This window comes from Stegostoma tigrinum, chromosome 10 (genome assembly GCF_030684315.1).
Source record: "Stegostoma tigrinum isolate sSteTig4 chromosome 10, sSteTig4.hap1, whole genome shotgun sequence".
NCBI classification, from domain to species: domain Eukaryota; kingdom Metazoa; phylum Chordata; class Chondrichthyes; order Orectolobiformes; family Stegostomatidae; genus Stegostoma; species Stegostoma tigrinum.
The window spans coordinates 47,930,079-48,074,257 of record NC_081363.1 but is presented as its reverse complement, the minus strand read 5'-3'; the positions used below and the strand labels follow the sequence as shown (position 1 = coordinate 48,074,257).

Below are 144,179 nucleotides of genomic sequence, written 5' to 3'. Positions count from 1 at the left end.
GAAGAGCTTGAATGGAGTGGACAGGGAAGGTATGTTTACCGTACTGAGTCAGTTCCCACAGATTCAGATAATTTTAAAAATCAACCTGTTCAGATACATCATAAGTCACCTCTGAGCAAGTCAGACTTGAACGTGGGGCAGAAACAGGGACATCACCGATGAGCCACAACAGCCCTTCAAGGGCACAGATGTGAAAGCAACTGTTGTTAAGACTAAAAGGGATTAGAGGAAAATCTTTTTCACCCAGAGATTGATGGGCTTGGGAATTCCATGTGGTTTGGATGGTTGAGATAGAAACTCCCTACTCATTTCAAAGAAACTGGATCTGCACTCAAAGAACGGCTATCAGCCAGTCTGCCAACCAAGAATTGCAAAGTGAAATTAAAATGGACACAGTTAAATCAGCCAGCTTAGACACTATGGGTAGAACAACCTCATTCTGTTCTGTAACTTGAAGATTCTACGAGAATGGAGATCGGTATTCAGAGCAAAGAAATTTTTAGAACTGCACAGCTGCTTTTGGGAGGTAGGTGTATCAAGGATTCAATGAGAAAGCCAGGTTCTCTATGGAATTAAGGGCAGCCATCAACTAAAAGATGGATTTCTAAAAACATTATATGGAACCAGCATTCAACGACTATTCCTAATCAGTTTGGGAGCATACAGGTAAGCTACCTTTGTGGAACAAACAATTTGACACTTAAGCTAATTAAGAGTCAACCAGGAACTCTATTCATAAATAGGCTATCAACTCATTTAAGACAAAAGACATCCTTTCTTAAAACATAATTCTGGAGAAAAAAAAACTTGTTTAATTCAAGAACTTCAGAAGTAAATTCAAATTCTACAACTGGCAATGTGGGATTTTAAACTTTCATTCTGCAGATTGCTTTCCAGTACATGTAGCTCTCTGCTCCACCATAATTCATCTCATCCTTTACTTTACACCCACTCCTTATGCCTGTGATATAAAGATAGAAACCTTCATTCACTTGTCCAATCCTTCCACTTCACTTGTAGAATCTGTTTTCATTTCAGAACTCCAATTCAGAGTGGGGAACTAGTAAAATCAGAAAAGGATAGAAATCATATCTGCCTTTGCGCTACTACGTTTTCTTTGTCTAACGACATCAGAACAGGTCTAAAATTTGAAGTGATTAGTGCTAGTCTTTGCACAGTGGTAATTAACTTGCTTCATAAGACAACTATTGGTTGAAAAAAAAATGGAAGAGGCGCATTTTCAACAATTTAATACATTTGCCAATATTTATAGAACACACATTACAGAATGAACTGCAAGTCACTTCATTCCTTACTTATCCATAAAGCATTATGTCAGGTCATGAAAAGGAATGCTAAAAAATGTGGGCATTTGTGGTCAGGTGTCCAGGTAAGAAGTCACTAGACTATCATAAAAGCTAAATAAAAACCAAGAGAACTACAAAGTTCTGAGGAAGGGTCACAGGACCAAAATGTTAATTCTGATTTCTCTTCACAGATGTGTCAGACCCACTGAACTTGTCGAGCAATTTCTGTTTTTATGTCGTAAAAGCTAAACCATTCATAAATACCCTCAAGGAAACATAAGCTGATGCTCTCATCCTATGAAGCCAATCCCACATTATAAGATAGATGTGGTGTCACAACATAATTATGAATGGATAAGTAATGCTAATGCTTTGAATGTGGTTGACACCAAGAATTGCTTTTCTAAAGAATTCCTTTAATACTTATTCATTACAATCTGACACAGCCAAACGCAAAATCAAGTTTCTCTGCCCTTGGTCACCTTGTGTTCTTCAGGAGTACTGTGCCTTCATTTAAGGAAATATCATTTCATTGGAAGCAGTTCACAACAGGTTCACTGAAATGATCCTCAGTATGTAGGTGCTGTCTTATAATCAGAAAGTTAAGCAAGTTCAATTTTATTCGCTCAGTTTGAGAATAGTGGGAGGTGATCTCATTTACACAATTAGGTTTCTTAAGGGCTTGACAAGAAAAATGCTGAAAGGATGGTTCAGTATATGAGAGTATGCTGGGCCATGCAGCATTACCTCAAAAATTAAGGGGCAACAACTTAAGACTGAGACGAGAAGGAACTTATTTTCTCAGAGGACTGGCTGTGTTGCGACAAAGTTTTGGGAGGCTGAGATAGATGGATTATTCATCAGTAAAGGAATTCAAGGGTTCTTGGGGGAAAAAAGGAGGGACAGTGGATTGGATCAGCCACAATTCTACTGAACGACAGAGTAAGTTCTAACAGTCAAGCAACCTACTCTTGTTCCTATTTCTTATCATCTTGTTTAGATCGTCCCAAATGTAATCAGCTTGGACCTTTGATCTCACCATACTCAATTATCTTGTCTTCAGTACACTTCTTAAAACATTTCAGTTAAGATGTTGCTTCCATCATAGCACTAACCAAATGGCAACTGGTCAGAAGCTCTTGAATGCTGGTAGGTAACAATCTAGATTCTTACCCATCCACTGAACCAAGAAAAGTCCAACTGATACCATGTAAAACTCAGTTTCTTGTACATTTACAAGATCTTACTATACTCCAGGCCACTCAGCATTTCCACTTCAGTTTTTTTTTTAAAATTCACTTACAGGACATGCGTGTCGCTAGGTGGTCACCATTTATTGTCCATCACTACTGACTCAAGAAAGAGGGATGAGCTGTGTTCTTGAACCACTGCAGTCCCCGTGCTATAAATTGAAACAAATTCCACAATTTTGATCCAGAGACAGTGAAGGAACATTTTCAAGTCAGGATGGTGATTGGCTTGGAGGGGAACTTGTAGATGATCACTTTCCTCGTAGGTGATATCCTGCTTTTAGTCTTCGAGATGAAAGTGGTCATGAGTTTGGAAGGTGCTAAGGACCTTTGACAAATTTCTGCAATGCATCTTGTAGTTGCTACTGAGGGTCAGTTGTGGAGCGAGTTGAATGCTGGCAAGTGCAGTGTCACCCAAGCAGGCTGCTTTGCCCTGAATGGTATTAAGCACCTACAGTGTTGCTGCAGCTACACATTTCCAGACAAATGAGGTGCATCCCATCACATTCCTGATTGTGCCTTGGAGACAGTCGACAGGCTTACAGCATCGGTTACTTGCTGCAGTATTCCTAGTCTCCTCTTGTGGCCTCTGCACTTACATGGCACGGCCAGCTGCTTTAGTAGTCAGTGAAAACACCAAGGACATTGATCATGGGGATTCAGTAATGGTAACCATTGAGTGTCAGGGGTGGTGGTGGTTAGATTGCCACGAAACAGCGATGGTCATTGGTGCCACACAAAGGCTAGGCAATGTTACTTAGCTGCAATCAAAACCCAAAATCTCCACATTAGGGTGAAGAAAAATAGCTAGTTTTGCTTATAAAATCATACAGCATGGAAACAGACCCTTTGGCCTGACTCAACCATGCCAGCCAAACATCTGGACACATAACTGTACTTATCACTTCCACTGGCAGTTCATCACACATACAAACCCTCTATTGTGAAAAAGTTGCCCCTGATTCTCTCCTTTCACTTTAAAAGTATGCCTCCATGTTTTGAAATCCCCTACGTGAGGTGAAAAAAAAAACTTTTGCTATTCACCTTATCTATGCCACTCATGATTATAATGAACCTCTACAACATCACCGTTGAAACTCCTACGCTCCATTGAAAGAAGCCCAGCCTATCTGCCAATCTATCATTGGGTTGTCAACACACGTACTTCAAAAGACAGAATTTAAAAACCACAAGAACTGTCGATGCTGTGAATCAGGAACAAAAACAAAAAGTTACTGGAAAAGCTCAGGAGGTCTGGCAGCATCTGTGAAAAAGAAAACAGAGTTAACATTTCGGGTCCAGGGTCCAAGGACCGAGGACGGGTCACTGGACTGGGAACACGAACTTTTTTTTTCCCTTCACAAATGCTGCCAGACCTGCTGAGCTTTTGTTTTTGTTCAAAACAAATGTTGCATTGTGAACAAATTCTAAATAAGCAGTTCCCTTAACAGATCACAATCACAAAAATAACTACCATTTGATTTGGGTTTTAGTATTCACTCAAGAGGTGGATGTTACCAACTGTGGGCCAGCATTTACTATCCTTCCCCAATTGTCTGAGAAAGTGATGCAGCACTGCCTTCTTGAAAAATTGCGACCTATTTGATGCAGAATGACTTAAGATGCCATTAAAAGGAGAGTTCTAGGATTTTGACCCAGTGACAGTGAAAGAACAGTAGTATATTTCCAAGTCAGGATGTCAGTACCTTGAAGGGAACGATCAGATATTATTAAAGGATATTCAATGAGCAATAACTACAGCACTGTCTTAAGGGATTTTGTGTTAAACAGAATACTGCAATGAAAATGCAGTAAATTAAGCGGTTTTTCCCAATTTAATGCAACAATGAAACAAAACTTGCTTTTCACGTTCACGTATAAATCTAACAGGATTCCCCAAAAAAAGAACTGCGCAGCTCTTTAAATATGTAACAAAAATGTATTGTGGAGATTGGATATCGTGGAATGGGCGAGGAAGGACAACACAGCCAAACACGGTACCAGGCTATGCAACATTACATAGTGGTGGGCGAAAGAAAAGGGATCCCTACCTCACACGAACTAGAAAAAAATATGCGGTCGCTTTGAGTTGAGGAGGGGAAACTCCTCAGACCCTCGACTATCCCAAAACAAAAATCAGCCACCATCCAGGAGGAGCAAACCGCGGCTCTGCCCAAGCCCGCAAACACTGCAGTCAGTCCTCACAGGCCGAAACCCTCCAGGCCCATGGAATTAGTCAGAGGTCAGTCCCACTGAAGCACTGAGCTGGGGCCTGATCAATGCCCAGCTCCGATCGCACTTTTAAGTCACAGCCACTCCCTCCGCGGCCCGGTCGTAGGGTCAAAACCGGGCCTAACCTCCACTCAGTTCAACAGTACTGTCCCAAAGACGGGGTCTGTCTAACTATCTAACTCAGGGTGCCGTCCACGGTCTCACCACTCACCAGACAGGCAGTGACACCGGCTCCCAGCTACTGTCACTCTCTCCTCCAAGCGGCGAAAGTCGGACTCTCAGCACACACTCGCCCCGTTGACGTCCACTTTATTGCACAGGCGCTCCGTCGAGCATCTTCCACACGTTCAGCCAATGGCAGCGCAGGGCTAGCCACTTGGCCAATCACAACGTCCTATCTACTCCAATAGCCAACCAGAGCGCACCTGCTACTCTACAGCCAATGGCAAGGCGGTGTCTGGTTCTTGGCCAATCGCAACCCAACTACCATAAAACCAGCTGTAGAGGTGGGGTCTCCGCCGCTTGACTAATCTCAGTTTAGCTTCGACCAACATGGCCAATCACAGCTCAGCAAGAGCCCTACGCCAATCATAGCCCAGCGTCTATCTTTTGGCCAATCACATCCCAAGGCTCACCCCTATATCCAAACGCAGAGAGGGTTCCACTCCTCGGTCAATCTCATCTCCTTCGATGAGAGAGTGAGGATAAAGTGCTACTGGGATAACAAGGTGTGGAGCTGGATGAACACAGCAGGCCAAGCAGCATCTTAGGAGCACAAAAGCTGATGTTTCGGGCCTAGACCCTTCATCAGAAATGAGGGAGGGGAAGAGAGTTCTGATATAAATAGGGAGAGATGACAGGAACTGCAGATGCTGGAGAATCCGAGATAACAAAGTGTGGGGCTGGATGAACAGAGCAGGCCAAGCAGCATCTTAGGAGCCCAAAAGCTGACGTTTCAGGCCGAGACGCTTCAAAGCTTTGATGAAGGGTCTAGGCCCGAAACGTCAGCTTTTGTGCTCCTAAGATGCTGCTTGGCCTGCTGTGTTCATCCAGCACCACACTTTGTTATCAGGGAAACAGTGGGAGGTGGATAGAAGATGGATAGTCGAGAAGATAGGTGGAGAGGAGACCGATAAGTTAAAGAGGTGGGGATGGAGTCAGTAATGGTGAGTGTAGGTGGGAGATAGGTTAGTCCAGGGAGGAGGGACAGGTCAAGGGGCCGGATGAAGTTAGTAGGTCGGAAATGGGGGGGTGTGGCTTGAAGTGAGAGGAGAGGATAGGTTGAAGAACAAGTTAGGGAGGTGGGGATGAGCTGAGCTGGTTTTGGGATGCAGCGGGGGGAGTGAAGATTTTGAAGCTTGTAAAGCCCACATTGATACCATTGGGCTGCAGCGTTCCCCAGGGGAGTATGAGTTGCTGTTCTTGCAACCTTCGGATGGCATCGTTGTAGCACTGCAGGAGGCCCAGGATGGACATGTTGTCTGAGGAATGGGAGGGGGAGTTGAAATGGTTCGCGACTGGGAGATGTAGTTGTTCATTGCAAACCGAGCGTAGGTGTTCTGCAAAGCGGTCCCCAAGCTGCCGCTTGGTTTCCCCCATGCAGAGGAGACCACAATGGGTACAGCACATGCAGTACACCACATTGGCAGATGTGTAGGTGAACATCTGCTTGATGTGGAAAGTTTTCTTGGGGCCTGGGATGGGAGTGAGGGAGGAGGTGTGGGGTCAGGTGTAGTACTTCCTGCGGTTGCAGGGAAAAGTGCCAGGTGTGGTGGGGCTGGAGGGGAGTGTGGAGTGGACAAGGGAGTCACGGAGAGAGTGGTCCCTCTGGAAAGCAGACAAGGGTGGGGATGGAAAAATGTTTTTTGTGATGGGGTGGGATTGCAGATGGTGAAAGTGTCGAAGGATGACGTGTTGGATCCGGAGGTTGGTAGGGTGGTACGTGAGGACAGGGGGATTCTTTTATGGTTGTTATTGTGGGGATGGGTTGTGGAGGATGCATTGTGGGAAACGTCAGCTTTCCTGCTCCTCTGATGCTGCTTGGCCTGCTGTGTTCATCCAACTCTACACCTTGTTATCTCTGATTCTCCAGCATTTGCAGTTCCCATTATCTCTGATACAAAGTACCACTGGTTTGTTTTCTGCTTTTTAAAAATACATTACGGTGTACTTGGACGTAAGGTGTGCTTTTTATATTCCTTCCAAAACTGTTTGTGAGCAACAGAAGAATGTTGATAGCATGAAAATGTTCTTAGCTAAGGGTCTGCTTTATTTAAGCTGCAATTGAAAGAGCTCAGTACACAAAATGATATAGGTACCGGCTGTAGGAGTACAAATATTAATTTCAGAAAACGTTATAAAATTATGTCTCAAAATAGATAAATAATTGGAGAAGTGAAGTGTTTCCAACTCAAAAACATGATTGTTAATCAAGTAGGCTACATTATTAAAAGCTGATTTCTCCGAACAAAAATAGCAGTTTTCTCATATGCTCCTTTTTCTTATTTGTTCACAGTGAAATCAATATACAGGAAGAAGCAGGACTAGTCCATTCGGTCCCTTTACTTTGCTCCGCCATTCACTAAATTTGTGGACTTTTAACCTCAAAGCCATATTTCCGCTTACGTTTCTGCTTAGGTCTCAGTAAGACTTCATCCCTGTTGGTTGCCAAGAACAAATTCACCTCTGCCTTAACAATATTCAAAGGGTCTGCTTCCACCATTGTTTCAGTAGGCGTGTCCCAAAGACTCATGGCACTGAGAAAGAAAACCACTTCACAGAATCAAGACATTCAGCTCATCAAGCCTGCACCAATGCTGCAAAGAACATCCCCCCAGAACCTCACCCTATACCTGTAATTCCCCCATTTACTATGGCTAATCCATCTAATCTGCACACCCTTGGACTGTGGAAGGAAACCAGAGCACCCAATGGAAGCCCATGTAGACACGGAGACCACACAGACAGTCATCAAATACCGGAATTAATTTTTGTTTTACGCGGGTGACCCCTCATTTGAGATTCTCCTATATAAGGAAACACCATCCTACATCTAACTTGTCCTGATCGCTTTGGAGTTTATATGTTGAAATCAAGTTATGTCTTACTCTGGTAAACTCTAGTGGATAGAGACCTTGTCTGACAAATCTTTCCTCATAAAACAACACACCCATTCCATGTATTAGCTTGGTCAACATTCTCTAAACAGCTTCCAATATATTTATACACATGTTTAATCAACTTGTTCAAATATGTTATGAAACACCTTTGGAGCAGTTTGAGACTTAAATCGAGGCTTTATGACTCAGTACACTGCCATTGTGTCAAAGGAGCCCATCCCAATATATTTGGATCCTTGTTCAAACAAATGGCCAATACTGTACACAGCAGATGTGGCCCCATCAGTGCCCTGAATAACTGAATCATAATGGGAGTGAGGGAGGAGGTGTGGGGTCAGGTGTAGTACTTCCTGCGGTTGCAGGGAAAAGTGCCAGGTGTGGTGGGGCTGGAGGGGACTGCTGGACATGCATATGGTCACAGAAATTTGAGGGTGCATCCATGAGGATCAATGGTCGGCACAACATTGTGGGCTGAAGGGCCTGTTCTGTGCTGTACTGTTCTATGTTCTATGTTCTATAAACTCTCTATTTTTGCATCAATTCCCCTCTCAATAAATGACGACATTCCATTCACTTTCCTGATTTCTTGATCTAAAATGCAACCACCTTCCATGATTCGTACACCAGATCCCTGTTAATGGCTATGAATAGGCTAGAAATACTGAGGCAAGTTACTCAACTCCAGACTTCCCAAAGTCTATCCTCATCTGCAAGGTACAAGTCAATAGCATGAAGGAATGCTCTTTACCTATCTGAATGGATGCAGCTTCAACAACACACAAGAAGCTTGACACCATCCAGAGCAAAGCAGCCTGCTTGATTGGCACCTGATCCACAAGTATCCGTACCTTCCACCACCAACACTCAGTAGCAGCAGGATGAACCACCTATAAGATGTACTGCAGAAATTCAGCAAAGTTCCTTAGACAGCATCTTATAAATCCACAACCACTTCCGTCTCGAATGACAAGGGAAGCAAATACATGGGAACACCACAACCACCTACAGATTCCTCTCTGAGCCACTCACCATGCTGGCTTGGAAAATAACACCACTTCCTCATTGCTGCTGGCTCAAAATCCTGGGAACTATCTCCCTAAGGTCCATTGTAGGTCAACTGCAGCACGTGAACCACTGCAATACAAGAAGGCAGCTCACCACTATCTTCCCAAGGTTAACTACGGACAGACAATAAATGTTGGCCAGCCAGCAATACTCACGGCCCATGAACTTTGAAATCTCTCATATGTGGCTAGTATGTTCTTTTTTCATTCTTTATGCCAAAATTGACAATTTCACATATTGCATTCCATTTACTAATCTTTGCCCACACACTGGACCTATCAACATCTTTTTGTAGCCAATATATATCTCATGTTATTAACTGCTACTCGGGTGAATAAATTTCTCCTAAATTCTTGATTGGATTTTTTGGACTTTTTGATAATTATAGTCTATATTTCAGGTCTCAGCAAAAGTGGAATTACCTTCACTATGTGTATCCTATCAAACCGTTTCATACTCTTGAAGAGCTCAATCAGGTCTCTTCAACCTTCTGTTTTCTTAAGAAGAGAATCCCAGACTATTCAGGTTTTATCGTTCAGTATATACTGTCAGTTCTAGTAACCCTTTATTAAATCATTTTGTACCTTCGAGGTTACCTCTACAACATTTTTATGATGTGGAGACTAGATAAGTCATAAGATTTCAATTTTGAACAACATGAAAAAATTGTTTCATTGCAATTGATACATGATAAATCACATTTTCCACAGTGCCAATAGGAAATTATTCTCATTAAAACACAGAAACTGGAAGGGCACATGTACTTCATGGTGATGCTGGTGTGTGGGTGAGCCCTTAGCTGGACGATGGTTCTTTCTTATGAAATTGTCGTCCTGCTATTCTAAACAAAACTGAAGTAAAATTGCATTGTACAAGTGAGATTAAACAAGCCTATTTTAAAAGCAACGAAAAACTCCTTAAAAGCAGCATTCTTACTCGCTCTGTAAAATAGTTTCGGATGTCTTCTTTAGTTACATCATGCTGCTACAAGAATGTTGTTCAGATTATTTTTATCTGGGCGTGTTGGACCACATTTCTGAAAGAGAAGTATGTGCAGCATTTCATTTAACGTGTATCTGCATGTGTTGGTATGTAAACTGTGTATTTCACACAGTCATTAAAATGAACCAGTCAAATCAAAATTGATTAAAGGATTATAATTTAAAGGATGAAAAAGGATGGCCCCAAGTCAGCAAAATAAAATCCCTGCAGCCAGCCCCCTTTCACAGTTTAGGTGAAACAAAATATAAAGTTCTGCCATCAAACAAAACAGCTCTTTTTTTTTGAAAACCAAACTGAAATGAACTGCAATAATGTGATCAAATATTGAATTTAGTCACAATTCCTGTGTTTACTTGACTTAAAAGCTACAGGAAATATTTTGAAGTCTGACAGAACAGTGATTTCAGTTGTTTTGGGGCTAAAGCTGATTCCTATATAGCTCATTGTGATTCTCGTACATGTCCTCCTCGTTGGTCCTTGGCCATATTGTTTCTCTTTTCCCAGGAATACTTTGTCATGCCAAAGCTCTGAGTGCAAATGTTTCATTTCGGAGATGTACGGGTTCGAATCCAACCCCAGATGGTGAGACAGACTCCAGGAAGTCTATTTTTCTGACGTTACAGATTTCAGCAGAGCAGAAGAAGAAACAATGTTGTACAGGTTGCATAATCTTCAAAATCTGTGTGATGAATGAACATGGGTAGCATGGTAGCTCATTGGTTAGCACTGCTGCCTCACTGTACCAGGGACCACGCTTTAATTCCAGCCTCAGGCAACAGTGTGAAATTTGCACATTCTCCCCAAGTTACTTGGGTTTCCTCTCACAGTCCAGGCATGTGCAGGCTAGGTGGATTAACCATGGTAAATGCAGGAATAAGGTGGGATGCTCTTTGGAGGTGTGGTATGAACTCAATGGGCAAAATGGCCTGCTTTTACACTGTAGGGATTCTATGATTTTTTTACGACTGTCCTATCGGACTGGCATCTTCAATCACAGGCACTGACTGGCAACATTCAATGTTAAAATTTGAAACCACTTTGACAATGACCTGTTGATTTTGACACATTCTAAATAATGTCATATTGTGTGGAACAACATGATCAGCAGACTGCAACTACAAAAAGAATTGGTTGTCTGTGATACTCTGAGGGCGAACTTTAAAGAAACAATGGCACCAATAATATACAAGAATGTAAAGATCATCTTGCATTCATTATGATACTTTTTCTACCACCAATAATTTTTTTCATTCTTTCTTTGTTTAATTTTAGTGCCCATCACACATTACCATTGTCATTTATTTGAGAGGTTTACAATTTCACTTCGAGAGATTTGGGAAATATCTTTTATTGTCCTTCTCTTGCATTATTTGGTTAATATTTAGCCAAGCTGTAAAAAGTTCAAAGATCCATACAATATATTAGTCTCAATTTCGCAAATGAGCATAGTTAAGTTCTTACAGAAAATGGACTTTCAGTATTCAACTTTAATTATTTGACTGTAACAGCCAAAATCTTCATGAACCAAAATGTTTTGTTAAAAAAGAACTATCATAAAATGGCTCAGAGATAACAGGAACTGCAGATGCTGGAGAATCTGAGATAACAAGGTGTAGAGCTGGATGAACACAGCAGGACAAGCAGCATCAGAGGAGCAGGAAGGCTGATGATTCGGGCCTGGACCCTTCTTCAGAAATGGGCATTTCTGAAGAAGGGTCTAGACCTGAAACGTCAGCCTTCCTGCTCCTCTGATGCTGCTTGGCCTGCTATGTTCATCGAGGTCTACACCTTGTTATCTCTATCGTAAAATGGCTGCTGTGATCATCTGACTAGATTGAGCCATGCTCATGAACCTAGCGGTAAACAGGGTCAGTTTGGGCTGAAATTAGCGTCATTGTAAAAGAGTACTGAACCTTAAATCTGTATTATTCATTTGATTCATGCCTTTCTGGAAATTCAATTTTGGATTGAAACCTGCCTGTGGAGTTTTCAACTTGAGAAAACAATAAGCAGACTCAGGGTATGCAAACAAAATTTAACAAGTGCTACTTCTGAACAGTCGAGGAGAGAGAACGAAAAATGAATGTGTCATCAAGAAATCAAAGTCTCTCTTTTACAATCTCAGCAAACCAGTGCTGGTAAGGACAAACTTGGAAAAATAACCAATGGTATCTCAAAGCTTTGCCGCACCTGAGGATACAGGACAACAACACTTAGGTTCACCCTCACAACACAAATATTCTCAAAAAATACTGTAAATTGCAACTACCTTTATCTTCCTGCATACCCATAGACACTAGATACTGCTACCCCCACATCTCGTCAGCTTTATCTGTGCACTTTTTGTTGAATTTTCACAATTTTTCAGGTAATAAAACTCCACTCTCTCTCAGTCAACAAATCACTGGAATAGGCTCACCTTCAATTCTAGTTGAGTTAATTGGGTTTATTTGAAGTGCGACAGCTATGTGCTAAAAATAAAAAAACAATTGTTGTAACTGACCAAGCGAGCTTGAAAAAAGTAACAGGCACTTCGAGAGATTTGGGAAATTTAACCATTCCTGGTTAAAATGGCACTGTAGAAAAAACACTTCATTCCAATTTTCAAAGCCCATTAATTCACAAGAATGGTGGTAGTACGATATATATGAGGTGCAAAGAAAATCTCACAGTGAAATTAAGCTGATTTGATTTTGATTTTATTGTCATGTGTACTCAAGTACAAAATTGCAGGAGTACAGCGAAAATTGTATGATCTCGCCATACAAGGTGCCATCAGGTACAAGTACTCATGAACAGAATCTTAAGAACAAGATAGAGAGAAAAAAAAGGTTAAAAGCTAAACACTGCAGTGATTAAAACTCTGTATTAAAGCTCTATGTTTGTTTTTCATCCCCAAAGTTACTTTTGATATATCATACAAATATTTTCAGAACATTGTTCTCTTTAGACATGAGAAATCGAAATAGATTTGATATTGGTTCAATATAATCCATCACTTTACCTATTTAAGTTATTTTGTCATCGAACTGAGTCAAAAATAATGATGTCATACAGTATGTTTAAAAATGTTGCCAAAAGATGATACATGATCTCACCGCCTGTGTTTGCAAAAAGTACATCATAGTGCTACAGAAAGCCTATAAGACACTACATTGAATGATTGGCTATAAATTGTGTGCTTTTTGAACAAAATAAAATGTATCTGCGAATACAAATTCACCCCAGAGATTCACATGTGTGTGTGAGGGAGAGAGGGAGAGAGATGTGTGTGTGTGTGAGAGAGGGAGGGAGAGATGTGTGAGAGAGAAAGAGAGAGAGAGAGGGAGACAGAGAATCAGTGTGTGTGTATATATGAGATATATGTGTGTGTGTTTTTGTGAGTGGGCATGTGAAAGAGAGTGTCTGGTGTGGTGGGGTCACCTATAGTGCAAAATGAACCGGAGATCCTGGTCGAGGCTGCCTTCACAGGAACCAAACTTGGCCATCAGCCTCTGCTTGGCAACTCTGGATTGTTATGTATCCTGAAGTCCACCTTGGGGGACATTTACCCAAAGACCCGAGGCCAAATTTCCCTGACAACGAAAGTGACCAAGTGGGAGGGAAATTTCCTGTCTAGCAATCGAGCGATTGTTGCACGGAATCCATTTGAAGAGCAAAGAAAATTACAGCACACGAACAAACCCTTTGGTCCACCAAGCCTGGGCCGAACCAGATCCTCTATCTAAACCTGTCGCCTACTTTCCAAGGATCTGCATCCCTCTGCTCCCTGCCCATTCCTGTATCTGTCTAGATACATCTTAAATGATGCTACCATACTCTGCGTAAAGAACTTTCCACACATATCTCCCTTAAACTTTTCCCCTCTCACCTTGAACTCATGACCCCTAGTAATTGAGTCCCCCACTCTGGGAAAAAGCTTCTTGCTATCCACCTTGTCTATACCCCTCGTGATTTTGTAGACCTCAGTCAGACACCCCTCAACCTCCGTCTTCTAATGTAAATAATCCTAATCTACCATTCGTCGGTTGTTGTAGCATCTGCATGGTTTACCAATGCAACACGTCTTGGGGCAAAGTTGCCTGCAGCGCATGAGATAGACAACGTTGGCCGAGTCACATGAGTATCTGCCCTGCACGTGTGGGTGGTGTTCCCACGTGTGAATGTCCTGTCCTTGTTGAAGATCTGACATGTTTTGCAGAGGGTTGCCATGACAGGGTTGTATAGTATTGTGGTCAATGCTGTCCTGAAGGCTGTGTAGTTTGCTGCTAACAATGGTCTGCTTAGGGAACAAAAACAGAAGTTGCTGAAAAAGATCAGCAGGTCTGGTAGTATCTGTGAAGATAAAAATCTGAGTTAACGCTTCAGGTCTGGTGACCCTTCTTAGGAGTGAGGAACCAATGGTCTGTTTAAGAGATAATTGGAACTGCAGATGCTGGAGAATCCAAAATAACAAAGTGTGGAGCTGGAAGAACACAGCAGGCCAAGCAGTATCTTATGAGCACAAAAGCTGACATTTTGGGCCTAGACCTTTCAGCAGAAAAGGGGAAGGGGGAGACGGTTCCGAAATAAATAGGGAGAAAGGGAGAGGCGTATTGAAGATGGATAGAGGAGAAGATAGGTGGAGAGGGGACAGACAAGTTAAAGGGTCGGGGATGGAGCCAGTAGGGGTGAGTGTGGGTGGGGAGATATTTGAGGGGTTAGTTCAGTCTGGGGAGGAGGGGCTGGATGAGGTTAGTAGGTAGGAAATGGGGGTGCGACTTGAGGTGAGAGGAGGGGATAGGTGAGAGGAAGAACAGGTTAGGGAGGTAGGGACAAGCTGGGCTGGTTTTGGGATGCAGTGGGGGGAGTGAAGATTTTGAAGCATGTGAAATCCACATTGATACCATTGGGCTGCAGGGTTCCCAAACGGAGTATGAGTTACTGTTCCTGCAACCTTCGGGTGGCACCGTTGTGGCACTGCAGGAGGCCCACGATGGACATGTCATCTGAGGAATGGGAGGGGGAGTTGAAATGATTCGTGACTGGGAGGTGTAGTTGTTTATTGCAAACTGAGCGTAGGTGTTCTGCAGAGCGGTCCCCAAGCCTCTGCTTTGTTTCCCCAATGTAGAGGAGGCCACAATGGCTACAGCAGATGCAGTATACTACATTGGCAGATGTGCAGGTGAACATCTGCTTGATGTGGAAAGTCTTCTTGGGGCCTGGGATGGGAGTGAGGGAGGAGGTGTGGGGTCAGGTGTAGTACTTCCTGCGGTTGCAGGGAAAAGTGCCAGGTGTGGTGGGGCTGGAGGGGAGTGTGGAGCGGACAAGGGAGTCCCGGAGAGAGTGGTCCCTCTGGAAGGCAGACAAGAGTGGGGATGGAAAAATGTCTTGGATGGTGGGGTTGGGTTGCAGATGGTGGAAGTGTCGGAGGATGATGCGTTGGATCCAGAGGTTGATGGGGTGGTATGTGAGGACGTGGGGGATTCTCTTTTGGTGGTTATTGCGGGGACGGGGTGTGAGGGATGAGTTGCAGAAATGCGGGAGACATGGTCGAGGGCGTTCTTGACCACTGCGGTGTGATGTTGTGGTCCTTGAAAAACAAGGACATCTGAGATGTTTGGGAGTGGAATGCCTCATCCTGGGAGCCAATGCGGCAGAGGCGAAGGAATTGGGAAAAGGGGATGGAATTTTTGCAGGAAGGTGTGTGGGAGGAAGTGCATTCTAGGTAGCTGTGGGAGTCGGTGAGCTTGAAATGGATATCGGTTTCTAGGTGGTTGCCCGAGATGAAGACAGAGAGGTCCTGGAAGGTGAGGGATGTGTTGGAGATGGTCCAGGTGAACTTGAGGCTGGGGTAGAAGGTGTTGATGAAGTGGATGAACTGTTCGAGCTCCTCGTGGGAGTACGAGGCGTTGCCGAGACTGTCATCAATGTAACGGAGGAAGAGGAGGGGTTTGGAGCCAGTGTAGGTGCAGAAGAGGGATTGTTCCACGTAACCTGCAAAGAGGCAGGCATAGCTTGGGCCCATACGAGTGCCCATGGCCACCCCCTTTGTCTTTAGGAAGTGGGAGGAATAAAAGAGAAGTTGTTGAAGGTGAGGATGAGATTGGCCAGGCAGATGAGGGTGTTGATGAAGGGGGACTGGTTGGGCCTGTGGGACAGGAAGAAGCGGAGGGTCTTTAGGCCATCTGCATGGGGAATGCAGGTTTATAGGGACTGGACATCCATGACTGCTTGGTCTACTGTGTTCATCCAGCCCCATGGTCTATTTAAGGTTTGGTGGTTGTTTGAAGATGAGAAGTGGATGGGTGGTGAAGATCCTGGCAAGATGCTCATTGGCATCAATAATGTGTTGAAAGCTATGAAGAACCCCACTCCCAGGGAGAACTGGATGACAAGGGGGTACCCCGTCAGATGTACCCTGTGTCTGTCTTCTGAGGAGGTCATTACAGTTTTTCACTGTGACACATTGATCGCCAGTTCCAATGAGTTAAACATCATATCCTGTTCCTGTGAGGGCGCCTTCAATACCATCAGGTGTCCGTCTAGTTTCTCCTCATCTGAACAGACCCTATGTACGCTTACAGCTTGTCCATAGGGGATGGCTGTTTTAAATTGCTTCGAGTGCAAGCTAGAGAAGAGCGGCATCATCAGTTACCCATAGGCTTGCGGTAAAGTGAGGTTTTGAGGTGTCCATCCCTGATAGAGATGCGTGTGTCCAAGAATGAGATTGATTCTAAAGGGTAGTCCATGGTAAGTCTCATGGTGGGATGAAACTTGTTGATATTGCTGTGTAGTTGTTTCAGTGATTCCTCACCATGAGTTCAAATGAAGAAAATGTCATCGATGTATCTGTTGTATAGAGTTGGTTGGAGGTTCGCTGCAGCAAAGAGGTCTTGTTCGAACTGGTGCATGAAAATGTTAGCATATTACAGTGCAAATCTGGGCCCCATAGCTGTTCCAAGTATCTTGATGAAGAACTGGTTGTCGAAGGTGAACACATTGTGGTCGAGATGAAGTGGATGAGTGTGGGCTGGCGTCTGGAAATTGGGAGTTGGTGGTATTGAGTACTGAGGCTGTCATGGTGATGCTGGTGCTTGTTTAGTCCATCCTCATCAATGATGTGAATCTTTGATATTTTACTTATAAGTTCTGTGTTTGATACTACCTCTCTCACAAACACCTGAAGAAGGAGTGAGGCTCCAAAAGCTTGTGTTTTCAAATAAATCTGTTGGGCCATAACCTGGTGTCGTTTGATTTCTGACCTTGTCCACCGCAGCTCAATACCGGCACCTCCACATCATACTACGATCTAAACTTCCCACCTGCTTCAAAAAGACCACCATCATCTCAATGCCAAAGGAAAATCATGCAGCGTCTTTCAATGACTACTGCCCGATAGCTCTGACAGCCATAATTACGAAGTGCTTCGATAGGTTGGTCATGGCTCACATCAACTCCAGCCTCTCAGATTGCCTTGATCCGCTGCAATTTGCTTACCGACTCAACTGATCCACAACAGAAACCATCTCCCTAACCCTGCACTCATTCCTGTAACGTCTGGACAACAAGATTTGTCAGGTTCCACCTTATTAGCTACAGCTCCACCATCAACACCATAATTCCAAACCAACTCATACCTAAACTCTAGCACCTAGATCTCTGCTCCCCCCACTGTAACAAGATCCTCAACTTCCCGACCAATAGATCGCTGTCAGTCAACAACGCCTCCTCCATGATAATCCTCAATACTAGTATCCACAAGGATGCAAACTCAACTCCCTACTATATTCCTTTTCAACACACAACTGTGTGGCTAAATTCCACATCAACTCCATTTACAAGTTTATTGATGACACCACTGTGTAGGTCAGACCCCAAAAAACAACAATACAGAGTACACGAAGGAGATGGAGTGCTTAACGACTTTGTGTGAAGACAACATCTCTTCATCAATGTCGGCAAAACAAAGGAGCTGATCACTGACTTAAGGAAGTGAGGTGGAGGGCACAACCCTGTCTGCATCAATGGTGCTGAGGTGGAGCTGGTAGTGAGTGTCAAGTTCCTAGGCATGATGATCACCAACAATCTGTCCTGGTCTACCCACGGTGATATTATGGTCAAGAAAGCATAGAAATGCCTTTACTCCCTCAGGAGGCTAAGGAAATTCAGCATGTCCATAAAAGATGTTTCAAATTCTTAAAGATGCACCATAGAAAGCATCCTATCTGGAAGCATCACAGCGTAGTATGGCAACTGATCTTTCCAAGATCCGAAAATCTACAGTGAGTTGTGGACGCAACTCAGTCCATCACATAAACCAGCCTCCAATCTATTGACTCCACCTACACTTGCCACTGCATCAGGAAAGCAACCAACATAATCAAAGACCCTCCCACCTTGGTTATACTCTCTTCTACCCTCTTCCATATGGCAGAAGATGTGAATATTTGCATGCAAGAACAAAAAGATTCAAGAGCAGTTTCTTCCACATCATTATCAGACTCAACAATGTTAACATTGGTCTCTCTTTCTGCACCTTCTTGGCAGTTGTAACATTGATTCTTGCGTTCAGTTCTGTTACTCTAAAGCACTTGTATAGTAGATTTTCCTGTAAAACACAAAAGACAACAAATTTCACTGTACCAGTGACAGTTATAAATCAAAGCAAATTAAAATAGTTGCAGATTTCACAAGTTCACTATTCTACTCATTGGCTGGGCAAGAATTCACATTCTCCTCTATCCCTGTCCGTCATCATTGGAATGACAGCAAGTGCAACTCTGCCAGTGGCTTTCAGTCTCTGCATTAACACACCACTGAGTTCCGAACATCACCCTTGCCATTCCATATTCCATCAATACCACAGAATTCACACTTCCTCGGATCATGACCCAAGCTCTAGACATGTAACTATAAATGCACACTTGGTACCACCCGCGCCCCCCTCCAACTTCCCCTAAGCCTCCTTCTGCTTTAATTTCAGTGATTGATGGTGACAGAGTGACCATAGTCCACCCCTCAAATGACCTGACTTGCCAGGACCATTCTTCAACTGCCCAGTTCCTGACTGTTAGACATACATATTCCTACATGTGACAGTCCTCCCCACTACACCCTGCTCCCCCAACACCCAACAACTGGCCCCTAATGAGACAAAAGGCCGAGAGTGACCTGCTCCTCACACAGAAGTGAACAAGGTGCAGCAAGACAACCTTGACGTTGAGATCAGCCTTGCTGAACATCTTGTTCAATTCAACCACTCATCTTACACAGTCCACATCAGCCACAGCCTGTCTGTAGAAACTTTTACTCTGTTTTTATAATTCTATCTAGCTTCATCACATATTTTAATTTCATTCTCCTGATTACCTTTTCGGTCATTCTGTACCATTCTTTACATTCTGACTAATCATCTGACCCATGACTCATAATTGCAAGTATTTGAGTTTTCATTATGTTTGTTGCTTTTATTAACCACGGATGGTGGGTCATTCTTTTCAAAATTTTCTTTCAGGTAGGAATAGACGTATTCTCAAGGTTTTGTTTAAATATCCCCGTTAATGTCTGCCAGCTTGTCTCTATTGATTTGTTCCCATCCAAGTATACCAGGTCACTCAGTTTTCATGTCCATGTAGTTGTTTGTATGCAGGTTGAAAATATTAGTCTTTCACCCAATCTCCTCCCTTTCAAAAATGTTGTAATCACTGCTATCCAGAACTGCCTTTTCTCTGCAGTCATTAATTAATCCTGTCACATTACAAAATATGCATTTGAAGATAACCTGCTCCCTAGCCAATTTCAGAAGTTGCACTTGTAAGAAACTCTCTCTCAATCATTCTATGAACTACTCAACCAGGTTACAACTTTCAATCAGATTTTTCCAATTCACGTGTACATTAAAGTAACCCAGATTATCATTATTTCTTTTCATAAGCACCCAATATTTCTTTTTGCTCCACTTCATTGTTCTTTCTGGGGACCAATAGACCACTCTCATTAGCAACTTCCTTCCCCTACTATTGCTCATTTCCACCCAAATTGACTCCAAGTCCTGATTTCCTGAAGCAAGGTCATCTCTAACTATTGGACAAACACATCCTTAATTAGCAGTATTACCTCTTCACCTGGAAGAATTACTTGATCCTGCATCAACATTGGATATAGCTTTGAAGTTCAAGCATTCAGCATTGAACTGCTCCAAATTTGAACTAAATCAGAGACTTTACATAATTCTGCATTGCACATTGGCTATGTATTTGGGCTTTGCCATTCATTGGTAATGTGTTGATTCACACAAGTGCAAGATGTGACAGATTTGCACCTAACTAATGTAATGAATCTCCCACTGCTGTGTTTCTGGCTCCTGACAAAGCCACAATCAAACACTGACCCAGAATTCATTAATCTACCTTCACTTTGTGGTGCAAGTTATTACTCTCTCATTACCACAGCTCCTATCTGACTGAATTAGCAGCTGCTATGAATGGGAACAGTCCTTACCCACAATTTATGAAATGTTCACTGATTCATCATATTATGAGCAATAATTTCCTTCAGCATAGTAGGCCAGAGTGGGATCATTACAAATTAGAGTAAGTTAGAAGACTTGATCTGGCTTTGTTTTCAGTGAAGGACATTCAGCTCTGATTCAAGATTAAATGCAATGTTTCCCTTCAAGGAATGTTTTGAAACAGGGATTCACGCCCACAGAATGGGTGCAGCTGTACATGCACAAATAGATTTGGGAAGCCATTTATGCATTAAAAACAAACCCTCCATTGTACACTTTGTTTCCAGTATAGATCATAAGAAAAAAGAAATACAAACAGGAGGAAGCCATATAGATTCTCACATGCCTCTGCTGTTTAATACGATCATGGCTGATTTTGGACTTTTACTTCAATTTCCTGCTTGCTTCTCAATACTATCATGATCAAAAAAATCTGTCGATCTTAACATTAAATATATTCAATGATTGAAGTTCCACAGAATGGAGAATTCCAAAGATTCACAATACTTCATATGAAAACATAATGGTAACATCACTGGACTAGTAATCCTAGAGGTCCAGGCTAACAGTCTGGGAATATAGTTCCAGTCAACCATGGCAGAAATTTGAATTTAATAAAGTCTGGAATTAAAAGCTAGTCTAAAGGTGACAATATGTTGAACCTTGTGTTTTCAGGCATGAGTTACTTGGGATTTTTTGGAGGGATTTTCATCATGATGCCCAGCAAGATTTATCACAATATGTATCATGATATACAAATATGCATCATTAACCATCTAACCCACTCATATGGAATCTCTCACATTTGACTTTAGTCCCATCTTATCATATGCTGTTCCAAGAACATTTCACCATTCAACTGAAAGAACAGCATTCCCTGTGCACCACCACATTTAAGAGCCTATCATGCACCCTGACAAGTAGTGTCAGTCTGGAAAAGCCCTGTATGGTTCCTGATGTTTGTCCCAGACATGGCAGACAGATGGAAATTGACATGCCACAAAGCATGACTTGGAGGTCCTGCTGGACAGAGTGGTGCTGATACAGGACTTCCACATTGCCCATGACCAACAGCGGAGGCCACAAATCAGACCACGCCAGCCTGGTGAGAGATCGCCCCCGGGTCAGTGCAGTTTCATCCACCTGGAGGAATGCCCAGCAGTGCAGCAAGAAGACAATACATATCTCCACTCCATCACAATATGGTCCACAGTCTTCTCTCCAAGGCTTCAGGCTCAACTCAGTCACTGCTGCTGTACCCATTCCCCACCAAGACTCATGCTCCATCATTCTTGCTATTGCCCCCAACTTCAGCACTAACTCTGCATGGCCCCTATGCTGCCTACTCACTCAGTTCAACGTGTAAGGCAAAAAGGCAAGGCAATAGAAGACAAAGCCAAGAATGTTGTGAGCATCCAAGTAGGCCCAGGCTGAATGAGTGATGTGAGAACAAGTGATGAGCCTAGATGTACAGCCTTGTTCAGTCCATGAGCTAGGTGTCCTTGCAGCAGTTTTATAATGATTATTGCCAGTACAGTCCAAGATGCAGCACCAAAGTTCAACAGTGGACTGTAATTGGATTGAAAGGTGTCATGAGGATTGCTGGAGGCTGGCGCATTTCTGAGGCCAAAGTCCATGAAACTGGGGTGGTTGTGGCTGGTGCCCGTAGAGCAGCCTGAGATGTTGGTGCCTGGTCGTAGTGGTGGCCTCAAGTCTGAACAACACACTGGTCATGGATCAAATACAGGAATTAAGAAGTGAAAATGGGAACTGCAGATGCTGGAGAATCCAAGATAACGAAATGTGAGGCTGGGTGAACACAGCAGGCCCAGCAGCATCTCAGGAGCACAAAAGCTGATGTTTCTGGCCTAGACCCTTCATCAGAGAGGGGGATGGGGTGAGGGTTCTGGAATAAATAGGGAGAGAGGGGGAGGCGGACCGAAGATGGAGATAAAAGAAGATAGGTGGAGAGGAGAGTATAGGTGGGGAGGTAGGGAGGGGATAGGTCAGTCCAGGGAAGACGGACAGGTCAAGGAGGTGGGATGAGGTTAGTAGGTAGGAGATGGAGGTGTGGCTTGGGGTGGGAGGAAGGGATGGGTGAGAGGAAGAACAAGTTAGGGAGGCAGAGGCAGGTTGGACTGGTTTTGGGATGCAGTGGGTGGAGGGGAAGAACTGGGCTGGTTGTGTGGTGCAGTGGGGGGAGGGTACGAACTGGGCTGGTTTAGGGATGCGGTGGGGGAAGGGGAGATTTTGAAGCTGGTGAAGTCCACATTGATACCATTGGGCTGCAGGGTTCCCAAGCGGAATATGTGTTGCTGTTCCTGCAACCTTCGGGTGGCATCATTGTGGCACTGCAGGAGGCCAATGATGGACATGTCACCTAAAAGAATGGGAGGGGGAGTGGAAATGGTTTGCGACTGGGAGGTGCAGTTGTTTATTGCGAACCGAGCAGAGGGGTTCTGCAAAGCGATCCCCAAGCCTCCGCTTGGTTTCCCCAATGTAGAGGAAGCCACACCGAGTACAGTGGGATGCAGTATACCACATTGGCAGATGTGCAGGTGAACCTCTGCTTAATGTGGAAAGTCATCTTGGGGCCTGGGATAGGGGTGAGGGAGGAGGTGTGGGGGCAAATGTAGCATTTTCTGCGGTTGCAAGGGAAGGTGCCGGGTGTGATGGGGTTGGAGGGCAGTGTGGAGCGAACAAGGGAGTCACGGAGAGAGTGATCTCTCCAGAAAGCAGACGGGGTGGGGATGGAAAAATGTCTTGGGTGGTGGGGTCGGATTGTAGATGGCGCAAGTGTCGGAGGATGATGCGTTGTATCCGGAGGTTGGTGGGGTGGTGTGTGAGAACGAGGGGGATCCTCTTTGGGCGGTTGTGGTGGGGGCGGGGTGTGAGGGATGTGTTGCGGGAAATGCGGGAGACGCGGTCAAGGGCGTTCTCGACCACTGTGGGGGGAATGTTGCGGTCCTTGAAGAACTTGGACATCTGGGATGTGCGGGAGTGGAATGCCTCATCCTGGGAGCAGATGTGGCGGAGGCGGGGGAATTGGGAATAGGGGATTGAATTTTTGCAGGAGGGTGGGTGGGATGAGGTGTATTCTAGGTAGCTGTGGGAGTCGGTGGGCTTGAAATGGACATCAGTTATAAGCTGGTTGCCTGACATGGAGACTGAGAGATCCAGGAAGGTGAGGGATGTGCTGGAGATGGCCCAGGTGAACTGAAGGTTGGGGTGGAAGGTGTTGGTGAAGTGGATGAACTGTTCGAGCTCCTCTGGGGAGCAAGAGGCGGCGCCGATACAGTCATCAATGTAACGGAGGAAGAGGTGGGGTTTGGGGCCTGTGTAGGTGCGGAAGAAAATTGTACAATGTAGGTATTTCTGAAACGTTCACCCATAACAAACATTGAGTCAACCGGTGCTTTCTTAACTTCTCAAAACACGCAAAGAATGTTATAAATAAATTAAACTAATTGCATGGATAATAAGCATAGGAGTTGCGTTTCAGGAAAAATAATGAAGCCAGGTCAAATTAATGGGTTGCGAGATGATAGTAGAAGCCTCATGATTGATGAACCAATGTCTTAGCCAAAAATGAAAAAGTGATTTTTGTTTAAGTGACGTCAAAGAAGTAAATTTTTCTGAGTGTACTACAACAGACATAATCAGTAACAGGCTGGGTCCAACAGTTCAAGGCACACCTTATAATGTAAAACATAATAGTCAAACTCAATATTACTTTGAGTTATCTGTTTAAGATCCAATGTTCACATCGTCACATGGACCCGAAATGAACAGTAATTCTTTAAATTTTCAAATTATACTTATCTAGAACTTTTTAAAATTCACTCATGAGATGTGGGCATTGCTGGTTGGACAGCAATTATTGCCTGTCCCTAGTTGCCCTTGAGAAGGTGGTGGTGAGCTGTCTTCTTGAACCATTATTGTCCACATGCTATACGTTGAACTACAATGCCTCAGAGAGGGAATTCCAGGCTTTTGACCCAGCAATAGTGAAGGAATGGTGATATATTTCCAAGTCAGGGTGGTGTGTGGTTTGGAGGGTAACTTATAGGTAATGGCGTTTCCATGTATCTGCTGCCTTTGTCCTTCTCAATGGAAGTAGTTGTGGGTGGGAAGGTGCTGAAAGTATCTTTGATGACTTTCTGCAGTGCATCTGGTAACTATTACACACTGCTGCTATTGAGCATCAGTGGTGGAGGGAGTGAATGCTTGTGGATGTAGTGCTAATCAAGTGTGCAGAGTAATCAAACTGATAAAAGTATTAGCACCGATAATGTAATTTATGGTAGTGTATTTATTTTGTACCTATTGAATCAAAACTCAAAAAGTGGTGCAACAAATCCGTCAATGACACTTAATGCTAACCACAGTTGGAAATGTTCAATCCTTTAAAAAGTTCCTTCTCTAAGACCAGGTTTCTAAAGACATTTCTGCTGGTACCGAACCAGATGAGTCATATGTATAGAGAGAGGCAATGACATAGTGCCCATGTAACTGGACACTGTCATAATCCACAGGTTAATGCTGAGAATATAGATTCAAAGACCACCATGGTAGATGGTGAAATTTGAATTCTATTAACTACTAATAATGTGGAATTAAAAGGTAGACTATTGGTGACCATGAAGCCATGCGGACTGTTGTAAAAAACCATTTAGTTCATTAATATCATTTAATGAAGGGTCTAACCTGGCCTACATGTGATTCCACTCTCACAGCAATGTGATTGAATTTTAAATATCCTCTGAAAACTCAGTTGTATCTAACTACGATGAAGTTGAACAAAAAGAATGAAACCAGATCAAGTATCTTGGATTGATCTAGACACAGCAAGCTTGGAATTGGTAATGTCAAACTCCACTCTTTCACCCCGCAAACTCACCCTAATTACCATCTGGGAGTTCGTGTCCAAATTGGGAGAGCTATCTACAAACTAATCAAGCACCAACATGATCATTCTCATGTAATACCTGACAGACAAAGTCCAAGACACCAGCATCATTATCACAAACCCTGGCTCTGTCCTTTCCCACAAGCAGAATCAACCAACCAGATGTGGCAGCACTGTGGCATACAGTCAGGATCCCCACTGACACAAAGACAGACAGAAAGACTCATTAAGGGATAAATCAAAAATAACTGAGTTGTAACTGCCCCAATCCACTTAAGCAGTCTCCACAATGCACCATATCACAGGCACAACGGAATTGTATCTTGCTTGGTTTCTGAAGACACCAGTCAATGCAAAGACATTCTAGTAGGCACTGATTAATATTCACCTAATACCTATAACAGAGCTTCTACTCTCTGAACTTGCAATAAGTTGATCATGGGAGGATAACCAGGAAGCAATCAAACTCCATGTGGCTTTGGTAACCACAATCCTCCTGACAAAAATACAGTTCAAAACATATTCAAACTTTGGTTTCTCTTTCTGTCTTTCCAAAAAAATTTTGTTGGTAGACTGATTAACACCATACCTGCTTGTGGGGCCCAGGTAATATTCAAACATCTGCCATATGTTTCAGCATATTACATTGAGATGGCTATCAAGTACTTCGAACAAAAGTCAACCTGCAACTATCTTCCAGGCCTTGCCTCACAAAGAAATAACAGCTTGTCCTCTTCTTTTTTAAAAAGTTGATGTTCATACCTCAAAGGTCACCTTCAGTCTCACCTTAAACCAAAATGATGAAAATAAAAATAATAAAGGTCTCAACAATGTTCAACCGCAGCAAAACTCAGACAGCATTCAGGCTTGGGCTGACAAGTGGCAAGTAACATACATGGGAAGTGGCAGATAATGACTATCTCCAACAAGTCCAAAATCTAACTATTACCCTTTGACATTCAATAGCTTTACTGTAACTGAATTCCCATGTTCAAAGTCCTGAGTCTAACCATTAGCCAGAAATTGAACCACACAAGCATATAAATATTGTAGATACAAGAGAAATTAAGAAGCTAGACATTCTCATGTGAGTAAATTATTTCCTTTCTCTCCAGTGCCTTTTCACCATCTACAAGGAACAAGTCAGAAGTGAGATGGAATACTCCCTGCTTTCCTGGATGGGTACAGCTTCAACCACACTCAAGAAGCTTATTAGCATCCAGGACAAAGCAGCCCACTTGACTGGAACTACATCCACAAGCATCACTCCCTCCACCATTGATGACCAGTAGCAACAGTGTGTACCATCTACAACATGCGCAATTACAAATCATCATTTTTTCAACAGCACCATCCAAATCTGTGATCTCTACCATTTTGAAGGACAAGGGTAGCAGATACACAAGAACACCATTACTTCAAAGGTCCTTTCCAACCCACGCATCATCATGTCTTTGAAACATATCACTGTTCCTTCACTGTCACTCGGTCAAAATTCTGGAACTCCCTTCTTAATAGTTCTGTGGGTGTAGCTACATCCTGGACTGCAGTTAACTGCTGTCTTTGTAAGGACTGGGCAATAATTTCTAACCTCGTCAGTGACAACCGCATTTCATTAATAATTTCATAAACTCTTTAAAAACCTCCCTTTTTGAACAAGTATTTTGTATCTGTTCTAATTTTTCTTCTGTGGCTCATTGACACTTTGGGCCATTTTACTGCGATAAAAATGCTACATAAATGCAATATTTTGTTTTACCATTTAAAGCACCTAATTAGAGAACATCACAACAATTATGGTGCTCATGAACTTTGGCAACATTGTTTGCTTTATTCTCTAACATACAAAAAATTCCACTGCCCACATCTACAAAAAAAAACAACGCCCTAATGTCAAAGAAAATCAAACTCTTAGTCATAAAAACTGGCTTGTTGCCTAACCCCTCCTTAGCTTTTTAATTGTTTGGTGTTTTTCATTTTTTCTACTCTGGTTTCCATAGATGCACAAGTAAAAGATTCATTTCGGAAAAATTTATGACAACTTTTAGGGAAGCCTTGGTAAATTAAGTCTTGGATTCTGTAAGATAACTAAATCAGCTCCAAGAGAACATTACTGAACAAACTTTACAAACCCAGGCACCTCTATAAATTCTAATGTCTCTCTTCCTTAGGATCCTGTTTAAGTACCTTTGCATTAAAAAATCTGTAAAATACACTTTCCAGATTCAAACATAAGAACAAAGAAACCTACAGCACAGGAACAGGCCCTTCGGCCCTCCAAGCCTGTGCCAATCAAGATCCTCTGTCTAACCTGTCATCTATTTTCTAACGGTCTGTGTCCATTTGCTCCCTGCCCATCCATGTACCTGTCCAAATGTATCTTAAAAGACGCTAACGTGTCTGCGTCTACCACCTCCGCTGGCAACGCGTTCCAGGTGCCCACCACCCTCTGTGTAAAGAACTTTCCACGCATATCTCCCTTAAACTTTCCTCCTCTCACTTTGAACTCATAACCCCTAGTAATTCAGTACCCCACTCTGGGAAAAAAGCTTTTTGCTATCCACCTTGTCTATTCCCCTCATGATTTTGTAGACCTCAATCAGGTCCCCCCTCAATCTCTGTCTTTCGAATGAAAATAATCCTAATCTATTCAACCTCTCTTCATAGCTAGCACCCTCCATACCAGGCAACATCCTGGTGAACCTCCTCTGCACCCTCTCCAAAGCATCTACAATACTTTTGGTAATGTGGTGACCAGAACTGTACGCAGTACTCCAAATGTGGCCGAACCAAAGTCCTATACAACCGCAACATGACCTGCCAATTCTTGTACTCAATACCCTGCCCAATGAAGGAAAGCATGCCGTATGCCTTCTTGACCACCCTATTGACCTGTGTTGTCACCTTCAGGGAACAATGGACCTGAACACCCAGATCTCTCTATTCATCAGTTTTCCCTCAGACTTTTCCATTTACTGTATAGTTCGCCCTTGAATTTGACCTTCCAAAATGCATCACCTCGCATTTGCCCGGATTGAACTCCATCTGCCATTTATCTGCCCAACTCTCCAGTCTATCTATATTCTGCTGTAATCTCTGACAGTCCCCTTCACTATCAGCTACTCCACCAATCTTAGTTTCATCAGCAAACTTGCTGATCAGACCACCTACACCTTCCTCCAGATCATTTACATATATCACAAACAACAGTGGTCCCAGCACAGATCCCTAATAAGCTCTATAGAAGACAAAAGATCTCTGAAAAGAGAAATAGGTCCTTTGGTGTTTTGACATTTATACCATCCAATTTTATAAATATTTACACACAAAAAGCTTGACAAATCCAGCACATTCATTCAATCCAAATCTATTTATAATAAAGGCTTAGTGCGTCTGTAACATACCAAAGTAGAAAATATGGGAAATATAAATGGTACTAGGAGACTCGAGGGTCTGTTGATTGCTCTAAGACGCTGTACAGAAGGGTATTCCCCACCAACCCCAAACCCCACCCCAATATCTGAACGCATCTGAGTGGAATTGAATATGTTTGGATTTTCTGAAGAAGACGCGAAACGTCAGCTTTCTTGCTCCTCCGATGCTGCTTGGCCTGCTGTGTTCATCCATCTCTACACCTTGTTATCTGAGTGAAATTGTAGTAGTTATACCCAATACTGAATGGACTCCCTGTCATTTTGGGCTAGTAATTGTCTACTATAAATTTTGAAATATTATTACAGTGACAGCGCACTACTGTAATTCGAACAGATCGCCTTCTTTGTTTCATATTCAGATGAGTGGTCACCTCGCTCGTTTTACCTCAGAACAAGGTAAACTTCCTCTCGTTAGACTGAGTAATGAGGCCAAACTAGTCAGACCCAAAAACAGAAATCTTAAGAGAAGCCACTGGACCCCAAACATTAATCCTGCTTTCTGTGCAGCGGTTATCAGTCCTATTGAGTTTCTTCAGCAGTTTCCGTTCTTATTTCGGATTTGCAGCATCGGCAGTATTTTATTTTGTCTTGTTTTGTTCAGCACTTACAATTAGGTTAGCAGTCCTAAGCCCTGCAAAGATATGATTCTGACTGGACCAAAGCAGTGAGTAATGCGTGAACTGACTGGTACTGCGAGATTTCGAAAACTGCATAAAACTCATTTGACGATGACAATGTTAAATTGCCATCATTTGTTTCTAAACGAAGGAATAGCATTGAATTCGTTGTATTAATTTTCAAATCAACAAATGCCAATTCATTATAACTCAAATAGTAACCTTTATAAGCAGCAAGACTATGACACAACATACGAATTTCTGTGAAACCCCTTCACTGCAATTTAAATGTCCTGCGTCAAGCAGAACCACGTGGAGATGTTTTAGCATGAACTGCTGTCGGGATTGAAGGAACAGTCTTGGATATACGCGCTATTTGCTTAATCACTACACTGAAATATTAGTATTAAGTTAAACAGCGTTATGGAACCATCTTTGGAAAGTTATTTTGACCAGTCTATTGCGAATGTAAGTGTAATTTTACCCTCCCAGTAATAAAAGTAACACCAAGAAAGGGTGGTAGGCGAGAGGAATTTTTGTACAGTTTTTGTTGAATGTAGAAGCGAAACTACATTTTCCCCTTAAACTAATCATTAAAGCTCAACTCTAATTGCATTTACTCAAACGAAGGAGGATTTAGTAAAAATGGGATTTATCTTAAAGAGTTGTGCTTCATTTTATACGTAAAAGAAAATAAGATTAGCCGATGTCTTTGCCACAACGAAACAACTTAAATGTACTATTTGGGTTCAGGCTTGAATACCAGCGGGCAACATTAATTTGTTCTAAAAGCCATAGAGTTTTACAACTCGGAAGGAGACCCTTCGGCCCATTATCCATGCGGCTGAAGCATTTTCTTCTCCAATCCCATTTCCAGCACGTTTTCCGTTGTATGGTATAACGTGGCAATTTAAGCGTTCATCCGAACGCTACTAAAACGCTGTAATAGTTTTCGACTTTACCACCTTTTCAGGCAGTGCTTTCCAGATACCCACCACCCTCCACGTGGAGGAAAAAAACTTCCTCAAATCCCCTCTAAACCTTCCGCCCTTTTCCATTCGGTTGATACACCATTCTGCTTCTTTGTTTACAAGTAATTGTGGTTTTATTCAGCGGTCACTGTAGCAGTTTACTAGATCAAATGAAATGCAGTAATGTCACATTCCAAGTCCTCTAAAGGAATTCTGAGGCCTCCTTGATTGCATAAATTACATGAACTCTAGGCTCTGACAAGCTCCCAGCTTATGATTTCTTTTGTTGATTTTTTTTTCAGGTAAGTCTAAAATGAAATTAAAAGCAAAAATGCTGGAAACATTCATGTCAGTACGCAATTCTGCTTGAGTTCATGTTTTAAGCCAGTGACTTTTCCTCAGAAATGAGAAAAAATAAATTTTGTGGGTCTTGAGCAAGTATAGCAAGACAAAGAAAGGTGGAAGTCAGGCAAGACCAAGCAACAAAATATTTGATGTTATTGATCTGTTTGACTTTTGTACTGAATAAACAAAAATGTGTCCAGTTTGGGTGTGAATGGTTGGTTAGCAGCTGTCTGAATGCAAAGTGAAGGAATAGGGAAGGAAACAAATTGGTGGCATTTAAAAGTTACAAATTAAAATTAAGATCAATGCTGAGCACAAGGACCTGGTCTTTCTTGAGTTTGTGGTGAGCTTCGTTGGAACACAGTCAGGTCAAAGGCAGAAAGATCTGAGTGAGAAGGGGCTGCAGAGTTGAAATGAGGATCAGCAAGAAGGTTAGGATTAGCATTGTGGATTAAACTGGGGTCTCCTGTAAAGCAATCACTGAGTCTGGATTTAGTCCCTACTATGTGGAGACAATATTGTAAGCAGCAGATTGTGTTAAAAGTACAAGTTACTGCTTCACTTTGGAAGGAATGTTTTGAAGCTGTGGTTAGTGAGAGGGGAGGAGATCAAGTGACGGGTGTTATCCTTGTGCACGAACACAGGAGATGCATTATAGAAAATGAGGGGATCTTGAGAGTAACAGGTGGACCAGACTGAGGGGAATGGTCCATCCACTATGCAAAGAGGGAAGCACAATGGAAAATATTTTGGTGGTTTCGTACTGAATGTGGCAGATAGTATGAGGGATGATTTAAGGTTGTGGTGGCAAGTGAGAAGATGGCGAATTCTGTCGTCGTTCTGGGAGTGTGATAAGGGATGAGAGGGGCATTGAAATAGCCAAGACATCAAGGGCCCTGTCTGCTATACCAGAGGCATGAGGATGGTGTCCTCTGGGAGGCAGGGGCGGGAGGAGGAGAACATGTGTGCACAGACACTGTTGATTGCATGGTTGAATAGGTGAGATGGAGAAACTACAAGAATAGAATAAGATCCTCCAGGACATTAGGTATGAGGAAGAGTAGTTAAGATAGCTGAGAGCCCATGGCCTTGTAATGTATCAATTAACAGCTATTCACCGGAACTAGAAACTTCAAAGTTAAGGAAGGGAAAAGCCAGACCAACCAGGTGAAGGTGAGAAAAGGATTGAAGTTGGACATAATGTTTGTGAAATGTTTTATTTCTTATTTGGCTTACTATGTTGTGCTTAAAATAGCTTGAGTTCACTGTGGAAGTAGCTGTACTTCGTTACTTGACATGGAAGGTTAGAAGGAGGACTGGATTGTAGGATAATCAGGCTAGCTATTTGGATTGTCTCATGATTGTTTTGTCTGATTAGATTTTACTTAATGTGAGTGTAAATAATTTAGACATGTAGTTGCATAGTCTTGTGCCCAGAGAACAGGAAACCAGTTTTGTTTTTATTTAACTTTTGTTTTCATTGTACTTGTGTTTAACAAGTTGGTCAAGTGTTGGACAAGGTTATAAGGGATAGGATTTATAATCCTCTAGAAAAGAATAAATTGATTAGGGATAGTCAGCACGGTTTTGTGAAGGGAAGGTCGTGCCTCACAAACCTTACTGAGTTCTTTGAGAAGGTGACCAAACAGGTAGATGAGAGTAAACCGGTTGTGGTGTATATGGATTTCAGCAAGGCGTTCGATAAGATTCCCCACAATAGGCTATTGTACAAAATGCGGAGGAATGGAATTGTGGGAGATATAGCTGTTTGGATCGGAAATTGGCTTGCTGAAAGAAGACAGAGGGTGGTAGTTGATGGGAAATGTTCATCCTGGAGACCAGTTACTAGTGGTGTACTGCAAGGGTCTGTGTTGGGTCCACTGCTGTTTGTCATTTTTATAAATGACCTGGATGAGGGCGTAGAAGGATGGGTTAGTAAATTTGCAGACGACACTAAAGTCGTTGGAGTTGTGGATAGTGCTGAAGGATGCTGTAGGTTGCAGAGAGACATAGATAAGCTGCAGAGCTGGGCTGAGAGGTGGCAAATGGAGTTTAATGCAGACAAGTGTGAGGTGATGCACTTTGTTAAGCATAATCAGAAGGCAAAGTACAGGGCTAATAGTAAGATTCTTAGCAGTGTAGATGAGCAGAGAGATCTTGGTGTCCAAATACACAGATCCTTGAAAGTTGCCACCCAGGTTGACAGGGCTGTTAAGAACGCATACAGTGTTTTAGCATTTAATAGAGGGATCAAGTTCCGGAACCAAGGGGTTATGGTGAAGCTGTACAAAACTCTGGTGCGGCCACACTTGGAGTATTGTGTACAGTTCTGGTCACCGCATTATAAGAAGGATGTGGAAGCTTTGGAAAGGGTGCAGAGGAGATTTACTAGGATGTTGCCTGGTATAGAGGGAAGGCCTTAGAAGGAAAGGCTAAGGGACTTGAAGCTGTTTTTATTAGAGAGAAGAAGGTTGAGAGGTGACTTAATTGAAATATATAAAATAATCAGAGGGTTAGATTGGGTGGATAGGGAAAGCCTTTTTCCTCGGATGGTGACGGCGAGCACGAGGGGACATAGCTTTAAATTGAGGGGTGAAAGATATAGGACAGATGTCAGAGGTAGTTTCTTTACTCAGAGTAGTAGATTCGCCAACTTTAGGTACATTTAAGTCGTCATTTGGATAAGCATATGGACATACATGGAATAGTGTAGGTTAGATGGGCTTGAGATCGGTATGACAGGTCGGCACAACATCGAGGGCCAGAGGGCCTGTACTGTGCTGTAATGTTCTATGTTCTATAACTTTTGCTGACTGACGTGGCTGCCTCTGATCACATGATGCCAGTTGCTGACAATATCTGAGGTACTGATTAGTAACCAGTCTACAGAAACTTGCATCATTCTTGTGGACTGCCACACTCCTTACATTGTATCAATGTTGCAGCCAAGCCAATATAAAGGAATAGTTGACTAGATGCCCAATATCGGCAGACCTTAACAAAGTGAATCCTAACCTGCTATTACTTGACTTGGTGTGAATGACTGCACAGTTTCCTGCCACACAATACTTTTTGGTTTTGGCTGGGAAATCAAAACACACCTCTCTAACTGAGTGTAGAGGTGGATGAACACAGCAGGCCGAGCAGGAAGGCTGACGTTTTGGGCCTAGACCCTTTCTGAAGAAGGGTTGAAGCCCAAAATGTCAGCCTTCCTGCTCTTCTGATGCTGCTTGGCCTGCAGTGTTCGTCCATGTCTACACCTTGTTATCTCCTTAACTGAGTGCACTAATCTAATGACAAACTGCTGATTCATTTGAGTCACCTTTTTTTAATTTTACTGTTTTTGACTTCTTTACTCAACACCAAAAGAGTAAATAACTCCAGGTTCAGTGAACATCTACCTCTGATCTTGGCCTATCAAAAATGTCTCACTTTCCGGAAAGAATTATGTATTTGCAAAATGAACCAATGCCCAGTTAACTACTGTACCTTAAGTAATTCCAGAAGACTATAAGATAAAGAAGCAGAAATAGGCATTCAGCCCATCATATCTGCTATGCCATTTGTTGGTTCATGTATGGTCTGATTACCCTCAACTCCATTTTACATCCCTCAATGATTCCCTTACTGATTAAAAATTGACTTATCTCATTTACAACACTGCTAATACCACCTTCTGTGGTAAAGAATTCAACAGATTCACTTCCCTCTGAGGAGGGGGGAAAAAATCTTAATTTCTGTCTTAAATGGGTGATCTCTTCATTTTAAGATTGTGCCATTGGCCCAGATGTTTCCAGAGGGGAAACAATCATTCTTCATCGATGTTGTCAAGCTGCTGAAGATTCTTGTATATTTTCGTAAGGTCCCCTGTCAATCTTCTAAACTAATGAGTATACTGCCAAACTGCTCAACCTCTCCAAATAGAAATATCTCTCCATATCAACTTAGTGAACCTTCTCTGCCCTGCCTCCAATGCTAATATAAGTATTTGCTTAAATAAGAAGCCCAAAACTGTTTCAGGTGTACAATCACATTTGTTTTGTGAAATGGACTTGTGTGCACTGTCAACTAAAAGGAGCTTTACTGGACTCATGATGATGTGAGCTAATTCCTAAATTTTTAATTTTAAGTAATTTGTGACTCCTCTCATTTCCACTTTTTTTTTCTTTTGGATGTGTGTGAACATGAGTTTCAAACCATTCTCGTGGGCTTTGAATGCAACAGTAAACCTAACCTTGTCTGATCCTGAAGAATTTCCTGTGAGTCAATTTGAATTGGACTTTACAAACAGGGATTGAGCATGTATACCATGTATATTTCTTAAAAGGCAGAAGAAAGTTTTTTTAAAATAAAACCTTCATTGTGGACAGAGGAGGCAAACAGAAAACAAAATTCGATACGCCTCCCCTTGTTGTCTTTAATGCTTGTCATTAATTTTTTAAATCTGAGTAGCCTGTGTTGATATGTGCAATATATCTCAATTCAAATCTCTTTGTATACTGTGATTAGTATCTCCTTTCCACAAACCCTATGACATTGTCTTCAGCTGGAACAGTGGTATTGTTTCAATAGATATATTGATGGCCAGGGAGTTGTTGGAGCAGTCAACCACTGGCCCCATCATCATCTCCCTTTTATTACTGGCCCTATAATGCCCCACCACCCCTTTTCCCCCAACACTTACCTTAAGCTCTCTATAATTTAGATGACAATCTATCTATTCAATATGCTAACTCCTTAAGTAACCTCATCCTAACCCTACACTTAGTTTGCCTACCAACAACTCCACCCTCCCCCCAACCCCATTTCAAAAAAAAGGTCACTGCAGCTGTCAAAGTACCTGGCTTTGTTGCTGGGCATTGTTAAATGTCATAACGCAATACATTGCTGCAGAGAGGATGTGGTTTAACTTGCCCTGACTATTCTGTATTCCAGGGAACTGTGTTGATTTCAGTTCAGCTTTGTTTTTGTGAAGAAACCAGGATCAGAATTTCCAACTAGAAATACAGAATGCACTACTATTGGGGGGAATAAAAAACATAGATGCAGAGTGGCATATAGACTGTGATTGGACTAGCTATTATTTTTTGTCAAGACTGATTTGATTTGCTTTTAAAATAAAAATTTACTCAATTTAGTGCGTACTGGGCTCTGCCATTGGATTTATGAAATGTTACAGTGCGGAAGGATTGTCTTATTTTAGAAAATTTCCCATGCCATTCAAATCTTTGCAACTAAATTGGTTCTAGCACAGGAAGAAATCTAGCAGGCCTAATTAGGCATAAAGATATCTGGTATGTCATTGGTACTGTGTGCTAAGCTTCTTCAATACTGTTCAGTCTGTGAGAATCATTTGTGATGTTTTTTTCAAAAAACAAACAGTCCAGTACTGGAACGGATGAAGGCTTCCTTTCCAATGACATCAGAGAGCCCTGATGTTAATAGCATTGTGAAATTCACCTGAATGATTGGTAAAACTAACACACATTACTCTTGTCATATTCAATGTATTTGTAAACTCGTGAAAAACTTTAAAGGGAAGCTTTCTCCGTTCACTGAATCAGTGAGAAATTTCAGTATTGAGATAGGCCACCTAAGTATTTATCCACCATCATAAGAAAACACATTTAAATCTTTCTTAATCACTACTCAAAACTGCCATCCACTCATTCTTCATCCAGGTTTCTGATCTAATCTTGAATGTTGATGTTGTTTCTGAATAGTACAAAAGAGGCATATTTTCTCTCTCAACTTCCCACAATGCAACAGTGTAGAATCCTTCCCTTGTACAAAAGCAGAGTAATACAGATGCTGAAATAAAAACTGGACATGTTCTGATTGGCAACAAGTTTTTTGAAAAATAAACTGTTAACATTTCAATTGTGTGTTCTGTTGAAAAGTTCATGTTGATTCTTTATTGGGATGTCACATGCTAGTAGTTTAATCAAATATCTACTTATTTGTGAAACTTCTGAGTCTCAGAAGACTATTTAATGGAAGATGGTGCAATTCCCAAGAGCCAAACCATAGTGTTGCTTTATAATAAATTTATCCTTTCCTCAGCCTTGTGTGCTGATTTTTTTTTTAAAGTTCTGTTATGTCTACCACCCTTTACTAGTTGAGATCGACAGTTTATTGCAAACTGGGGTAACACATCTGGAATACTCTGGATCAATCTTGTGCAGCAACATGCTCTGAACCAGTGTAGTGGTCAGGAGAGCTCACAGGTCATCCTTTTGTCCTTGGTGGATAGGGATAAATTTTAAAAATGTTTCATTGTCTGTTGACCATTTGTTTAAGTTCAAAGGTTCAAGTCTTCCATTTTCAGACCATTGGAGATTGGGGAGCATGTCAGGACCTGATGAAAGGTCTCAGCTGAGGATGTGGGACTGATCTTTTTAAAAACTGTTTTGGCTTGTGTGAAATGTGACCTAAATATACTTTAATTTTCAGGATGACCTCTCGAGTGATTCCCAAATCTACAATTCTATGATTCTCTATGATTCTGATTTAAAAATTGATGAGCCTTGTTACCCTCAACTTTGTCAACCCAAAGAATCTACAACTGAGCTGACTTCGGCAGATCTTAGTTTCCTCAGTGATGACCAAGAAGACAATGATGAGGATGAAAATACAAGTAAGGAGCCAAGTGTGCAGCAGAGTCAAGTGCCATCAGAAATCCAGGGTACCCATGCTGCTGGTGGACTTGGACCTGAAGATAACAGCGAGGAGTCATGCCATTCAACAAACAATACAATTTCCACCCCAATCACCAATGAATCACCTTCTGTTTGTCCAATACCAATGACACCTATGACTCCTGTAACACCAATGACCCCTGTAGAAAGTTCTGGAATATGTCCCCAGTTACAGTAAGTATTTACATTCCCCGAGTATGTTTGTTTAAAGATTTTTTTTATGCCAAACATTGAATGCAATATCCAGAGTATGTATTTCCTGGGACACAATTTTTTTTTTCCTCTCTTTCTAAAACTTATGTCAGGTTGCTGCCAATATACTTTTCTGACACACAAACAAACAGAAATGTAGTGGAGAAACTCAGACAGTCTGAAATCATCTGTGGTGAGAACAACAGAGCTCATGTTTTCAAGTCCAATACGCAGCCTTTAGAATTTCGAGGGGCAGGAAGTTTTTCTTTTGGCTGTAGACAGAAGGGGAGAAGTCGAATATAATGTGAAGGTGCTTGGAGTCAAAGAGTCTTACGATCATAGAGTTTTACAGCTCAGAAACCCTTTGGTCTAACTTCTCCGTGCCAATCAGATATCTGAAGTTGATCTAGTCCCATTTGCCAGCCTTTGGCCCATATACCTCTAAACCCTCCCTAGTCATGTACCCATCCAGCTGTCTTTTAAATGTTGTAACTGTACCCACCTCCACCATTTCCTCTGTCAGCCCAATCCATACATGCATGAAAATATAGTTCCCGAAGTCCCTTTTAAATCTTTCCCCTCTCACCTGCCATCTAGTTTTGGATACCCCTACCATGGGAAAAAGTCCTTGGCTATTCGCTGTATCTATGCTCTCATGATTTTAAACTTGTATAAGGCCACCACTCAGCCTCTGACATTTCAGGGAAAATAACCCCAGCCTATTCAGCCTCTCCTGCCAGTTTAAATCGTCCCATCTTGGCAACATCCTTGCAAATATTTTTTCTGATCCCTTTCAAGTTCAACAACAACCTTCCTATGTCAGGGAGACCAGAATTGAACACAGTATCCCAAAAGTGGCCTAATGAATATCCTGTATAGCCGCAACATGACACCCCCTAACTGCTAAATTCAACGCACTGACCAATGAAGACAAACATGCCAAATGTATTCTCACCTGGTCTACCTGCGACTCCACTTGCAAGAAAATATGGATCTTCATCCCCATGTCTCTTTGTTTGTCAATACTGCCCAAGTCCCTGACATGAATTGTATAAGTCCTGCCCTGATTTGCCTTACCAAAATGCAACACCTTACATTTGTCTAAATTAAATTCCATCTGTTGCTCCTCGGCCCATTGGCCCATCTGATCAAGATCTCATTGTACTCTGAGATAATTGTCTTCACTGTCCACTAGACCACCAAATTTAGTATCATCGGCGAGTCATACCTCCTATATTCTCATCCAAATCATTTATTTACATGATGAAAAGCAGTGGACTCAGCACTGATCCTTGCAGCATGCCACTGGTCACAGTCTTAAAAGCAGCCTTCCATCACCACCGTCTATCTCCTACATTTCAAGCCAATTTCCTCCTGGATCCCATGTGACCTAACCTTGCTAACCAGTCTACCATGCAGAACCTTGTCGAAAGCAGTGCTGAAGCCCATATAGACAACGTCCTTCGTCAATCTGCCTTGTGACTTTTTCAAGAAAACTCAACTTTAGTGAGACATGATTTCTCACATACAAAGCCATATTGACTATCTCTGATCAGTCGTTGCTTTTCTAAATGCATGTAAATCTTGTCCCTCAGAATCATCATCCAACAACTTGCCCACCACTGATATTAGGCTCACCAGTCTATTGTTCCCTGCCTCTTCCTTACCACCTTTCCTAAATAATGGCACCCCATTAGCCAATGTAGTCTTCTGGCACCTCACCCATGGCTATTGATAGTATAAATATCGCTGCAAGGGACCCAGCAATCTCTTCCTTAGCTTCCCAGACAGTTCTGGGAGGTTGTTAATGGTGCTGCGGACATGATACAGATCAAGAAACGGTTCAGTGAAAGTAAGAAAAGGAGAAAATTGGTCCACTTTGCTGAGAGCAAAGTTAAGGCATAAACAAGATGTGTGTGTGTGTGTATATATGGAGTGGTCAGGAGTATGAAAGTAAAATGTAGGAGATAAATGTCATGCTCAGGAGTTGTGGAATTTAATATTGGGCCCTAAGGGCTGTCAAGTGCTGAAGTGTAAAATGAGGTATTGTTCCTGTTGCTTGAGTTGGGCTTTGCTGGAATATTGCAGCAGCCCTAGGGCGGAAGTGTTAGCATGGGAACAAAATAGATTATTGAAATGACAAGCAAGTGGAAGGTCAGGGTCATTCCTATGGACAGAGCAGAGGTGTTCTGCAAAGTGATCACCCAGTCCACATTTGGTCTTGCCTACATAATGGAGACTGCATTATGAACAGCAAATACAGTTGGCTAGATTGCAACTGCAAATAAAATCTTGTTTCTCCTACGTGGTGTGCTTGGCACCTTGGGCAGTGAGGAAGAAGGAGCTGAAAGAAGACCTAGCACTTGCCCAACAATTTTATGGGAAGGTGCCACGGGGGAGTGAGGGAGTGTTAAGAGTGATGGAGGAGTGAATCAATGTTATGAAGGACCTGGTTCCTGTGGAAGGCTGATAATGGGGACAGGAGATGTGCTTGGTGGTCGCATCCTACTGGAGATGTAAGAAGCAACAGAGGATGGTCCTTTTACTTACAGTCTGGTGGATTGGAAAGTAAGGATATGAGGATCTCTATTGATGTTCTGGAAGGGAGATGGTAAAAGTGCAGGAGATGAAACTGATATCCTTGAGCGCTCTGCCTCAATTATCTGCTGCTTTTTCATTCCCGAGCTTGAGTTACCCAGCTTTGTTTCAAAGAGAGGTGGTTCAGTGTTTGGTTATCCTAAACCACATCTTTAAACTGTGGTGAGCTGGATCCATTTTAGTATCTTGAGCCCTGTCTTGTTTTTGTTCACAGCAGTACCTAAGTGCAAGTTTCTTGGGGTAACTTGAATCATAACCCCTTTTTAAAATTTTGTTTGATTTAGGTTTCGGTTCTCAATTAAAAGTTTATGATGGTTCAACAGAAATATTATTGCCATACAGAAAATATGGCAAAAGACTGAGAGAGGTTGGTCTGAGTCTGGATCTGCATATCACATGTGTTAAAACTTCGCTCCTGTTGTGAGTGGATCAGTTTGATACTGAAGTACATGGACTGTTTTTAAAAACAAAGTGTACTACTCTCAGAAATCCCTTCTTTAGCACTACAGATCACCACATGTGAAATTGTAGGGCTTATTTCTAATAGCAGTGTTTGCTGTGTAAAGAAAACAGCATGCAGATTTTAATGTTCTGGTAACACTTCAGAAGGAGTGCCTCCGTCCCCAACTTCCTGCTTTATTCTGTACCCATAATTGCAAAAGCCTGCTGCTCCCCAGCACTGACATCATACCCCTGACCCCATCATCTTTTACTTATTAGTGCCTACCTGTCCTGCCATCTTTCATTCACTGTTGCTGATTGTTAACCCATGTCCTAATGGAGTTTTACATCCCTTTTCCAAGGTTTCAACTTGTGCTCCCATGCTCCAGAATCTCATCTCACACTGGTATCATATCTTCAGGTTGATTGCTCATCTAACCAAACCTAATTCTACAACAGGGCTCCATGTATTAATATGTGTGTTTCTGCCAGTGCAAGTGCATCACACTATGCTTTATGAACAGAAAGCACGTGTGCACACAATGTGCCATTTTCTGATTCATTTCACAAGACGATGTTTGACAAATAATTATGCTGCCTGGTTTAAAACTTGAAGCTTGACAGTAACTTTAATCATTTTTTAACAAGTGCATTTTCCATGGCAATATCTGTGCATTTGTCAAACAATCAGCACTTTTTTCTCAAAGTTTGAATGTGTTCTTTTCCCTTTCCATTGGTACCTTTTGCAAGTTGTACTGATGAGTGCAAAACAAAACACTGTGACAAAATGTCTTTTGAAGCCATAATCGTGGAATTCATGCCCAAATATGAGAAACAATATTTTTATTCCCATCATGAATAAGAAAACATCCCCAAGACTTTAATAGACCTGCCTCTGAAATAGATCTGCTTTTGTGTGATGAGGTTCCTCATGCCTTTTGCCCACCAAGTTATTGGAAGTGTGGACTGATCAGAGCATAGTGAAAACAATAGTGTATCTGGGACCTTAATGAATTATACAACAGTCTATTCCATAATGTATGAGGATATATTCAGCAATATCTTAGGCTGAACTGCTTTCACTTACATTAATCAACTTACTTCTATCTGCTGCTGCTTGGGCTACTCCTGCCAGATCTGCTGTGATGACCTGCCACGCGCATCTGCCTTTTGCTATCCTTGCACATCCACTGCACGTCTGCAACTGCTCTGTCACATCTTTCATCCAGCTACAGCTGATGAAGGGTCTAGGCCCGAAACGTCAGCTTTTGTGCTCCTGAGATGCTGCTTGGCCTGCTGTGTTCATCCAGCCTCACATTTTATTATCCTACAGCTAAGTTGACCTCTTTCTGCTGTGCTCCACTTTGCCATCCAGAAGTGATCTCTGTAGTTTTTCAGCTCTGATCGAGTGGCAAAAATAATGACATTGGTTTCTCCAGACATCCCTATTTTTGGCATTCCTTCTGGCCTTGCAATATAAAGTACTTCTCTTTACTTGTCTTACAGCTTGTTAGGAATTTTAAGAATAGATCTTGACATCCATAATTCAAACACCTCAATTTATTCAGATATTTTCGTATTGCCCTGGTTTCTGAGGCATGCAAGAAAATGAAAAAAAATTTTATCTTTTCAGTTCCTTGTAACAAGCATGAGGTTTCGTATTGACACATTTTCACACCATTATTTCTGGCTATCTCCATCCTTTTAGACAAATGTTTATTAGTTTTAAGTTTTTTTTTTGACTCCCAACACTCCTGGCCTTGAGCTGAAGCCCTGTGTGTCTGCATCAGAAGGACTGTTGGTCTGAACTCTTAATCTCTCTTTCTCTCATGTATTGCGCACTTCTTATGTCTTTACATTTCTAATTATTTTCCCTAAGAATCTCTACCTAGGTACCTCAGATGGTGCTGTAAACGTGTAAACACTGTGGTAGCACGGTGGTTCACTGATTAGCACTGCTACCTCACAGCAACAGAACCCAGGTTTAATTCCACCCTTGGGCAACTGTGCAAACTCCACACAGATACTCTCCCCATGTCTGTGTGGGTTTCTTCAAGATGCTCCAGTATCCTACACAGTCTGTTGGTTATGTGCATTGATCATGCTAAATTCCCTATAGTGTCTGAGTGGATTAGCCATGGAAAATATGGGATTACAGGGATAGAGTGGGGTTTGGGACTCCATGAGATGCTCTTCGGAAGCTCAGGTGTAGACTCAGTGGGTTGAATAGCCTGCTTCCACACTAGAGATTCTAGAATACAATGATTTTCACGATACTCGTGTGAGTACATGTGGCTATGGTTAATTCCAATTCCAATTCCAATTCCAAACTGCATTCACTCCAGTCTAGTTATTTCTGATATTCTTTCTGACTATTGTTGATTTTACTTGATCTCAGAAAATTTATAGTACCTCTTGTTCTGTCAGCATACTGCATGTTTATATTCTTCTCCCAAATTTTTAACCCTGCAAGAAAATCTAATTCGATGAATATTTTGCCTGTGTACAAACTGGATTAATTTCAATGACAGTATACAGCCATCTATGTCATAGTCCTCTCTTTGCTTGAAACACAATTGATTGTTCTCAAAAGTCGAGCCAAGAAAGGTACCATGTAGGCTCTGGATATGCCATTTTTACTGTCAGTCATGTTTCATCTGTTAAGTTTTGAGAAACACGAGTGAATGCTTTTTCGAATATGCTGTGAAGCATATGCAAATGTTGTTTCTCTAGGCTTTTATTTATATTCACTTGTGGGCTCTGAGCATCGCTAGCTGAGCCAACATTTATTGTCTGTCCCTATTTGACATTGAGAAGTCAGTGATTAGCTACTCTGTCAGTAGACGTTAAATACAGTTAGGGAGGGAATTCTGGTAGTTTGACCCAGCAACACTGAAGGAACGCCAATACCCTGAGTCAGGATGATGAGAAATTTTCAGGTGGTGCTGCTGCTGCTGCCTGTGTCCTTTAGATTGAGGTGGTTCTGTATTTCAAAGATGTTGTCTAAAGATTTTTGCTGAATTTTTGTGGAGAATCTTGCAGATACCACAAACTGCTGCTACTGAGCTTCAGTGGTGGGGGGAATTGAAGGTTTATGGAAATGATTAAGCAGGCTGTTTTGTCCTTGAAGCTGCCAAACTTTTTGAGTCTTATTGGAAATGTATGAATCCAGACAAATGGGGAGTATTCCATCATACTCCTTACTAAGGCCTTTGTAGGTTGTGGAAGGCTTTGGAGATTCAGGAGTTGGATAACTCAGTGCAATGGTAATCCCCAGAATATTGATAATGGAGGATTCAGTGTTACTAAAGACGTCAGTGTACGGTGGTTAGATTGTCTCTGTCTCTTATTGGTGGTTGTAATTGCCTGGCATTTGTGTGGTGTGCATGTTATTTGCCACATTTTGGGTCAAGCCTGGGTTCTGTCCAGGTCTTGCTAGATTGGAACAGGGACTGCTTCAGTATCTGAGGAGTCACACAAGGTACTGAACAGTGCACAATCATTAGCAAACATCCCCACATGTGATCATGTGATGGAGAGAACGTTCTTAATGAAGCAACTAAAGGAAGTTGGGCTGAAGACATACCCTGAGAAGTTCTTGTGGCAATGCTGAGCTGGCTGACTTCTAACAACTACGACCACCTATGTGTCAGGTATGACTCCAACCAATGGAGATTCATACACTCTGATTTCCACTTGACTTCAATTTTGCTAGGCTTCCTTTGATACCAACGCTCTCAAATATGGCCTTGATATGAAGGTCTGTCGTTCTCCCTTCACCTCTGGAATTCGTCTTTTTGTTTTTGGTCAGTGTTTGAACCAAGGCAGTAATTAGGTCAGGAGCTGAGTGACCCTGGTGGAAGGGTCACTCAGAAGGTTATTGTTGAGGAGGTGCTGTTTGATAGAACTGTTGATGACCTCTTCCATTGGTTTACTGAGTGATGTATTGAAAATGTATTCTTGGGTTTAATATGTACTCACTTGTCTAAATCCAAATTTCTCCTCTTCAATTTCTCCAAGTATGTTCTATTTCTCTCATGATTTTTCAAGGTAACTTTAACATAATGATTGCACTCCATTCCTTTGGATTTTCAAGGAATGAAAATGAATAGTTAATATCTCAGGTCAATGGAATGTAACTTTTGATTAGATATTTGATTAATTTTTTATTGTCAGGTCTAATTCTGTTGCTCCAAAGGCTTCTAAATATTCTATTGTTACTTCATGCTCAAAGCTATACCTGTACCTATCAAAAACACAATCATTCTTTATCATAATGTTTGGTACCCCATTTATCTCTGTCTTGGGGATTCCATTAATTGCTGACAAAACTTGTCTGGGTGCACATGCCATTTGCTCTTGACATGGCAGACTATGAAACTTTGGTGCCCTGATTTTCAGGTAGAAACTTAGAGGCCCTGGTGAACAGAATGGTGCAGAGGCAACACTTCTTAGCCTAGGACCAACAATGGACACCATGACACCAGATCCTGCTAGCCTGGTCCAAGATTGTCAACCACGTCTAAACTATTTGGAGGAACACACAGCAAGCACTGCATTCTGCGAGGGTAAATGCTGTCATCTTCTCTCTGATTATTCATGCTTCTATTGTTAGGATCAGACAAAACCCTCAAACTATATCAAGGAGATAGATGAGACCTTAACTTTTTTATTTTAAAGGCCATTGTAAGGCACCACCTTCCAGATGTGATTCAATTAGTCATACTACTAGGCTTTAAGCAAAACGTGTTTTATTCTTCCATCACGGGTTAAACAAAAAAGAAGAATTGGCACAACAATAACTCTATCAAAATAATTAAATTAATACATATTTTAGGTATCACTGAACAATCATTTCAATGTAGCATCCCAAAAACACACACTTTGCAAAGGCAAATACAGAAAAACAGATTTCCCTCACTTGTATCAGAGATAATGGGAACTGCAGATGCTGGAGAATCCAAGATAATAAAGTGTGAAGCTGGATGAACACAGCAGGCCAAGCAGCATCTCAGGAGCACAAAAGCTGACGTTTCAGGCCTAGACCCTTCGTCAGAGAGGGGGATGGAGGAACCCTCACCCCATCCCCCTCTCTGACGAAGGGTCTAGGCCTGAAACGTCAGCTTTTGTGCTCCTGAGATGCTGCTTGGCCTGCTGTGTTCATCCAGCTTCACACTTTATTATCTTTCCCTCACTTGTTATCTCTTTCAGTCCAGAAGATAACCAAAAGAATGAATCTCTCAACAGAGAGAACACTCGCTTTGGCAGCAGCAACAACAACAGAGAGAGAGATGTCGCTTCAACTCCAAAATCGCAACTCCTGCAACTGAAAGCAAAAATAATTAATGAAGTTAGATTACATGGGATTTGGGGTGAACTTGCCAATTGGATACATAATTGGCTTAATGGCAGGAGACTGAGTCATAGTGGTGGGTTGCTTTTCAGCCTGGAGGCTTGTAACCAGTGATATTCCACTGTGATTAGTCCTGGGTCCTCTTTTCTTTTGTCATTTTTACACATGATTTGGATGAAATTTTAGAAGGCATCATTAGTAATGTTGCAGATGACACCAAAATTGGTGACATAGTAGACAGTGAAGAAGGTTTTCTAAGATTGCGAAGGGATCTTGATCAGATGGGTCAATGGGCTGAAGAATGGCAGATGGAGTTCAATCTGAATAAATGCAAGGTATTGAACTTTGGTACAACAAACCAAGGTAGGGCTAATACAATTAATGATAGAGTGTAGGGTAGTCTTGTAAAGCAGTGGGATCTGGGGTGCAGCTACATAATGCTTTGAAATTTGTGTCACATATAGACAGGGTGGTTAAAAAGGTGTTTGCCCCCCACCTTCATTGCTCAGTCCTCTGAGTATAGGAGTTGGGACGTCAGTGTTTGGGTTGTACAGGACATTGAGGCCTCTTCTGGAGAACTGTCTCCAGTCTGGTTGCCCAAGTTACGAGAAAAATAATGTTAATCTAGAGGGAGTTCAGAAGAGATTTACCAAGATGTTGCCAAATATGGAAGGTTTGAATTATAAAGAAAGGATGGGTAGGTGAGGACTTATTTCACTGGAATGTGGGACATTGAGAGGTGACCTTTGTTGAAGTTTATAAGAATGAGGGCTATAGATAGAGTTAACGGTAGTTATCTTTTCTAAGGATGGGGAGTTTCAAGACTAGGGCATATTCTTAAGGTGAGAGATTGGGGGGGAAAAAGACAAAGGGCAATTCCTTTTACACAGATGGTGCTTTCCATGTGGAATGAACTTCCTGAAGAAGTGGTGGGTGTGGGCACAGTAACAACAATTAAGACTTTTGAATAAATCCCTGGTTAGGAAAGGTTTGGAGGGATGTGGGCCAGGAGCAGTCAGGTTTAGTTTAGCACAATTGTCAACATGGACTGGTTTGACTGAAGGTTCTGTTTCCATGTTGTATGACTGACTCGATGGAACCCTGGGTCTTTGTGAGCCTGATTCCAGCCACTCATGCTGCTTCTGTTTATCTTTTGAGGGAAAAAAACCCAAAGATATTTATTCGGCTTTGCATAGAGCAGACATCTTGGTACAAGGTTTAAAGCACCTGTCTTCAAGAGAAGCAGGACAGAAATCCTTAAAGGCACATATCCTCAAACTACTACATATCTAGCTCCCACCAAGGCTTATATCTAAGAGTCCACACGATTGCCTGCAACATCTTTGCTTACTTGTTGTAACCCACCACTGACTCTGCATATCCTCTGCTGCCTCATCAGTAACACAGGATATCACCTACCTGTACCAAAGAAAGAGCTGTACCATGTTTTCATCTATTGTCATAGCTTCTTTCTATTTTCCTATTGGAATGAGAGGAAATAGTCAAGTCAAGTGGTGTGCTGTCTGATATCGGCTTCTCATCCTTTTACATGGACAAGATTATGACTCTGACCATCCTGGGCAGTTTAGCTTGGCCAAGCCCTTGGACTGGTGTCAGAGGATTGAATTAAGAGAATGTGCATATTGATTTTATTGTCATGTGTTCCAAAGTACAGTGAAAAACTTTACGAACAATACAGGCAGATCATAGTAAACTAAGATGTACTTAAAGGCACACAGGTTATATTGCACAGGGCATGCACTGGGCAAGTTCAACGTTAGCAAGATCAGTGTTAATTGAGGTTAGAGGGCCCATTCATTTGTCTGATAATGGCCAGGAAGAAGCTGTTCCTGAACCCGCTTGTGCATGTGTTCAGGCTTCTGTATCCTCTGCCTGATGGAAGAGGTTGTAGGCGATCATTATCAGTGTGCAATGGGTCTTTCATGATGTTGGCTGCCTTTCCCTGGTGGCGAGTCGTGGAAATGGAGTGTATGGATGGAAGGATGCCTTCTATGATGGTCTGGGCTGGGCACATCACCAACCTAGGTTGACAAGAACAAAAGAACCAGGAGCAGGAGTGGGTGATTCAGCCTCTCATGTCCGCTTTGCCATTCAATGCAATCATGGCTGATCTCAGTGCAATCTCAGCTCTACTTACCTGCCCATTCCCCATAACCCCTTAGCCTATTACTAATTAAAAATCTATCTTCCCAAATGTATTCAATGTCCCAGTGTCCCTGCTCTCTGGGATAGCAAATTCTACAGATTTATAACTCTTCAAGAGAAGTAATTCCTCCTTATCTCTGTTTAAATCTGGCACCCCTTATCCTAAAATTGACTTCTCATTCTAGACTTCCTCACGTGAGGAAATTCTTTCTACACCTATTTTGTCAATCCATTTTACTATCTTCTACCTCAATTCGATTCTTAATTCTGGTGAGTATCGGCTGAAACTGCTCAATCTGTCCTCCTAAGAGAAGCCTTTTTCTCGGGAATAATCTAGCGAACCTTCTCTAAACTGCCTCCAATTGTCAAGTGGCTAAAAGCATTCTGCTCCTCCTGCATTTGCAGATGCATCTTGCAGGCAGGAGTGGGAGAGATTGAAGTACATTACAACCAATGAGGTTAGAAATCCGTGTTCTTGACTTTTGGATACATCAGATCAAAATGTTTGTGCGGATTTACTTAGTACATAACCTTGGCTTTCATTCTTTTTCCACAGAAATATTGTTTCCACTGTTAATTTGGCCTGCAAATTGGACCTGAAGAGAATAGCCTTGTGTGCAAGAAATGCTGAATATAATCCAAAGGTAATTCTTCAAACAGGATATGAATGTTTCATGTGTTAATTGATTTTTCTTCATCACTAGAGTTTGACTTGCATCCAGTAGAATCTGATTAAAAATGTAAAATGTAAAAACATTTTTTCTGATCCAGTGCATTGTTGACAAGTTAGATGATTGGTATCTGGAATCAATGGTAACATTTATCAATGTTAGCACCATATGCAAATAAGTTGTATTGTAGATTAAATGACTTCAGAACCTTTTTGCAATGGAAAGGATTACATTAAAAGTTCAAGGTGTGGAATTGAGAATGTTAGTTTAATTTTGCAAATTTTTAGTCTTAGCTAGGTCATTGGAGATGGTGAAAATTGAACTCTGCTACAAAACGTCCTCCCTTTTGTATGGCCATCTTAGATGCCATTGACAGGAATTTAGGACCAGGCTTGTATTCGTTCCTTGGTAAAAGCCGGGCTTTGTACAAGGAACATTGTGAGAAGAATGATCTTGTATCTTCAATCTGCACTTCAACAATCTATTTCAAGTTAGTATAATCACCAGAAATACCCCACCACCAGAATCTAGCATAGAAAAATGACTGGAAGAGATTCTATGCCAAACATCATAAATTACCTTCGTTGTAAATGAGAAAATATAAACCTTTTGAAGTGATATTTAAACTGTTGTCCTCCACACTTTTGTGTCACTTGATTGGGCTTGCAGTCAAGACTACCTCATGAATAATGGTGACTTGAATGAGCTTTGAAATGCTATGTACTGCCCTTTTGCTCGACTGAGGGAGCTTGAGAGTAGATGGGCAATAAATGCTGGCCTCACTTTGACCCCCACATCCAGGGAGTTTAAACAAAATAAATTTGGTATCCATAGAGAAGTATGAGTTGTGTGGTATACCATATAATGTTGAGTCAGAATGGTTGTTTCAGCAGATTTAGGAATAAATAAAAGAAGTACCTCTAATATGCACGTGTTAACTTGTGCATTCACATTACATTATGTTCCTCTCCCATAATGTGGGGACTTGATGGCCTAGTGATGTTCTCGCTGGGCTGTTAATCCAGAGACCCAGATAACGTTCTGAGGAACTGGATTCAAATCCTGCCATGGCAGACGGTGGAATTTGAGTTCAATAAAATATCTGGAATTAAGAATCTAATGATGACCTGAATCCATCGTCGATTGTCGGAAAAACCCATTTGGTTCTCTAATGTCCTTTTAGGGAAGGAAACAGCTATCCTTACCTGGTCTGGCCTACATGTGACTCCAGCACCACAGGAATGTGGTTGAATTTTTTAACTGGTCTCTGGGCAATCAGGGGTGGGCAATAAATGCTGTCTTACTAGCGACGCCCCTTATCCTGTGAATAAATAAAGGAAAACACCACAATGCAAAAATTAGGAGCAGAAGTTGGTCGTTCAACCTTTTGGAGTCTGTTTTGCCATTTGGTGCAATCGTGGCTGATCTGATTTGTAGCCTCAACCTCACTTTTCTGTGTGTCCCTGTGACTCAACAATCAGAAGTCTCCTAACTCTGCCTCGAATATATTTGATGACCTGGCCTCCATTGGTCTCTGGAGAAGGGTGTTCCATAAACTGACAATGTTCTCAGAAGATATAAAAGTGGCTCCTTATCGAACCTTAGGAGACCCCTCATCTTTAAACTATGTACCCAAAATATAGTTAGTTCTTACCTGCAGCTTTGAGTTTATTTTTTTCCAGATGAACAACATTTTAAGTTTTCATGAGTTTGGGTCAGAGTACTTTTTTTTGGCAGAATTTAGAAATATTTATAATATCAGTATTAAAGTAGTAGCTGTTTATAATTAGACCTAAGTTTGTTCTGACTTGTGTTTAATAGCGGTTCGCTGCAGTGATAATGCGAATAAGAGAGCCCAGAACTACAGCATTAATCTTCAGTTCAGGCAAGATGGTTTGCACTGGAGCCAAAAGGTATAATATCCTGTTTAAGTTTTAAAATATTAACGTTTGATGCAATTTACGGAACGTTACTCATGATGCATGTCCATGATTTTAATTAACGGGAATCTCTTTTCTTCAACTTAACAGTGAAGAACAGTCCCGATTAGCAGCTAGGAAATATGCACGTGTTGTTCAAAAACTTGGATTTCCAGCAAAGTTTCTTGATTTTAAAGTCCAGAACATGGTTGGAAGTTGTGATGTGAAATTTCCTATCAGATTAGAGGGGTTGGTTCTCACCCACCAACAGTTCAGCAGGTACAGCATACTCCAGGACTGACTTTCTTGTAAATCCATTTCAGGCTTAAATGTAGTTTCATATTGTTTTAAAATTTTGATTTTATTTTGTTTTGAGGGATGGTGTTATGATAATTACTATGACATTCACATATCAAAATGGCCAACGATTGTATCAGTTTGCAACAGTGGATTTTGGGTTTTGAAATTTTAAAAAACTTGCATTTTTATTGCTCATTTTCTACAGTAAAATGCCTTAAAACACTTTCTGGGGTGTTGGAATAGGGGCAAGAACTAGACATGTGGAAGATCAAATTTTGGGAGATTGGTAACTGTTGAACATTGATAACAAGGCAAAAAGAATTTGGAGATAACATTTGAGTTGTAATTGAAGTTGAGTTGGAGGATGCAAAGTAGCCAGAATGAAGTGCGCAGGGGTTGAGAAACATGATTTCTATAAATGAGAGAGTAATCATTAATTTATAAAAAGGATTTTGATGTCTTGGGGAAATGGGAGCAATGAAGGCTGCAAGGCTACTGCATAGCAGAGTAGGGTTTAATCAGAATTTGGATCTTGTCTCAGTATAACTAAATTTCACAAAGGTTACCTACATGATTTTTGAAATAAATTTTGCATGACTGTCTCAAACAAGCTGCATTGATCCAAACCCTGTTCATTAAATTATTCCCATTAGTGAGATAGTTGCTACTGAAAGTAATCCTATGAATTAAAAACCCACATGAATAACTTGGCACTTTTTTTTTGGCTCCTCGCCTCCTTGGATGCATAGTTATAAATGTAGTTGTGCAATGTTTGCTGCTTTTGGAATGCAGAGATGGCATATTCTATCAAGGCCTCCTTGTTATTCTGAGTGACTGTCCTCTATTGGAGAGGAGAAATAAAATTAGTTGAGATTTTAACAAGTATTTTTGAGTTCTGTCCATGCCAAATTATTTCTTTCTTCTGCTCAAAAAATAAATTAATACAGGTGACTTTGTTAATCTGCATAAAATTTTAACTTTAGATTGGCATTCAGTTTGCGATCGTATTAAAGTTTCCAAGCAGTAAGCTTACCACCTGGATTATTGAGAGACATCTAAGATTACTTTCTGCAACACCGTATCACAGGTATGCTTTTGAGCATATCAATTTTATGACCTAGCCTATGCACATATAACTAAGAAGTAAACAGTTTGTTGCCTTTTCAGCTTTTTTGGGGGAGCAAAAATATCTGGAGTGACTGGTTACTCAAGTCCTTCAGATTTGTTTCTATGATTTAATAGACTTGTCATTATTCCCACACTGTAAAGCAGAGTTGTACAATTAAAGGCCATTTTCTCTGGATCATTCAGGGTCTTTCTATAATTAGAATATATTTTTTAAATTAAAGCCTTTCCAGCTTTTGAGTTAATATAGGAGTATCTTCATACAGCATATTCTGTAAACCAATTGATGGTAATCTTGGACAAATTAAATTGCAGAGTTGAGTATGGTTTGATTGACCATAGTTTTATTTTTTCTTTGTTTACTGTGCTGATTAGTCACTGACCATATTCTCAAGAGATCGCCAATGTACTTTTAACAAAAGGACACCATAGTTCATTACACATAAAAGGAAAAGACACAAACTCTTGTACAATATGTTAGAGAATTTGAAATGGTCTTACAACAAATATCAGAAATGAAGATACAACCCTTTTACCCTCAACGGCAACTTGACAGGATGCTCAAACCTTTGTGAAAAGCTCTATTTTAAAGTTCTTTGTTCAATTGGCATGGTTGTAATTGGTTTCTGGAGCTTTTTCCTTACTGAACCTTTCTGATCAAGTATTTGGGTATTCCAAATTTTCAGTTTCCAACAGCATTTAGCCCCTGGAACTTCTCCTAAGCCATTTTAGGACTTTATCTTATCTGTGTGTTTTTCAAAACGACTTAATTACAAACACCTTGTTCTGCCTGACTTTCTGGATGATTCTGTCTCTGTCATAAAACACCGTTATTACGAGGCAACAGCAGTTTGCAGCAGAAACAAGAGCCAAAAAGAGAAAGCAATGAAAGTTTGACAACAATTGTATTGCAAGGGTGTACCAACAAACTTCAGAAATCCCTGCAATACCCACAGAGTAAATCGGAAAAAGTGAAAGTTCATGCACTCCCAGAAGATTACAGGCTGCATCATCAATCAAGACAGACGATTGGTGTGTTTAATTTTATACTTGATGTTTATTCTGCCATGTTTGTGTCTATTCTTTCAATCTGTCAACATCCCTTTGAAGCTCCTTTGCATCCTCTTGACAGCTTATTCTCTACCGATCTTTGTCTTATTGACCAACCCCCACACTATCCCTTATTCAAGTCATTGATAGGTTCCTATAGTGAAAGTAGCTGAGGCCCAAGCATTGGATCTTGCAGCAATTTGCCATTCTACAAATAACTGGCTATTCGTACTTGGTCAATTCTGTCTGTAACCAAACCTCAATCCATGCTATATAATGACTTCAATCCCATGAAGCCCCATTCATCTATGATTAACCTCTTTTGTGTAACCTTATTAAATGAATTCTGAAATTGCAAGTATACGTCTGTGGGTTCCCCTTATCGATCATGCCACTTACAAATTCTAACAGCTTTTTCAAGCCTAATTTCCATTCCATAGACCCATGCCAACTTGATTTAATGACACTTTTTAAAGTATTCTGCTGTTCTGTTCCACATAACAGATCCTAGCACTTCTACTACTGATCTCAGACTATGTGGCCTGTAATCATGTTTCTGTCAGCTCATCTTTAAGTAGCAGGATTACAATTTTAACACATCCAAACAAGAAGCATTCTAAAATCTAGCGAATTCTGAATAACCAAATTAACTGTTTACTGGCATAATGGCCTTCAATCTACTGAACTATGGATTTGAAAGGCAATAGTTCTACTTCTTCACCGTGTGATACAAGTTTCTCTCTCTGCTCTCGTTCCACTACCAGCAGTCGTCGATTAATAGTAGTGGTGTTAGCCATTTGAAATTCGATGTTTACTGATGTTGAACCGGCAACACACCAAGATTAAAATTAGATGCTAAGTGTTGAATCTGAAATCATGCTGGAAGTATTGACATCACGTAAGATTAAAATGTAAGGTGATGCACCGTTCTTAATACACAAATGGGGTGGCACAGTGGCTCAGTGGGCAGCACATGTGCCTCACGGTGCCAGGGACCTGGGTTCAAATTTACACATTCTCCCCATTTCCTCTGGGTGTCCCCGTTTCCTCCCACAGTTCAAAGATATGTAGGCTAGGTGGATTAGCTATGCTAAATTTTCCATAGAGTGGAGGGATGTGCAGATTGCAGGGAAAGGGTCTGGGTGGGATGCTCTGAGGGTAAATACAGACCCAGTTCCACTCAAGGGAGTCTATGAACATAAGAGGTACATTTAGTAAGTCTGGAGATGACACCAAAGTTGATGGTGTCGTGGGCCTTGATCAGATAGGCCATTAGGCTGACGAGTATCAAATGGAGTTTAATCTTGATTGTGAGATGCTACATTCTGTTAGCACAAGATTGATATGCAATGTGCTGCCAAACAAAAAGTCCTTGAGGTGCAGGTTCATATTCCTTAAAGTGGAGTTGCAGGTAGACAGGGTAGTGAAGAAAGCCTTTGGGCTCGATTGTCAGTCAGTGTGTTGAGTATAGGAGTTGGGAAGTCCTGTTGCGGCTGTAGAGAACACCAATTAGACCTGTTTTGGAATACTGAGTTCAATTCTGGTCTCCCTGCTCGAGGGAAAAACATGGAATAGACTGAGGCTATTTTCTCTGGAACATTCGAGGCTGATAGAAGTTTATAAAATCATAAGGGACATGGATAGAGTAAATAGTCAAGGTCTTTTCACAAGGGTAGGGGAGTCCAAAACTGGTGAGCCTAGGTACAAGGTGAAGGGGAAGATGTTAACAAAAAGGACTGTAAGGGGTACCATGCATATGGTATGTATGGAATGAATTGCCAGAGGAAGCAGGTACAATACAACAATTAAAAGGCACCTGGATGGGTTTCTGAAGAGGAAGGATTTAGAGGAATATAGGGTGAATGCAACTACTTTTACTGAGGATATTGGTTGGCATGGATGAGTTGGGCAAAAGGGTTTGTTTCTGTGCTATACATCTTTCATGGCTGTAAGCGAAGACTGGATTCACCAACTCAAAGTCCAGAAGGCAAGTCACCTTACCAAGGAATAAGTAATCTATGAACAATCATTCCTTGGATATTGGATACAGATAAACATTTGCCCTCATGGGGTTCCCAATTTCCACATATAAACATAAACCATCCCCAACACTGATCAATTGTTCACAACAACGTATTTGATTATTTCCGTATCAGATTGTCATGATTTCAATTTTAAACCCATTGTGAACTCAAGTGTTAACTGTCTCCATAGAAGATGCTTGTCCTGCTGAGTTTTTCCAGCACTTATTTCATTGTTAATTGTCTCCTGTTGACATTCAAAAGTTTTGCAGCTGGTTGTCCCTTGTTAAAGTGGTAATTTTTCTTCAAGTACATATTGCCAGTTCATAGAGGCCTAGACAACTTTATTGCGAAACCCGTTGATGCTTACTTTGTGAATCAGCATGCGATAGCCTTTTTCCTCGGATGGTAATGGCTAGCACGAGGGGACATAGGTTTACGTTGAAGGGCGATAGATGTAGGACAGATGTCAGAGGTAGATACTTTACTCAGAGTAGTAAGGGTGTGGAATACCCTGCCTGCAACAGTAGTAGACATGACAACTTTAAGGGCATTTTAAATGGTCGTTGGATAAACACATGGATGATAATGGAATAGCGTAGGTTAGATGGGCTTCAGAGTGGTTTCACAGGTCGGCACAGCATCAAGGGCTGAAGGGCCTGTACTGCAGTGTAATGTTGTATGTTCTATCTCTCTGGTCATTTTTTAAGACTTAAAGATATAAGCCATTAGTAGTCTTACAGCTTTTAGGCCTCTGAATTTTTCTTCCATTTAACATTATTCATAGTGATGTCAAATTTCTCATTATCACTGACCGCGATTCCGCTCTCTTTCCAAAAAGGCAAATGTATTTCTAGCATAAAGTCAGATACAAAGTATTTGTTTCATTTCTCTGCCGTTTCCTTATTCTACATTGTTATAATTTCTCCTGTTTCTGCCTGTTAAGTGAACCACACTTGTATTAACCTATATTGCATTCCTGTTAAAGCTTTTAATCTATTTGTGTCACGGAAACATAGAAAATCGGTGCAGGAATAGGCCATTTGGCCCTTCAAGCCTGCACCACGATTTGATATGATTGTGCAAGTTCAGTATTCCATTCTCACTTTCTCACCATACTACTTGATCCCTTTCGCCACAAGGGGGCCACATCCAGATTCCTCTCCAATATATCTAACCAACTGGCCCCAACAGCTTTCTATGGTAGAAAATTCTACGGTTCACAACAGTGAAGAAATTCTTCCTCATGTCAGTACTGATTCACTTACCCCTTATTCTTAGGCTGTGATCCCTAGTTCCGGACTCCCCAACGTCAGGAGCGTTGCTCCTGCGTCTAGCTCGTCCAGTCGCACTGGGATTTTGTTTCCATGAGATTTTCCCCCCACCCTCATTCTTCAAAATTCCAGTGAATACAAGGCCAGTCGATCTATTCTTTCTTCATGTCAGTCCTGGTATCCTGGGAATCAGTCTGGTGAACCTTCACTGGACTCCCTCAGATTAGGAGACCAAAACTGCGCACACTACTCAAGGTGTGGCCTCACCAAGGCCCTGTACAACTGCAGCTAGACTCCTATATTCAAATCCTCTTGCTATGAAGGTGTTACAGACCATACCAGGCTCCCTCAAAATACTTTAAGAAAGTGGCCTTTCTAATTTTAAAGGTAAGTGCGAAGTGCCATTTGCTGGATGCAATGCGGCTAGTCAAACTACTTGATGTTAAGCAAAACACAATTTACTTAAACGCTATTGTCAAAAACAAACAAAAGACAGAGGAATTTTGAATAACCTAATTTTGAATAACTGAATAATAGATACACTAACTGTTCCTAATTAACTGCTGCACTATAGTATCATCCCACAAATACAACCCTTGGCCCAGAGGTGAATTCGGAGACCATACAGGAGGGAAAAAACGTTGAGAAAATTCAGAGATAGTAACAGCTACGAGAAATTGACTGAAGCTGCCAACTCTTTTGAAACCCCAAAAATGCTTCTGCTTAAAATGAAACCTAAAATCTAGAAAGCCTGGTCTATGGCAGCTGGCCACACCCAGACTGCTTCCATGGTTCCAACTTGGAGGGGGATAAAACCCCAAGGCTTCACAAATTGCTTACTTTATTAGAGACCACTTGGTACCTGTGCCTAACAATCCCTTTTTTAGGAAGGGGACAAAATAACCTCTTAAAGTGACAGCATTGTTACAAAGGCCAGCATGCCATTAGCTTTCCTCACTGCTTGCTGTACCTGCATGCCAACCTTTAGCGACTGTTCCACCATGACACCCAGGTCTCGTACCTCTTTTCCTAAACTGCCACCATCTATGTTCCTGACCAAGCTGCTATACCACCTTTTTTACCCACCCTATTTACACTAAAAATCTTATAACCCCAGATGTTACATATCCAGTCCTGTTTTGGTTTGAGCCACATTTCTGTCAATATTCCTACGTCATTTACGCCTGCAGCAAATTCTTCTTGTTCCACAGTTTTATTCACTGTCCTCTGTATTTACATACACGCAATTTAACCCTACGCTTATCTCTTTCTTGCCCATTCGGAGGCAACCATTTCTTTGTTCACTGTCAACACTTGACTCTTCCCTCACTTCCTTTTTTCTGTTTTGCACCTTCTCTCTTTTTGCTGTCTCTAGTACCTCCATAACTATGCCCATTAGTCAACTCACCCTCCTGCCTTACAAATTTAAATACATCCCCACTACTCTATTTACTTTTTCACCCAGGGATTAGTTCCATTTTGACTCTGGTGAAGCCCACCTTTTCTGAATACCTTGTTTAATTTTTTTGAAAAAAAAAATTTTACTGTAAATGAAAATAATTTTCAACCCGTGAGGCTGGATTTATCAAATACTGCGTTAACCTCAATTCTAAAGTAATACATTATTTTTGAGGTAGACAATGTGGATTTAATTTCTATGCCAGACGTTTAAATGCATAACCTAATGTGGTGAAACTTCTGTTCATCATGGATGTGTCACAGCCAGGTAAATTTTTGAAATATTCCACGGCATCAATTGAGGATCAGACAGATTCTCCCTATCTCACATGAACATTGTCCTATAACCAGCACGACCGAAATAAAATCACACCTAATTTCCCATGAAGAGTGAAGGAATAAATGCTTCTGCAATTAAAATCAATTATTGGCTCTGAAACAATGTGGAGCATTCCAAAGATGTTTATGGCACTATATAAATGCAAGCTTGTTTCTTGTCAACGTTTAATGTCCATGTCAAATGTGAAGAATTGATTTTTTGAACCAAATACTAGAGAATAGGAAGTACCAGTGTAACAGTAAAAAGTCATGTTTTGACGTTCCCAAGTGAGATGAGGCATGGAAGTCTGTCATTTTGCGAAATATTTTAAGTCTCAATGTAGTAGTTTGTAATTTTTATTCGGCTAAATAATTGTTTTTTTTCTTATAAGCACATGTTATTATACATAGTATTTAATCCAAGTTGGACTCTTGCATACTTGTAATTCTCGAAATGGCCTGGTCTAATTTCTCGATGCTTAATGCTGCTGAGGTTAGTCAGAGAGTCAACTGACAGCATAGGGGCTGTGCAGCAACATAATTCTGTTGCCATTCATGCTGGCCAAGATACACACTATTGCATGTATAAATATGCATGTAGGTCAGACATGTGTTCCTACAGATGACTTTGGATTACAGTGCTGCGATTGAGTATGTGATTTTGTATTTTTTTTTAACAAAGGTGATGACAGCATTCGTATGCAGTGTGTTCCGGTCAGTTAAGACAGTCACTTGATTCAATCCGTTTATGCTGCTGAATCAGAGGTTCTGCCCCTTGTTTTTATTTTGCCACGTACTGGCTATCTTTTGTACATTGCACTAACTATTAAGACATGAATTGCATGTGACTGTTGAAGTGACATTTTCAGATTGAATGCTAAATTTGTCTATGTATCTGTATACACGTGTGTATGTTTATTGAATTGCCTCAGTCCAATTTTAAGTCAGTTTTCTCTCATTGCTTCTGAACCAATGAATTATTCATCGTTTGTCAACTGACGGTGATGATCTCAAGGCCTCTTCCAGTAATGATTGCTAAGCAAGGCACAAAAGTGACAGAGACTTATCCTTCTGTTTGATGTTTAAAAGTCAGTGCTTTGGAGTGTTCTTCAGATCAGCATTTTGCTTCAGAAAAATCAATGGGCATGAGCATCACCTTGAAGGCAAGGTGAAATAAAGCATGTGTTTTAGCATGGCAAATTTGAAAATACTGTCAAGTGGTTTCTGCCTGCTACTGTGAAGTGACTTTAGAAAAACATCTTGTCTTCATTGATGATTTGAGAATGATGTCATTGATATTTGCTAATTGAATTATTGTACGATGTAAGAATTTGCCTAACTGTTATAGATTTGCTACTGAATAGGTTTCAGTTTAGACCAAAGATCAGTGTTTAACTTTCTTGGTATCTACACTTTTAATGCAACAATCTTTAATTTCCAGCTATGAACCAGAATTGTTCCCAGGTCTTATTTATAGAATGGTCAAGCCAAGAATTGTTCTGCTAATATTTGTCTCTGGCAAGGTTGTTTTGACAGGTAAAAACAAATTTTGTTAATATCTATTTTCTTATTGATCTAGTGCATTTTTGTGACAGCCATTGATCAATGTGCTATTTGAATTGTTCAAACTATATCGTTTCTTCAAAAATGTTTCTATTCAAACGCATTATGCAGTTGGGCAGCCAGTAGCCACAATTAAGTGATAATGGGAACTGCAGATGCTGGAGAATCCAAGATAACAAAGTGTGGAGCTAGATGAACACAGCAGGCCAAGCAGCATCACAGGAGCACAAAAGCTGACGTTTCGGGTCTAGACCCTTCATCAAAGAGGGGGATGGGGAGAGGGAACTGGAATAAATAGGGAGAGAGGGGGAGGTGGACCAAAGATGGAGAGAAAAGAAGATAGGTAGAGAGGAGAGTATAGGTGAGGAGGTAGGGAGGGTACAGGTCAGTCCAGGGAAGATGGACAGGTCAAGGAGGCGGGATGAGGTGGTAGGTTAGGAAATGGAGGTGCAGATTCTTCCCCTCCCCCCACTGCATCCCAAAACCAGGCCAGCCTGTCTCCACTTCCCTAACCTGTTCTTCCCCTCACCCATCCCTTCCTCCCACTTCAAGTCGCACCTCCATTTCCTACCTACAACCTCATCCCGCCTCCTTGACCTGTCTGTCTTCCCTGGACTGGCCTATCCCCTCCCTACCTCCTCACCTATACTCTCCTCTCTACCTAAGATAACAAAGTGTGGAGCTGGATGAACACAGCAGGCCAAGCAGCATCTCGGGAGCACAAAAGCTGACGTTTTTGAGGCTCTGATGAAGGGTCTAGGCCCAAAACATCAGCTTTTGTGCTCCTGAGATGCTGCTTGGCCTGCTGTGTTCATCCAGCTCCACACTTGTTATCTAGCCACAATTAAGTACCTGTTCTTAGTGTCTTGTACTTATTAACAATAATCAGTAAAACTTTTTACTTAAAAATCCAGATAATTGTGAAGATTAACCAACTTAATTTGAGTTCTGTATTCCGATTACTCATTGTTCCTTTCTTTAAGCCAAGTGCACAGTTATCAGTATTTATATAAGTACCTCTGCAAGTAAGATGCATTGGCCTTATTTTTCATTTTTTAAATTTTATATGATGGAAAAGAAAATGCAAGATTATTACAGATTGTAGGAAATTGTTCACTTCACATAATTATTCAGGCAATTTCTGCAATGATTAATTGACTGTATAATTCAAGTAGCAGAAATAACTTCTGTAATTGAAGCAAGCATGCTCTCTCCATTTTTCACCTAACTGGACAAAATAGTTTCATCGTATCTAAGCTATAAGTTATCTATGACCATTTATTTCATTGTCAGCAAAACTTCTTCAATAATTTTTTTGCAAGTATTATTGATAGAACAAAATCATGCTTCCAATGGACGTTAGCTGATTTTTATGAATACAGCTTAGTTTGAACAAATGTACCTTCATATTCCCTTGTTATTTATAAATTTCTACATTTTATAGCTTCAATAAAATGATTCTTGTTGTTAATAGCACTATCACTGCAGCGCTGCACAAGAAATGTGCATTCTGTAGGCTGAATTTTTGTACATCAGCACAGAAATTGCTAAAAACTTGACATTTTTATGTCATAGATTTGGTGTGAGATGCCTTTTAATATTTGGCACCCCATTAGAAATACTAACGTGTTCTTCAGAGAAGAGAGTTGAAAATGTTTGTTTATCGGCAGGTGCCAAAGTACGTTCAGAGATCTATGAAGCCTTTGAAAACATCTATCCCATTTTGAAGGGCTTTAAGAAAGCATCATGACATCCATATAACTTTTACACAGAAACTGATATCAATGTGGATGACGATGTATTAAGTAAAATCTCTTCCTTGGGACCACATCTAATATCACAATTCACAAAATCATGGAGATATCAACAAGGGTAGGTCTTCTGGACTATTTTAATTCATCCAACCGAAAGTGCCTGATGTTTGTTTGCTTCATCGTATCTGAGACATTTATCATGCTCCATAATTCCATTTCATGTGTTAATAATTTTGTTGGAAGAACTTTTTGGTGTTGATCATACTCTTTACTAATTTGAATCTGTCCCCTACTGTACTCTGCTGGTCTAATTTTAACTTTATTTGGCAGCAAATTGATACCTTCTGTAACAGTGCTCAGTTGCTGCTCCTTTTAAGTATTTTTGGTTGTGTTTTTTCCTCACCATCTTTCATTACTTTTACCCTTTTTTTTATATTTTTGTCCTAGTTAATTTTTAACCTAAGCTGCCTCTCCTCTAAGTACCTTATGCAAATATAATCAAACTGAAGTAAATTGGAAATAGTGGTGAACCCGAAGTCATTCTCTGAAGCAATACGGGTGGACAAGTTATGTTTAAGCTATCTCAATGCTCTTTGTAAATGAGAAGATCCAATTATGAAACTTTAGAAATATTTACCCTTATTTTGGTATTTGATTGGGAAAGGTTTATTGGTTGAAATGTGTTATTTTTCATAAAATTGAGTTATAACATTGAAAGGAATCTGTCACTAAAGAAATTGATAAGCATTCTAAAAATTGTGTTGTTTCAAATTATTCTTGTACTTACCATGAAATAAAGAACTTTGTGCTATTTCTTCACTTTTAGTCCAATATATTGCCATTTCACCTATTTATTCAGTTGAAGATCTCCCATTATGTATTTCCTTGCCGGCTCTTCCCCGCCCCTTAACCCAGGTTTTATGAACTGTCCGGACAAATCCCAGGTGCTCAAGCAATTTAGATATTACAACCTCAGAATTAATCCATCACTTTGGATATGCTTCTGCAAGTTACCAGCCTTCAGAAGTAACCAATTGAAACATGCAAAATAGAAAGGCTTTGAATTCAAACTGCACTCCGTTGTATTAGAATGGCCACAATGGTTCTGTATAACTTGCAGTTCAATGTGTGAGAACGTTGGGTCGTGACAGAAAAACCGAAGATCTGCAGATGCTGTTAAATCAGGAACAAAAACCAAGTTGCTGGAAAAGCTCAGCAGGTCTGGCAGCATCTGTGGAGGGAAAAAAAAACAGAGGACCCTTCTGAGTTCGGGTCACCAGACCTAAAACATTAACTAACTTTTTTCCTGAGTTAATGTTTTGGGTCTGGTGACCCTTCCTCCAGAAGGGTCCTTTTTTTTTTCCCTTCACAAATGCTACCAGACTTGCAGAGCTTTTCCAACAACTATGTTTTTGTGGTTGGGTCGTGGCAGAATTGGACTGAGCTAGGTTTTCACGCACCTCTATTGAACATACAACATTATAGCACAGTACAGTCCCCTCGGCCCTTGATGTTGTGCTGACCTGTGAAACCACTCTGAAGCCCATCTAACCTACACTATTCCATTATCATCCAAATGTTTATCCAACGACCATTTAAGTGCCCTTAAAGTTGTCACGTCTACTACTGTTGCAGGCAGGGTATTCCACACCCTTACTACTCTCTGACTAAAGTATCTACCTCTGACATCTGTCCTACATCTGTCGCCCCTCAATGTTAAACCAATGTCCCCTCGTGCTAGCCATCACCATCTGAGGAAAAAGGTTATTGCATGCTGATTCACAAAGTAAGTATCAATGGGTTTCGCAATAAAGTTGTCTAAGCCTGTATGAACTCGTGATATGTACCTGAAGAAAAATTACCACTTTAACAAGGGATAACCAGCTGCAAAACTTTTGAATGTCAACAGGAGACAATTAACAATGAAATAAGTGCTGGAAAAACTCAGCAGGACAAGCATCTTCTATGGAGACAGTTAACACTTGAGTTCACAATGGGTTTAAAATTGAAATCATGACAATCTGATACGGAAATAATCAAATACGTTGTTGTGAACAATTGATCAGTGTTGGGGATGGTTTATGTTTATATGTGGAAATTGGGAACCCCATGAGGGCAAATGTTTATCTGTATCCAATATCCAAGGAATGATTGTTCATAGATTACTTATTCCTTGGTAAGGTGACTTGCCTTCTGGACTTTGAGTTGGTGAATCCAGTCTTCGCTTACAGCCATGAAAGATGTATAGCACAGAAACAAACCCTTTTGCCCAACTCATCCATGCCAACCAATATCCTCAGTAAAAGTAGTTGCATTCACCCTATATTCCTCTAAATCCCTCCTCTTCAGAAACCCATCCAGGTGCCTTTTAATTGTTGTATTGTACCTGCTTCCTCTGGCAATTCATTCCATACATACCATATGCATGGTACCCCTTACAGTCCTTTTTGTTAACATCTTCCCCTTCACCTTGTACCTAGGCTCACCAGTTTTGGACTCCCCTACCCTTGTGAAAAGACCTTGACTATTTACTCTATCCATGCCCCTCATGCTTTTATAAACTTCTATTAGGTCTCTCCTCAGCCTCCGAATGTTCCAGAGAAAATAGCTCCAGTCTATTCCATATTTTTCTGTCGAGTAGGGAGACCAGAATTGAACTCAGTATTCCAAAACTGATCTGAAGAAGGGTCTGGACCCAAAACGTCAGCTTTTGTGCTCCTGAGTTGCTGCTTGGCCTGCTGTGTTCATCCAGCTTCACACTTTATTATCTTGGATTTCCAGCATCTGCAGTTCCCATTATCACTATTCCAAAACTGGCCTAATTGGTGTTCTCTACAGCCACAACATGACTTCCCAACTCCTATACTCAACACACTGACTGACTGACAATCGAGCACACCAAAGGCTTTCTTCACTACCCTGTCTACCTGCAACTCCACTTTAAGGAACTATGAACCTGCACCTCAAGGACTTTTTGTTTGGCAGCACATTGCATATCAATCCTGTGCTAACAGAATGTAGCATCTCACAATAAAGATTAAACTCCATTTGCTACTTGTCGACCCAATGGCCTATCTGATCATCTTTGGTGTCATTTCCAGACTTACTAAATGTACCTCTTATGTTCATAGACTCCCTAGAGTGGAAATAAGTCCGGATCGACCCTCAGAGCGACCCACCCAGACACCTTCCCTGGCGTAATCTACACATCCCTCGAATCTATAGACAATTTAGCATAGCTAATCCACCTAGCCTATACATCTTCGGGACTGTGGGAGGAAACGGGGAGAACGTGTAAACTTAAACCCGGGTCCCTGGCGCTGTGAGGCAGCAGTGCTGCCCCACTTGTGCATTGAGAACGGTGCATCACCTGACATTTTAATCTTATGCGATGTCAATACTTAGCATCTATTTCAAACGGCTAACGCCGCTGCTATTAATCGACGACTGCTGGTGGTGGAACGAGAGCAGAAGAGGGAGAAACTTATATCCCACAGTGAAGAAATGGAACTTTGCCTTTCCAGTCCGTAATTCAGTAGATTGAAGGCCGTTGTGACAGCCAAGGGACGGATGGGCGGGACTTATCGCCGACCTGCCAATCGCCTTGCATCGCGCGCCGAAAGTAATTGGTGGACGAGCTCCGGTTTTGAGGCACGTGATCAACCCACAATGCATCCGAGTAAAACAAAACCACGTGACAAGGCCGTGCGCTCTTACTATGGCGTCTCCCACAGAACCGAAGAAGGTAACACGAGCCGTGCCGGGGCACCCACGCGACCAACCGCCGCCGCTGCTCGATTCCGTGGACGACGCCGAGGGCCTGTACGTGGCTGTGGAGCGCTGTCCGCTCTGCAACACCGCCAGAAGGCGTCTCACTTGCGCTAAATGCATCCTGGCTGGGGAATTCGTTTACTTCGACAGCCGGAACTCGGAGAGGTATTGTTTAGGGGCAGTGAAACACTGACATGAACCGAAGCTGTAAGAAGCAGCACGGCCCCTACCTTTACATGCACAGTTTTCAGAAGAGCCCAAGATAAAGACCAACACAATATAAAGTCGGTCAAGCCGTTTCGGAGTCAGAAAAAATCCCTGCTTGAACGTGTACTAAACAAATGCTGCATAAAATGATTATTTCCTCGTTACCTGACAAACAGTAGATTTAGGAAAATATGGCCCTTAAAGCTGTTTTCCCCCACCTTCACTCCCCACCCTCGTTCCGTCAGCAGTCTGACAGGGGAAAGATTACGATTTGGGTATTGTGAAATCCCTTGACGCTCAAAGTTGTATAGGCCTGTAATAACTGGGCATCGCTGTATCCGTTTCTGAGTTCTCATGTAAGAAGAAATGCCTTGTAGGGGAAAGAAGTAGTATCTGTGAATATGTGAAATTCGTTGTTGATTTTAATGCTTTTCACATTTGGATACAAGCTGAAAACCCTGTGAGATTGTATAGCAGAAATATTAGAAATAGAATGCTGACCACCTAGTACACAAGGGAAAGAATGGCTAACCACACTCTCACTATGTTTTGATAGAGCTGACCTGAACATGTTGCTAGGAGACAGCAAGGACTGCAGATGCTGCACGCCAGAGTCAGTAGATGTGAAACTGGAAAAGCATAGCAGGTCAGGCAGTATCTGAGGAGCAGAAAAGTCAACATTTCCAGCTGCACATCTATTGACTCTGAACATGTTGCTGTTTGTAATTACATCTTACTTTGTATTCAGTACCTTGTTGAAGACATGTCACTTTAGCCCAGAGATAATGGGAACTGCAGATGCTGAAGGTTCCAAGATAACAAAGTGTGGGGCTGGATAAACACAGCAGGCCAAGCAGCATCTTAAGAGCACAAAAGCTGACATTTTGGGCCTAGACCCTTTCCTGATGAAGGGTCTAGGCCCGAAATGTCAGCTTTTGTGCTCCTAAGATGCGACTTGGCCTGCTGTGTTCATCCAGCCCCACACTTTATCACTTTAGCCCTTTGTTTTGTTCACCGTGGATTATTCTGGGTTGGTGCAGTGTTCATAAAGGATTCCATGTTGCAAGTAATGTAACATTTTATTCAAAAAAACTTCCCATGCAAGGAAAATCTTGCAGTCAGAATTTTATTTTTTCTCTGAAGCATTCTGCAGCACTAACCCACAATTCAAAAGACGGTATTATATAGGCAAATGGTGATCACTATTTTTCTCTGCAGCCCTCAAACACGCACCATGTGTTTTGTGTGTAGCTGTAAGCAATTTGTAATTTCTGATAGATCAATGAAAATCTGTTTAGCTGACACAAATCAATTTTATTTAAAAGACTCGTCACAAAAATTGCAAAAATACTTCTTTTACCACTGAAATTCACTTTACACTCATAATTTCAGTTACTTACAAAAAATGATAGATGGGTAAAGAATTCCTGATCCAGTTAACATTGTGTTGATATTTGTGATGCCTTATCCATCATGATACAGACTTGAACACCAATGAAAACCAATTGAACACCAAAAAAATGTAAAATGCTTCAGATGTCAGAAATTTTAAGTTAAAACAATAAATGCTACAATTGGTATGTCAGTGTGGCAGCATTTATGGAGAATGATAACTGAGTTAATATTTCTCGTTTGTGACCCACCGTCCGAACTGAGGAAAAAAGAAATAGAAATGTAATAACCTTTTGAGCAACTAAGGAAGAGATGAAGATAGTCAGAAATGCAGAAAGAAACGAGGTGACTGTGTTCATCCAGCTCCATACTTTTTTTTTCACAAGGTGACATTGTGGAGGTTTAGAGTGATTAATGATCAGAGTTTATGATCAAAAATAGATAATTGAGTGCAGACTGAGGAATACACAGTGCCAGTTGGCCACACAACTTGCGTATTTATTTGCATGTAGTGCAAGACACAGTAGACTCTGCATATGCCTCTGAGAGCTATGCAATCTGCCAGAGAGGTGATAAGCCAGAGAAAAACAACAGTTTGTTTATATAGTTTAGATATCATGAAATGGCCCAATAGACTCCATAAACTAAGATTAAATGAAGTGGACTGTCATGAGCTCTTGAGAGTTTCTCTCCGACCCCTTTAAACAGTTCAGACTGTTTGAGGAGATCACAAGGCCTTCATTTACACTCTAGATATTTATTCCTTGTGCAGAGGAATCAGTTATGTTTCTCTTCAAGAAGTGCAGTAAATTCCTGAAATAGCTGATAACCTATTCAGTGCAGAAAGAAGAGCCACCCAACATTCAATCCGATTCTGCCCTTGCGTAATTTTGGCTCTCCCCAACCTTGCCAAGTTAGTTCAAGTAGCTATCAATCTTTGTTCAAATTGCAGTTCATTTTGCACAATTCTGAAATATATGGACCCGTCTCACTGTGGCCACCTGAGTGACTGTGATTTGACATATATCCATGTGCCTTGACACTTTCAAACCTATTGCCAATGATACTGCCAAGAGCAGTAAATAACTGAGTGCATGCTGTATGATATACCGAGAGCTCCGTTTTGCTCTGAAATTGAACAGTTGGACATTGTGCAAGATAATATAGAAATGTGTAATTATGATCTGATCTCAATCAGAGACTGTAATATGTAGCCAGGATGAGTTGTTGGCAAGACTGTGTCCAAGATTAGTTAGATCTACAATAATTCCAATGGTAATTGTCATGAAATATATTGTTTACAATTCACAAGTGGCAAATTAACTGATTTTTTTTTGTATTTATTTTCATTATTTTTTGGAAAAGGTTAAATCAAATTTCCATGTAGTAAAACCTTTGTATGTCATAACTTCATGGTTAAATTATCCTGAAATATCTACCAAAATGAAATACAAATATCCTAGAAATTTGCTGTGGAAAAGTTTTAGACCTTTTATAGTTTGTCTCTAAAAATAAACATTTTGTAGCCCGTAGACCTAATAGCAATTACATTGTATTTTTGAGCAGCTAGTCATTGAAATTTGACATTTGATTTCCCACAGGTATGTTGACAAGATGGAACGGTTGAAACATTTGAGGAATGAGAAGGAAAAATATCAGCAACAGTAAGAATTAATGTTTTAGTTCTAAGCGTGTTCTGCTTGAATATGTGGCTGAAATTTTGTAAGGAACATTTAGCTTGAAAATTTGAAGAGCAAAAATATACTTGGTGTATAGTGAATCAGGTTTTCAGTTCCGCTCATTATGTTTTGCAGAGTTATAAAAGCTGTTGAAGGCAGGTGGAAATCTGATCAATTGGTGAGTTTTTGTATGCAATGCATTTTGATACTTAATAATAACTGCATAGTGTAATGTGTATTTTTTCAGATTGCAGGATGTGTTTGTTTTGACTACAGAGGTGAATACAATTTTGAAATGCAGGTAAAGCACCTTTGAATTTAGCAATCTCAGGACCAAACCTGTACTGGAGTTTGAATATCGTTAGATTTTTGAGGTTGGTGGTTAGATCAAGCTTGCTGGGTTGGTGTCCTTTGGTGCATGGGCTAGAGGAGAGTGTGAAGCCAATAACTAACTTGGAGCCACACTGCTCCAGTGGAGTACCTAGCCAAATTGTGTTTTGATTTCACTCATCTTAAGTTGATGTATGGACGTTATAAAAGTGTCTTTTTTTTAGATTAGATTAGATTTCCTACAGTGTGGAAACAGGCCCTTTAGCCCAACAAGTCCACACTACCCCTTGAAGCATCCCACCCAGACCCATCCCCCTATAACCCACACACCCCTGAATACTATAGGCAATTCAGCATGGCCAGTCCACCTAGCCTGCACATCTTTGGACTGTGGGAGGAAACCAAGACACAGAGACAATGTGCAAACTCCACACAGACAGTTGCCAGAGGCTGAAATCGAACCAGGGTCCCTGGCGCTGCGAGGCTGCGGTGCTAACCATTGAACCAACGTGTCGCCCCTTTTTGGGCACCTAGATTTCATGCCCTTCAGCAATATCCTTTCTGTTACTCAGTCATGCTATTATACCTTAAATGCCCATGCCCAAAAAGGATGGTATCTTGTTGAAGTTGGAACTATTGTGTGAGTCTCCCTTTTTTTTTTCAATGAACACGGTCTCGCATCTGCATATGTGAATTCTTTGTCTAATGGCAGCCTGCTGTTGGCTGTTAACAGTATCATGATTCAGATGGATTGCTTAATTAAGAGGCATTAAGAATGCAACTGAACACTGACTATTTGTCTCGGAGCAGCGAGATGGAAAGGCCGTTCGTTGTTGAGAAGAGGGCACTGCAGCACTATATCCTGAGGTCATGATGATTGGCACCCACTCCGAACCCCACCCCTGTCCCACTGCGTAACCTAATTCTGAACTCTGGTCAGGAACTATGGTTACAGATTTTATACTTCTCATTTCAGTAGTGGTTTTTAGCAGTTCAAATAGTGCCCTTGCCAGGTTCAAAATTGAAATTTCTACTTCCAAATTCACAATTGACTGTCACCCTTCCAGCATTTTATTGTTGCCACTTCTGGATTCCACGCCAAGTCTCAGACAGCAACCACCTCCTCTAAACTGTCATTTCCATAAGCATCAATGCTTCAAAACCATACTGTTGTCAGTTGTGGTGCTCAATTTGATTAAACTGGCCAATCTGAGTTACACAGCTTTACTACAAGTTTGAAATGGACACTGGAAAACTGAAATAAGAGTATAAATGGTTGGCAAAACTCAGACAGCAACTGTAGACAGTAAAAATTTGAAAATTGACACTGTTTCTCTCCACAGATGCTTGCCTGACCTGCAGAGTTTTACTAGTTGGCTTTTTTGTAAACATGCATGCTTACAGTATCAGTAAATAGCTGAGTCCTACATATCTGGCCCAAATCTTCGATCCTCAGAAAATGCATTCAAATTCACTTCAGTTTTGGAAAATAAAAAACAGTCAGTTTGAACAATTGATCTTTGGGAGGTTGAGCAGTTAGAAATTCGGTTTTCTCAGTTTCCTTTGTACTTGACCTGTCAAATAATAAATGCTGTCTCCATTTTCAGAAATGGAAGATTATGTCATGTAAAATCAGGATTGAACAGCTAAAAGATGCGATATGTTGTGGAAATGCAGAAGTCCAAAGAGGTAAGAAGCTTAATGCAAATTTTTCAAAAATTACTTAAGATTGTTGTGAATGGGTTATTGAATTATTGGTACAAATTCTTGTGTTGATCCTTATTTCTGTTTTCTGACTCATGATGCACTTTTTTGGCTGAGGCTGTAACCCTATACATTCTCTTCATGCTTGTCAGTTACATCTATAAACAATCACGGGAGTAACATGCCTCTAATCTGCCATTCCTGCTGACATTCAGGAGGTTCTTATGTTAAAATACAATCAAGATGCTTGGTATAACTGAGTTTAGAAAACTCAAGGTACAAAATTGCTAATAGAAATTTGCGTAGTGTCTTTCCACAGTGAATTATTGCCAATATACTATCCCAGCCCAAAATCAGTCATTAATTTTCTGAATGTCAAAATATGGCAAAAAGGCTATTCTAATTGTAAGGTCATTTACACTCAGGGTTCTGTGTCTGCATGTTATTCCTTTAGTTCTGCATTTGGATTCACTTATTTAGATGAACAGCAGTTTGCCTCGGAAAATTTATGGGTCAGTTGCTTAACTAGTTTTGAGTTGTATAACATTTGGCTTCAATGAAGGCATTGCTAAGAAATAGAATGGACGTGATTGGGAAGGTGAATGGAATTCTCAATAATTGTCAATTTTTTTTGTTGCCTGTAATTTATCTTATGTAAATTTTGCTGCTTTTGTAGCTGCACAGGAGAATTTGAAATGTATCTTCATTACTTACTAAATAGGAAATAGCTTTATGAATATCCATATTTAGATTAATCAGTCATTGTCTAGATTAGAAATCTTGAAAATAAGCTCACCATTCATCTTATTTTGCATCCTGCTATATTCCTGGATCATGATCAAGTCAGTTATATGTGCAGGTGTGGCTGGAAAGTAAATTAGTAAAGAACGTTATGCTAAAAGCCTCTTTAACATTGTCCCTCAAAAATGCCTCTCCTATGCCTCCTTTTTTGGGGTGTCTTGTATTTCTGTCAGTGCAAAATAGCAAACAGCTGTTTGTCTTATCCTGTCTGTGCTGGCTTTCTGATAAACCTGCCAATGAATCCTACTCCTCTGCTCTTTCCCTATAATCTTGTTTAGCTTCCCCTTTTAAAGTTTTTATTCAGTTTTGTTTTGAACGTTCCACCATCCTTTTTGATACTGGATTCGGATCTGAATTCTTATTTTTTTGCAAAATAGTTTTATCCTGTCACCTCGTTTTGCCACTTACCTTAAACCAGTTACAATCACCTTTGCCACAGAAACAGTTATGTCTTCGTTTATCAAAGCCATTCATGGTTTTGAACAGCTTTATCAAAGCTCCTCACTTTTGTTGCTCCAAGGAGAAGAATCTTAGCATCTTTGGTTTCTCCATAAAATTGAATTTTCTCACCTCTGATGCAATTCCAGCAAGCCCTTAATATGATTCCGAAACTGTCATGTCATGAATTGAACACAATGCAACAGTTGAGGTCGATTTTATAGGTTTTGCATGATTTTCTCGTTTGTAATTCCACTCCACCCAACTGACAGTGTGCCTCACCAATTATCTTCACTGCACCAAACCACTTTTTGTCCCTGATCTCAACTCAAGCACAATTTTTTTTGTGCACTTTTTCCCTACAACTACCTTAGTCTCTTATCCTTTATTTCATATTTTTGCATCTCTCTGCCCATTTTGTGCTTCCAATTCTGAACCTTACTACATCTGGTCATCGCCAGTAGGGAAACATTCTGTTCCAATTCACTTATAATTTCCTACAGCACGGAAACAGACCCTTCAGCCCAGCCAGTCCATGCCAAATGTAATCCCAAATTAAAATGGTCCCACCTGCCTGCTTCTGCCCCATATCCCTACAAACCTTTCCTATTTCTTGTATCTCTCTAAACGTCTTAAGTGTCGTATCCACCAGTTTTTCAGGAAGTTTATTCTACACATGAACCACCCTCTCAGTAAAAAAAAAAAAATTGCCACTCATGTCTTTAAAATCTCACTTCTCTTGCCTTAAAAATGTGCCCCATAAACTTGAAATCCCCCATTCTAGGCAAAGACAACTACCACTATACTTGTACCTCTTGTTATTTTTTTTTAAACTTCTATCAGGTTGCCTGTCAACCTTCTATGCTCCGGTGGAAAAAAAAGTTCCAGCTAACCCAGCCCTTCTTTATAACTCAGAAGACCTTTCATACCTGACAACATCCTGGTAAAAATCTCTTCTCGGCCCTGATCAGCTTGATGATATCCTTCCTATTCCAGAAGACACATCAATGTCCTGTACAACCTCAATATATGTCTTCTCAACTCCTATACTCAAAGGATTAAGCAATGAAGGCAAGTGTGCCAAGCACCTTTTTTAAACTAACTTGTCAATGTGACACAAATTTCAAAGGATTAGGGTACCTGCACCCATAGCACTCTGTTCTGCAAGACTACCCCAGGCCCTATCATTAATTGTATAAGCCCTACCTTTGTTTGTTGTACCAAAGTGCAATACTTTGCATTTATCCAGATTGAACTCCATCTGCTATTCTTCAGCCCGTTGACCCATCTGATCAAGATTCCTTCACAATCTTTTAAAACCTTCTTGTCTACTATGTCACCAATTTTGGTGTCATCTGCAACATTACTAATGATGCCTTGTAAAATTTCATCCAAATCATGTATAAAAATGACAAAGAAAAGAGGACCCAGAACCAATCCCAGTGGAATATCACTGGTTACAAGCCTCTGGTCTGAAAAGCAACTCTCTACTCTTACTCAGTCTCCTGCCATTAAGCCAATTATATATCCAATTGGCAAGCTCATCCTGGATCCCATGTGACCTAACTTTACTAATTAGTCCACCATGTGGAACCTTGTCAAAGGTTTTGCTAAAATCCACATAAACAACATCTGTTTCACTGCCTTAATTTTTTTTTTGGTGACTTCATTTAAAAAAAAACAACTCAATCAAGTTTGTGAGATGCAATTTTCCTTGCACAAATTCATGCTGACAATTCCTAATCAATTTTTTTGCCTTTCCAAATGTCCATAAATCATAAATTTTATAATCAACTCCAATAACTTACCCACGACCAAAGTCAGACTCTTGTATCTATAGTTCCCCTGTTTCTCCTTACAACCTTTCTTAAAGTTGCATGTCATAAGCCATTTTGGCCTTTTGTCCTCTTTACCACATTTCTGCAGCAGTCAAACTGCTCAGTTATTTCCGTGCCTAGACATTTGATCTTGTAGCGCTAATTAAAACTATGACATGTTGTCATGATGGATTTTCCTTCTGGTACAACTCTCACCTCTTGCCTTAAGTCCAAGGGATGCAGACTTTGACAAAATATGTGGGCAGCTGTTTTACCACGTAAGTGTAGTATAGTGGTGTGTTAATGAACTTGTAATTTAAATGGCTGATTTAAGATAGTCATAGGAGTTCCAGTTCGACCATAGTATCTGAAGAATTTAACTTCAGTTGATTTTGATAAATCTTGAACAAAAACTTTAATTAACATGCTGATTATGAAACTACCAGACTGTTGTAAACATGCACCATTATTCATTCATGCAGTGTAGGTGATGCTACCTTGATTGGCTTCCTTTACGCTAGATATGACTCTACTTAGTGGATAGTTTTCTGCCTGATTCTCATTGACTTTAGTTTTGCTGGGGTTTATTTGACGCCATACTTCATAAAGTACTGTTCTGATGTCAAGCACAGTGACTTTGGCCACATCCCTGGAGTTGAGCTGTTTTGCCCAACTTTGGACCAAAGTTGTAATCAAGTCATGAGCTGGGTGTTTCATGAAAGCCAATCTGGATATCACGTTATGCCTGATGAAGTATGAAAGCACTGTCAATGATGTTTTTCATTACTGCCCCACTTTATTCTTAAATCATGAGAAAAGTAATGAGCCAGGTTGGTTTTGTCCTTTTTCTATGGGTGATATATGCCTGGGCAGTTCTCCACTCAATTGCACCAAATCTCTTTTTCAAAGATAAGAATAAAGCTGGTTGACCAACCAGTTTACCCAGGCATAGGTATGCCAAAGATGTGGTATGTCAAAGATATGAACCCAGCAAACTCAACAAAGTTCATCCCACTAATAGGTGAAGATGTGCCAGAATTGGTAGCTGCCATCCATAGATTTGTCGAGTAACTGTCTGAAACAAACCTTTCAGCTAGCAACTCAAACAGAAGGGAGTGGCCGTATTAGTCTTCATCATCAACTCCAAGCCCCATGGACTCTGATTAAGTGAGCAGTCATAGACAAGTAAACAATCTAGTGGTTACCATCTGTCCTCCCTCAGCTGATCAATTGGCACTCCTCCATTGTTGAACACCACTTGAAGGAAGCATTGTTAGTAGCAAAGGCACATAAAATGAGCAAAAAGTGGAGATATAAATGGCCATTGGCAAGCCTGGCTCAGGAATATCGCAACTGAATGTACTGATGAGTTATGAGGAAATAGTTACCACACTATTCCTGCCATAGTTGTGGCCATCACATAGCCCTTGGAGAGATGAAATCCCATTTTCACTTTGAGGATTCCCAGCATTGTGCTGTGACATAATCACAGTGCTGAATGGGACAGATGTAGCCATTCACAATGGATTTCCATGAGGTCAGTGAACTACATTCAGCCAGCATCTGTAACCTCGTTGCCTGGCATATCCATTACCATCCAGTCAGGGTGTCACCCCCAGGTTCAGTGATGATTGTAGAAGAGGACAGCCAGAGCAACATCAGGTGTATCTATAAAATGAGCCAACGTTTTGAAATTTCAGCACAAAAGTACGTACAAGCTGTACAGCAGAAGCAGCTTGCTATTGATAGTTAAGCAATACCCCAACAAATAGATCAAATCATCAGTCTGCAGCTTTGAATAATAGTGAACATAAATTAATAATGACTGACAGGATGAGGTTTAATGAACACTATTCTCAATACGTAAATACAGAAGATAAGTTTTAAAACATTTATAGCTGTTTTTAGCCAAATGTTTTGATGATCCGTGTTGATGTTCTGCTGAGGTACTCTTGACCAAAGATCAGATTTATTGCACGCTGTAAAATTGAATTCAATGAACTAAAAATCTTTTAAGTTATTCGTCAGGTTATGCTGTTGTACTGCCTGTCTTTTTCCCATAGTGTTATTTGTCCTGTGTCCTGGCATTTTTGAATCAATTTATTAATTTTCTTCACCTCATTTGAGTCCACCATGCTTAGTCTCCTTGGTTTAAAGTATTGTACCATCCCAAGCTCTGAAATTCCTTAGTTTTATTTAGATACTGAATTTTATGATTTAATTCCACGATCTGTAAGAGAATGTTAGGAATGACATTTTGGTTTGGCAGGAATCTTTATTGGAAATCTTATGAATGGATGTAGTCTGTTAGAATGTACGCATTCTTTTGAGTCTGAATGATAGAAAGGCCATCATAGGTTTTGAGTACTGATTGTGGGGAGCAGGTGTTAGAGTGTTAAGGTGCAAAGTTGATTTAAATTTGTGGCATTTCGTAGCTGTTATGAACAGTGGCAGTTGTTATGGAACTGGGAGGCCTTGAAGAATAATGCGAACAAGTGTGTGCTGTACATGAGACTTGAGGCAGATATGTATTATGTAGCTAAAAAGGTACCAGTCCACTGGAAAAGTTGGAGTTTAAAGACAAAATAAGAGCATGAGACTTCTAAAGAACAAGAAAAGGGTGTGTTACTTAATTTTTGATATCTGCCCTTAGCTATTTTCCAAAACTTGTCAAGTTTTCCCTTTTGTCTTGAATATTAGTGAATCAAATAACATTCTTTCTGAATGCTGAGTACTTTGTGAATGTTGATTTGAATTTTCTGATCTTTATTTAAAGAAAGTCCCTCATCTTAAATTTTCAACAGTATCAGAATTTAACTTGGCTTAACTTAAATAAGTCACTTAATTTTTCAAAAATTCTAAAATTGTACTGTCTGCTTTAGTTTGCTTGAAGAGAAACTACATTCCAAATCAAGAAAATCTTGCGTTTGCTTCACGTGCTAAAGCTCCTGAAACAAGTCAGCGTCCTCTTGCCCCTCAGCCTCCGGTATGGCTGACCAAGAGACACTCCTGTCCTTGTCTGCCAAAGGTGTGCTTTTCAAAGATTTACAGACTTATGGGCGAGGCTGTGCCATGGCAATGCCTCTAGACTTGTAACTCAGAGTCCCTAATATTCAGGGAGCATGTATGTGAATTCCACCATGGCAAGTGCTGAAATTTGATTTCAATAAAATAAAATCTGGGATTAAATGTTATTCTAATGGTAATCATTGCAGATTGTTGTTAAGACCATCTGGTTCATGAATGTCCCCTTTTTTTTTTGGAGAAGGAAATCTGGTCTGGCTGACGTGACTCCAGACCAAGAATAATACAGTTGACTCTGAACTGGCCTCTGAAATTGCCTAGCAAGCGACTCAGTTTTAGGGCAATCATTGACGGGCATTAGATGCTAACTCACTCAGTGACTCTCACATAATAATAAAATTAGTCTATTTGGTCATTTAAAATGAAAATGCGACAAACCTGAAGTCCCTCCTCATAATGGAGAATGGGAAGTTTGAGTTATCATACGTTTGTGGCTGACCATTTGTAGGTCATGATGTTGGTGAAAACAAGTGCTCCACATTGGTATTTAGTTCTATGGAAAGTCATTAAAATCTGCCTGTACAGAAATTGCAAAGTCACCTGCCTCTCTGGACTCCATCATGGGACAAGGGAAAATTGTTCATATTTCATGCTGCGTTTAAAAAGTTAAAACGTCTATTGTCTTATGTTCACGGGCACATGATACAAGTGTGACCGTTGGTACGCATGGAAGCATTCTAAACAAGTGCTTCCTGTCAGACTCTTGAACATTCTATTTACAAGGGAAAATAACAATGAGGAGACAGAAAAACGGTCAATATTTCCTTTTGTTTTACGTGGGATAATGAAGCAATTCTATAGTATGTACACTTTAAGTTTGGAAAAAAAACTCCTGAAATAATCCTGGTTTTGCTACACAAACATCAGAAATTTCCCTGTTCTTTTTCCCAAGGGTAAAAAGAAACCTGTGCTAAAGGAGCTCAGATCAAATGTCAAATATAAGCCTTGGGTGAGGTAGGGAAATTGGAAGAAACTAACCTGGGTTGCTTTGACACATCTGGTTTAAAACCACATTGACCAAAGTCAGAAGGTACAGCTGGAATATTGCGAAGAAATTATTGAAAGTATAATGTTTATTTAATGTTTGAAAGATGAGAAAGAACGTACTGCTACTAACTTGTGTATTTGTTGGTAAATTTAGAGAAGGAATTAGTATTTAAAAATCAGGAAGATAACCAAAAGTTGCATCGTCGGGCACAACGACATCAAGAAAAAAAGGACAAGATTCAGAGACTCATCCGTAAACTTGGTGATTTGGTTGAGAAGAAAAATATTGAGTTCTGGAATCGACAAGAACACCTAGCTCATAACCGCTGCAAACACATCCTAGAACTGACGCGTGTAATTTTCCCACTACAAGAAGTGAAAATAGGAATGAGGTATGGATCATTAAAAGAAAAATTATGGTGTCTTTCTTCTAAAGAAATATTTAAAAATGCCATACACCCGTTGCAACTCACATAATTACATTTACTCCCTAACATTTAATACCAACACATTGTTTTCTGCAGTTTACTCATTGGAGGAATACATTTATTATATTTTTGAATTATATGGCAAAAATGTTTCAAAGAGGGTATGAAACTATTTAAATGCCTTGGTAGAGACAGTTTTGCCTCCTACAGGAAAACATTGTACTACTTCTTGTTTGTCAATATACTCCTAAATCAGAATGGCTGCAGATCTAAACAGAGTATAGAGGAGTAAATAATTTCCTTTCTTCACTCTGTTTTAATTCCACACACTGGTTGAAGAAACACCTGTTTCCCTGATACTTCATTAATTGGCAGTCTCTAGTTGGTCATGAGAACATGCTTGAATCTCCTTTTGGATAACTAAGCCACTTATTAAAAATATCTCGCCATGTAGAGAAGTACCAACCAAGATTACATGGATAAAATTGATTGCTTGGTAGGGCTAATTATACTAAAAATGTTGGATTAATTAAATGCTTATGAATTTTTGGAAATAACTTGTTAAAGCTGATTAGTGATAATTTAATATAAGAGTGTGGGGCTGGATGAACACAGCAGGCCAAGCAGCATCTTAGGAGCACAAAAGCTGAGATTTTGGGCCTAGACCCTTCATCAGAAAAGGGGATGGGGAGAGAATCCTGAAATAAATAGGGAGAGAGGGGGAGGCGGACTGAAGATGGATAGAGGGGAGTATGGGTGGGGAGGTAGGGAGAGGATAGGTCAGTCCGGGGACGATGGACAGGTCAAGGGGGTGGGATGAGGTTAGTAGGGAGGAAATGGAAGTGTGGCTTGAGGTGGGACAAGGGGATAGGTGAGAGGAAGAACAGGTTAGGCAGGCGGGGACGAGCTGGGCTGTTTTTGGGATGCAGCGGGGGGAGGGGAGAATTTGAAGCTGGTGAAATCCACATTGATACCATTAGGCTACAGAGTTCCCAAGCGGAATATGAGTTGCTGTTCCTGTAACCTACAGGCGGCATCATTATGGCACTGCAGGAGACCAGGATGAACATGTCTTCTAAGGAATGGGAGGTGCAGTTGTTTACTGCAATCTGAGTGTAGGTGTTCTGTAAAGCGGTCCCCAAGCCTCCGCTTGGTTTCCCCAATGTAGAAGAAGCCACGCCGTGTATTGCGGATGCGGTATACCACATTGGCGGATGTGCACGTGAACATCTGCTTGATGTGGAAAGTCATCTTGGGGCCTGGGTTGGGGGTGAGGGAGGTGGCGTGGGGGCAGGTGTAGCACTTCCTGTGGCTGCAGGGGAAAGTGCCGGGTGTGGTGGGGTTGGAGGGGAGTGTGGAGCGGACAAGGGAGTTGCGGAGAGAGTGGTCTCTGTGAATTTTCATTTAAATTTCATCTCTTCTGTTACAACACAGTGATCTAAATAAATTAAATAGGGGTTGTAATGCATTCACTTCACGATAAGATATATAATATGGTTATGTTTTTATCTTGGTTTTGCAAGGGATCCAGCAGATGCAGCATTTGAATCCGACAGTGGCATGACTTCGAGCACAGTGAGTGAGCTGGCAGAGGCAAGGAGAACTACATATCTCTCTGGAAGATGGATCTGTGATGACAACAATGGAGAAACCAATATAGGGATTGTAGGCCGCTGGATATACCTACCCAGCAATGGGGATTATTCAGCTTATTATAATTGGGTGGAAGAGAAAAAGACTGCGCAAGGACCAGGTGAGGTTTGTAAATATGCCTGGTGTATATACTATTCACCAAATAGCTATTTTGATGTCTGTTTGGCAACTTCTGACATTCATTAACATTTTCACTTCTGTAATAAATTTCAGGGTACTAGATTATATTTATTCCAAATTTTTAGTGTATCCTAAACTGTAGTCCCATTTGCCATCATTTTGGCCCATTTTCCTCCAAACTCATCCAGGTGTCTTTTCGTAGTACCTGCCACTGCCTCCACCTCCACTGGCTGCTATATCCACCACCCTCTTCATGAAAAGATTGTCCTTCAGGCCCCTTTTTAAATCTTTGCCCTCTCACCTTAAACTTATGCCGTCTAGTTTTGGACCTCCCTACCCTGCGAAAAAACCTTTGCTCTTCACCCTATCCAGGGTCTTGTTCCTCGTGCTGTGAGACTGAAGGAATGATGAAACTACATCGAAGTATAGTTAGTAATGATGGAGATGCAGAAGAAGTTCACAATGTGCAGAGGGTGGGAATATTTAGTAGTTTAGGAGGATGAGGTGAGTGAGAGCCATTGGATGCGTACCATGCAGAAAATAGTGTGAACTGTCATTAATGAGTCTTAGTGAGAGATGTGTAAGCTGGCAGAGTCAGAATGAGTGGTGACCCTGTGAGTGAGGGGTAGCAGAGAAATGATGGCATATATCCTGGCAGAGTACAGAAGACTTCCCTGCAGTGCAGCGTGTTCCTTTTAATTCAGGACTTAGAAGTGACCAGGCCTATTCTTTATATCCAGGTTGGCTGTGTTTGGTGCTTCCTCTTATCCTGGAAAAGAGATGATCCTCGTTTCCACTTTACAGTCACCAGCAACTCCAAGTCCCTGTCCTGAAGTGGAGAATAGCTTTGCTTTCTGGGCCATGTCTTCGAATATAATGGTGGATCGCCAATAAATGGAGGGTCATTGCTAGTGTGCAGAATCTGAAGCAGCTGTGCAACTTGGCTTTAAATATGACAACAGCAGCACAAACGCCAGAAAGTCTCCATGGTGGTGGGCATTTCCACAACATGTGACTTGATTGCATGAGAAGGAATCAAAGGAGATGAGGAGTAAAGAGTAAAAGGTTCATGAGGAAACGTTACTGCAAGTGATGGTGGAGCAAGCACCATGGATCTCCCTCAACAACTTCAGTAAGGCATTCGACAAGGTTCAGTGTAGTAGATTAATTAGCAAGGTTAGATCACATGGAGTACAGGAAGAAATAGCCATTTGGGTGCAGAACTGGCTTGAAGATAGAATTCAGAGGGTGATGAGGAGGTTTGCTTTTCAAACTGGAGTACTATGACCAGTGCTGGGTCCGCTGCTTTTTGTCATTTATTTAAATGATTTAGATGTGGACATTGGAGGTGTGGCTACTTACGAGTTCATAGGTGACAGGCCAATGAGCCGAGGAGTGGCAGATGGAGTTGAATTTTGATAAATGTGAGGTGCTGCATTTTGGAAAGGCAAATCAGGGCAGGACTTGCACAGTTAATTGTAACGTCCTGGCAAGTGTTGCTGAACAAAGAGACCTTGCAGTTCATAGTTCCTTGAAAGTGCAGTCCTAGCAGACAGGATAATGAAGATGGCGTTTGGTACACTTGGTCTTAATTGGTCAGTGCGTTGAATGTAGGAGTTGGGAGGTCATGTTGCGGCTGCGCAGGACATTGGTTAGGACAGTTGTTAGGAATACTGCGTTCAGTTCTGGTCTCGGTGCTATAGGAAGGATGTTGCGAAACTTGAAAGAGTTCAGAAAGAATTTAGAAGGATGTTGCCAGGGTTGAAGGCTTTGAGCTATAAGGAGAGGCTGGATAAACTGGGGCTAATTTTCCTAGAGAGTTGGAAGCCAAGAGGTGACCTTATAGGGGTTTATAAAATCATGAGGGGCATGGATAGGATGTATAGCCGAGGTTTTTTCCCAGGGTAGGGGAGTCTAAAGTTAGAGGGCATAGTTTTAAGGTGAGAGGGGAAAGATTTGAAAGGGACTTAAGGGGAACCTTTTCACGCAGATGGTGGTGCATGTATGGATTGAACTGCCAAGGGAAATGGTGGAGACTGGTACACAATTACAACATTTGAAAGGCATCTGGAGTGTATATGAATAGGAAAGGTTTAGAGGGATATGGGCCAAATGCTGGCAAATGGGACTAGATTAATTTAGGGTATCTGGTTGGACCAAAGGGTCCATTTGCATGCTGTACAGCTCTATGAATCTTAAAACTGTTGAACATGGAAAGATTCCGCCCTAAGACAGTGAAATTTGTGGTTGTTCTGACAGACGTATAGCTTCTAGACACGTAACCTTAGAACTCAGATTCAGAAACCCTATACCCAATTCAAATAGATTCTTTCTTTACCAGCTTGAGGAACGGTTCATGATTGGACCTTCACGTAGGGAATACCAAATCCAGTAGGGTCATTGACCTAAACATTGAGTTCAAACAGTCTCCATTTTGCTCAAACAGGAGCCTTAGTGTGCATCCATGAGTTAGAAGTTTCTACAATCTGTGCATACCTTGTAATGTGTGCGTAAGGTCTGTGGAACTGTCCAGCCACCATGTTATTGAAATCCCTTGACCATTGAAAATTGATCGAAAATGACCTCCCTGTGTCTGAGAGTTAGAAAAGACAGTTAACATTTTAAACAACTGGCTGTTCACAACTTTTATTAATTCAATGATTATAATATTTCTGCTTGCACAACCTATCAGCCCAGTGTGCTCTGGAACTCAGTTAGGCTGAGGTAGATTCAGGGGGAAATAGGACTGACTTCTTTTTTTGTATAACACTAGCTGTTGTACATTAGAAGTTTGTCTTAAGAGTTGGTCAGTGGATCAGTGAACAGGTCAGATAAATAGATAAATGAGTAAACTGGTGAATGGATGGATGTGAAAGCAAGACTGGTAATGTGGATCTGGAGGTGTAGTGAAGTTAGTATGGATTTGCAGGTTTAATTGATGGGGGATGGGTAGATGGGGGCAGACAGTTTTGTCTGATTTGGGGTAGATAGGACAGGTCAAGGGGTAGTCAATTGGTTTGGAAGGCAGTTAGGTGGCTGGGAGGAAATGAGAGTTGGACACTTGGAAGGCACTTTTCCACCTTAGAATCTTTTGACATTTTTGTGCTCCTCCAATTCTGGTCTCTCGTGCATCCAACTTTATTTGACCCAACCTTCAGCTGCCTATCCCCTAATCTTGGAATTCCTCTCCATATTGCCACCTCTATCTCCTTTAAGGTATCCCCTGGAGGCGCAAAGAGTTCCCATCATTTGATACAAGTCAGTTGTGGTTTGGAAAGGTCGTCAGGTTGCGGAGTCGGTTATGGAGTTGTCTAGGTATTAATCTAACAATTGCTGTGTAACTACACAGGTAAGTGCTGCAGAGTTTCATCCAAAGTCTATGCCTCCAGCCAGAGTAGAGACATTTGTGGAGAGTTGTAGGGCTCAGAGGAATTGCCCAGCAAAGTTTTAAACTTGATGAGCATGTTTGTGCATCAGGACTTCCACGGTACTTGAGTAGGAAGTCTCTGATGTTGCTTAGAGAATGAGGAAAAGGAACAAGTCCAACTGGCAGAATCCCTGAGCTGGAGAAGCCTCAGCGAGAGTTTGTGGGGAAAGAGAAAAGGGTAGCAGCCAGGAGTTGAAACAGTGTTTCAGACTGGTGGAACAGCATTGAAGAGAGCCACCATTGAAGTCCATAGCCACATACAGTGCTAAAAAGCTGGGAATTGATAGTGCACTAAGCCAACAATTACACAAGTCTGGCGTGAGTCATTTGGGTAAAATCCCTTAGTTCAATATGCCAAAAGGAGGGAAAGATTCCAAGACAATGTAATCAGAGTTTAGTGGTCTTGAGAAGACAACATAACTCATTATTTGGCTAATCAGAAATTGGGAGTTAACCATTAAATCAGATTCCTGATGTATTTACAACATTGGGCATCCATCATTGTAATTTTTTCATTTCTTTTAGAGGTCCCTTTTCATTAATGTTTATAAAGATTTGTTGCCAGTGGAATAAGGAATCTCTCTTTTATAATCTTTGCGTAGATTGTTGCACTTGTGTATTTGAGTCTGTTCTAATTTATTTAACCAGCTTATTTCAGTTTTTGAATTCTAAATTGATTAACAAAATAAATCCCAACTTCCTTGGGTAAGGTAACAAGTTTCTTTTTTATTCTTTATTTTTTAAGTCTTGGGAATTTAGAATAATGGGAATAGAGGCCAGGGCAGTTGAATGTTTCTCCTGCAGAATGTGGGAGGTAAGGGTCAGCACTGGTGTCCCTGCTGACTACATCTGCGGGAAGTGCATCCAACTTCAGCTCTTTTAAAACCGCGTTAGGGAACTGGAGCTGGATGAACTTCGGATCATTCAGGAGGCAGAGGGGGTTATTGAGAGGAGTTACAGGGAGGTAGTCACTCCTCAAGTACAAGAAAAGGGCAGATGGGTTACGGTCAGGGGACGGAAAGGGAACCGGCAGGCAGTGCAGGGATCCCCTGTGGCCGTTCCCCTCAACAATAAGTATACCATTTTGGATACTGTTTGGGGGGGAGCGACTTACCGGGGAAAGCAGTGGGGCACAGGTCTCTGGCACAGAGTCTGTCCCTGCTGCTCAGAAGGGAAGGGCGAAGAAGAGCAGAGCATTAGTCATTGGGGACTCTATAGTTAGGGGGACAAATAGGAGGTTCTGTGGGGATGAGAGACTCTCACGGTTGGTGTGTTGCCTCCCAGGTGCCAGGGTGCGTGATGTCTCTGATCGTGTTTTTGGGATCCTTAAGGGGGAGGGAGAGCAGCCCCAAGTCGTGGTCCACATTGGCACCAACGACATAGGTAGGAAGAGAGATGGGGATTTAAGGCAGAAATTCGGGGAGCTAGGATGGAAGCTGAGAGCTAGGACTAACAGAGTTGTTGTCTCTGGTTTGTTGCCTGTGCCACGTGCTAGTGAGGTGAGGAATAGGGAGAGAGAGGAGTTGAACACGTGGCTACAGGGATGGTGCAGGAGGGAGGGTTTTGGATTCTTGGATAATTGGGGCTGTTTCTGGGGTAGGTGGGACCTTTACAAGCAAGATGGTCTTCACCTGAACCAGAGGGGTACCGATATCCTGGGGGGGAAATTTACTAAGGCTATTCGGGTGGGTTTAAACTAATTCAGCAGGCGGATGGGCACCAAAATTGTAGTTCGAGATTAGGGTGGTCCGAAATAAAGTTTCAGGGAAGCAAGATGGCACGGGCAAGAAAGAAGTTGGTTTGAAGTGTGTCTACTTCAATGCCAGGAGCGTCCGGACTAAGGTGGGTGAACTTGCAGCATGGGTTAGTACCTGGGACTTCGATGTTGTTGCCATTCCGGAGACATGGATAGAGCAGGGACAGGAATGATTGTTGCAGGTTCCGGGATTTAGATGTTTCAGTAAGAACAGAGAAGATGGTAAAAGCGGGGGAGGTGTGGCATTGTTGGTCAAGGACAGTATTACAGTTGCAGAAAGGATGTTTGGGTACTCGTCAACTGAGGTAGTATGGGCTGAGGTTAGAAACAGGAAAGGAGAGGTCACCCTGTTGGGAGTTTTCCATAGCCTCTGAATAGTTCCAGAGATGTAGAGGAAAGGATAGCAAAGATGATTCTCGATAGGAGTGAGAGAGACAGGGTAGTTGTCATGGGGGACTTCAACTTTCCAAATATTGACTGAGAACACTATGGTTCGAGTACCATAGATGGGTCAGTTTTTGTCCAGTGTGTGCAGGAGGGCTTCCTAACACAGTATGTAGATAGGCCAACAGGGGGCGAAGCCACATTAGATTTGGTACTGGGTAATGAGCCTGGCCAGGTGTTAGATTTGGAAGTAGGTGAGCACTTTGGTGATAGCGGTCACAATTCTGTAATGTTTACTTTAGTGGTGGAAAGGGATAGGTGTATACCACTGGGCAAGAGTTATAGCTGGGGAAAGGCAATAATGATGAGATTAGGCAAGATTTAGGGAGCATAGGATGGGGAAGGAAACTGCAGGGGATGGGCACATCAGAAATGTGGACCTTATTCAAGGAAAAGCTCCTGTGTGTCCTAGATAAGTACGTACCTGTCAGGCAGGGAGGAAGCTGTAGAGTGCGGGAGCCGTGGCTTACGAAGGAGGTGGAATCTCTGGTCAAGAGGAAGAAGGCGGCTTATGTTAGGATGAGATGTTAAGGCTTAGTTAGGGCACTTGAGGGCTATGAGGTAGCCAGGAAAGACCTAAAGAGAGAGCTCAGAAGAGCCAGGAGGAGACATGAGAAGTTGCTGGCGGATAGGATCAGGGTAAACCCTAAGGCTTTCTATAGGTATTTAAGGAATAAAAGAATGACGAAAGTAAGATTACGGCCAATCAAGGATAGTAGTGGTAAGTTGTGTGTGGAGTCAGAGGAGATAGGGGAAGCACTAAATGAATATTTTTCAACAGTATTCACTCTAGAAAACAACAATGTTATCGAGGAGAATACTGAGATACAGGCTACTAGACTAGGTGGGATTGAGGTTCACAAGGAAGAGGTATTAGAAATCCTTCAGAGGGTGAAGATAGATAAGTCCCCTAGGCCGGATGGGATTTATCCTCCGATCCTCTGGGAAGCCAGGGAGGAGATTGCCAAGCCTTTGGCATTGATCTTTAACTCGTCATTGTCTACAGGAATAGTGCCAGATGACTGGAGGATAGCAAATGTGGTTGCCCTGTTGAATAAGGGGAGTAGAGACAACCTGATAATTATAGACCAGTGAGCCTTACCTCAGTTGTTGGTAAAGTGTTGGAAAAGGTTATAAGGGATAGGATTTATAATCATCTAGAAAAGAATAAATTGATTAGGGATTGTCAGCACGGTTTTGTGAAGGGAAGGTTGTGCCTCACAAACATTAGAGTTCTTTGAGAAGGTGACCAAACAGGTAGATGAGAGTAAACCGGTTGATGTGGTGTATATGGATTTCAGGAAGGCGTTCGATAAGGTTAATAATAGGCTATTGTACAAAATGCGGAGGAATGGAATTGTGGGAGATAGAGCAGTTTGGATCGGAAATTGGCTTGCTGAAAGAAGACAGAGGGTGGTAGTTGATGGGAAATGTTCATCCTGGAGACCAGTTACTAGTGGTGTACCGCAAGGGTCGGTGTTGGGTCCACTACTGTTTTGTCATTTTTATAAATGACCTGGATGAGGGCGTAGAAGGATGGGTTAGTAAATTTGCAGACGACACTAAGGTCGGTGGAGTTGTGGATAGTGACGAAGGATGCTGTAGGTTGCAGAGAGACATAGATAAGCTGCAGAGCTGGGCTGAGAGGTGGCAAATGGAGTTTAATGCAGACAAGTGTGAGGTGATGCACTTTGGTAGGAGTAACCGGAATGCAAAGTACGGGGCTAATAGTAAGATTCTTGGTAGTGTAAATGAGCAGAGAGATCTCGGTGTCCATGTACACAGATCCTTGAAAGTTGCCACCCAGGTTGACAGGGCTGTTAAGAAGGCATACAGTGTCTTAGCTTTTATTAATAGAGGGATCGAGTTCTGGAACCAAGAGGTTATGGTGAAGCTGTATAAAACTCTGGTGCGGCCGCACTTGGAGTATTGTGTACAGTTCTGGTCACCGCATTATAAGAAGGATGTGGAAGCTTTGGAAAGGGTGCAGAGGAGATTTACTAGGATGTTGCCTGGTATGGAGGGAAGGTCTTACGAGGAAAGGCTGAGGAACCTGAGGCTGTTTTCATTAGAGAGAAGAAGATTGAGAGGTGACTTAATTGAAATATATAAAATAATCAGAGGGTTAGTTTGGGTGGATAGGGAAAGCCTTTTTCCTCGGATGGTGACGGTGAGCACGAGGGGGCATAGCTTTAAATTGAGGGGTGAAAGATATAGGACAGATGTCAGAGGTAGTTTCTTTACTCAGAGTAGTAAGGGAATGGAACGCTTTGCCTGCAACTGTAGTAGATTCGCCAACTTTAGGTACATTTAAGTCGTCATTGGATAAGCATATGGACGTACATAGAATAGTGTAGGTTAGATGGGCTTGAGATCGATATGACAGGTCGGCACAACATCGAGGGCCAAAGGGCCTGTCCTGTGCTGTTATGTTCTATGTTCTATGTGTTAGCTTACATTGAAATGGAAGAAAATCTTCGGTTCGCATCTGCCAATAAATTAATAATAAACCATTCTTTGTACATTTTGTGGTATTTATTTTCACAGTTTTTTGGCTTCTTGTAGTCTCAGGAATTAATTATTAAAGAATTTCAATTTGTATTCCAACTTCAATTAAGATCGAAACAATCACAAGACCTGCGCATGTGCAACTTTTAGGCCTGTGATGAAAGGTTTGAAAGAGCAAACTTTGAAATGCAGAATAGTACAGGCAATGAACTGAATTAGTAATAATCTATCATTCCTTTTTGAGAGTATTATTAGCAAAGAACTTTCATCTAGTTTAAGTAGGCAAAAAGACAATACTGTTCATTATCTAGATCATTAACCTCCAAATGAGACCAACAACATGGTTAATGGACAGAATTGAAGTATCATGAAGTAGTCAGGTGTCTCCTCTGCTCAGCTGCATTTTTTTTTTGACAAAATGTAACCTCCATCAAACCAGGAATAATTAACACAGGCCATGGAAAATTCAAAGCATCACTCTTGCTATTATTTTTCAACAGAAAATGCCACCTGCCTCAAAAATAAATGAGCTTTTGATGACATCAGCTGAAAGTTATCATCTCGATATTTCATTGCACCTGCTTATATCTAGTTCAGTTATGTATATATAAATTGTATAATCCTTATGTCACTTCTGCCTACTCAGTGTTGCCGCTCACGTGTAATAAGAGTACACACAAATTTTCATTAATCACCTGGCACAATTACGTAAGGAAAGAAATTTGTGTCTTTGTGTACTTGTGTTCTAAGCCGAATGTTGTCCTAGTTACAAACTTGCACCATAAATCAAGTTTAGGTTTGTTAGAAGCGAAGGATAGATATGAATAGCTATTGCGACTTGGATTTTCAAAACCTTTGGAACAAGCTTTTTTAACTTTTAACATAATATTCAAAAACAAAGATTATTACCGCTTTATATCTTCAAAAGTAAATATAATGTTGACACTTTACCTCATTTTGATCCAAACATCTGGAACCCATAGAAAGAATTCAAAAATTAACACAGATTCTCTTCCTTGCTTTGTATGCTTTTCCACCTTAGAATCTTTTGACATTTTTGAGCTCCTCCAATTCTGGTCTCTTGTGCATCCAACTTTATTTGACCCAACCTTCAGCTGCCTATCCCCTAATCTTGGAATTCCTCTCCATATTGCCACCTCTATCTCCTTTAAGGTATCCCCTGGAGGCGCAAAGAGTTTCCATCATTTGATACAAGTTTTCATTTTGAAGTTTGACACTTTTTTTCCTTGAAACTTTTTACCTGACCTCTGCCTACCCTTGGAGGAAATGGTCCCAGAACCCAGAAAATCTTGACCAGAAACAAAGTCTGGCATTCATTTTGCATCTGAAATGGCTGCTGCCACTTTGTCTCTCGAATCTATTTCTGGTTGCAGTCAAGTCTGCTGTGTGAACTGCTCCCAGAAAATTGCAGGGCACTGGTTTGTCTCTCTTACTTCTAACAATCGTGTGATAAGTCAGCAGTGACTGTGTTAATCAGGTACAGGAAAATTGGGTGCAATGCTAGTATGTGGACAGTTACAACTCAGGTACAGAATAAGGGTCCAATGACTGCACTGATGGAGCATTAACAAGGGAGGGAAGAAATGTACTGTTTGTGTTTTTCCCTGTCATGCTGCCCCCAGCGCCACCACCCCTCACCACTGCTTGTCTCTCTCAACTGCAGTAGTCATTAAACAGTTCTTCAAAACTGTGGTCACATACAAATGTGCTCATAATTTTGGTGCTTTCTCTTTTCACAGGAAGTTGTTCATAAAATGTTTTGTCTTCCCAAGCAATAGTATGTTGAGAAAATAATTTTGAGCAACTTGACTAGAAATTATTTTCCATCAGATGGAAATGCTCTATTGTTTTATTGTTTCAACTCTTTGTCATACAAGTTTATATTTAAGTTGTACAATTCACAATGTTTGCATTTTCACCTAAAATCTGTGGTCTAGACTTAAAACATACACAATTATCTTGCCTACCCGATTAAGGATATCCAACTACGTGATTCATTCAGCCAAAACTGAACTTGAGTAAGTGGACTAGAACTATTTGCCCATTCCTGAAGACGGTAAAAAAGACTTATAATTATTTAGTACTTCATGCAGTCAGTTTGCTGCAGTATAATATGTGCTTGATTCCTTGTCCCAAAGAAATTTATTACTTTTCTGTCATCAAAGGGGTGGCATGGTGGTTTAGTGATTAGAACTGTTGCCTCACAGTGCCAGGGACCAGGGTCAGATTCCAACCTCAGACAGCTGTCTCTGGAGTTGGCACATTCTCCCTGTATCTGCATGGGTTTCCTCCCACAATCCAAAGATTATGCAGGCTGATGGGTTAGCTATGAGGAATGCAGGGCTACAAGATAGTGAGGTCTGTCTGGTTGGGATGCTGTCTGGAAGGTTGGTGTGAACTCGATGGGCCGAAATGTCTGTTTCTATGCTATAGGGATTCTGTTCTATGAAACATTCCTTTTTCAGACATTCTCATCCCTGTTATAACACCAGCTTCTTTGAACAAAGTTTGGACATGTCCTGTTTGATAACTCTGAATTCCCTTGGGATATTTTACTATATTCAAAGGCATTGTGTAAGTGCTGTCTGGTTCTGTTCCCATTGAAGCACCTTGGGACATTTTACAACATTAAAAATGTTATATAAATACAGCGCTTCCACAGTGAAGTTGTGATAGTCAAGGTTTTTAAGTTAATGTTTGTAGATCTTTTTTCAATGTGTACTTTGCCTTGTATTGTTTATGTACAGATATGGAGCAAAGTAACCCTGCCTATACCATCAGTGCAGCATTGTGCTATGCCACACAGCTGGCAAATATACTTTCTCACATTCTTGATGTAAATCTTCCCAAAAGACTTTGCAACAGGCAAGTATCCTAAAGTTGAACCATAACCGTGGCAACTCTTCAGAAGCATGCATTTTAAACTTTTGACTGGATTAAGAGTCATTTACTGTGTGTTCTACTGTTGCAAAACTAGTACAATAGCTGTTGCCTTGGCCTTGACTTGAAAAAATGTCCAAGAGTGAAGAAGAAACGGTAAAAGAAAATTCATTTGCTGAGATGAGAGGCAATCTGAGAGAGACACAGAAATGGGCAGAGAGAGAGAGGAGGGTTTCATTTTGTCAGACTGACTGACTGTCCAAGATAATACTACTAAACAGACTGTAGAATGTAAAATGTTTATTTCCTTTACAGTTGTGCTGTCTCATGTATGTGAACATGTGTGGTTACAGTTTAGCTTTGCAAGCACTAATGCTCATCATGATGTTACTTAAATGACATTTTTTTAAGAGATTAGTCACAAGCATGACTAGGCTGACTGTGGCAGCATTACAGCCACTGCAATCCTGTCATCATAAATTGCAAACAATAAATGTTGGTAATGTTCAGTTGAGCAGGCCTGAAACATTAACACCAGAACACCAAGGATGATACCAACCTCCTGAGTATTACTAACATTTTCTGTTTTTATTTTACATTGCTAGCAGCTGCAGCACTTTTCTGTATGTTCAATTGTTGCATGGCACGATACTAGATTGCCAAAGAAGCTGGTACTCAAGTTCAGTTTTCCCTTTCCTGTATGGAGAATCCATGATGCAATTTAGTGAGCAAACCTATCCACCCCTGTTGTCCTTCTATGTCTGGGTAAACTTAGTTTTTACTGGGAATGAAGTCATACCTTCTGAATGAAACCATAACCGTTTCAAAGGGAAGGAATTTGTGTTTTGAATTCTCAAGAGAAAAACCGATCTGGTGAGCAAGTTTTCTATCTGACACCTAAAGCAATCTGACTTCCATATCTTGAACTCCAAGACAACAGAGCTTCTAACTGACTAATCTGAATGAAACCAAAAATTATGCGTTGTTGGACTTGGACCAAGACCAAAACCTAAAGAAGTGTTGTGATAGCTTGAATATGTTCAGTGCTGCAACACTTATAGAATAAAAGTCAGTAACCTCTGCCTATGAAAACAAATAACAAGGATACAGGAGGTGAAAAAGGAAGGGGGGTAAATGGAAGAGGTTAAGGCAAATCCCCTGTAGTAACTGCGCATAAACTGCATAGGGACAACCACTACAGAGCTCTAAATAAATGCCATGTTCAGCCCAACAAGGAAGGACAGCCATGTTTAGAAGTTTAGGATTAAGAAGTTGGGAATAAACACAACACCACATCCCTACTCACTAACCCAAACTACTCCAATCTTTAAAGCTCATCTTGTACCTGAGCTCTGTACCATACACTGACATATGTTGTTCAGTATCTTTGCATGTATTGATAAGTAACTCAGTAATAGTTTGCAGTGTCATTAGAAGCTCAGAGGAACAATGCTAGTGTCCTCCAGTTGACCGAGAATAGTTCAAATTCCCCATATAGTTGACAGCTGGTTCTTGGTTCAGGAGAGGTTGAGTAGCAGCAGCCACATCCAGCTGTGAAGCTGAGCACCACAGGCCTACTCCCTGTCTTGTTCCTGGTGGAGACATTCTAGGCTTTTTTACAAGTGTCTCTTCCACTTTGAAGGAAGAGGATGGTAGCTGAGGAGAAGTGAAGGCCAGAAGTAGCATGTAGCAGTTCTTAGCATTTTTTTCTTTGGTGTGAAATATTAAAATGTCTGCCACCTCACGTGTGTAAGTTCTAATTACAATAGCTGCAAAAAAAAAGCATTGATTATAATTAATGAAAAGAAACAATATTGTCAAAACACTATTTGCTCTCTTTTGATTTTAAGTTCTTATTCTAAAGTAGCTCAAGCTTTCAAATGTAATTATGCATGACAGTGGTGCTAATATTTTGTACAAGCATTCCTACTTGGAATATATTTTTTTCAAATAAAACTTATTTCAAGTTTAATATTGTTTTTTGAAAATGGAATGTAAAGTCTTGTATTACTAAGATGATTTGTCTCCTGCAGTGAGTTTTGTGAAGAGAATATGAGCAGAAAGAAGTTCATTCGAGCAGTGAATAAGCTAAACACAAACATCCTACATCTCTGTTTTTCACAGGTACCATGTTAGATTCTACATCGACTTAATTTGAGGGTTTTTGTTAAATACTGCTTGACCAGCTTTATACTGCGTAGAGTTATGACTCTTAAGTATTGTGGCTTATTTGAATTATTAAAAACTGATATTACTGCAGGGTTGTTAATTTTTGAAATCATGTTTACAATGTATTGTTATAGGGTATGGGAAATTCTAAGTGCTCACACCAATTTAATTTTCAATATTGCTGATGTTTTGTAATGTTTCCTTATCTCACAGCACGTTAACCCTGAACTGTTGCATCCCTTGCACACACTCCGAAATATTATGCATTTGGTCAGTCCTGAAAATAAAAGTTTGGGCAAGTAAGTTAAATCTTATCCTAAGGTTTAAAACAGGTAGAATAAGCCTTGAATAGTTTGTGTTCCATGACAATGCTTCTTTCTAATGAATTTATTTCTTCTTAAAAACTAGGGCAGGACTTAAACAGTTCATATTCAGTTATACACACAGAAACAGATCCTTTGGTCCAACTCGTCCATGCTAAATTAATCTAGTCCCATTTGCCAGTATTTGGCCCTTATCTCACCTTCCTATTCATATACCCATCCAGATGCCTTTTAAATGTTTTAATTGTACCAGCCTCCACCACTTCCTATGGCAGCTCGTTCCATACAAACACCGCCCTCTGCGTGGAAAAAGTTGCCTCTTCGGTCCCTTTTAAGTCTTTCCTCTCTCACCTCAAACCTATATTCTTCTAGTTTTGGACTCCGCAACCTGGGGAGAAGACCTTGGCTATTCATCCTAGCCATGCTCTTTGTGATTTAATAAATCTCTACGGTCACCTCTCAGCCTCTAATGCTCCATGGAAAATAACCCCAGCCTATTCAGTGTCTCCCTACAGCTGTAACCCTGGCAACATTCTTGTCAACTAAAAACTGAAAGAACTGCAGGTAACAAAAACAGAATTTGGGGGAAAAGCTCAGAAGGTCTGGCAGCAACTCTGAAGAGAAATAAGAGTTAATGTTTCGGGTCCAATGAACCTTCCCCAGAACAGTTCTTTCTCCATGTCACTTCTTTTTTGCCCTCTTTATTTCCCTCGACTATACTCCGATGGGTTCACTCAATCCCAGCTGTCTGTACCTGACATACGCCTTCTTTCCTTTATCTTGACCAGAGTCTCAATTTCTCTAGCTATCCAGCATTCACTATACCTATCAGCCTTGCCCTTCGCACTAATAGAAACACACTGCTGGACTTTTATCTCATTTTCAAAAGGCTTCCCACTTTCCAGCCATCTCTTTACCTATGAATAGCCTCTCCCAATTAAGTTTAAGGTCCTTACCTAGTACCATTGAACTTGATCTTACTGCAGTTTAACTGTTAACTTTTAGATCATAGAACATAGAACAGTACAGCACAGAACAGACCCTTCAGCCCACGATGTTGTGCCGACCATTGATCCACATGTATGCACCCTCAAATTTCTGTGACCATATGCATGTCTAGCAGTCTCTTAAATGTCCCCAATGACCTTGCTTCCATAACTGCTGCTGGCAACGCATTCCATGCTCTCTCAACTCTGTGTAAAGAACCCGCCTCTGACATCCCCTCTATACTTTCCTCCAGCCAGCTTAAAACTATGACCCCTCATGTTAGCCATTTCTGCCCTGGGAAATTCGTCTCTGGCTATCAACTCTATCTATGCCTCTCATTATCTTGTATACCTCAATTAGGTCCCCTCTCCTCCTCCTTTTCTCCAATGAAAAGAGTCCGAGCTCAGTCGACCTCTCTTCATAAGATAAGCCCTCCAGTCCAGGCAGCATCCTGGTAAACCTCCTCTGAACCCTCTCCAAAGCATCCACATCTTTCCTATAATAGGGCGACCAGAACTGGACGCAGTATTCCAAGTGCGGTCTAACCAAAGTTTTATAGAGCTGCAACAAGATCTCATTAAACTCAATCCCTCTGTTAATGAAAGCCAAAACACCATGTGCTTTCTTAACAACTCTGTCCGCTTGGGTGGCCATTTTAAGGGATCTATGTATCTGCACACCAAGATCCCTCTGTTCTTCCACACTGCCAAGAATCCTATCCTTAATCCTGTACTCAGCTTTCAAATTTGACCTTCCAAAATGCATCACCTCGCATTTATCCAGGTTGAACTCCATCTGCCACCTCTCAGCCCTGCTGCAGCCTACAACAGCCCTCTATACTGTCAAAGACACCTCCAACCTTCGTGTCGTCTGCAAACTTGCTGACCCATCCTTCAATCCCCTCATCCAAGTCATTAATAAAAATTACAACCAGTAGAGGCCCAAGGACAGACCCCTGTGGAACCCCACTCACCACTGACTTCCAGGCAGAATATTTTCCTTCTACTACCACTCGCTGTCTTCTGTTGGCCAGCCAATTCTGAATCCAGACAGTTAAGTTCCCCTGTATCCCATCCCTCTTGACCTTCTGAATGAGCCTACCATGGAGAACAGGTCTATCCTTTTCCAGTACAAGTTTAAACTAATAGAATCAGAGTCACTGGACCTGAAATGTCAACTGATTTCTCTCCACAGGTGATGCCAGACCTGCTGAGCTTTTCTAGCAATTGCTGTTTTCCTTTTAACATCCTCATAAATTGCTTCTGAATCTTTTCCAAGTTTAACATTGTTCCTGTGGCAGGGAGACCAGAATTGAGCACTGTATTCCAAAAGTGGCTTAATCAATGTCCTGTATAGCCACACATGACATCCCAACTCCTGAACTCATTACCCTGTCCGCCTATGACTCCACTTTCAAGAAGCTATGAAACTGCACTCCAGGGTCTCTTTGTTCAACATAACTCCCCAGCACCTTACTATTACCTGCATCTGCATGTCTCTTATGTTCACATTCCAAATCATTTACATATATGACAAAAATGGTGGACCTAACATTCATTTTTGCAGCACACTGGCCACAGGCCTCCCATCTGAAAAACAACACTCCACCTCCATCTCCTACCTTTCAGTCAATTTTGTATCTAATGACTAGATCTCCCTGGATTCCATGTGATCTAACCTTTATTTGAAATCTCAAGCTTTCTAAGTGCAGCTCCTTCTTCATGTGACTTCTGACCTCGTCCACCCCAGTCCAACACTGCTACCTCCACATCAAGAAGTTCAGATAGGCAATGTCCACCAATCTGAACTTCTTCAATCATCTTTTGTCACTTCCTCAAAAAACTCAGTTGAGTTAGTGAGACATAATTTCTCCACAGAGCCATATTGACTATCCTTAAGCAGTCCTTGCCTTCCTAAATATGTATAAATCCCTTTCCTCCAAATCCCATACAACAACTTTCTCACTACTGATGTCAGGCTCACAGATCTATAGTAACTTGGTGTTTCCTTACCATATTTCTTCAATAGTGCCACCATATTAGCCACCCTCCAGTCCTCTGACACCTCACCTGTGGCTATTGATGATACACATAACTCAGCAAGGGGCCCAGCAATGACTTCCCTAGCTTCCCACAAAGTTCTGGAATACACCTGATCAGGTGCTGAGGATTTGTCCACCTTTATTTTAAGATATCCAGCACCACTACCTCTCTAATGTGGACACTTTTCAAGATGTCACTACTTATTTCTCCAAGTTCTGTAGCTTCCGTATCCTCCTTCATGATAAATTCTTGTTTAGTATCTCCTAGTGTCTCCAGACAGCCTTGTTGCTCTTTAAGAGGCTTTATTCTCTTGCCACTTACTCTTTAGTCCTTAATGTATTTGTGGAATCTCTTTGGATTCTCTTTAACCCTATTTGTCAAAGCTGTCTCATTTCACTTTTTTGCCCTCTTCACTTCACTCTTGAGTATACTACTCCTGTCCTTGTACTCCTCTGGAGATTCACTAGATCCCAGCTGTCTGTACCTGACACATACCTCCCTTTTTCTTCACAGAGTTTCAATTTCTCCAGGCCTCCAGCATTCACTACACCTATCAGCCTTGCACTTCACACTAACAGGAACACACTGCCTCTGAACTTGTGTTATCTCATTTTTAAAGGCTTCCCACTTTCCAATAATCCCTCATCTGTGAATAGCCTGTCCCAATCAACTTTAAGGTTCTTGCCTAGTAGCATCAAACTTGATCTTACTCCAGCCTAACCGTTAACCTTTAGATCAGGTCTATCCTTGTCCGTAACTATTTTAAAACTCATAGAATTATAATCATTGGCTGTTTCTACTTAATTATTTTCTAAAATATTTATAGGAACTCTTACTATTAGTTTTCATACTTCTGGCTGGCTTTCTCTTTTACTCAACTTTTCTCCCTCTTAAAAGAGCAAAGAATAATAAAAATTAAGCATTCCTTCCAGTCCCCCCTCAAACCATCAGATATAGGAGTAGAATTCGGCCATTTTGGCAAGTCAAATCTGCTCTGCCATTCAATGATGGGTGATGTTTCTCAATCCCATTCTCCTCGTGACCTTGATCCCTGACTAATCAAGAACATATCTGTCTATTTTTGTCTTAAATAAACAGTGATTTGACCTCTGCATTATTCTGCAGGAATAAATTCCACAGATCCACCCCCCATTGACTGAAGAAATTTCTCCTCATCTCAGTTCTAAAGGGTTGTCCCTTCACTCAGAGGCTGTGCCCTTGGATCCTGGTCTCTTCTAATAGTGGAAACATCTTCTCCACATACACTCTATTCGGGCCTCTCAGTATCCTTGTTAAGTTTCAATCGGATACTCCCCTCATCTTAAGCTCTGTCAAATCCTCAACTGCTGCTGATATGACAAGCCTTCATCCCTGGAATCGTTCTTGTAAACCTCTTCTGGATCCCCTGCAACCCAGAACATTTTTCCTTGGATATAGGGCCCACAAATGTTCACAACATTTCAAATGCTGACTGGCCACAGCCTTATACAGCCTAAGCAGTACATCTCTGGTGTGGTACTCTAGCCCTCTTGAAATGAATGCTAACATTACACTTGCCTCCCTAACCACCAACCAAACCCCTTGTTTAACCTTAACAGCATCCTGAAGTAGGACTTGCAAGACTTTTTGCACTTCACATTTTTCCATTTAGAAAATAGTGTATGCCTTTCTTCTTTTGACCAAAGTGCATGACTTCAGACTTTGCATATTATATTCCGTCTGTCACTTTTCTGTCCACTCAGCTAGCATGTAAAAGGCTTTTTACGGCCTTCTCCACAAAAACCAGTCTTTCCACCTATCTTGGCGTCATCTGCAAACCTAGCAACAGTGCTGTCATTTCCTTCATCCACGTCATTCTCCCTACACTGGCCACCATCCTGAAAAAGACCCCTTTAACCCTGCACTCTGTCTTCTGCCAGTCAACCAATCCTCTCTCCATACCCTTCCTCCTAATTGCACAGGCTCTTCAACAGCCTTCTGTGCGGTACCTTGTTAAAGGCCTCTGGAAATCCAAATAGATCATGTTCAGTGACTCTCCTTTTTAGGACATAAGATTTGTCATGTATGACCTCCCCTTGATGAAGTTGTGCAGATTCACCTGATATTACCCTGCATGTCGAAGTACTGCTCAATCTCCTGTTTAGTAGTGGGCTGTCAAATCTTACCAACAACTGAGATCAAGCTAAGCAGCCTATAGTTTTCTGTCTTCTATCTCTCTCCCTTCTTAAACAGGGGTGTTAACATCTGCCATTATCCATTCCTGTGGGACCCACCCTGACTCAAGTGATTCCTGAAGGATCACCCCCTCAATGTTTTATGCTGGACTGAAAAAAAATCTGCCTATCCAGTCTACTTTTATATCAAACCCTCCATTCCTGATCACTTTTTTCTGAATCCTGTTCAGTTTGATCATATCGTTCTTGTAACAGGGTGACCAAAACTGCAGACAATACTCCAGAAGAGGCCGTAGCAATATCCTATACAACCTCAACATAAGGTTCTACTCCTATATTCAGAGGTCTGACCAATGAAGGCAAGCATGCTAAACGCCTTAACAACTTGATGCAAACTTCAAAAGATTACATACTTGACCCCGAGGTGTCTGTTATACAATTAATAGTAGGGGCTGGGATAGTTTTGTAGAAATTCTGTGCTTCTGTTGTACCAAAATGCAATTCCTCGCATTTATCCAAATTAAACTCCATCTGCCGCTCCTCAGCCCATTGATCAAGCTCTCTTTTTGTAATCTTAGATAACCTTTTTCATTATCCACGATACCACCAATTTTGGTCTCATCTGCATTGTATCCTTCTTACCTGCCATGTGTCTTTGCAGACCTCTGGTTTTAACACTTTCATAGCCTAATGTAACAGCAAATGGGAGTCACAATTAAATTTATACAAGACAGTATGTTGAGCAGAATCACGAGCTATACTTCAAAATCTAGTAATTTACCGCAGTTGTTCAAGGAAAAAGGATCATGAGAATGTACACTTCTCTCAGTATTGTTTACATATAAATTGTAATGTTTTTAAATTTAGATCTGGGCCTTTTGAAATCAGTGCTGATCTTGAAGATTCCATGGAGCTGGTTGACCCAAGTATTGCTGCTCAGACAGATGAAAGCGGTGATGAATATGTAACTGATGAAGAAACTGATTTGGGAACAGATTGGGAGACTGTACCCAGTCCTAAATTTTACGATATCCCTTCTCAGCCTGTAGAAGTACTCCAAAGTCAAGCCATGCTAGTATCTCAGCCACTCAGCACTAGCAACAGCACAGGTGGTATGATCTCTTCTGCAGCAGCTTCTGTTACATCATGGTGGAAACAATATTATGGACATCGCTGATGATTTTGCTGCACTTGAACATAAACTTCCAATAAAATGAAAAGGTGTGAAAACAACACATGAATAGTGCCTAAAAAAACACAATAGAGTCAATTGTGTTTCTCTGGCGCAAGCATAAAACCAGCGAAAGCCACAAATGACAGGACTGTGTTAGGTAATAATGGAATGTCTTTGATTCGCTCAGCAAAAAGTGTGATTGAAACAAATTGTTAAAGAGGGAACTATCAGGAGCACTTTTTGGTAGAAGTATTGCTCTTTTATATATAAGTAATGGTTGCAGTAAATTTTGAATCACATAATCAATATTACTTTGACCTTAAGATCTGTAAGTGAGGCCTTCCCCCTCAAGTGCACTAAATTAGTAGGAAGAAATGTTTGGTATGCAGTGTGTAATTTATGATCAAATTGACTTTCAAGTTGATTAAGGAATCCAAATTTAAGAATGGAATGTAGATTTGTTGAATTCGATAGAATCAGGTTACCTCTTTAACTGTTTGCATTGGTACTTCACCTTGATTTTGCACGCAAGTTTGCTGGTGTGCTCATGATGACTGCCATTACAAATACCAGGTCAGTGATAAAATTTACTTTTCCTTAAAAAAAGCGTAACGATATTTTATTGTAGAAAAATGAATCAAACAGAAGGCCTATTAGCCCATTCATTGCCCCACCATCCCCCAGGCCAGGTTCTCTTATGTCCTTGCTCTTCTATCTAAAGTATTATACTTCAGGTAGGACCTAAGCAGTTTAAAATTTTAAGTGTAACTTCTTTTTTATATTTAAAGGTCTCTATTAGTAAAGTCATGAATCCTGTATACTTCACAACAGCCTTCTGCACTTGATAAAGCAACTTAAATTATGTCCATACACTCTAAGGTCTCTTTCTTCATGTAGTTCTAAGATGGTAATTTTTGTCAGAATAAGGGGCAATAATCATTTCAATTTGTTTAAATTTAAATATAGTAAAAAGAGAAATGTAGTAACATCTTTAAAGTTATCTATAAACTTAAATTCTGTACTGCTGAAAGTACGTATTTCAAATACAATCTGCGTCTTCTGTTTCTAATACTGGTCTTCCCTCCAGTCTTCAAAAAGAAACTTCTCCCTCAGCAAATTCTATATCAATAAAATTGTCACTTTAATCAAATTGATGGATTTCAATTTTTCTAACTCGTCTATTGAAAGTTCATAATATGCTTCAGCTATTTTACACAAATCCACCTCGTACATCTGATAACAAGTTAGTCGAATGTGATTTGCCAGTTTAAAAAAAATTCTCCTGACTTTCTTTCGTTTGTTCACCTATATCTTGAGCAGTTTAGTTTTTATAACAACTTTTGTTTCACAGTATCTCCTCCACAAAATTTAAGCTGATTGATCAGCTGTCTAGACTTAGGGAAGAGTGCTATCTTGAACAGGAGTATAACAGTTGCTCTCTTGCTATCCTATAATACAACTTAAAGTTTAGACAATCATGGCTAGAACCCATGGTTTCCCCAGGACACACTTCACTTGAGTGACATCAACTTTGACTTACTTTTGCCTATTTCTGTTAAACCAATTTCTCAACAGGTGGAGTGTGTTAATTGAGCTGCTTCATTTTAGTTTATCTTCAGATTCTAGAAAGGTATGTGGCAAAACAGCTGACTTCCATTTGTTGTACATTTTATAAATGATAAAATCAGCCAGGCATCAGGTCAGCATTTTGGGTTGTCTTCTCACAGGGTTTCAGCCTGAAATGTTGACTTCCCTCCTCTGCTGTCTGACCTGCTTTGCTTTTTGCAGCCCTTAACTGTAGGAGTAGGGCTCTAGCTTCTAGCATTTTCAGTCCTTACTCTCTCCAAGTCAGCTAATAAAGTTTTAATTTACTCTAACAGATGGTGGGTCAGGGGAGGGCCTCCCTCCTTCACTTGTTTCCCCCACCCCACTCAACCAATTTCATTCACTCCTTGTGATGTTAAGAAACAGCTGGAGAAAGTGGACACTGCAGAAAAGCCCTGACAACATTCCAGCTGTAGTATTGAAGACTTGTCCTTCAGAACTTGCAAGATCAAGAGCCAAGCTGTTCCAATACAGCTGTAATCAGAATATCAACAATACAGTCTACCTAGAAAATTACCCAGGTATGCCTGTATACAAAAAGTAGGACAAATCCAACTTGGTGAATTATCAGCCCATCCCTTCACTCTCAAATCAGTAAAGTGACGGATGTTGTCAACGTTATCAGGCAACTCTTGCTCAACAATAACATGCTCAGTGTTATTTAGTTTGCGTTTTGCCAGGGTCATGCAGCTCCTGACCTCAGTCCAGCCTTGGTCGAAGGCAGTCACTCATTTCACCTCCTTTTGTCTGTGTTTGACTAATTCAGGCATCCAGTAGCCCTAGCAAAACTAGAGTCAATAGGAATTGAGGGAAGTCATTCCTGGCACACAGGAAGGAGGTTGTGGTTGTTGGAGGTCAATCATCTCAGCTCCAAGATATTTCTGCAGGAGTCCCTCGGTAGTGTTTTAGGCCCAGCTATCTTCGATTGCTTCATCAACAACCTTCTCTCCATCATAATGTCAGAAATGGGATTTTGCCAATACTTGAACAATGTTTAGCACTATTCACAATTCCTTATAATGAAGTAATCCATGTCCAAATGCAGCAAGACCTGGATATAATATCCAGTCTTGAGCTGAAAAATGGCAAGCAGTAACTACGTCTAATGAGAGACAATCTAAACATCATCACTGAATCCCAACACTCAACATCCTGGGGCTTACTGTTGACCAGATGGTTGATGCCCGAAGGACCACTTGTGCTGTAGACCTGTGTAGATTCTCAACACCACTAGTCACATTGACCTTTTCAAGAACCTGTCCATTAAATGTCCGTGTCTCCAAAAATGAGTTAACTTAATAGGCAGGTCAATACTCTCCTCTAAAATTCTTCAAGCTTTTAACATCAGCTAATGCTAGAGGGCATTTTGATAAAATCCCCCAAACAGTCCATTTAAGTAACATCTGTATATGTTGCCTGGTCAAAGAAAATGCCCACAGCAAGAGTTAAGACCACAACCAGATTTCTTCGTGGTCCACATAGGAACACAAGAACAGGAGTAGGCCATTCCGTCTCTGTCGTTAAATAAATCAGGTTCCATCAGCCATAACTCAAGTGCCTGCCTGGGGCCTGTATCCAACAAAAATTTGGATATTTCAGACTTAAAACAGGAAGCGTTTCAAACCACTTCAAACATTCTTTGTAGTATTTCTAACATCTCACCTGAATGGCCTGGCCCTAATTCTTAGATAATGATCCCTGGTTCTAGACTCTTCACCCTTGGAAACAATTTATCTGCACTAACTTTCCTTGTTTATACCCTGGAGACCTCCATTGGATAACCCCTTTGACTTCCTAAATTCTCGACAATTAAATGGTGCAGTTGTGTATCAAATCAACATGAGAGCTGCTCAGTTATCATTGAGGAATTGAGTATTTTTATCTTAAAGAAGGCAACGATATAGGTAGGATGGATATAAATAAATGATGTAATGTATCTGAACACAGAGATGACAACAATGTGTGACCAATGGCTCGTAATTCTGAACCAAGAGCTCATCTGGAACAAAATTCCAAACAATGATATTTCTGTATTGGTGTAACTGCAAAAACTACAGCCAATAAACCAAGATCAAGTCATACTGTGGTGAACAGTTGATTAAATTGTAATCAACCCAAAATTTGGCTTTATTAACAAATGGAATATTTGGAGTCTGATACAGCTTCCATCATAATGTTGATTAGCATTTACAGTAAAGAAAGGCTACTTTAAAATGTTCGAATCCAGAAATGTATTTCTATATTAGGTACCAAACATTTACAACCAGTAACTGTTTTAATTAATTTCCCATTTTATTCATGTTACAACTTCTTTTAAGCTTTTAGAAAATTGCAAGTTAATGTATTTGACACACAGAAACAGCAGGTGCACAACTGTGTATCTTAACTGCTGAAGTAACGTAAATAGAGATGCTTGCAACATCTAGTACTCAATGCCAAAGCTTTTGGAGCAAGCTACATGAAAGTCTGATTGGGGCAAAATACAAAAAAATGTTACAGGTTATGCAGAGACAAGAGCAAACAAACTGGTAGTGAACATTTTTAGGCACCATCTGATAATGAAGTGCACTGGTAGTCAAAAACTAAACAAAAACACACACATATATCAGATTTATTGCATTTGATGAAATATTTTCTATAATTTATAAAATTCCAAGTAATGTACATGTTTACACGACAGCACTAATGCAAAATTGAAATCCTGGTTTTGACTACAATTGGAAACAGATGTATAGATACATCATCAAATCACGTATCTCAAACTTGCAAAGGCAGTAAAAGTGCTTTAAAGATTTACTTTGAAAAATGATTACACCAGATCTCTTTCAAACTAGATTTGGGAGTGTTACAGACATTGGAAGTCTTGAAAAAGAGGCAGCATTCTTAATATGGGGCAACTAGGCACAATTCTTTCAGCTTTAAACAGAGTAAAATATTGTACATGCTGGAAATCTGGAAAGAAAATTCAACAGGCCAAATAGCATCCATCGAGAAAGAAATATACAATTCATTTAATCAGGCTGACGATCTGTCACCAGAATCCTAGCGCTCTCTCTCCAGAAATGCTATCTAACCTGTGCAAAATTTCCACTGTTTCCTGTCTTAACTTTAAAATTCACCATTGTTTCACAACTGAACATTTTCATTAATGCAATTAAAGAGGAAAATATTGTAAAAAAAAATAAAAATATTTATCCCCGGGTTGAGAAAATCAACAACTCACCAGGGTATGAAGTGAGATGGAATTGAATTGTTTCCTTTGAAGGGAAACACCACACATCCAATGATTAAAAATATTTATGCACATATATACACTGACACGTTTAAAAATGTCAACCACTGATACAGAATGTGCCAAAGAGATGAGATGATTATTTCACTACAATTTTTTTTTTGAGATGAGTGAAAGATGGGGATAACAAAATGAATTATTTTTAAAGTCAAACTGGATTAGAGCTTTTGACTGGAATTCAAAATATAGAACTACAAGGGTCTTGAAATCATATTTTAGCATCGCAATTCATGTAGTTATTATTAAACTGTAATAACTTACTATGTTGCTTGGATTTAAAGATGGGCTGTTCTCAATAGATTTTGGAGAGGAGATCACATTTTTCCACATTATGCTCAGTCACAATTGAGAGTTGTGGTTTTTTTGGCAGAAAGTTTAAAATTGATTGTTATTACTCATCAATAATAAAAATTTTAAATGTGGCAAATTTACATCAGGTGGACCAACACACAATTTATCATGGCATATGAATTTTGTTTTTGACAAAGTTGAATTGCATCTTATTTTAACATAAACTGGTTTATTTCGGTCAGAAGACTTGCATCACTGAACTGATTGGGGCATGTATAACTCTCCACTTATGGCACTCTGTTCTGATGTTAACCTAAGTATTGAAGGGAGTGTGTCCATTTGTTGACTCAATAGCAAAATATGAATATAGATGCTTTCAGCAACCAAAAGGTGAACATACCAAATAGGAAAAAAAACACAATTTCGCCAAGTGCAAAATATCTCATTGAAAGCACTTAGTGAACATCCTTACATTTTACAACTACACGAATGAGATTTTCAAAAAAACAGAAAAGCAAGTAAACTTTCACATAGTTTCTTTAAAGACCAGAAAAAGGTTCACCAATATTATAATTCAATCTAAAGCACCAACAGCAAAAATAAAAACTGAAAATCCAAGCAATGCTACTGAAAAAAAAATTAAGCCATTTTGCATAACCTGTAATTTTGTAATGCCAATAACATTTTTTCGTGTATTTTCCCCAACACTGTATAGCAACCTTTTAGTAGAATTCTAACCATATCTTACATGACCAATTTTGTTAAGAGGTGTTTGAGCTCATTGCCTCGCCTGTACTTTGCATTTCATTTAAATGTAATTTTAGATAGAATACACAAACTATTCAAAATAAAAGACTGATATTTAAAACAGACTAATTGCAACATTGACATAGCTGCATTGTAGTGATTTGTGGCTGTGCCAGCTACATTAACAGTACAATACTATCATTGATCAAACACATGATAGAGCAAATACTGCACATCTTGCACAGCTAACAGGTGCTGCAGTTCTGTACATGCAGATTCATAAGCTAATATGATCATACTGTACAATGTAAACAGTGCAGGACTGACAAAATATTCCAATCTCTACAGATCATCCAACAGGTATGCTCCTAGAAATCTAGCCAAACAAAACCAAATCCACTAATTTTTAAAAAAAATGTCACATTCCTTCCCCATTCTTTTTTGCTTTTTCACATATTTGCTGGATATGATTACAGGACTGCACCCAATTATTATCATGAAGCCCAATTTTACAGCCCGGTGAATCTTTTTCTGTTTGCCAACAGCACATCCAGTATGATCGACCATAGGGTAAAACTTTGTAATAGGGTTTTGAATGCCACCGACATGGTGATACATCCCCTTTTGAGTAATGCTTTTTACATTGCTTGCATGGATCATCCTTGTATCGTGGGTCACAAACCCAGCGTGAATCTGTTGCTCTAATATCGTAGTTTTCTATAATGAACTTGAAATAATGGCATGTGCATTTCAGAGCTGCCAGCGTTTTGGTAGGGAGGAACATGAATATCTTCACCATAATGTGGTGTGGTAAAAAGGCCATGTACTGCCGAGGTTCAAGAAGCTGTTGGATTTTGAAGCGTGTTTCTAGAAATTCATGAGATACTTGTCTTCTTAGCGGAAAGAGTTCAGTTAATGAGGGGCATGTGGTTTTGAAAGAGATACAAGAATCACCCTGACTTGTTTCTGAGCAACTTTTGTCAAATGTTTTCCTTTCAGCAGTCAGAAAATCATCCTTGCATTGTGCAACATCCTGGAGTTCCTCAGTAGTATTTTCATTTGAATCCAAGTTTTCCACATGGGACTGTTCAAGTGTGAAAAATAATTCTCCAGGAAGTGGTTCCTCACAAGGATTAGACTCTTCCCAAGTAGATCTAGTTACTGATTTGCATTCAGTTTCCTCATTCACCCTACAAGACACCAGCTCCTTATCGACAGTAAAGTTATTTGCATACTCATCCCTACCATTCCCAGGTGAAGTAAAGTTTGATACAAACCTATTGTTCACTTCCCAACATAGAGATGGGGTCTTATGCAACTCCTCTGGTATCCCAACATTACTGTTGAGAATTTCTCTGGTACCGTTTGGCAATGATGCTGTTTCTTTGCAGGTTAATGAAAACTTTTTGCTGGATAAATCCAACACAACACCTGAAGTGTTATTAACTGGAGATGCAACATATGTGGCATCTTCCTGTGAGTCAGTGCATTGATTAGTACAGCTTCTGCTTATGTGGCTGTATTGTTTTTTGTTCTCTCCAATGCTATTGCCTGCTTTGGATGCTGTAAAAGGTTCAGCACTCTTGATGCTTTGTTCTGATTGGTGTTGACTTGTCAGCAAAACCCTCCCCACTCCTCTCCGAAAACTATTATTCCTGGACAGATTCTCCCCACTTCTGTCATGTTGGTTTCTCATGCATTCTGATTCCAATTTAGCTATAACTTCTATAACCCGGACATACTCACCCTGTAGTTTATTATTTTCAGTTGATGTTTTATGGTTTAAATCAAATTCAGGACCTGTAGCAGAAATCGATTCTGATGACAAGGAACCCCCCTTTGAATAAGCAATACCTGATATGTTAGCACTGGCGTTTGTAAGTGTTTTACTACAGTCTGGGAGCAGGGAATTTGCCCTTTGTTCTAGAAAAGCCACCATTTCTGCTACAGAGAGAGTGCTACTATGACATAGTCCATCACCATTTTGTTTCTCGTTACTGACAGATGAATTTTCCTCACTATTACTGGTTGTTAGGGGGTCAAAATGTGAACACTTTCTGTCAACATCCTTCACATTATCCTTTATTCTCATTGGTTGATTTTTTACTTTCTCTAGATCTGCGGACTTCCTTCTGCGTTTCGCAGTTGTGACCTCAGTATCCCAGCTGCTTTTTATTTTCATGGAACCAGTCCTGTTATTGCACTGATGTGCTGCAAAAAAAGCAATTTTTTCCTTTGTGTTCCCAGGTTTTATGACTGCCCATATATCCAGTGGTGCCTCTCCTTCTTCTTGATGAATTGAAGGAGGCAGAACATTTTCAGCCACATGCTTCTTTCTTCCCTTAAATGCAAGATTTTCAGCTGGATTCCTCATATTGCACATTTTATTTTGAGAAATGAAACCAAAAGGTCTCGGACACCACAAGCTGATGTGAGATGCCACTGTACTAACTGCAATGGATTTACAACATGACTGTTTGTTACAGGTTGATTGGCATCTTTCAACTCTTACAGTTGCACGCTGGCTTGAGCAAAGCCCTCCAAGTGTCTCTTGGCTTGGTTCAAGAGATGCATCTTTCTTTTGAAGCTTTGGATATGGCTTAAGGTGCATAGTGGCCAGGCTGTTAAAAAAAAGACCAGTTAGTTATAGTGTAGATGAAAATTGTTTTTTAATTTATAAAAACATGAATGAAGAGATTTATCCGATATCTTGCATACTATGATCACAATATATCAAAACAAATGATGCAACAGAAGGTTACAGTTTGTTATAAAACACTAAGTTGAGAAAAAGACTGGGAGACAAAGCCTATCAACAAAGTTCCCCTGAAACCACTGGGCACTCCAAAACAGAATCATGGGCTTAGTTCCATGTATTGCGTTTTTGGAGCAGCTGCACATTAAGAATACTTTAACAAGAGGTAGTTTATTCACTGCACAAGAGTTTTGCAGTTGTTGTTCAGCTTGAAGGGACCATCTCCCATGGAGTCTCCTCCTCTGCTCCATGCTACTTTGCTTCTCTGCAAACTGTGCACACCTTCACTAGCTGTCAGCATCCTTAGCAAACAATACCAAAGCAGTGATAATGGGAACTGCAGATGCTGGAGAATCCAAGATAATAAAATGTGAGGCTGGATGAACACAGCAGGCCAAGCAGCATCTCAGGAGCACAAAAGCTGACGTTTTGGGCCGAGACCCTTCATCAGAGAGGCTGCAACCCTAGATACACAATGTAATAGTCCAACCCATTTATTGATTTAACTTAAATTTAATGCCAAAATGTCAAAAGTTTGGATTGGCAGAAAGAAAAGCCTGTATTATCTTAAGGGGAAAGCCAAGGCAATATTTTTGCTGAAGACCTACCTCAATAATTCAGAGTACATTGAAACCAAGTGAGTGTGCTAAGTAAAGCTGTAGCCACATGCCATCTTCCCCAACTCTGGTGCTACTGTCTCCCAAGAAGTACAGTGAAAATTGCTTAAATAGCAGGAGAATACATAATCTTTAAAGTGGACTCCCGACATGCTCCATTAACACTGCACTTTTGTTATCTAAACAGTAACACCCCTTCTGTTCCTATCCCACAATACCACCCACCCACACAGCCTCAAATTCTCAAATGAACCTAGGCGGTGACTGAAAATAGCTTCATCCCCAGATGGGCCAGCTCTTAAGAGTCATAGAGCATCGAAACTGGGCCTTTGGTCCAACTTGCCCATGCTGACTAGGTATTCTAAACTGAACTAGCCCCATATCCCTCTAAGCCCTTCCTATTCATGTACCTGCCCGTGTCTTTTAAATGTTGTAATTGTAACTGCCTCTACCACTTCCTCTGGCTGCTCACTCCATACATGCACAACCCTCTGCACGAAAAAGTTGTCCCTCAGGTCCTTTCTAAATTTTTTCTCCCCCCCTCACCTTAAACCTATGCTCTCTAGTTTTGGACTCCCCTACCCTGGGAAAAAACCTTGGCTATTCACCTTATCGATGCCCCTCATGGTTTTAGAAGCCTCTAAGGTCACCCCTCAGCCTCCTACACTCCAGGGAAAGAAGTACCAGCCTATCCAGCTTCTCCTTATAACTGAAACCCCAGTAGAACATAGAACATAGAACAGTACAGCACAGAACAGGCCCTTCAGCCCACAATGTTGTGCCGACCATTGATCCTCATGTATGCACCCTCAAATTTCTGTGACCATATGCCTGTCCAGCAGTCTCTTAAATGACCCCAATGACCTTACTTCCACAACTGCTGCTGGCAACGCATTCCATACTCTCACAACTCTGTGTAAACAACCCGCCTCTGACATCCCCTCTATACTTTCCTCCAACCAGCTTAAAACTATGACCCCTCGTGCTAGCCATTTCTGCCCTGGGAAATAGTCTCTGGCTATCGACTCTATCTATGCCTCTCATTATCTTGTATACCTCAATTAGGTCCCCTCTCCTCCTCCTTTTCTCCAATGAAAAGAGACCAAGCTCAGTCAACCTCTCTTCATAAGATAAGCCCTCCAGTCCAGGCAGCATCCTGGTAAACCTCCTCTGAACCCTCTCCAAAGCATCCACATCTTTCCTATAATAGGGCAACCAGAACTGGACGCAGTATTCCAAGTGCGGTCTAACCAAAGTTTTATAGAGCTGCAACAAGATCTCATGACTCTCAAACTCAATCCCCCTGTTAATGAAAGCCAAAACACCATATGCTTTCTTAACAACCCTGTCTACTTGGGTGGCCATTGTAAGGGATCTATGTATCTGCACACCAAGATCCCTCTGTTCCTCCACACTGCCAAGAATCCTATCCTTAATCCTGTACTCAGCTTTCAAATTCGACCTTCTAAAATGCATCACCTCGCATTTATCCAGGTTGAACTCCATCTGCCACCTCTCAGCCCATCTCTGCATCCTGTCAATGTCCATCCTTGTAAATCTTTTTTATATCCTTTCCTGTTTAACAACAATTTTTCTTTAGCAGGTAAACCATAATTGTATGCAGTATTCCAAAGATGACTTCACCAATGTCTTACACTGTCAGAATAGGATGTCCCAACCCCTATACTCAATGCTCTGAGCAAGGAAGGCAAGTGCGCCTTCTTCACCAAACTGTCTACCTACAATGCTACTTTCAAGGAATTATGAACATGTGCCCGTAGACATCTCTATTCAACAGTAGTACTCCCTAGGACCTACCATTAATAGAGTAGGCCTGGATTGCCTTACCAAAAATGCAACACCTTGCATTTATCTAAATTAAAACTACGTCTGCCACTTCCTAGCCCATTGGCCCATCTAATCAAAATTGTGCTGTAATCTTAAAAAACCACCTTCACAGTCCACTATACCATTGATTTTGGTGTCATCCACAAATTTACTAATCTGACCTATATTCTCATCCAGGTCGTTTCTTGGATGGTGCATGGGTTTGCCTGGGGCATTTAGCAGAGGAGTTCAATGGCAAGTCCAAAATAATAATTGCTTCAACATGTTTCAATGTTTTAATTTTGTAGCTGTTGAACATCTAGACAGGTGTAACTAGCAAAACTGCCTCTCAATGTTAGTTCAAAAACAAGTAGATTTATATTAATTGGTGATCACAATTGGTAACAGGGGGCACTTAAATACACAGCAAGGCAGGCGAGAGGGATACAAACAGTTTCAGTAAATTGATAGGTTAAATAAGTGGACAAAAATTTGGCAAGTGGAATATAATGTGGGAAATCATACAGTTGGTCATTTTGGAAGGGAGAACAGAGTAACAGCATGTTATTTAAATGGCAAAAAACGGCGGAGAGCTGCCATACAAACGGACTTGGGATACTTGTGCATGAGACACAGAAAGCTAGCACACAGGTAAAGAAGGTAATCAGGAAAGCTAATAGAATGTTGGCCTTTATTTCGAGGGGATTGGAGGGTGAGTGGGCAAGTCTGACTGGAAATGTATAAGGTGCTGGTGAGACCACATCTGGAATACTGGGTGCAGCTTTGATCCCCTTATTTAAGGGAAGGTATCATTTCGTTGGAGTTCAGAGAAGGTTCACAAGGATGATCCCTGGCTTGTCTTATGTGCAAAGGCTAAACAGGTTGGTACTCTACTCACTGTAATTTAGAAGAATAAGAGGTGATCTCATGATACATATAGGACTCTTAGAGGGCTCGACAGGGCAAATACTGAGAGGATGTTTACCCTCATCGAAGAGTCTAGAACCAGAGTGCACAGTCTCAATAAAGGGGAGCCAATTTAAGATTGAGAGGAGAAGGTATTTCTTCTCTCAGAGGGCTGAGTGTCCTTGGAACTCACCGCCCTAGAGAGCTGTGAGGGCAGTCAATGTGTAGACTTGAAGCTAAGATAGATAGATTCTTGATCTGTAGGGGAATCCAGAGGTCTGGGAAAGGACAGGAAAGTGAACATGATGAATGCTGGATCAGCCACAATCTTACTGAATGGCAAAGCAGGGCTGCGGGAGAGAGTGGCCTACTCCCGTTCCTATTTCCTTTGGTCTTAAAAAGACAACATGCTATATTCCAACAAAGTGAACAGAAACACCAGAAAGAGTCAGCAGAGAAGTGTGAAGTTGTGAAATTACAAGTGTTCTGATCCTTAGACGAGATTTCTGCTGAAAGGAAACTCCAAGTCTCTACCTAAACCTGCTTTATAAGATGGGACCAGGAGAGGAAGATATCAAGTGCACAGGGACAGTATATGTGCCACATATATCATGAACTGCCTGGATAAACAACATGGGACAGAACCTATTTATGTGAAGCATTAATGGACTGACTCACAAACATAACATTACCAAGCAACTGTTTCGATACAGGACAGAAGTTTTTCTCCTAAAACATTTAAAATAAATGGTCACCATACAAATTGAGATGGCAGGGTTTGGTGATGAGGCAAGACTCTCTTGGGGGATAGAAAGGGACTGGAATTAAAAGTACAGAGATACAGAACTGTAGTTCCATTAAGTCTATTAAAATTGAAAAAGATAGCAATCAAGGAGAAAGTTACCAAGTGTAATAAAAACAGAATTTGGTGGAAAAACACAGCATGTCTGGTAGTACCGTGGAGTGAAAGCAGATTTAACATTGAGTCCACTGATTGTGTAACAAATCAGAGCAAAGAACTATAGACAAGGACGGTGTGACCAAACAATAAGACAGCTGTTGTAAAGCACTCTAAAGTTGGGGGTGAGTGTTTTCTGCAGTTGTGACTGGCTCTCATGTAATTTTATGTCCCAAATGCCAGGCTAAGTGACAAAGTGGATATGTAAAGTTTAAGGGTCCTAACAGGTCTCTGGAAATTACAAAGCCATTTTCAAGAGCTGGAAGAGATTGAGGTTCAAGGCTTTCAAAACAATGATGTCAGACTTGTTTCCAGTTCCAGATGCTGAAAAGAGGAGAGTTAGCTCACAGCCGTGAACCAAATCATTTGAAGGACGTTTCTTGGATCTTGGGACGATTTCTGGGAGACAAGGACATACTGAGAGCCTGTGTTTTACTTCAGCTAGGATGGCAGATAACAGTCTGGGAGGATTTAGACCAACAGGTAAAAAAAATTTGAAAGCTTCCATGTGGATAGAATAGTACTGATTGGAGCAAGGTAGATCCATTGAACTTTAAAGAGTAGGGAATACACAAATCACAGCAGAAACTCAAAACAGTAAAGGACCATACATGTGTATCACTAATGACAATGGACAGGATTATTCTAGATTAGATTTGACTCAAGAAGAGATACCAGCACAAAAAGGCCAGGCAACCATAAGGTTAAATACAACAAAAGTCAGATACAAACATGCCAGATGCAAATCACAAATCCAAGAAATAAATTTGGAAATAATCAAGATGTGTGCGTATGTGCATGTGTTGGTTGGGGGGAAAGAGACAGGCAGACATTCAAGCTATAAAAGATTTCAAATCACAAAAATTCCACACTTCCTAGTTGATTTATTATTTTCCAGCACATTCCGTAGTTCCTAGAGCTACAGTGCTAAAACAGTGAGTGGTACAAATGAGACAAGTAGTATGGTGGGCCTAACTAAATGATATTAAAGGCAAAGTAATGAATGGTTAGAATGTACTAGTCACGGGATCAAGATAAAGAAAGCCCTGAAACATGATGAACAAGTAAGAGGAGAATGTTTAAGGGAAGACAACTGTTCTCTAAGGCTTCAATTCTTCAGCATAAAGTTATGACTTTAATAGACGTAGTTGATAAATGTGTGTTTCTGGATGTCATAACTACTCAAATGACCCAAATGATCATGTATTCTACAATACAAGAGGTGACGTTGAAATCAAAAGCTGGTGCAATATGCAAATAATATTGAAGCAGGCAAGATTGAACGTTGCAAAACTGTGGCCAGAATATGGTGGAATTTAGCATCTGCCTTACACTAGGAAAACAGAGACCAAGAGTACATTTAGCAAGCTATTTCCTAAAGTAGAAATGCAAAAAAAAAGACAAAACGACCTTGAGATTGGCTCTACCATGAAATAATGGGTTTCAAAGCCACTTTCAAGCCACTCCCCATATTCCTCAATTCGTGACAGACCAAAACTCTCTCTTTCAGCCTTGAACATATTCAATAATACAGGATTCACTGGGATTGAGAATTTCAAAGATTCACGTTAATTTCAAAATTAAAACTATCATCTTAGTACTAAATTACTGCCCCCTCATCTTGAAACTGTACCCCCGGGTTCTGGATTGCAGAGCTAGGGAAAACAAATGTCTTCAAACACCATCATTCTCCTAAATATTTTGATGCAATCATTCCTCATTCTTCTGAAATCCAAACAATAGACATAGAATTTATTCTCGCTCTCCACAGAGCAAACCCTCTCATCTGATCAATGCAAACAAGTTGGACCTGAAATGAAGGGCCTGTTTCCGTGCAAATAATTCAACGACTTTAACTGGGAGAAAACTAGACAAATAGCAGTGAGTGACCATTTTGGAGAAAGTGATCATAATACAGTCTTAGTATTATTACGCAAAAGGGACAAAAAAAAAGAGGGATAGAAGTTCTAAACTGGGGAAAGACAATCTTTCCAGAAATAAGAGAATTTGACTAATACAGACTGGATATAGGCATCTGAAGTCAATGGCAAATCAGTGAGAGGCATTAAAAAGTGAAATTCTACAGGCACAGAATCGACCTGTCTCCATAAAGGATGGCGTTGTCAAATGCAGAGGCCCCAACCCCAACAATGATCCAGAAGCACACTGTGTCATATAAAGGCAAAAAAATAGAGTCTATGACCATCTCTTTAAAAGAAGTAACATTTAGGAAGTTCAGAAGTCAAGAAAGTATGAGGTGGAGTGACAAAGGAAACTAGGAGAACAAAGAGAATACTGCGTATTATTCTGGGGCGTCAAAAGGAAGCAAACTGTGAAATAGTGGATGTAACAGGATAACTTTCCAATCCTTACTAGACATTGATGAATACCAGGAGTCTGGGTCTGTTTCTGAATGGCAGGCAGTAACTAGTGGGATACTGCAGGAATCTGTGCTTGGAAGACAGCTATTCACAATGTACATATTAATGGTTTAGTTCAGGGAATTAAATACAATATCTCCAAATCAGCAGAAGGCACAAAGCTGAGTGGGAGGGTGAATTGTTCAGAGGATGCAGAGATCCTCCAACTTCTCTGATATGGATAAGTTGTGTGGATGGGCAAATGTATAGCATAATGTGGATAAATGTGATGTTATCCACTTTGGTTACAAAAACAGGAAGTCAGATTATTATCTGAACAACCATAAATCGAAAAAGGGGAATTTGCAATGAGACCTGGTTGTTGTTGCACAACAAATTGCTGAAGGTTAGCATGTAGGTGCAGAGACAGAAAGGGCAACAAACTGTATGTTGGCCTTTATAATAAGCAAATTCAAGTACAGGAGCAGGGATGTCTTGCTACATAGGGCCTTGATGAGATCACACCAGAAGTTATGTGCAATTTCGGTCTCCTTTCAGAGGATGGATGTTCTTGCATAGGCAGAGTGCAACAAAAGTTTACCAGGATAATTTCTGGCATGGCAAGATTGATGTAGGAGAGATTAAATCAGTTCGGATCATATTTGCTAGAGCTGAGACGAATAATGGGGGGGGGGGGGGGAATATCATAGGAACCTATAAAATTCTGACAGTACAAGGCAAGGAGGATGCTGGAAGGATTAAAAAGAAATGATTACACAAGGTATTGCTCCTGAGGTTGGGGCTGATATTTTAACATGGATAGAAGAATATTAATGGACAGGATGCAGAGATAAATGAGCCATTTTCAACTTGGCAGGCTGTGACTAGCGGAATATTACAAAGATCAGTGCTGGGACTTCAGTTTTTACACTGTACAGAGATAGATTTTGATAGTGATACAATATAACTCGTATTCCTATCTGGTTTTGTGTACCAAGCTGCACTACATGTGAGTAAGGTGAGTGGGCATCAGGGTGGCAAATATAGTACAATGTGTTTAAATATGAGATTATTCACCTTAGTCATAAAATAGAAAAGTAGAATTTATTCTTAAATATGTGTGAGCCTTGCAAGTGTTGATGGTCAGAAATCCTTGGGTCTACTGGTAGAAGGGACACAAAAAAAGTTAGCATGCAAGTAGAGCTGACATCCCTGGATGTAAGGTTTTTAGGCAGGATAGAGAGGGGGACTAAAAACAGTAACATTATTTGACTCTGATCAATACGACTGTGAGGGGGAACAATTATACTAAATGAAGCATCAAATGAGGCCATATGCACAGAGCTTAGAAATAAAAAAGAAGACAGCCACACTTCTAGGAGTGTGCTATCGACCCCCAAATAATGGCAGTGTTAGTATAGTAAAAATTCATTTCTTGTTTCAAAGACAATACAGCAGTTACAATTGGAGACTTCAACCTTCCAACTATTCTGACAGGCTCACTAGCCTGCATTTCCCATCTTCTTTCCTTCCTTCTATCCTCGAATAGCAGTATTAAATCTGAAAATTCTGATCGAGACTGTTCCAGAATCTAACCAATACATCCATTATCCTTGTAGTTCTCTCTTTTTTTTAAGAATACTAGAGAGGCCAATGGATCCTGAGAGATCTTTTCATTTTAGTCTCTTGGTTTTCTTGAGTACTACTTCACTGTTAACTTGCTCATTCTTTTATACTCTAGATTAGTATATCTAATACAAAACATCTATCTCCACTGTGAAGACAGACACAATATTTGCTCAATGTTTCAGTCATTTCGTTATTCCCATGATATTTTCTCCTGACCCTGTTTCCAAGCTTCCAGTTTCTACTTTAGCTACAATCTTTCTTTTTATATTCTTGTGAAAGACTTGAATTGGTTTTTTACATCCCTGGCTAGTTTACTCTGTTTTTCTACTTTGTTCCCTTTTCCTTTTTCTTTGGCATGGCGTGCAAGCTAAACAGAACACCAGACTGTGGTTTTAGAGGGGAGAAGTACAGAAAGGAAAACAATTCATGAATACTGTGTCGTTATCATAAAATAGAGGGTAACATTCAACTTCATATTATGTATTATAAAGTCATGCTCTGGAGAAAGAGGGCAGCTAACCAAAGCAAAGGTAATGTACCATTGAGAAGACAGGCAAAAGAAAATGCTTTCATCAAGTATAAATCCTGAAGCAGACTAGAAAACAAGAACTGTATGGGTAGAAACTAATAAACTGATTGGGACAGTCAAAACTAATGCATTTACTATTATTGCTATAATAGTTACTAAAACTCTATTGATCCAGATTTTGCGGTCAGCAGCAAACAAATAGCACTCACTATTGAGCCCAAATGGCGTTCAGTGGCAAGGCATCTGGTGAGCTGGACTGGACTCTAGTGGTCGGTGGCAAGACGGCGTAGTAGAGTGTGCACCTAGCATGTTGGGGGTGGGTGGGGGCAGTGCTTTAGGGGAGACCAGCCACAGCACACGAGAGGGGGTGGGTTGCAGCAACCACAGCATGGGGGGAGGGAGCATGTCCTCATGGCAAAGCCCGGCATGGAATGTGTGCACTCTCATGGCTAAAGAAGGACTGTATTTTATTTAAATACTTCATGCAAAGAAGGACTGTAATGTTTAACTTAACTGATTTCTTCATTTTTCTACTTTGTACCTAGGTATTTTTGTACCTGAACTGAATGGCAACTTTATAAAAACTTTACACTGTACTCTAAACTTAATTCGAATTCTAATTCTGTCCACAGATGTGGACTTTTGTACAGCATACTTCGAGTTACTGCTAATCTGATAAAGCACAGTTATCTTCCTACGTGAACAGAGCAGCCAATATAATTTGTTGTTTCTTCAACAATTAAGATAGAAAAATCTTTACTGACACAAGCAGAAACCAAACCAGAACTTTAAGTTATGACAGATGATTGAATGTAATATCATATACGGAAAACAAAACTGAGATGGGGGCGTAAAAGAAAAATGGAATTGAGAGAGATGTAGATAAAAAGGATAGACAGAGTTAAAAATCATAATACATAAAATCTCTAATTATCTCTGAAGGAATGATATACCACAATTTTAAAAGTATGTTTTTCGTGCCAGACTTTGTATGGAGCAACTAAAAACTTATCAAACCAGTAAAAATTCACTTGCACTTCCGGCACATTTATACAAGTTTTTGAATTTCAAATTCAAACATTGTGGTGATTATCCAGCATAGCAAGTTTGTAGACGAGCAGGGTAATATGGTCAGGAACCTTCAGATTTCAGTATTTAACTGTACATTGGCATAAAGTATTGTTAAAATTACTGTGTATTAATAGAGTGCTTTAGGTTCATTGTAACTGTTAACACAAATTTTGAGAATTTCAAGAAGATTTTGTTCAGAGCAAACAAACAATCAATTAGCAACAGTAATGCACTTAAAATGTTCCCAACAAGACAATTTATGCTATGGCAGATAGAGAACAAGTTCCACATATTCCAAAACAAAATCAGATGTAACTTACAACGAAAGGAACAAATGGTACTGAACAATGTACTGAGGGGTTCTCTGGGGATCAGTGTTGATTACATGTACTTGCAATGAAATGGAAAAGCAGCAAAGCTCTATGTTTGCAGATAACACCAAACTAAGGAGGAACAGTAAATAAATTACAAACAAGCTGATCAAATGCAGCACCTGCATTTCTTTTAGTTTTGATCATATGCAGAACCAAATTTGTAGAGAACATTTGTTTTGGTTATTGCTACATACCTTAAAATATGATCTTTTGCATCACACCTTCATATTCTCTTGGACTCAAATTTATCAAAATGAACTTGCACATAGGGGGAAATGTTTACCTGGTGAAGAGAGGCCAAAGTCTTCAAAAAAATAAAAATATGCAAATTTGGTTAAAAATATTAGCAGACTAGATTATCAGACAGTATTAGCAGATTAAAAATTAGATTTAGCAGGAAAACATATTTATAAGATGCTCAAATTCCAACTTTCAGTAGAATGAATTGTACTATCCAAAGTCTGTACAACTACCAAACCAAAAACAAAAAAAGGTCATTCCAGAATTCTAAATGTCAGCTTCACCTTTGTGTATTGCAGTGCAAGTTGAGCTACTTCTAATGACTGACATACTGACACACCATACTACCCAGAATAAAATCGAACATCCTTTAAAGGGGTGTGGTATTGGCATCATCGAAAAGTGAGTTGGAGACAAGTGAAACATAAGCATTAAAGGAAATAAGATTCTTGGAATTCTGTGGTTCAGGTACTTTTCATATATAAAAAAAAAAGTGTTAAAAAATTTCTTATTAACAGGAAGCTTGCAGACCTGACAGATAGTGGAGAAGTAGAAAAGATTACATGTAGAGTGAGCTTGAACAAGCATAAGAGGGCAGAAGATGTAGGGTGCAGAAGGCAAAGGGTAAATTTAGTCTAACGTGAAAACTGTAAATGCCACAGAACCCGGGGTAAACAACAATGATATTGCAGTATAATTTGCTGCAGTGGAAGAAAATGAAATACCTGACTGTTCTTTGATTTGCATGGTAGAGTCCTTCAGTCAGGCACTGCAGTATGGCTAATAGACTGCTCAGGTTTATAGCAAGGTGTAATTACGCGAGAGCGCAGGAGGGAAGCTAAAAAGGTAGACCGCGGAAGTCTGTTATACAAATTCATTTTCCTTTTAATGAAATGAAATATTTCATGTACAAATGATTTAAAATTTCATTAATGAATTGTTGAAATTAGAGTGATTTTAACCTTGAGACACAAAAGAACCCAGCATACCCTCAATATTTACATTTTCACTTGGTCAGTATTATGGATTTTTTGAAACACCCAAAATCTACAAAACCATTAGGTCAGATCTATGATTTATGTCAGAAAATGTTATGCAATTTGAAAACCCTACACAAGTTGATTACAGATCGACTAAATCTATGGGTTTCAAATTGTGATTTCAAAAGTACTTAATGAAGCACAAATTCTTCAGATGAAATTCAGTGGAAAAGGGGGCATTTGGATTATGCACTGACCCATACCTATGTAACTGTGCTTCACATATCTCCTATGGAATCCACTCCTTCCCTCCAAACAACTTCCATCAATTGTGCCCAGTATTACTATTGCTGGTGCGCATGTTTAGCAGGCTGAAATAAACTGATCATACAATGCTTTTGGCTGTGTCTTTAAACTTCGATTAAAAATGAACAGGGTCTGTGAGTATTCTGAATTCAGCCTGACAAGATTAGCTCAGTCAAGGGACTGGATGGGCAAGGCCAAACCTGGAATAAACAGAATGGGCAAATGTGCCAGGAAAAAAAACAGCTGTTGACATGTTCAGTAGAAAGGAATCTACTTGATTTAAGCCAGTGATGGTGGATGCAGGAAGGAAATGATCTCTATTCAAAGAGGAGAGAGTCAAGAGACCATATTCTGCACCATCTAACGAAGCAGAGGGATTCACGCTAGCATAGCCAAGGAAAGAAGAAACATTACAGTGGACTTTACTGCTGGTAAACATCACAGAAGCAAATGGAAATGGCGACCTAAAGTTACTATTTGGTGAAACAGGCAAACAAAAAACACATCAGAAGTGACTGCAATGGAAAGTGTGATGTGATAGAAAAGCGCAATGTTCTTTTATCCAACTTATATATGTTGCCTACTGAAAACAGCAGTAAACATTTTCTGTAATTTGATACAGAAGAAATCTTAAAATTAGAATTCTTGCTGTGTCATCCTATACTTATTAACTAGAAAGTTTGGATTTTTTTTAAACAGCAGTCTCAAAGGAATAATAACAATTCTTTTCTTTTTTCCTGACAGAGTTACTATTGGAAGAATTTAGAAAATAAGCAGGTAGAGTTTCAAAAGGAGTCACAGAACCAAAGGACACAGAAGAGAAATGGGTAGGAAGAGTGGTAAGTCTGATCAATAGTGTACATGACCACAAAATAACTCAAATTGCTATGCAAGTCATTCAAGCCCCACTAAGATGTCGAATGTGCACGGCCTGGTGCAACATTTACAAAAGACTTCGAACAAGAGTTGTTAATTCACATTGTACTATAATTCCTGTATGTGTCCAGTTCTGAAGCAGAGCTATTATGACTGTGAAACTTTAACTCACTTTCTATCTCCACAGATTCTCCTTGACATGCTGAGTTGCTCCAATATTCTGTTTATTTTATATCCCTGATGTTGTTCTCATTTGAACACATTATTTACTAATTCCTCAGTTTAAGGACATTTGTACTTTTTTTTGATTCTCTTGTAAAGGCTAGCACTTACTAAAATTCTCACCAGAGGCAATTGTAAAGTAAGGCACACCGTCACTTCCTCCACTGCTCCCTACATCCTGAGGCTTAGCATGACTTCTTACCACAAGGCTTTACCACATCTTCAGAAACAAACTGAAAAAGAAAACAGGAAGCAATGTTATATTATACATACAGAAATACAAAAACCTCTTCAAGTTTGTTGTAAACAAACATCAGTTCTTTAATGCCATTCTCCTTCTATCAAATATCTATAAAAAGGACCACAGACTGTCAAAACATGAAGTTTCATTACCTCCATTAATTTATTTATACTAGAAGGAAACAAGATGCTAGTTTTCCATTCCATGGAAAGTTGAGTGTAATGTGGGAAATTAGTTTACTGTGCTAACATTTAATTCAACAAGTGGAGAGTACCAAATAGTACAATTACTCAAATCATTAAAAATAATTAGAATTTGAAATTAATATTCAAAGAACTGACCAGTAGTCGTCGCACCTTCTCACGATCAACAGCGAATGAAATAAATATATACATGCAGCACAAGAAAGCAGCAATGGTAGTAATACAAAACATGAGCTCAGTGAGAAGGGCTCAATTATTGAAGTACAGGGCTGTCAACAGATTTCTTTATGTTGTACTCTCTGCAGACCTGCAGGAACAAGACAGCATTTCACAACTAGCATAAAGGAATATCACACCATGTTATTCAAGAAATCTAGTCTTGATTGAACATCTGTGCAGAGGCTCTTTACCCAAGAAACAAGCCTGTTTTTCTGTTTTACTAGCTACAGTCACATCCCTGTAGCACGGTATTAAATCAGTTGCAGTAACATAAAAACTTACAACTTAATTACTTCAAGGGTTCACCTTAAAAATATGCAGATGAATCAGGCATGATCAACAAGCATGCAACAAAGAATGGAACAAAGCACCAATCATCTATGCACAATTTCAGCTGGGTAATACGCAATTTGTTGCACAACGTAACTGCCTCCCAGCAAACTGATTCTGTGCTTATGACTCCACCCATAGCTCAACCAAAACAGGCAAGCCTTCTTGGGGTTTGAATTTTTCAGCTGAAACAAACTGATAAACGAAGATCCAAATCTGCATAAAAGTTGGGTAATGGCTGATGTTTTTTTTTAAGGTGTAACCCTGAGCTGGAGACAAAGATTAACTGCTCTGTCAGCCAACTCTTACAGCATTAGCTGCTTACTCATCCAACCAATTTTTCAATATGTTGTGAACTATTAAAGCAGATAGAGTACCAGAAAACATTTCCTTCAGTTAATCCTGTAGTTTCTGTGAAAGACTGCAATAAATGCAAAATTATTACCATTTTCGTAACCAGTTTGAGTCCAAGAAAAGAAAGAAGCCACAGAAGTCCAATTTCAAGATGACTTCATTCACTGGATGTTTTTCTCTCTAGATTCTGCCTTTGAGAAAGCAGATTGCGGTACAATTCCATGCATGCTAGCTAACCTCTGATACCTCAATCATTGTAGCAAATTTTAAATTTATCAACAAATAAAGCGAGTGTCTGCAAGCTATTTAACCATAGGCAAGGAGATAGAATAGCATTACAAGGAAGTTCAATTCTGTCCTTTTTACATCTTCAATACGGGAGATACCAGAAAAAGTAGTCTCAATTTAAGCTTGAGGCAATTGTGGATCAACCGCAACAAAGTATAAGCAATTAGGTGAGCAAGAGTTCAAAATTGCACAGCAATCACCTATCTAGGGAAAATAAAAAGCTGCTCCATTTCAGATGATGATTATTAAAAGAAAGCATTTCACCTGGACCATCTCTGATACCCCACTGTTTTCATCTCTGGTGACCGCCTCAAAACTGATATCTATTTCAAGCCCACCGACTCCCAATGCTACCGAGACTTCACCTCTTCTCACCCACCTTCCTGCGAGAATGTGAGAATGTGATTCCATACTCCCAATTCCTCTGCTCTGCCGCATCTGCTCCTAAGATGGGGCTTTCCACTCCCAAACATCCCAGATGTCCTCATTTCAAGAACTGCAACTTCCCCACCTTGGTGGTCAAAAATGCTCTGGACCACATCTCTTGCATTTCCTGCACCTCTGCCCTCATATTCTCTCCCACAACAAAAACAAAGACAGAATCCCCCTCGTCCTCACATATCATCCCACTAACCTCTGGATTCAACATATCATTCTCTGCCACTTCCACAACCTGCAATCTGACCCCACAGCCAAAAGATACGTTTCCCTCCCCACAACTATCGGCATTCCACACAGCTGTCTGCACTCCCTCGTCCAATCCACACTTCCCAATAGCCCCACCACTGCCGGCACCTTTCCCTGCAAACAGAGGAAGTGCTACACCCGCCCCTACACCTCCCCCCTCATTTCCATCCAAGGAACTAAAAGATCCTTTCACATCAGACAGAGCTTCACCTGCACAATGGCCAATGTGGTCTACTGTATCTGCTGTTCCTGATGTGGCCTCCTGTACATTGATGAGAGCAAGCACAAACACGGAGACCACTTTGTAGAGTTACTGTGCTCTGTTTGCGACAAAACGACAACACCTTCCAGTCACAAACCATTTCAACTCTCCCTCCCACTCCCTAGACAACATGTCCATCCTGGGCCTCCTCCAGTGTCACAATGATGCCACCCGCAAACTGGAAGAGCAGCACCTCATATGCTGCCTTGGGGGGCCTACAACCCAATGGTCTCAATATGGACTTGACCATTTTGAAAATCTCCCTACTCCCTGGCCTCATCCCAAGACCAACCATCCCTCTTATCCCCGCCTCCTTGACCTGACACCACCTGTCCGCATTCTCTCTCACCTATCCACTCCTCTCACCTCACCTGACCAATCCCCACCACTGCCTACCTGCACCTCACCTATCACCATCCCACCTACCTTCCCCAGCCCCACCCCTCCTCTATTTATTTACTTCAGAGCTCCCTTCTCCCTTCCCCATTTCTGAAGAAGGGTCCTGACCCGAAATGTCAACTTTCCTGCTCCTCTGAAGCTGCCTGGCCTGCTGTGTCCCCTCCAGCTCCTCACACAAGCGTGCTGCATTTCAACATGTGTTATATTTTGCAGAGATAGTAGGAACTGCCAATGCTGGAGAATCTGGGATAACAGTGTGAAGCTGGATGAACACAGCAGGCCAAGCAGCATCAGAGGAGCAGGAAAGTTGATGTTTCGGGTCGAGACCCTTCTTCAGAAAAGAAGGGTCTCCACCTGAAACGTCAACTTTCCTGCTCCTCTGATGCTGCTTGGCCTGCTGTGTTCATCCAGCTTCACACCGTGTTATTTCTGTTATATGTAGAACTTCAGACAACTGACCACAATTTTGAAAATTATCCAGACAATGCTTAAATTTCAGAAGGTATATATCACTTTCAGTGGTAACACTGGTTCATGTAATACAGGGTTAGTATGGCATACCTTAGTAAATTCACGAGGTACTGTGAACAAGAGTACAGTTGTCCAGCCAACTTATATGCGTGATATTTATTGCACTTCCCTCCCATTAATATCTATTGCTATGATAACAACGTCTGTCAAGCATAATTATCCCTTTGGAAATCTATACCAGTAGCTATTTTCTTTTCATCAGGGTACATAGTTTTAACGTCAATTTAAACATTTTATAATTATTCCAAGTATAGATGTTCAGATATCAGGCTTGAAATACCCGCATTACCTCAGATAATAGATTTTTTTGTCTTAATTTGGCACTTTCCAACCATCCAACATGTATCCACAATCACAACAGTGAATATCTAGGGCTTTTGTAGTGCAGTGGTTGTGTCACTACTTTTCAGCCAGGAAATCCAGGTTCAAGTCCCCCCTGGGACTGGTGTACAATAATATTTCTGAATAGGATGGTGCAAAAAATATTTACCTAGGGCTGTGCAATTTTCTTTCATTATGGTTATCAAATGAATCCTATCTGGTTCTTTTGATCTTCCTCAGGGTTAATAACCGTTTAGAAAAAAAATTCATTATGATACTTCTCAGTTCACTGTCACTTTTTGTCCAGTCCTTCTGTTTAGTAAATACTAACTGTTGCATATCAAATGCCTTCAACCAACTTGATCATCCACAAACAGAAAATCTTCTCATTTTAGGCACATTCCTTTTCATGTTTTTAAATGTGTGTGTTTTATTGGATACTCTATTTTTTCCATATTATATTGCCCAAAGGTCATCTTCAATTTTGATTGGTTTAACCATCTTTTCTTTTATACAGACATGAACATATGAAATAAAGAGCAGAGTGGACCATTCAGCCCATTGAGCCAGCTCTGCCATTCAAGACGATCATGGCTAATTTGCTTGTATTTCAAAATTCCACATTTCTGTATTTACTGCCAAAACAAAAACTACTCAGCTTCCTTCATTTTTAATCCAACATTGTTATTCAATTCTTTAGGAGCTACTTTTAGAAATATTCTATTGCAACTTTACAATCCTTTGTGCCAATTTTTCCTGTAATAGCTCACTCATCGCCTTTCTAAAATCTGCTTGAATGCATTCTTGAGTTCCAGTTTTCATGAGGATGATTTGCCCTTTCAAACTGGCTCACAAACCCTTTTATATTCTGTTTATTATTCAAGCTGTTCATCCTGATTTAGCTAAGGTACCACACCTATTTCATTATTCAACCAGATTCAGCAGCAACTGCTACCTTACAGCACCAATTAGGATTCCTGGAGAATCCCTACAGCGTGGAAGCAGGCCATTCAGCCCAAAGGGTCCATATCAACCCTCCAAAGTGCATCCCCCCCCAGAACCATCTCTCTGCCCTATCCTTGTAACCCTGTGTTTTTTTCCTATTCATTTCATAAGATGTGGGCATCGCTGGCTGGCCAGCATTTCTTGCCCATCCCTAGTTGCCCTTGAGAAGGCGGTGGAGAGCTGCCTTCTTGAACCGCTGCATTCCTCCTGCTGTGGGCTGACCATGATGCCATTAGAGAGCAAATTCCAGGATTTTGAAACAGCAACAGTGAAGGAACGGCAACATCTTTCCAAGTCAGGATGGTGAGTGATTTGGAAAGGAACTTGGAGATGGTGGTGTTCCCAAATGTCTGCTGCCCTTGTCCTTCTTGATGGAAGTGGTCTTGGGTTTGGAAGGTGCTGTCTGAGGATCTCTGGTGAATTTGTACAGTGTATCTTATAGATAGTACACATTGCTGCTACTGAATGTCAGTGGTGGAGGGAATGAATTCTCGTAGATGTAGTGCCAATTAAGTGGGCTGCTTTGTCCTGGACGGTGTCAAGCTTCTCAAGTGTTGTTGGGGCTGCACACATCCAGGCAGGTGGGGAGTATTCCATCACACCCCTGACTTGTGCCATGCAGATGGTGGACAGGCTTTGAGGATTCAGGAGGTGACTTACACGCTGCAGTATTCCCAACTTCTGGCCTGCTCTTGTAGCCACTCTGTTAATATGGTCAGTCTTGTTGAGTTTCTGGTCGATGGTTACTTCTAGAATACTGACAGTGGGGGATTCAGCGATGGTAACACCAGTGAATGTCAAGGGGCAGTGGTTAAATGGTCTTTAATTGGTGATGATTATAGCCTGGCATTTGTGTGGTGCGAATGCCACTTGCCACTTGTCAGTCCAAATCTGGATATTGTCCAGATCTTGTTGCATGTGAACATGGACTGCATCAGTATCCGAGGAATCATGAAAGGTGCTGCGAACATCCCCACCTCTGATCTTGTGACAGAGGGAAGGTCATTGATGAAGCAGCTGAAGATGGTTGCGCCTGGGAGACTACCCTGAGGAACTCCTGCAGACGTGCCCTGGAGCAGAGATAATTGAGCTCCCATAACCACGACCATCTTCCTATGTGTCAGGTATAACTCCAACCACCGGAGTTTTTTCCCCCCCGATACCCATTGATCCCATAGTTAATCCTTCTAGCCTGTACATCCCTGGACATTATGGGTAATTTAACATGGCCAATTCACCTAATTTGCACATCTTTGGTCTGTGGGAAAATATGCAAAATCCACAGGCAGACAGTCACAAGGGTGGAATGGTGCTGGGAGATATCAGTGATGACCACTGAGTCACCATACTGGATTTTCCCTCATTTACACCCGCTCCATCCCTGTTAACAAGTGGATAACTAAAATCCAAATAATGTTGTGCCTATCCATTACACTAACTTGACATCAATATCTGTCAAATTTCTTTCTTATAATTTAGAAGCTTGTAAAACAACTGAATATAACTAGTCCTTTATCTTTCAGCTCCGATAAATATCCTGCTAACATAAAATTTCTCTTCAGACATTACTTTCCATTTTACCAGTATTGCTACTCCATCTTTTATCTTTTTTATCTATCTTACATTCTTTATATCCCAATTCTGTATTCCCATTTTTGTTAAGTTTGCTGCCAGGTTTCCACAAATACTTAAAAAGTATAGATAGTCCTTAAAATAACTGGTCATAATTTGATATCATAAGAGATAAAATAGTATGCATGTATTAAGTGTTTCAACAATTGAAGTATAGTTATTTAATTTTAATTTCACTACTCGATACCTCCCTTACTAAAATATCATCTTTTTCCAGGTTGAAATTATTTTCACTTTCCACAATGTATTGTTTAGCCAACATGTTTATAAAAGCCTACATTTCAAGGTTCAAATACAATGCCAAAATGTACTATCCACCAGTTACAAGACAAGTTAGGATGTGATAAACTAACTCCACTTATCTGGGTAAATACAGCTCCATCAAAACTGAAGGTGGTCTATACCATCGCAAATGTAAAATACCGTGTTCAACTGATACAGCACCCACCATCTGCCATTTTAGGCCCTCTGCACCGAAAAAGTGGCAGCAGCATATACAACATATAAAATTCACTGCAGTAACTCACCATGTCTCTGATAACACTTTCCAAACCCACAACCTCTACCACCTAGAAAGACCAGGGCAATAAATACATGGGAACACCATCACCTACAAGTTGCCTTCCGAATGACTTAACATCCAAACCTGGAGGTAATGCTGTATTTCTATACTGATGAACCAAAGTCAATGAACTCCAGTCCTAACAGCACTGTGATATACAGACCCTCCATGCTGATGTGATTTAAAACATTGTTGATGGAGAGATTGTTCTCTTTACACGATGCTGCTTTAACTGCAATTAAATTCTCATTAATTCAAGTAACCCACAACTAGGTATACCTAGTTCTACCTGTATTCCAACAAGTCAGAACTGTTGTAAAATTTTAATAATTCCTGCTATCGTACACTTAATTGGAAACTCCACTTTTAACTCCTTTGCCAGTTATGAATATGACAACTCAAGTTCCAGAAGTTATTCCTTTGATGATAATGACTGCAAAGGTAATGACAGAAAATTAACTTTTTTTTATTCATCACAAACCACCAGCAGAAATGCAGTTGGGCCAAGGTTGCAAATTTATGTCTTAAATTTTTCTGACACAAGTAATCTAGTTTCTTCAAAAGTTAGATGACCTGTACATGGATGTCACACAGTTCCATCTTTATTTAAAGCATAGCTGGTACCTTCTTTGCAACACACCGGTTAATACAGGGGATTTTTTTTACTGTAAACTTATGCCTAACTTTGGCAGGATAGCTGCATCTTTGATATGTGTATTACAAAAAGAGGCAAAGTTATTCTGATCAAAAGGAAGGGTCAAAACAACTTCTGAGAAACTGAAGGTTGGTCCATTTAATTAGATTTTGTTGGCTGCCCCTGACTTTACCAAACCTTTCAAAGTTACAACTGATGGATGACTTGGGGACAGGATGCAGTCTTATTACAAGATGAAGAATCAGAACAAAAAGCCTATGGGATATGTTTCTAAGAAATGGAACATGCAGTGGGAAAAGGAGACTCAGATTATTACAAGATAACAAAGTGTGGAGTTGGATGAACACAGCAGGCCAAGCAGCATCTCAGGAGCACAAAAGCTGACATTTCAGGCCTAGACCCTTCATCAGAGAGGGGGATGGGGAGAGGGAACTGGAATAAATAGGGGGAGAGGAGGAGGCAGACTGAAGATGGAGAGAAAAGAAGATAGGTAGGGAGGAGTATAGGTGAGGAGGTAGGGAAGGGATAGCTCAGTCCAGTGAAGATGGACAGGTCAAGGAGGCGGGAGGAAGGGATGGGTGAGAGGAAGAACAGGTTAGGGAAGCGGAGAGAGGTTGGGCTGGTTTTGGGATGCAGTGGCGGGAGGGGACGAGCTGGGCTGGTTTTGTACTAAACACCTTGAAGTTTCTATCAGTCACACCCATAACGCCCACATATTAATACACAGTGAGCAGAATTCCTTGACCTTCATACAGAAATCTGAAAGTCAACAACAGACTGTTTAAATGGAATGTGTTAATTCAACTGTGACAAATATCCATATGACTGGTAAAATTCATGTGATGGTAAATGCATGAAGACAACAAGGATGCTGGAATAGTTTTTGCAAAATGAAGAAAAATTAAAAGAAATCATATAGATTTTGTATGGAAAACAGGGTGAGGGTGAACTAATTTCATTTGCATGTTTTATTGTGTATATGCAGTATCTAACACATGATGAAATGCATTCAGAAAAGGCATTTCATCTTCTTTCAGGGTGAACGCATGGAAGAGCTACAAAAATTTTATCTGAAACATAACCTGTGGAAACAGCCAAAATAAACTTTTCTTTGATCCAACCAAAATGTTAAAATTAAAACTGTGTGGCATTCACATACTAGGTACACAAGGTCATGTAACCTTTGGTGAAGCTGGAATGTATAGTCTTGAAAGGCTAGCTATCATTAGGTTCCATTGGATTACAAAAAACACCCAGCAACGGCCTTTTATAATTAAGCTTCAAGTTGTCACAAAATTTACAGCAGACAATTACACTCCACCCTGGAAGTCTGCAAGCCATGTTTCTTTCTAACTCTTCCTAGCGATTGGAAAAGAAACAACATGCAAAGACCCTCAAACAAGGGACTTCTAACACAAGCTAAGATCCAGGTCCAATTGACCAGCCATCAACATGGGATATTCTGAGGTCAAAAACACAATATCACCAACTAAACAAAAAAACCAAGGGAAAGTCACTTTATTCCATCTTTGGACTGCTGATCCACAAAGTGGATAAGTTTTTTTTAATAAAAATCAGGAAGATCTTTTGTTTTTTGATGAAACCTGTTCATGCAAGGTTGGAAGGGAATTGACAAGTGGTGGTGGTATCTCCTTTGTCCAACTAGATGCCAGAAGCTGGAAATTTAGAAGGTTCAGTTGAAGTTACCACACTGCATTTTGTAGATGGTACACACTACTGTCATGTGTGTCAGGACTTAAATGCTTTGTTGTTTACTTCCAGCTAGACTCAACTAGCAAATGAGATTTATATACAAGCTAAGGGCTTAAACTATCATATTTCATAGTAACGTGCTTAAATTTACACAATGCCATGGAGTTTTCATTAAACGTGGTAGGGAGGGTGGTGAGGAGGAGAGGGAGAAAGGTGTATTCAAAAGGAATGGAGGGAAGGAAAAGGGTGTCTGAAGATTTAAGTGAAAATGGAGAGGGGTTCAATTCAAGGTGAAAAACAAAGCCAAAATGGAAGAGGTACATCCAGGTTTGGTGCTATCTCAATCTCATTTCATCCTTACAAATAAATTTCTCAAACATTTCCTGCAAAAATTATTTACACTTCTCTTCCTAACCCAAGAGCACAAAAGGCATCCACCTCCAAACCACACTGAACACTTGGCTGGTGACTTCGTAACTACGTTATGAATGAATAAATGAAGGGATCTGGATACACAAGATAAAATCCCAACAGTTCAAGAACTGCAAGTCAGATAATAAATGAATCCAGTACAAAAGAAGTATCAACAAATGATCTTGTAACTACCGTATTATTGTTGAAAAGCATCTAGTTCGGTGACATCGTTTATAGAAGGAAATCTCCCCTTTCCAATCTGACGTGCAAGTAATTCCAGCATAAATAGCAAGGAGCGAGTTAACTACTTGTTGAAATGATCTTAGTTCTCAAGAAGCATGCTCACCACCATTTCCTCAAAGCAACTAGGCCTGACCACATCCTACAATTTTTTAAAAAACTGTCTGGCTTATCAAAAGACTGATCTGTCTGCCCTGTGTAGCTCGTTCTTCATGGATAAATTTGTGGAGGAGTTAGAAAAACTCAAGTGAATACACATCAAACATATATACACAAATTCTTGATTTGTGTACTCTGTTTTGGTGACTATTACAACTAATCCAGTAAGCAAAGCACTTGAAACTTTTACTAATCTAGCACCATGCATGACCAAACAGAAAGCAAAACTGATCTAACTACCACAGGCATCACACTGGCACAGGAATTAGCACTGCTGCCTCACAGCACCTGGGGATTGGGTTTGTCTCCAGCCCTGGGAAAGTTGCATGTTCTCCCCGCGTCTGTTATAGGAATGGGATGGGTGATCAGTCTGGGTGGAATGCTCTTTGGACGGTTGGTGCTGTTAATCTACAATTAGGTGTCAAATGCAGGTAAAATCCCATCAAAAGCTAAAAATTAGAATTCAAAGAATATAATGGGGTTATCTGCAGAAAAATAAATCATGAAAGCCAACTGCAAGTTAACTGGATCAATACCTTTCAGAGAATGCACCCTATCTCATCAATCTGGCCTATGTGCAAGCTTGAGGTTATCTACTGTCAATGCACTATATGATGTGTAATTGTACTAGAGTAAAAAAATTTGGCACATTTGCAGATTATTATTGGACATTTTTTGGACAGCTTCAAATATTACAAAACTTGTGCTGAGATTTAGTAATTTGTACAATGACAGAGGGGTTTCTTAAAAATTTTTGAGATATGGTGTCTCTGACACTACCCCATGATTTAGTAGCTATCGAGATGATGGTGAAGAACTGCCTTTAGAACCACAGCAATCTGTGTAGCGAAAGTGCTCCTCCAGTGGCTTTGCATAAGGAATTCCAATAGTTTTGCACCAGTTGCAACAAAAAGGCAATTTATTTTCTAGTCAGCAATGTGCACAACTTGGAAGTGAACAGGGTGGCAGTCTTCTCATCCACATACTGTCCCTTGCTTGTTAATTTCTTTATCTACTCAGCGGTAGAAAGTACGCTACTATACTGGCAAATATAATCTGTTTTTATTTGCAAGCAACTATAGCCAGGATATGGAACTAATTAAAATGAATGGAATCTTGGTGGGATCATGAGGAACCTGTGTGATCAATACAGACTTTCAAGCCTATTCTGTCATTCAATAAAATCATGCTTGGCTGAACCGTGGCCTGAACTCCACCTTCTGCTTTACGATCCACTTGCAGCTATGTTTTGGGTGAGTTCCTTCCGATATCAATTTCATTAAAAATTGACTTTTTCCAACTAGATACATTTGAGAATAGAATACTTGTTTTTTTTTGTTCATCAAATCTTTGTCCAATTGAAGTACAAATGATTGTGTGAGGAGATGCATTAGGTTGGAAAGATCATTGAAATATGAAGTACATTGAATTGGATCATTTGTCATGTTTAATTTGGTGCTGCAGGATTTTTTTTGGACTGCCCTTATCATATAGTTGGACTTTTGGACAGTTATTTTTGCTGCTGATTCAGGAGATGTGGACTTTGCTGATTGCTCCAGTATTTATTGCCGATCCCTTTTTGGCCTTGAAGCTGACATAGTGAATTGCTCTTGCAATGCAGTCCTTTTGGTCCATGTATTCCCACTTTGCTGCTGGGGAAAGAGTTCCATGATTTTGTCCCAGTGATAATGAAAAAAAAACGGTGATATGTTTCCACTCACCACTTTGACTTTCAAAATAGAAGCTAAGCTAATAGGCTGTGTCATTGGGGCTCTGGAAGTTGGAGGGAATGAAAAGGAATGTAACAGACCATGTGGGGATTTCCATGTTTTTTTTGCAGCAGGGCACAAGAATCCAGGTACTGTCTTGTCTGCCTGGCCATCATTCAGTCTATGCATTCTGGAAAAGAATTTGCAGTCATGAGAGGAGCATCCAGCCTTTGTGCTCCACACGGGCACCAACAACATAGGTGGAATGAGGAAAAAAGTTCTGCTGAGGGAGTAAGAGAAGTTAAGTGTCAAATGAAGAAACAAAACCATAAAGGCAATCATCTCTGGATCATTAGGTGAACCACAGTATAGTGGAACACATTTCTTTAAAAAAAACACCCACCTGCTGACAGAGGACTATCTAAAATATATCAAGAGTTCTTAACGTGTTTAGCAACAGATTGCAGAGCTTTTCAATGCACTGATTAGCGTAACAAGTAAAATTTAAGAAGGACAGAAACAGAAGTAAGTATAAATTCACTGAGTATAAAGTCAGTGCACTTTGCAAGATACACCATTTTTGCATTAATATAACACCTTTAAAACAGAAAGCATCTCAAGACACTCCACACTGGAGTTAACAAATATATTTTAATATGATCTAGCAATTAAGGAGTCTTCATAGTTAAAGCAGCCATAATATGGTAAATACACAGACAGAGAAAAATAAGTTAATACAGGACAGTCAATATAGCTTTGTCAAGGGTAGGTTACGTCTGAAAAATTTAATTCAATTTCTCTGACAAGGTGACACGCAGTGGATGTTGTATATTTGGACTTTCTGAAAGCATCAGATACAGTGCCACACAGTAGGTTATTAAGCAAATTAGAAATGGTTGGGATTGATGGGTCCTTGGCAATATGGATTAGAAACTGGCTAAAAGATAGCCGAGGATAGGTATTGATGGACATTTCTCAGATTGGAGACAATTTGAAAGTGACGTTCCTCAGGGATCGGTTTTGGGAGACTTTCTTTCTCTGATTTATATAATGATTTGGAAATTTGTAAATGATACTAAGCTGAGGAGCATAGTGAATTGTGAGGATGATGTGGAGTGACTTCACAGGGACATTGAAAAGTTGGGCACATAGGCAGACACCCAGCAGATGAATTTCAATGCAGAGAAATGTGAGGTCACACATTTTGGCAGAAGAAATACAGAGACAATATAGGCTCAAAGGTCCAACTTTAAGGGGCGTACTCCTTTTTTTATTTGTAGGATGAGGGCCTCACTGGCTGGCCAGTATTTATTGCCCAAGGTGCCCATGAGAAGGTGTTGGTGAGCTGCAGACAATGTGCTGTGGGTTGACCTACAATACCATTAAGGAAGGAATTCCAACAGTAAAGGGACTTCACTGTTCACTGTTCTCTGAAGGTGGCCAGGCAAGTTGAAACAGTTGTTACAAACGTTTATAAGATCCTTCGGTTTACAAACAGAGGCACAGAATATAAAAGCAAAGAAGAGATATTAAACCTCTACAAATCATTGGTCAGACCACGTATGCAGCATTATGTTCTGGCCACCTTATTTAAGGAAAGACATTAAAGCCCTGGAGACAGTTCTGTAGAGATTTAGTAGATTGATACCAGGAATGAACGATTTTAGGTAGAAGGAAAGATTAGAGGGATTGGGTTTATTCTCCTTGGAGCAGAGAAATTTAATAGAAGAAGGTGACCTTAATGAGGTTTTCAAAATTATGAGCAATTTTGACAGGGTAAAGAAGGATATTCTATTTTCATGATTTCGTATGTCAGTAACCACAATTTCAACACTGTCAGCAACAGAGCTAGGAGTGAGATGAGAAGGAACATCTTTACTTGGAGAGTATTAGGATTTAGAATGTGCTGCCTGGGAGAGTAGTCCAGGTGGAATAAATAGGTGGTTTCACAAGAGATCTGGATATACATATAAAGGAGCGAGTAGAGACACCCCGGTCACTGGAAGTATCCCTGATTTCCCACAACACACAGGAGGAACATACTGTCTGGCTAAGCTGCTTTGCCACAACTTACCTTTTAAATTATTCTCGGTGTATTTCCTTTAGTGCAATGAATATTTTAATACATATAAAGGGTCTTGTTTTATTCTTGTTCTTGTTCGTAAATCTAAAACTTAAACACAAAATAAATTTTTAAAGACTGCAAGAGGAAAGACTCACCAAATTTCTAACCAAGGCCACTATTCATCTTTTTCCATTGTCAACCACTGATGGTGGGTTCCCTTACGATTTTTCTTCATTAGGAAGCATGAACTTATTCTGAATATTCTAAAATATCTCTAATTGTTGTCATTTCTCCTCTTTCTTAACAGTTTTCCAGTTCACTTCAACCAGCTCTGTTTTAATGCCCACGTCGTTTTCCTCACGTAAATTTAATGCACAAGTCTTAACGCTACTTCCCTCTGCTTCAAACTGCATGTAAAATTCAATCAAATGATCACTGCTGCTTCCTTGAGATGCCTCTCTTCTGAGGTTATTAATCGCATCACATCACACAACATGAAGTCTGATAGAGCCGGCTTTCTGGTTGGTTCCACATCATGCTGCTCTAAAACTATTTCAAAAGCATTTTGTTAACTCTTCATCAAGGCTATTATTGCCAATCTGGTTTCCAGTTTATATGTAGATTAAAATCATCCACAAATATTGTTTCCCCTTTATCACAAGCACCCAATATTTCCTCTTGTATACTTAAAGTTACACAGCACGGAAATAGACCTTCCAGTTCAATCAGTCCATGGTGACCATAATCCCAAAATAAACTAGTCCCACCTGCCTAAACTTGGCCCATATCCTTCCAAACACTTCTTATTCGTGTATTTATCAAAGTGTCTTTTAAATGTATAAGTAAATCCTTCACTAAAATTCTTGACAAAAATCTTATTAGAAATAACAACAGAATTGTTCCATGTGTTCTAATTCTAATTTCTGCAATTGACTCTTTCCCTCCTTCAGTGATATAACTAGATGTACAAGAAGGTGTACAGAAAGTAAACCAATGCCTATATGTAACTTGCTTAAATTTTTCTCAACTATAAAGAAGAATTTTCATGCAGCCAAAATTAACCTAACTATGTTCTAAAATTACACATTTGTACCTGAATTGTCCACTAAGGCCAAATCCTGTGAACAGACTATTTCTGGCATTTCACAGGGTATCTCATAGCTTCTTATCCATAGCTTCTATTCATTGCTACCATGTTTTTCCTCCATTGTGGTTACTTTTGAGGATCTGTAAATTTCAGCCCCTTGTGACTTCTTTCCCCTACTATTCATCATCTCTGCCCAAACTGATTTTAATATACTCATCTACACTTCCTTACCTCCAACTATCCTGCCCTCCCAAATCCAGGTCACCTCTAATGATTGCACCAATACCATCTTTGACTAGGAGCACCACCCCTCCATATTTATATAGCTTCCTGTTTTCCCCGAATGCCACATTGTGTGTTTAAAGGACACAATCTTGGTCATGTTCCTGTAATGGCGTCTGGTCATATTCACTTCAACGTATGCAGTCAATTAACTTACTTTGTTACGAATACTGTGACATTCAGATACAGTGCCTTTTTAATTTTGTTTTTTATATTGGTAGAAAATAGTCTTCTCTGCTGTTATATTCTTAGTTTTGTGTCTTTTTGACCATTTCTACCATTCACTGATCTTCATTTCCCATATTAGTACTTTGCTCTTGCCCCAAAGGGGCTGTAAAAGTGATGGTTTTTATGCCTTTAGGAAGGGTGTAGCAGACCAAATGGAAGAGGTCGAAGAGGTGCCCAAAGAAAAATGCAAAGCGGGTGCTGATTATAGTAGAGAAGGTACACAGATGAACAGGGGGCATTATTTGTTGGTGTTAACAGCAGAAAGTGGTCAGTTCCACCAAGATCAATCTCATGCAAACAAGACAGTGGGAGTAATCAAAATGAAGGACAGAGTTCACGGTCTGAAGTGGCTGAATCCAGTGTTTATCAGGTTAACAATGGTCTTGACAAGGCGGGTGTGGAAGGAATGTTTACTTTTGTGGATGATTCCAGAACAAGGGAGACCATGTTTTAAAATTAGGTCTTGACCATCTTACAAAAGAGTTGAGGAAAATTTCTTCTCTTCGAGGGTTGAGAGATTTTGCAACGCTGTCTCAGAATATTTTTATGGCAGAGATTGAAAGATTCTTGCTGGGCAAAGAAATCATAGTTTATCAAGGGCAGATGGAAATGTGGAAGTCAGATACAAACAGATCAACCATGATCTTACTCAGTGGTTTAAAGGACTGAATGGCCTATTTCTGTTCCTGACATGCTCGGTATGTTTGTATACATCTTCAACCTCAGTATTTTACACTCCTCAGGTACCTGCACACTGCAATCAATTGAGATCAACTGAATTGGAAATAATTTCCACTCATGCGGATATTCTTGCTAAATAATCCTTTGAAAAAGTCAGACTGTTTGTGGATATCAAATTTTGCCAGATTGACTAAAAATTCCAAACATTTCATTTTTTAAAAAAGTTTATCTTTATCTTAGTTGCTATCTTGATCCAAACACATTAAATTTTCAGGTTAAAGTCAAAGTGATGGGTTTTGAACATTTTTAACTTTCTGGTATATGTGTGAATCATTCAATGAGATTTGCTGTCCACCTCTTTACGGACATCACTGTTGCTGCAGCCAAGCCATGCCCTTGACTTAGTGCCAGATTTTAAATTGCCACTAATAAAAAAGGGGGAAAAAAAAATCACACCACAGAATTGGTAGATCATTGTGGGGAACTTTCTTTGAGGTCAGTGGCAACACCCTTGCAGGAAATCATTGCTATTTTGCACACTGATCTCTGAAAAACTGTAATTTAGATTCTTACAGTCCAAAAAAGTTAAACACTACTCTCTGCATTCTGACTACTAAACTTATTGCTGCCACACAGCCTTTAAAATGTGTGATAATTTTATCAACTAGTCTCTTACTGAAACTTTAAGCATCTTTCAAAATCCTCATACAACTACTAATGGCTTCTCATTTTCTCAAGTATTAATTTTATGACTATTACTCTCCTAATACAGATCCTCTTCAAATATTAACCAAGAATCACCACTGATCAAAATTAATTGAGTGCTCCTGTACCTAGGATTTGGATAAATCGTGGCCAATTTCCATACAGTACTCCTCATTAACATTTCCTTAGTAACATTTTTGGACATATAGTACATATAATTTAAAGCCTTTGATTGGGTTAAAATCTTGCCTTTCACTCCAGGATAATATTTTGTAGAAAGAGAGATTTGAGTGTGATTTTAAGTGGATTACTTTAAAGAAATGCCATTAAAAGGAGCTGCATTTTATAATAGGATTAACACTCATCTTTCACCAAATCAACATGACAGGATGAATGGCTGCACTTTCTGCTGGTTATGGAAGTCTCAAGTGAAGTAAGACAGATGATTGCCTCATGTGAATTCCTATTGTGTATCGGTCCAAGGCAGATAACTGCCCTCAATTCAGCACTAAACAATTAATATCACTCATAGAAGGCACAAGATGCAGTATAAAAAGTGTAAAAGCACATCCAAAGTTTCCCAACCCTACTAGAGGGCAGTATAGAGGAACCTTTATGAGTCTAACTGTGCTGCATTTATTTTGGGAACGCTGAAGCTAACAATGTCACCCACTTTTAAACATGCAATTTACCACATTTCATTTTTAAAAAAAGGGACCAAACAGTCATCTGATGTCAGGTGTTCTTTATAGAAAACAGATATTTTTGATGTTTTTGGCAATAGACTGCAGAACTACTTAAAGCATCGAATAGTGTAACAAGAAAATTTAAAAAAGGACAGAAACACAATTAAGTTTTAACTCAGTGCACTTTGTAAGACACACACCTCACTTTCATTAATAGAACACTTTTAAAACATAAACCATCTCAAGACATGACACACTAGAATTAAAAATTATGTTTTAATATGATCTAGTGGTTAAGAAGCGTGCAAGGTCAATGCAGCAGAAAATGCCTAAGGATATTAAAAATAGTATATTGTGGAGGCAATGGTAATTAATCTTCGAATCCTCCCTTGATGCAGAGTAGTGCAGATATGCAAATATTCCAAAACTTTTTTGAAAAAAAAAGTACAAAATAAAGGCAATTTCTTATCATCTCAGTTTTAAACCTGCTACTCCTTATTCAAAATCTATTAGTGCTCCTTCTAGACTATTCCACAAGAGGAAACATCCTCTCTATATCTACTTTGTTACTCCCTTTAGAGTCTTACGTAACTTACGTTTGATAAAGCCATCCATTTTTTAATTATTCAACATGTCATGCCTGCCCTCAAACACATCTACACTTCTTTTTTCTGAATATTAATTTCCTATTTGGATTCCGAAAGCGATATCAAATTTTCTCCACCATTAATGCCAAAAGGAGAACAGAACTTTTAAGTTATTACAAATATTTCTTAGATATTTATTATTGAAATTTGAGATTGCTCATTTTAACCTGGTACAGCACATTACTAACATGCCAATACCCAATCAAATCCCACAAGAAGAAATATCCACTGCAACCTTGCACCCAAGCTTGGGAAATGAACTTACTAAAATACCTTGGTAGGATAAATAGGTAACTATAAAAATTCAACAATAATTGCAAGAAACAATTCAAATTTTATCAGACACCTTAACAAATTGAACTTATTGTGATTGTATAATCTCCTAGATAGAAACAGATTTTCAATTCACTTTCAGAAGATATTCAATGAAACGCACACAACGCCCTACTCCACACCACGGATGTCAATTTTTAAGTTAATATCAAAAAACATTCAAATAAAAAGCTAAACAAAGCCATTGCCACAATCTTCAAGATGCCACAAATTTATACAGAAGAACAATGCAAGAGCAAACATGAAAAGGTTCTGAGCTTAAAAGGGCTGCTGAAAGGCCGATTCAGAAATTGCCATTGCCTACAAGTCCGTTACTTTTGATGGTAGGGCAATGGCCTCTCATATTAGTGGGTTTAATCTGAGGAGCTCTACACTTAGCCATAGTAAGTGTAATTTTCATTTAACGTATTGGTTTCACTACACTAAACATTTGACAAATCATGGTCGAGGACAGTGAGAGTTCCTTGTACACAGAGCCTTAGATATTTTCAATTGCTGTCAATTACACATACAGGCAAAAGAACAAATTTGCATATGTTCATGATTATGTTTCTGCCTCCTTGCTTTCTCTACGCATCCGCCAATAATGTAAAAACTGCTGTCACAGCAGAATAGCAACAAACCAGCATCTTCCAGCATATCCATACTTTTTAATACTGCTCAAAATTGGATGTCAGTGCTTCATGCTTTCAAAAAAAAATCTTCTGAGTTAGGTCTTGTTTCCACTGAAAAGATTTATTCCTTGCCATTTGTACTTGATTACAATGAGTGCACCGTAGCTACTGCTTCTGACAGCTGAACTAATAAATTCAGTCAGTCAATGCTACATGATAATAGCATTTCAACCTGTGTGAATGTTTTGATTCCAAATTAGGCATTTCACATCCAGAATGAAACAAGAAGTAATTCAAAACTGTATTCTCACAAGCCACAAATTACACTACAGATATATTGGTCCCTACGTCAAGATTTTTAAAAAATGCAGAGGAATTACAACTCCTCACCACTATCCAAGGACACCAGCTAGTCTGCAAATATGAAGTATTAAGTGAGAATGCAACCAGATTTGCAATATCTCTCCATGATAGAACATATCGTCATAAGCTGTCAAGATTTATGCAAATATCTTCAGTGACTGTTGTGCTTACAAGTGCAACTGCCAGACTTCATCCACAACACCAAATATGAGCGAATAACCAGTTAGTTTTTTGGTGATGTTTGGGAGGCACAGAATGTTGACACCTGGCAAACTGTGTTTTGAATAGTGCCATTGGACATAACGTGCTTTGCTAAACCACTCAAACTGAATGACAGCAGAGGATGCATGTTTATATCACAGCACAAAGTTTAAATTCACAAAGCCTTAAACCAGATGCAAAAGTGCAAACACATGCAAGTGCTGGCTGCACAGAGAAGACACTGCACAAAGCATCAACAGAAAAACAGGGAAAATTTTGTTTTAAAATGAAGTTATGAAGCCATCCAAACAAATGTCCAACCATAACACTGCATAGAAACACTTGTACATTTTTAAAAAAACTTTTAAAAACAAGACAACTAGGCACATTTAGTTCCAGTAACACATGAACAGGACTTCTCAACGGATCAGACACCTGTATAGCGGACATGGAAGATTGATAAGGAAGGATCTTCCAGTTTCCTTTGCCATGGCTTAAACTGAGTATATCCAGTTCAGCAGAGGGGTGCAATGTTATCAAATTAGCACAAAAACCTAGGTCAGCTCTAGCAGTAACTGAATATTTCTTATTCCAGAATTAGATCGTGTATGGTTCTTTAACTGGTCATTAATGAGACCAAATAAAGGGGAATAAAATGTAATAAAATTACGTAACAGAAAGACGGAGATTGTACGAACGAACTCTGTACAAATACTAAATGTCTGGTCCGAATTTAACTATAAAAGATTTGCAATTGTCAACCTCAGCATGCCTGGATCGACGGTCGGCGTTCAGCTTTTCCCGCAGTACGTCAGCCAGTGACAGTTACCGTTGCGGTTCTCAGGAACCGCGGGTGAGGGGGTCGAAGGAAGACTGCTGCTACTCAAACCACCACACAGTACAAATACCAACAGGCGGGAACCTCCTGACAGCACAGCCCGAGGCTGTGGCCTACCTCTGTGCTTCCCACATTCAAACGCGCGGTGTTTAAAGGCATCCGATTAAAACTAAATGTATTAATTAAACCCGTCTAGGACGCAAAAATCACAGGTCAACCACACCCCGCCCCCAAATCCTGGGCCGCTCGCACCCGGGACGTGGCGGAAAAAGAAGGAAAAAACTCACCTGGATTCGAGATATCGAGCCTTGTACCGGTCCCTCAGAATCAGATCTGGGATTCATAGGAGGGACCGGGACTAGTAAGACCCCGCCTGGGCTTCGCACCCAGAGCGCGTATTTTTTTCGGGTTACATTCGCCCAACACTACTGGTGTTATTACCGCCGATACCTCCACCAACAGTGCCACTCCTCCCGCACTTTAGGCCATAAGGCTGCCAATATCCCAGGGTGCTGCGTGCAGCGAAGGCCTCCGAAATCGGACTGCCAGTATCCCAGGGTGCTGCGCGCTGAAAAAAATTGTTAGTCTAGTGGCTGTTTTGTTATGGTTTATCACCAAACCCAGCGTTCTCTATTCACTGTATTGTGATTTCAAATGAACCTGTTGGAGTATAATCTGGTGTTTTGTGACTTCTGACTTTGTCCACCCGAGTCCAACATCGGTACCTCCGTATTTTGGAAAATACTACGCAGCTTCTGATAAATGCAAATCAAGCATGTTCCGAACAAATGGACTGAGCAATTTACAAAGTGGCATTAACATAGCATCTTTTAAATCTGTTGAGCAGATATAGGTAACCTAATATTTTGGGTTAATTAAGACCGTAACTATAATCAGAAAATGTTGGAAACACAGTCGTATCAGCCAGCGTCTGTGAGAAGAAAATTACACCTCCAAGAGGAAAACAGAGAAAGGGGGATGATCTGTAAACTGCTTCAAAATAAAATGTGTTAAGTGTTCAGTGATATTAACATAGTATATTTAAGAAAAGTATACTTATGAAAGTCCATCACTCCAAAACGTTACCTCTGTTTATTCACAGATGCAGCCCGACCTGTTGATCATGTTCAGTAGTTTCCATTTTCACATAACAGGTGAATAATTGAGGTGGTGGATTAGACCAGGGTAAATTTGAAATGGAAGCAAAAAAAATTGTAAAATGGAAGGGAATTTAGAAGCTTGAGAAGGAAAAAGTAGACCAATATCAAGTGTGCAAGTTGCCTCAACACCAACAGTTTCCTTGCCCTAAATGTTTCCTTTTCAACACAAACATTGAATCCCAATGCACCTTCAACCCCTTTCTTGGACAGTTTGAGAGATCACCACTTCTTCCATGAAAAGTGGTTTAAGAAGTCTCCATCAACTGCTCTCCTCCACCCGGCAGAACCTTTTTTCACATTGAATATTTCCTTCTTCAACTCCATTCATTTCTTACGAATAAATGTAATGACTCTCAGCTAATCTTGCATAGCCTTTTTGTGGGATATGTGGATCACTCTTCATTCCAGTTCTATTCAGACCCAGTTCCTCTTTTTTTTCCAGGACATTAATAACTTTATAGTGCTGTTTCTTACACTCACTCTGAACTGGAAAATTTCATCACTGTGTGTCAAATTACAACCCTTCTTTCATCTCCAGAAAACACATCAGAGATTTTTTAGCCGTGGATCAGTTAATAGCACTTACATTTTTGAATCACAAGGGTTCTGGCTTTAACTCCCAATTCTTGATTTGATTTGATTGCAGAAATCTAGTCCAACACTCAGGTACTACACTGTTGTCAAATCAGAATTTAAACAAAGCCCTGTTTGCCCTCTCAGGTAAAAGTTGGGAAGAAAATGAAAAGAGTAAATAAATGCACATTGCAGGCAATTTTTAGAAAATTTCAATGTGTGAAATATCTGACTAGCATCCCACAAT

General features: G+C 40.4%; 4 protein-coding genes across 14 annotated transcripts in view; 2 read left to right on the top strand and 2 right to left on the bottom strand.

The window, feature by feature from the left end:
* Positions 1–5,121, bottom strand: part of ktn1 (kinectin 1) — a 130,221-nt gene extending 125,100 nt beyond the window's left edge. For 3 of the 4 annotated variants that reach the window (XM_048537215.2, XM_048537218.2, XM_048537219.2), the window contains exon 1: positions 5,001–5,121. The gene's annotated coding sequence lies outside the window, so the exon portion shown is untranslated. Of the gene's footprint in view, positions 1–982; positions 1,023–5,000 lie in introns of those variants that run through there. The other variant, XM_048537216.2, reaches the window with a different exon arrangement.
* Positions 5,122–37,460: 32,339 nt separating this feature from the next.
* On the top strand, positions 37,461–61,840 carry LOC125455753 (TATA box-binding protein-like 2). Its single transcript, XM_048538164.1, has 6 exons — positions 37,461–37,615; positions 48,748–48,835; positions 50,684–50,775; positions 50,893–51,060; positions 59,769–59,863; positions 61,561–61,840. Exons 1-6 carry the CDS (start codon positions 37,548–37,550, stop codon positions 61,638–61,640), a joined length of 591 nt encoding a protein of 196 aa, XP_048394121.1. The 5' UTR covers positions 37,461–37,547; the 3' UTR covers positions 61,641–61,840.
* Positions 61,841–65,340: 3,500 nt separating this feature from the next.
* Positions 65,341–101,110, top strand: atg14 (autophagy related 14). Its single transcript, XM_048538163.1, has 10 exons — positions 65,341–65,580; positions 68,616–68,678; positions 68,829–68,871; positions 70,631–70,712; positions 78,009–78,246; positions 79,806–80,035; positions 90,959–91,076; positions 93,125–93,215; positions 93,474–93,559; positions 99,654–101,110. The coding sequence occupies exons 1-10, from the start codon at positions 65,363–65,365 to the stop codon at positions 99,961–99,963; spliced, it is 1,479 nt and encodes a 492-aa protein (XP_048394120.1). The 5' UTR covers positions 65,341–65,362; the 3' UTR covers positions 99,964–101,110.
* A 2,544-nt stretch (positions 101,111–103,654) lies between these two features.
* LOC125455750 (F-box only protein 34-like) lies at positions 103,655–142,708 on the bottom strand. 8 transcript variants are annotated; one of them, XM_048538157.2, is made up of 6 exons: positions 142,487–142,708; positions 135,544–135,642; positions 122,128–122,296; positions 121,669–121,778; positions 119,116–119,225; positions 103,655–108,516 (listed from the first exon to the last, which is right to left on the bottom strand). In XM_048538157.2, exon 6 carries the CDS (start codon positions 108,504–108,506, stop codon positions 106,314–106,316), a length of 2,193 nt encoding a protein of 730 aa, XP_048394114.1. In that variant the 5' UTR covers positions 108,507–108,516; positions 119,116–119,225; positions 121,669–121,778; positions 122,128–122,296; positions 135,544–135,642; positions 142,487–142,708; the 3' UTR covers positions 103,655–106,313. The 8 variants fall into 8 exon arrangements, with proteins under 8 accessions (XP_048394114.1, XP_048394115.1, XP_048394117.1 ...); XM_048538158.2 differs by having other exon boundaries at positions 135,544–135,636; XM_048538160.2 differs by lacking the exon at positions 135,544–135,642 and having other exon boundaries at positions 121,657–121,778.
* Between the last annotated feature and the right edge of the window lie 1,471 nt (positions 142,709–144,179).

Bases quoted from the DNA above. Each gene is read 5' to 3' on its own strand.
- atg14 (XM_048538163.1), top strand. From the start codon at position 65,363: ATGGCGTCTCCCACAGAACCGAAGAAGGTAACACGAGCCGTGCCGGGG. The intron at 78,247-79,805 runs GTATGGATCATT...TGGTTTTGCAAG, and splicing joins GAAGTGAAAATAGGAATGAG to GGATCCAGCAGATGCAGCAT. The intron at 93,560-99,653 runs GTAAGTTAAATC...TTTTAAATTTAG, and splicing joins GAAAATAAAAGTTTGGGCAA to ATCTGGGCCTTTTGAAATCA.
- LOC125455750 (XM_048538157.2), bottom strand. From the start codon at position 108,506: ATGCACCTTAAGCCATATCCAAAGCTTCAAAAGAAAGATGCATCTCTT.
- LOC125455753 (XM_048538164.1), top strand. From the start codon at position 37,548: ATGACACCTATGACTCCTGTAACACCAATGACCCCTGTAGAAAGTTCT. The intron at 37,616-48,747 runs GTAAGTATTTAC...CTTTTTCCACAG, and splicing joins GGAATATGTCCCCAGTTACA to AAATATTGTTTCCACTGTTA. The intron at 51,061-59,768 runs GTACAGCATACT...TTTAATTTCCAG, and splicing joins ACCCACCAACAGTTCAGCAG to CTATGAACCAGAATTGTTCC.